A 113,029-nucleotide genomic window follows, 5' to 3' on the forward strand; every position below is an offset into this window, starting at 1 on the left:
CCCTGCTAGTTTGAAAACTTTTGGGAATTTTAGAAAACCTTTGACTGCCTCAGGCTAGTTTAGTTTTTTTATAAAAACTCAGGCTAGTTTTCTTTTAGACTTTGAATGAGTTTGAGCTGATCCAGTTTTCAATATTTTGTAATTTTCTAGTGTATTTTGTTCATTAACTTGATTTCAGATTTTTAATTGTAAATAACATCTAAATTTGTAAACCTTGTGGCTAGCTGTTCTACTTATTATTAGATTAAAGTCCTTTTTTTAAATTTAAAAAAACCTTATTCTGACTCAGGCTAGTTTATTCTAGTAATGTACCGGACTCACTATCCGGGTCCGGCCGGATATTGCCATTTTTGTCTGATATCCGGTTCCGGCCGGATTCTAGTTTGAAAAAAAAGTCCGGATCCGGGTCCGGCCGGACACGAAATTGTGGGTCCGGTACATCACTAATTCTAACCCGATCGTTTCTAACCCATTTTACTTATGTTACGTTTTTATTTTTTAATCTAAATTTCATTCAAAAACAAACTAGTCTTAATGAAGTTATTAAAATAATGATAAAAAAATTTAAATTTTGGTTACTTTAAAAATAACTATTTTATTGTGTTACGTAAAAATATTTTTAGTATAAATTTTACTTTTAGTATTAACTTAACATAATCTTAATATATTTTTATTCACTCATTATCCTACACATATTTTTAGTTTTTTTCTATTATTTTTTGTTTGTTTTTTCAATACACTTTAAGAGACATTTTTCGTTAATCATATACAATTTACTAAATTGTTTACCTTAAAGTATTTTGAATTCTTTTTTGTAGGATTTTAAAATAAGCAGTGATAATTATATCTTAGTTGGATCTTGTTGTTATTAACGTGACTAAAATAGTTTTAACATAAGCAAATTTTAAAAAGTCAACTCTTACAATTGTAATATTCAGATACAAAAACTTTTGTATTACGGTTTAAAAACTGCATTGAAAGTCTTACGTAAATGATTTGTTATTGCTTTCTAATGTATTAACCTTTTATAGTAGGGTAGTTTTAAGTTTCATCTTAATAACTTATACAAATTGTTATGCAATTTGCATAGGCCTCAAAAGATAATGGAATTCAAACTAACATTAGGAGAAGCTAAAAACTTTTATTATATTAAGTGAAAAGCATGGTTTTTAATAGAAACTAGCTATTAAAACAGTTATGTTATATAACTAAACCGCAAAAAATGTTATGTCGATTAACCGTCTGGATTTCACATCATTAATAAATTCCTACTTAGTTTTAAATCAAAAAAAAAAGTTTAACACTAACAGTTAAACAGAACAGTTTAATTGTATAACAAGTTCGAGGGTAATTAAATCTCGCCTATGTTTTAATTGCGACTTAAATTAGTACTTTTATTGACAAACACTTCTTTAAAATTACTTTATTATGAGCAGTTAAAATAACGTAAGTAAAAACAAAATAAGTATTAAAAATAAAACATTTTGAAATAGAATAATACATTAATTATAGTTGAATTAAGTATAATTCTTAGCAGAATTTTATAAAAACTCCATTAAGTTCTTTGTTTGTTTTAATCAAATATTTTTCCAGACGATTATTACACAAAACATATTTATTTTATATTCATTACAGTAAAGCCAGCTTGCAGTCTATTGACTTTATTCTCGGTGTTTTTTTGCACCTCTAAATTTCTATAATTATGATGAATTTTTCTTTATTAAAAATTTAAACCTATATAATAGGTTTCACAATACAAACTGGTTTTATTATTTTGTTATAAGTTTTTAAGTTATATAGTTTAATCTAGTAACTTATACTAATATTTCAAATATAATGATCGCTAAATAATCTTAAGTTTTTGTGTTTTTTAAAACATGTAAAACAATAATTTTCAAAAGATATCAAGAAAATTATTTTAGAAACATCTACTATTAATCGTGAGAATAATCGTGTTTTTGCAAGTTTAAATTTTGAAAACTTTTAAATTTTTATGAAAAATGTAAATTTATTTTGCCCTACATATATTTTATTTCAAAAGAAAAAATTAAAATGCGTAATAATAAGTTTTCGACACTAAACTTTCATAGTTAAGTTTATTATAATTAGATATAACTTGATTACACTTAACCTTTATATACAATTTACCAGTTGATTTAAGAATTAGAATTAAAGTTCGAGTAAATGACAAGTTCTGAAAATTTAAAAAACCTTCTACCTCTACTTTTGGCTTTGTATTAAACAGTATACACTTTCGTTTAAAGAACTTAGAATTTAATGATACTAGTTTTGAATGAAACCACCATTATAATTACAATTACTAAATTTTATTAACTGTAAAATTTAAAGTTTCATAAACGCTGATATTAATGTTTTTAAAAAGTTGTATTTCATATAAATTCTCCCTGAATTTGGAGGCAAATTGGTAATCTGGTTTCTACACTTAAAAAAATATATCAACCATATTGAATCATTTCAAAAGAAAGTTCAGAATAGACTTTAACCGCTGCGATACTCATTACATTTCTTACGACTATCAAAACTTAATATTAAATCTTTAGAATACAAAGACTTATACTTTTCCTACTGCTTTTTAAAACTAATTAACTACACTTAATTTTTAATCCATTTTTAGACCTTAATATCAAAACAATAAATGAACCAATTAATATCAACAATTAATTTTTAACAAAAGCTATCTAAACATTAGGTTTTATTTTAAACAAAATAAACTATACTTAAAAAAAACAATTTTGTTAAAAAAACAAATACTTATCTATAAAAAATAATAAATTAATATATTAATACAGATCGGCTAAATAAATTTCGGGTTAGATATAATCGGGTTAGAAACGATCGGGTTAGAAATGTTCGGGTTAGAAATGATCGGGTTAGAAATTATCGGGTTAGAAATGATCGGGTTTAATTGGGTAAATGATCTTGTTAGAAATGATCGGGTTAGAAGTGATCGGGTTAGAAATGATTGGGTTAGAAGTGATCGGGTTAGAATTGATTGGGTTAGAAATGATCGGGTTAGAAGTGATCGGGTTAGAAGTGATCGGGTTAGAAAGGATCGGGTTAGAAATGATCGGGTTAGAAGTGATCGGGTTAGAAATGATTGGGTTTAATTGGGTTAGAAGTGATTGGGTTAGAAATGATCTTGTTAGAAATGATCGGGTTAGAAGTGATCGGGTTAGAAATGATTGGGTTAGAAGTGATCGGGTTAGAATTGATTGGGTTAGAAATGATCGGGTTAGAAGTGATCGGGTTAGAAGTGATCGGGTTAGAAATGATCGGGTTAGAAATGATCGGGTTAGAAGTGATCGGGTTAGAAGTGATCGGGTTAGAAATGATCGGTTAGAAGTGATCGGGTTAGAAATGGTCAGGTTAGAAATGATCGGGTTAGAAATGATCAGGTTAGAAATGATAGCGAGTTAGAAATGATAGTAAACCGATTATTAGTGTATTTTATCTTATTTACTTTATTACTATTATTTCCTTCTTTCATAGAAAAACTTGTTTACTATTTTAAGTTATTGTTTTGGTGTAGTTAAACTTTTATATTTAGATAATTATTTCTAAATTCTTTGCATTCCTAACATAATACCACGCGACACCACTGATACTTATACTAACAAATAGCACAAACAAGTTTTGTTTGTTTTTTATAACTGCTGATTAAAACTATTCAGATATATTAAATGTTAACACTTGTATATGATGTTATTTATACCCTGTAATAGTTTAATTATATGTTTCATTACAAAATTTAAGTAATAATTCTATGCCAACATACGAATTTATTTTACTAAAAGTATTATAAGCAGATAAACTCCAATATATATGTTAAATTAAAATATAACATGTCAATAACCTCAAAAAAATTAAACTTAGCTGGATATATTCGTATTACAGTTTTATCTGGTTCTACAATTAAACGTTTAATCTTAAAAGTACTACGAGACATAATACTTTAGAAAAACTATGTATCTATAGTTAACATATAATTATTAGGTAAATTATCATTAGTTAAAATGTTTATCAAAATATCTGAACTGGATTAAAATCTTTAAGAGTTTATGTTAATTTTAGTAGCAAAAATTAAGCTTAAGATAATCGCTTTATTAGATTTCAATTAAATGATTTTTAACTACTTTTTTAATAAAGTTATTTTTATACTAATTTTAAGAGTTTCTATCAGTAAGCTTTTCTACGCACTAAATTAACCGTAAAAATAATCTTTGGTCGAAAATGAACATTTAAAAAACTCAGTGTTACAATACTTTGCAATTGTAATTAACGATTATGAAAAAGAAGTTGTGTTTTTAAACCGTATAACGTAAAGCTTTTTTTTTGATAAAATTATGGGTCGGTAAACTGCTGTCTGCGATATTCTTTTAAGCTAAATTGATATATTTGTGAAACAATATAAACTAAGATTTTGAAGCAACATCTTACAAAAAATTTCATTTTTTGATTATAAGTAATGGTTAATGCTGTACTTCTGTTAGTTTTACAAAATTTGTATTCTAAAAATGTTTTTTTGAATTAATTACTACAACTATTTTTAACAATTTGGGCTTTTTTTATAAATGTTTTTTCTATGAATATTTGCATGCGACTTATAAAACGCTGCCGACCACATATTAACCAAAATTTAATGAAAGAAGTAGTTTTAAGTTGTTATTTTTAACTAAACAATAACTTATAATTTTTGAGAACTTTACAAACCTGGTATTTAACATGTATATAAAAAATTTAAAAAATCTCTTCATTTAATAACTTTTTTATTTAAAATCTTCAACGTACAAATATGCATTGTCCACTTAAACTAAAAGAGAGTTGTTATGCCTGCTGTATTTTGCAGCTAGATTTAAAAAAAAAACTTTAGTAACTTTAGATTTAGAGATTTTAGTCTCGGACAAAAATATGTATTTTTACCAAAAAACGTTCTTAAACACAGTCATATTTATAAAAGAAAATTCACACTTAGTGATAAGTATTTCTAAAGCACTAAACTAAAAGCTTCATGTAATAAATAGTTTCTATAAAATTTTAAATTTCTTAAGTATGTAAAAAATAAAACTTTTGCGACTATCTAAAATAATGATATTTAATACACGTAAAAATATTCGACATACTAGGTTATTAACTTTCAGTTTTTACCTGATTGCCATATGTTTAATAGAAGCTTTATTTATTTAAACGGATATGGTTTAGCATATAAATATTCTACATCTAAAGAATAAAAATTATTCTCAAAATACTTAAAATTTCAGTTAACAATAGTTTAAGTATGACTTTTTTTTTGTATTTAGAGTAAGTACTTATTTTCTATATAAATTATGGATAAAAATAGATTTAAGGTTTACTTTTACAATTAGGTTTTTGTCAAATATATCAAAATTAAGCTTATTGAACACGTTTAAAACACATTCTATAAAAATTTAGTTTTCTACTTTACACTACATCGGGTCATGTTAGTAATTATTAAAAACTAAACAAAAAACAGTATGGCTGGCAGAAAATGCTTTATTTTTTGTTGTTCCATGGAGCTTAAATTGTTTTAAAACATACCTTGTACAATATATAAATGTAAAAAAATACTTCTAAAGTTATTGAAAACTTATTAAACAAGTATTAACTTTGTACTAAGTGTAGTCGTTTGTTGTTTATACTTTGTTGTTGGCTTGTTTAGATTGATAACTTTGTTTGAAGAAAAGCAAAACTATTAATATTCATAAGTCTGTAAAAATGAATTGAAAAAACTTATTATGCAATGAATTGTTAATCATTATTAGAGTTTTGAATAACTTCATTTATGTTTTACAACTCGCTTACCAGCTAAAATTGTTAAAATAAGAACTTGAGCCATTATAATTAAAAATCATATTTAATTGTTCTTCAGATGAATTAAGTAAAGTATAAAAATATTTGTCTTATTAAAATCAACGTTATAGTCAGTGCTTGTTTAGGTAAGGTTTTTTAAAACACTGTCGATAACAATTGAATTTAAGTTTAGCAGCCTATTAAGTATATTTTTAATGTTAAAATGTACCTTTAGGTGATGTGAGATTAATTTAAGTATATTTATTTAATTAAGTTTTAAGCATTTTAAATACTTGAAAAATAAAATGTTAACAATTTTTATAAATATATTTAATTTTTTCCTTATTACAGATAGTTTTATAATTAATGCTAAACTATGTGGCGCCTACTCATAGTCAAATATCTTTAAACACAAATGCAATAACGTTTGTTGCAAGTTAGAAAGATAAGTTAAGACTATTAGACAGTTTTTAAACCTTAAAAGTTTGAATACTTAAAAAAATTATTTGATAAGTAAAAGTTTACTCAACAATATCTAATACTTTTTTGAATGAGTCAGTTATAGTATTTTCGAAATTAATTAGAAAAAATTACTTATACAAAAAACATCAACTTTCTATGGCTATTCTTTATGCAGTTTTTAGTAAATTTTCATAAAATATCTCTGAAAAATAATCTACTACAAATAACAATAAAGGTTTTACGGTCAAAAATAGTGTGGTATATTGGTTAGTATATATTTCTTTGACTTCATCAAAATTTGAGAGTAAGATTTAAAAGTATTTGAGTTCTTATTGGTCAAAATATAGCTATAGCACAAATATATTAAAAAAGATCAAACTTTTTAAGTAACAAAGTTTAATACTTGATTTATTTGTTATTCATACATCATCACTTAGCCTTAAAAATATATTAAATTTCATGATAACAATATAAATATCATATTTATTGAGTAAAACTTAGTTTTTTTTTGTCAGTTTCATAAGGATACGTTATATATCAGTTGTTATGCTAAATTTTTTAAAATATACAGTCTCAAAATAATTTTTTTTAAACTTTTAAAAATTTGTCAAAGATCTTTTAATATACTGATACGTAAACAAACAATATTTATGTCAGTCGATTAAAATTAAATATGTTTTTTCTACTTTTAAGATATTTTCATTTGTGATCATTATAAATTGTTAAATCTTAAATTATAAGTTGTCATTATAAAGTGAGCAACGTAAGCTTAATTTTTTTTTTGTAAAAACCAAACAATATTTATCTTTTTATATAAAAATATTTTAAAATCAGCTATTAATTTGATTTAAGCACACAGGCAGCTGTGCTTATAAAATATCATTTCATTAAAACTTTACTTTTTAATAGTGTTTCTAGTTTTTAAAAAGCACTTTTTAAAAAACGTGGTCAGTCACAAATTCTATTTTTTAACAGTTCCGGCTCTTCAAATAATTTTTATTGTAAATCTCGCCCTCCGACTATAAAAATGGATAAGCAAATAGTTTAAATAATTTTGCTCATTTATTGTAACTGCTGATTAAAACTATATTTTTAGAAAGTTATCCAAAGTTGATTTAAGGTATTTTGTTTATAAAATGCTTTAAACTACAAAAAATTCTACAAGTTTATTAACAAAAATAATAGTATTTTTTATACGTGCTGTTAACAAAAGTTATAATATTTTGTGAGTATGTTAATTTTTTTGTTATCGAACCTAAGTCTTAACAAGTTTGTTTTGTAATATTTAGTTTGTAATAAAAGTTCTGAATTTATGCTATTTTTCTTCTTTTTTTTAAATTACTAATGTCTTTTTATTGTCAGTCAACATGTAAAACTTTATTTAGAACATGCGATCGACACAATAAACGTATTCTTACACAACTTTGTTGTCATGAATTTAATCCAGCTTTGTTAATTACAATATCAAATGACAAATATATCAACGACTTTTTATTAGTATCGTACAATAAAAAGAAAACAGAAAAGATAAGAATATATAAGTTTCATAGAAAAAATTTGAAAATTTTACCATCCAATAGAAGGCGAAAGTCGTTGGTGGCAAAATACCTTGCGGCAAAAATAGCACCAGCTGTTTTTTGATCTACATTTGTAATTGTTCGTTGACTTTGAACAAAATCGCCGGCAAATAGGCCGAAGTCTTCTCACTGGAAAATATCAAGTTTGTTTATTAACCATTAAAATAAAAATAATTGTAACTTTTTAAAAATAACTTTGAGTACTCAAATAGAAGTGGGAAATTTTATAAAGGCAAATCAAAACTTTTAGAAATTACTGTCTACTTTTTTATAAATTTGAAACTGCAATTAAAGCTATGTTTTATATATTTTTACTACATTTCAAACTAAAAAAATAACAAATGTGTAGAATCAAAATTAACATTTAGATTGGTTTTTTTAACATTTTATTAACTTGTAATTGTATAAAAAACTAACTTTTAGCCTCACATTTTGTAGACCATAGAGCCAAACTGAACAACGTTAAGACAATAACGACCAAGCCTTTTGTAAGTTTCATTTTCATAGATGTTTTGTGATTTTCCAGTTATTTTATAGATGCAACCTACTTTGCAAATATAAATATCAACTTTTTTCACATGTTATATACGATAAATAGTTATTTCTCAATTTTCTTTATGCGATTCAGCAGACAATCTTATACTATTAATCCTAAGCTTGATAACTTGCGACAAGTTTAACAGATGTTTTAAAAGATTTTAATTAGCACATTTATTTTGAAAAACTTTTTAATTAATAATGGTTTACGTAAAACTTTACATCTTAACTATTGGTAAATAAATTTTTTGTCTTGTAATACTTTTAATATGAAATAGTTAAGTGCTTTGGTCAATTTTATTTTCAACTCAAATGAGTAAAACTAATGTATTTTTATTGTATTGACGTACTATATTTTCATTACATATATTACAACTGTTTAAAATATATGTTTGTTTATGTTATTCTATAAATTGTTAGACAAGATTTATCTACTTTAGGTTGTTATAATAATAAAGTAAACTTTTGATAATAATATTTCTTTTTGTAAGAGTACGTTTAGCTCATCTATTAAAGATTATAAATAATAATTCTACAGATGTATTTGAAATCAAAATGATTTAAAATGATGTAACTTTTATAATATAAAAAACATATAAGAACTGTAAAAAAGTAATCTTTATAAGAACGGTTTTCTCTTCTTTATTTATTAAATTGTTGTATGTCAAGGTAATTTACATTCTATATACTGTTCCACATATATAATAACATTCAGACTTTTTCGTAGATTTTTTAAGCACCTTATCTGTTAGAGTAAATTTTATAATACTCAATCTTAAAGTAAACTAATACAAATTAAATTTAGTTTTACGACCTTCTATGAATTTCTGTTTTATTTATTTTTGGAATCAAAAATATGTGAAAGTTTAAAAAGCTTAGACTTTTTAACCACAACTTCAAAGCAATCCTACCTTGAAAAAGTATAAATAAAATACTAATATAATAAAACATCATTTTTAATTTTTTAAGTCTGGCGATTAATGAGTTTGAAAAAAAAATGGTTAGTTTTATCGTTGCTATTTTTTTTTGATTTTACAATAAATGTAAAAGTACAATTGTTTTGCTGTCAGTAAAAACTGCTGGTTAACTATATAATATTGATTGAAAAATAAAAACTAACAAGTATAAAATAAACTAAAACTAAAAAAATAACATGTGTTTAAATTCATTATTACTGTAAATATATTCTACAAGTTTACAATCTCTTTAATGAAACAAAAAGCAGTGTGTTTGAAATGAAAAAAAAAGCATCTAAAGAGATACTTATTTTTTTTTTCTATTTGTAAGTCTTCATTGCTTATCGTTTGTTTATCATAAATTAATTAACTCATCTACTCTTAAAATAGTTAATTGCGTAGTATTTATGTTTATTTTGGTCTATTCAAATTAAGCAAAGTTACACGGTCAATTGTTATAATTAACAAGCTTAGCAAATTAAAAAAAAAACATGATTACAGTTTATTTATTACATTTAAATATTTGTACACTTTTGCAATTAGCATCTAAAAATCAAGAATATACAAATTAAAAGCATTCATTAGTTATTTCAAAAGTTAGTAGTTATTGTTTTTTAAGCTAAGTAAACTTTTTAAAGCTATGATTAACTAACGAAAAAAAAAATTAATGAAATTTTTGTAGTTACAGCTGATTTTTTTTTTTTTTTCTACGACAATTTTTTTTTTCTGCTTATAAATTGCTAAAATAGGTTGTAATAAAAAATTTTAAAGCAATAATTGTAAATGTTCCGTATTTACTTCATCTTAAGTCCTTAAGTATAAATAAATATGATTTATAATTTTTAATAAGTTTTAACTGATAAGCGTGTTGTAAAAATACTAGAAAAGTTATTTAAAGAACTAAAAATGATTGAAAAACAAGTTATTTAAATTTAGGTTACTGTAGACTGAATCAGACTTATATTTTGTTTTTTCTTCAAACAAAGTTATCAATATGTGCAGGCCAACAACAGAATATGAAACTTTAATTTAAAAAACAATCGATTAAACTAGAAACAGTATTAAATTTTAATTTAATAAGTTGTAAACAGTTTTAGAAGTTGTAAAAATTAATTTCAGTATTTTGTAGTGAAATGTTTTAAAACATTGTAATCTTCTTAACAGAACAAAAAATATAGCATTTTATGCTAGGTTTGTACTAAATGTTTTTTAGTCTAGCTTTTGATAATTACTTACATGACCGATAGTATGTTTAATATAAAACTAACTATACTCTTATTGTGTTTTAACAACTTGGCCAAAACTGCAAAAGTTTAAATTAACCTTAAAAATAGTTATTATCTATAATTTGTGTAGAAAATAAGTATTTACTGTGAAAACAAAACAAAAATTTACAAAATTTTATACTAAACCTTATAGCTACTAAAATTTCAGATAATATGAGGTCAATTATTAGCCTTAGATGAAGAATATTTTTATGCAAAACCATATACTATTAAAGTTGAAAGCTTTTTTGAAACAAACATATGAAAATTAGTTAAAACTGTAAATAAGCACTACAGTGAAACTAACATTTTTTAACGTTTACTAATTATCATTATATTGGTAGTATTTCCAAAATTATATGTAACATATATTACAAAAATCAAAATAATTCATAGGAATTATTTTTCACAGAATACTTTTAGTTTTGGTATTTTGCAGGTAGTATATTATTATAAAGATTAAAATGTATTTTACAAATCTGACCGTGTTTAAAAAACATCTTCACACATCTTAATTTCTAAATTGTGTTGATGTTTGTTTTACAGAAACAAAAACTTTTGACCGAGACTAAATTCTGTCGATTTGAAGTTACTCGAATTCCTTGGAAAATAGCTGGCTGCCAAGTACAGCATTTATAATTTTTAAATCTTTAGTGAACCCACACATCTTACAATAACTTCATCTGTTATTTTAAACATTTTACTAAAACAGTTATTAACCGCAGAGATTTGATTAAATTTTTATAGACATTTTAAACATCTTTGTTTGTGAAACTCTAAACGTTATAACTTATCATATAACTAAAAAAATGTATAAAGTATAAACTACATATTTTAAGAAATTAGTAACCTAATTTGATACAAGCTTCGACAGCTTTTTATAACTTGCAGGTAAATTTTTACATAATAAGTTCCTCGTGACCCGCCTTATTTTTAATTTTTTTTGAAACAACTGTAGTAAAAAAACAATATTTTAACAACACATTTGATAGAATAAAAATAAATACACTACTAGTAATTAATTTTTTTTATGTTAAGAGCCTTATTGTAAGGTTTTTCCTCAAAATTTTAGCTTTTCTTGTTTAAAAAAGCATGTTTTTAGCTTAGAGGTACATTACGGGCTGCAGTTTGCCGACCCCTGATATAACAAAACATCAGCTATTTAATGTAATATGGTTTACAAATTTGACTTCGTATAATCATAAATCACAAGTTTTTATTTTTATTCAGTTTTATAACATATGACTTTTTAAAGAACATTTTAGACCGAGGCTTTAATTAAAGTTTATTTAGTTCATAAAAAAGCTTACTCTATTAGAAGTTGTTACAAAGAGTCTAAAAATAAAGTTTGTAGTAAAAACCTGTTAAAATGATATTAATTGGAAGTTAAAAGAATTAATATCAATTATAAATTAGAAGAAAACCATGGATTTGTTAATCCTAAGCTTGAGGTTTGCAACTAAATTTCACATAAACTCTTAAAGCTTAAGATTAGTACATATATTTTGATAAAATTTTCAGCTTATATTAATCTAACTTATAGTTTATATCTAAACTAAAATACATAATTATTCTAAAGTATTTTGTTTGGTAATATTTTAAAAATAAAGTGTAGCAACAGTTGAACTTAAATACAAACAAAATCAGAGAAATTTTGTCTGTTTGAGTTTAATGACGTCTTATACCTTATCATAACAAATATAGTGAAGTATATCTGGTTTAATATTTTTAATAAAATAAAAGCGTAAACTATACATAAAAGTATTCCTGCGTTTTTGTAAAGACTTAACTGTTACAAGATATAAATAATTTCGCATACTCGTAAAACCACTTGTATATTTCAAAAAAATTTAAAGGAACTTTATAGATATTTCAAAACAATGTATCAAGTATACAAATGAACTTGTGAAAAGGTACAACATTTGTTAGAAAAACTTATGATACAACGCGATTTGTGAGATTCGGTTTACATATTTAAGTTATCTATATTAGTGTCTAAAAATATAGAGCAGAAGTAAAAAAATAAAAAACAAAACATCATCACACATTTAAAAGTTTCTAATAATTACAATTTTTGTTTTAAAAACTAGTGAAACCCAATAAATACATGTTACAAAAATACTTGAAAGTATAAACAAAATATCATCATGCATTTTAAAGTTCTTACTATTCTTGTTTTTTTTTTTCAAAATTAGTTAAATCAGTTCCTATGTTTAATGATTCTGTATCATTTTATAAACATATGTTGCAGAAATATTAAAACTAGTAAACAAAATATGATAACATTTGAGTCCAGACTGGACGTTAAAAGATACCAAACCGATATCGATAACCAAAAGGTTTCTTTGTGCACCAGGTCCGAGTTTTGTTTTATCTAAATATGTAGTTGCAAAGTTAAATATTTAAAACTTTTTTAAATTTGTCAAACTATTTTTTTTATAATTCTACATTAGCGGTAATTAAGTTAGTGGATGAAAATAAAGTTTTTTACTTTTACAATCAAATATTTGTTTTCATAATTATTTTTTGAAACTAGTTTCATTTGACACTATTAAAAGAATTTATACGTTTTTACTTTATAGATGTAAGCATATAAGTGATACAGGTAGTAAATTTGAAATAGAAAGTCTTTGTATACTATAATTCCTAGCATTTATATACAAATATTACAAAAACTTTTCTTTGTTTCTTATACTTGCTGTTTAAAACTACCCGTTTTGATTTTTTTTAAAGTTTTTACAGTGTTTTTATTTGTAAAACGCTTTTCAAACAACTATTTTTACATTTTTTTCAGCAGAAAAATTAAAATATTTTCTTTATGCTTTGTATAAATAAAAAAGTAAACTTAAAGTTTTCACTGAAACATTTTAGTCCGACTTTAATCGTATTTCAGGTATACCTGGTATAGTTTGTAATAATGTACTGTATATCAGTGGCGTAGCGTGGTATTTTGGTCAGGGGGTGCGCAAATTTTTTTCTGAAAAAATCCTCTAAATTAAAACTTTTGTAATTAGCTATAAAAAAAACTTTTTATAAGTTATATAATTGAAATAAATTTATAAAGTAAAATAAGTTCGTTAACTGTTTTGAAAAATATTTATATATTACAAAAATAAACAACTTATAACTTATAGTAAACTTTATATCTTTAAAAATTAATATATTCAATAAAACGAAAGTGTCTGTTTTATTTACGAAAAAAATATCAATCTCTTTAATATACAATACAACAGTGATAACAACACCTCTTTGCACATAATTTTTATAAAGTTACACAGAAGTTAAAATAGACCAACTTTATAACTGTTATTACAGTTTATTACAACTTTGTAAAAAAAGTTAAAAGTATACTTTTAAAATTTAATTCATTTGATTGTATTTGTTTAAAATAAAAATCACAAACAAAGTTTATTTCTCAAAGGCCGACACGCTTATCTTGTATGTTTACAAAAATAAAGTTTAGAAAACTAGCAGTAGTCTTAACAATGTAGCATAAAAAAAAAATTGTAAAATTGTTTAATTTTTCTTTAAGCGTGACGTATTTTTGTAAACTTTTTGTAGAAAAATAATCTGTCATAAGGTTATACTACAGCGGTGCGCTATATTAATTGCGTACTCTTTGGGTCTAAATTCTTATGAAGATAATAAACTTATAAATTTTTTCCTTATGGAGTTTTTCATCAACATCGGTGCGCATTTGCAATTACGCACCGAATCAGTATATTGAGTAATAACATGTACTTTCCTAACTTGTCACTAATTGGTATTCAAAATTTCGTTTTACTTTTTGAATACTAGATAAACATAGTTGAAAAAAGGCAAAATAAGCAGAAAAAATAAACTATAAACTACATTTTTCTTTTTTTGGGTGGCACGCATACGCCAGTGTCCCTCCCCACGCTACGCCCCTGCTGTATATATGTTTTGTGCAAATCTTTAAAGCAAACTTAAAAGTTTTTATATACAGTAGTCTACTTGATAACATTACTTATATTAAGCAAATCAAAATAAGGATAGTTTCAACGCAACTTAAACATTTTTTAATAGCTGTTTTAACAACTTCCATTAATTTTATTTATTTTTTTTACTACAGGTTGTTTTATTATCAATGCTAAATTATCAGGCGCTTACTCATAGTCAAATATTTTTAAACACAAACACGATGACATATATTATAAAATCTAAATATTTATTATAATTAAATATAAAAGGAAAAGTCTCTTCGGATTACCACCACGGGTACCGGTTACTATGGTATATTTTTATAATAAAGATAAAAACAAACTATTTGATTTTTTCTCAACGTACGCATTTTTTTTATGTATATATTGATATATGTTTAACTAAAAATTGTAAAAATCATGTTTGTCGTGAGTTATACCTTTAAGGTTTATTAACTCTTAAAAGTTAAGATTGTCAAGAAAACCAGTCCAGGTTCAGTTCTGCTTGCCGCGCGTCAACGCGGCAGAAGGACCGTTTTGCGCGGAATAGTCTATATTTTTGTGTTTTATAGTTTAATAAAAAAAATTAATAGTTAAATGAAAAAAAATTAATGAGTTTACTGTAAACATCATTATCTTAAAATGAGTTTCCACACACTTTGATGTATCAGTTTCTGAAATACTTTACAACTATATAAAAAACCAATAAAAAACTACAGTGGTATTTCTAAGCAAATATTAACAAATACAGCTGTATTAATTGTTTATTACGATAATAATTTGTGAAACAAAAACTTTTGCTAAAGATTAATAAATTGCTAGTAAGTATAAAAAATCACAAGATAAAAGCGTAGTAAAAGTTATAAATAAAATTTTATTTTTTGTTAGTTAAATTATTCGGAACATGGGCTGATATGTTTTGAAACGCAAAAGTAGGCTACAAATTACAAGAAACTATTTAATGATTTATGTTTAACAGACGATAAGAAAGTATATGAAAGTCAGATTATATTTTTTATTGATTAGCTTATTTAAAACATTAAAACTCCATATTAAAACTGAACAAAAGATGATAATTTTGAAGAAGCTTATTAATAAAATTATGTTTAACACATTATAAAATCGAATCTCATAGAAGGATGCCTGTAAAACGTAACGACTTGAATCCTAAAATACCTGGCCCGAATTTTTTCCTCAAACCTGTTGATGACTGCCGTCGACCTGTCCACGTTTCCATCAAAGTTCTGAGAAAAAAAAGATTATATATATGTTAAAACTTAGCTTTATTTTAAAACGTGTACCAATAGTTTGTTAAACAGTTTCAAGTAACCAAAACTAACTATTTTGCGTAAATAAACGTTAATTAAAAAAATATCAGTTTTGTACTGAAACAAATATTACTTTAGGCTGGTTGTTTTTGTCGAGGACAGTTTGGAAGTGGTCTTCTCCGTCTTTTTTGAACTTGACCCGGTAACTTGTGACCCACTGGTCATCATTGTGCCTTCCCTGAGTAACTACCCCCTCAGCAACAACGTTCCCGCCAAAATCCGCCTGTACCCACAGGTCATCGTAGATCACGCCTTAAAAAGAGTTTATGTTCAATTCACAACTTTTTGAGCTTGTATATGAATTGTGAGTACGCGTTTTTGTTTAAAACTAGTCTTGTTTTGATAAAAATTTTATTTCTTTGTAAAAAAAAGTTTACTGTTGTAGTATAAAATAAAAAACAATTTTTTTCATTAGTTATTAAATATTTTAAAAATAAAGTTTTATCAAACATAATTTTACCTAAAAGAATTTTTTTAGTTTCACTGCATTGCACCAAAAAGAAAGAAGAAATTTTGTCGTTAAATGTTAGTTTTTTGTCTTAAAAAAAGATTATTTTCTTAACAAAAGTTTTATTTTTTTCAATTTCAATTCAGATAAACATAATAATCACCAGATGTTCTTCTAGCAGGGCCGCACCAAGCCTCGGCCCCGCTAGTACTAAACAACCTCCCGTGGACCACTGAATAATAATCATTGTTCGCATAATGACTGCCGGATGTCAATTGACTGTCAGCCACTTTTGATTTGTCCTGCACTCCTAATCCGCATGCTGAAAGTTAAGTTGAGATAACAAAGTTATAAATTGTATTCAAAATAATTTTACTGATCCTTTCTAGTAACTATATTGTTTATAAAAAGTGGCATTAACATTGCAATGCACATATTTATCTAAAGATTTAAACAACTGAGTTTTTAGATATTTTCTTGCACATTTTTATTTTTACGACTTACTTTTTGCAACTTCTTTGCCAAGCCCTTTGTAAATAAAATTTTTCAAATGTCTCACTTTTTCTTCCATTTTTGACACTAAATCGAACGCTTCTTCGCCAAAGTGAGCGACTTCTTCAAAAGCCGCCATTCTCTCCTCCAAACTTCTCACAAAATCCCCTGGTTCCCCCGGCGGCCCAGTTTTCCCCTTCTGCCCCTTCGGTCCCTGCTTGCCGCGTGCTAACGCAGCAGAGGGACCGTTTTGGACGGAAGAGGGGAATACCCTGTTGTCGTCATTGCCGCACACAATTCTGCAGTCGTCTGCGCAGTGCTGGCAAATCACCGAGTTCAAAAAAAGGAGCAACAAAATAGCAACGGTTTTCATTTTTGTTTTAAAATAATTTCTTGTTGAAATTAAGACTTTTCCTGCCTCGATTATTTTTTGTTAAATGATGTGAACGCACCAAAGCTTGTTTATATACAATTTAAAAAAAACATCGTATGATTTTTGTGTAAGTAGTAAGCATTTAGCAATGTTCGTTAAAGTCCTCGACAAATAAACTTTAGTAGTTATAACAAACAGTCCTTGAAATTTTTCTAATTATTTTACGTAGTTTAATGCAATTTATCTATGGGAAAAGCAAACATTCTATTAAACTTGCAAAAATGGACAAATAGAACTTTTATGTAATGAGCATTTTTCTCCCACAAATTATTTTTTTATGTTAACAAGCACATTAATCAAAAATTAAGATTGTTTACAGTATTTATTTAAAGACCCGCACTGTAAGCCTTAGTTGTATTTGTTTAAAATTATTTGTTTAATAAAAACTAAAAGTACATTTTTAATATTATTTTTATGATTGTAGTTCATGATATGTTCTAAATACAAATTTTGTTTAAATAAAAAACCCGATTTAAAATAACTTATTTTGCAAAGTTTGTTAATAGCCCGTTATTTTAATTTATTTCAATCCAAAAAAAAAACGTATAAACCATATTAAATGGATACTAAAATTTCAAAATAAAATGATGTCAAAACTCTTTTTTTAATGCATAAGAGTATAGATATTTCGCTATGAGAGTTACAAAAGATCAATTCTAAATTTTGAATTTATAAATACGATATACTTTGTAAAATTTTGAAATATCCTAAAAAATAACTTGTATCACATTAATTAAATTTAGCAAAAAAAATCATAATCAATAATTTTGACGTATTTAGTGTATTGATTTTAACTTTCTTTTAAATACTTTTATTTACATTTATAAAGTTAAAGTTTAAATTTATTCAATAATTTTAAGCGTTTTGCTGTGTGTTTGAATGTAAAATTTTTTAAATGTACTATAATTTTTTTTCTATTGAATTCTATTAAAATGTTACAATAGGTTTTTACATGAGCATATAACATAAAACTATTAAGCAAATTACCAATTAGCATTAAAGTAGTTTGTACTTCTAATATTGTTTGTTTACAAGATATTGTTCGATGATATGCTATAGGTACAACCTTTTAACATTTTAAAGATTTTGTTTGTTAGTGCTGTTTTAAAACTACTCAGATCTATTTTATTCAGATTGCTTTTATAAATTTGTTTTTTATACTTTAAAAGTGCCAGTTGACTTTTAATAAAAGAAATTATGTCTAAATATCTAAATATATGTATCTTTTTAAACCTTTATTAAACTTTTAAGCTTTGTTCTAATAAATTTTTAAGTTTTGTTTTAACTTGCTTTTTAAGTTGCTTTTATTTCAATCACTTGACTAAGATTTTATCATAATATTTGGTTGTTAGTTTCACCGTACTTAGAATAACTTAATTTTATATTCAATTTTACTTAAAAAATGTTGCATCGCGTCTTAATTAAAAAAATTCGTGTAGAAACCTTGCCGTAGATGAAGAATATTTCTATGCAACTTCACATCTTTCAAAAGTTTTAAAACTTTTTTTAAACAAATCTATGACAATAACTTTAAAACTGGAAATTAGTACGGCAGTAAAACTAATATTTTTCAACGTTTCCTAAATATCATTTTATTGGTAGCATATCCGAAATTATATTTATTACATATTACAGAAATCAAAATAGTTCATGTAAATAAATTTTTACATGAAGGGTTAGTTCAGTATTATTAAATTTAAAATTTTTTTTTTCAAATTTGCCGTGTTTAAAAAATCCATCTACACGTCTTAATTTCTAACCTATCATGCTAATGTTTGTTTTGTAGAAATATATATTTTTGATGAGACTAAATTCTGTCAATTTAAAATTACTCGAAATTAAATGTTAACACTTGTATAAAATATTATTTTTTCCCTGTAATAGTTTAACTACATGTATTGTACAAAATTAAAGTAATAATTTTATGCCAGCTTACGAATATATTTTACTAAAAGTATTAAATGCAGATAAACTTCAATATATATGTTTTATTAAACTATAAGATGCCAATAAGCTCAAAAAGATAAAACTTAGCTGGATATTCTCGTATTAAAGTTTTAGTTGACTGCAACAATTAAACATTTAATTTTAAAACTACTACGAGACGTGATAGTTTAGAAAAAATACCTATTTATAGTTTGCATATAATCACAAGTTAAATTATCATCAATTAAAAAGTTTATCAAAATATCTGCACTTTAAGAGTTTATGTTAATTTTAAGAGCTTAGGATTAAAAAATTTCGTGATTGTAGTTAAATTAAAAATTTATATTAGTTTTATTAGTTTTCAATTAACGGATTTTCAACTAGTTTTTTCGATAAAATTGTTTATATACTATTTAAAACTATTATTAATAGTTGGCTTTTTTATGTACTAAATTAGTCATAAAACAATTTAGTCAAAAGTGAACTTTGTGTTTGTGAACCGTATAACGCAAAATAGCTTTTTTTTAAATTAAGTAAAGAGTCGGTAAACTGCAATTGGCGATGTACCTTTCAGCTAAAACAATACCTTTGTAAAACAATAAAAACTAAAACTTGGAAGCAACATCTACAAAGAGATTCTTTATTTGATAACAAATAATGACTAATGCTGTATTTCCGCAAGATTTACTAAATTTGTGGTCTAAAAAAGTTTTCTTTATTGGTTACTACAACTATTTTTAACAATTGGAACCTTTTTATTAGTTTTTTTCTAGGAAAAATCGCCTGCAACATAAAAAAAGATGCCGACCATTGTATTAAATTAAATTTCATGTAAGAATTAGTTTAAAATAAGTATAAGTTGTTATTTCTAATTGAATGATAACTTAAACTTTTAAGAACTTTACAAATGAGGTACTTAAAATTTATATAAAAGTTATAACAAATCTCTGCGGTTAATAACTTTTTTAATAAATAATAAATTTTATTAACATAATATGTGTAGTTTCTGGAGTATGTATTGTTCACTTAAATTGAAAAAAAGTTGTTATGCCTGCTGTATTCGGCAGCTGGATTTTTCTAATTAATTTGAGTAACTTCAGATTGAAAGATTTTAGTCTCGGACAAAAATATGTATTTTTACTAAAAATACGTCAGCATATTAGGTTGGAAGTTAAAAAATGATAATATTTTAAAACGCAGTCAGATTTGTAAAAGGATTTTCATTAATGATTAGCGTTTTTATGATACTAAACTAAAAGCTTCATGTAACAAATAGTTTCTATGAAAATTTTTAATTTCTTAAATACAGTAACCTCTCGTATCTTTACGTACTCATGACGTTACTCACTCTCGTTTAGTTACGCATTTTAGAATTCTAAAAGTTTCAAAAATTAAAGTTTTATTTTTTTTAATATTGCACAAATTAGGTTTATTGTATATTTTTAATTTAAAATATATTTTCAATGCTAACTCACTTCTCTATATCTTTAGACTTTGTAAACTTATATTCCTTGAATAATTGATAAACTTTTAGTTATACTTCAGTATTAACATTTTTCTTATACTTGATATATTTTTGTTCAAAAGAAGAAATCCATTACAGCATCAAATGCATATTTTTGTAAAAAAACTATAGAAACAAATTTTAACATAGACACCACACCAATTTTTAGTTGTAAACAAATACTTAATTATAAATTTAATTTGCTAAGCAGTATAGAATATAAATGTTAAGAATCAAATCAGTCAATTATAAATAAAGATAAAGATAAAATCTAATTTTATTGAAATTAGCAAAATTTTTCTACGAGTATTGTTATTTTATATTAATTTAAGTCATTTTTTTAGTGTATGTATATCTTAATCTTTTGGTATTCATATTTACAAATAAAGTAAACAAATTGTTAAAAGTGGAAAAGTCCCCAGTCTGCTTTTAACTAGAAGCAATATCAAAAAACAGCCGTTATACTAAGTATATTTAGTACCTCTCGTATCCTTACGATCTCTCGTATCTTTACGCCTTTTTTCTGTGGACACAATGTGCGTAAATAAGCGAGAGGTTACTGTATGTAATAAATAAAATTTTTGCGAGTATGTAAAATAATGATATTTAATACACGTAAAAAAGTTCAACATACTGGGTTCCTAATTTACAGCTTTTACCTGATTTTCATATGTTAAATTTTCATACGTTTTATAATAAAATGAATGTGGTATAGAGTATAAATGTTCTTCACCTATAGAATAATAATTATTCTCAAAATATATGACAGTTCAGTTAAGAATATTTTGAGTATGTTTTTTGTTTTTTTTTTAAGAGTAAGTACTTGTTTTATTTTCTTTATAAGTTATAGATAAATATTAGATTTAAGGTTTACTTTCACAATTATGCTTTAATTAAATACATCAAAGTATAGCTTATTGAACACGTATAAAACAACCATTTACAAAATATTTAGTTTTCTATTTTACACTATACCGGGTTATGTTAGTAGTTATTAAAAACTATACTGAAAAAATAGTAAAGCTCGCAAAAAATGCTTTTGTTTTGTTATTCTATGTAGCCTAAATGTTTTTAAAATAAAAATTTTAAGTTTTAACAACTTTTAAAGGAATTGAAAACTTTTTAAACAAGTTTTAATTTTCTACCTAAGTTGTTCTTTTGTTGTTATAATTAAGATTTTATATTTATTTGTTGGCTTGTTTAGATTGATAACTTTGTTTGAGAAAAATAAAATATTAATGTTCTTAAGTCGGTAACAATTAGTTTAAAAAACTTGTTTGGCGATAAAATGTTTATTATTAGAATTTTAGTTAATTAAACTGATGTTTTACAACTCACTTACCAGCTAAAAGTTGTTAAAACAACAACTTGAGCCGTTAAAATAAGAATAATATTTTATTGTATTTAAAATTAATTAAGTGTAGTAGAAAAACATTTGTCTTAATGAATTTAACGCTATAGTTAGTGATTTTTGAGCTAAGGTTTTTAAAAAAATTTCGATGAGAATTAAAATAAGTTAAGCAGCCTACTAACTAATGTGAAGTATGTTTATGATGTTTAAATGTACCTATAACTGTTGTGAAGTTCATTTAAGTGCTATAAATAATTTTCAAAGTATAACTTTAATTAAGTTTTAAGCATTTTGAATACTTGTAATACAAAATGTAAGCTATTTCCGAAAATATTTTTCTATTTTTTTACTACATGATATTTTAAAATCAATTTAAAAATCCTTAGCTAAAAAAGCATTAACTATTACGTTAAAATTAATAAAACAAATATTTAGTTATATTTGTAACACGAAATGTTAGCAATTTCCATGAATCTTTTTTATTTTTTGTTTACTACAGGATGTTTTATAATCAAAGCTAAACTATTAGGCGCTTACTTATTGTCAAATGTTTATTAACACAGACATAATGACATTTGTTGCAAGTAATAAAAACAAGTTAAGACAATCAAAATGTATTGAAATATTATAAGTTTGGTTACCTATAAAAATTAATAAGTAAATGTTTACTCGAAATCATTTGATACTTTTTTGAATGACTCAGTCATAGTATTTTCGAAGTTAATCGAAAAAAAATCTATGTATAATTTTATCTATAACTACCAGTTATGTCGTTGTTAGTAAATTTTCATAAAATATTTCTAATAAAAATAATCTTCTACAAATAGTATTAAAGTTTTATACGGTCAAAAGCAATGTGAAAGCTTACAAAATAGCTGGTATATTGATTAGTATACATTTCTTGAACTTCATCAAGATTATAGAGTAAGGTTTAAAAATACTTGAGTTCTTATTGTTTAAAATATAGCTATTGCAAAAATATGTCTTTAAAGATCGAACATTTTTAGTTATGAATTTTAATATTTTGTTTATATTTTATTTGATATATTTGTTGTTCATACAACATCACTTTTATAAAAGCCTAAATACAAATATAAAAGTTTATATAAACAATTATGTTTGTTGAGTAATACTTGGTTTGTTTTCAGTTCTTAAAGATACGTACTATATCAGTTGATATGGTAAATTATGTCTAAGTATACAGTTGCAAAATGAATAATTTAACAATTTTATAAATTTGTCGGAAATTGTTTAATATACTGCTAAATAAACAAAACAATATTTGAGTAAATCGATAAAAATTAAATATGTTTTTTTGTCTACTGTTAAGATACTTTTAATCAAAATACATAAAAAATACTCAGACGCTATTGTTAAACGTACATATCATCAGAAACGTTGCTGCAGAATAACAAGGTTTTTAACATAGTTTTTCACTAAAAACAACAAAAGAATATCTTAATGCTTGTTAGTTAATAATGAGATTAACAAAAGTAGAAAAACAATCAACGCAAATGCAATTGTTAAGCTAACTATAATACAACAAAACAAAATGGTCAGTTAGTTAAACAAATAAAGACACTTTATGATAAACTATTTTTGTTTTCATAACTCCGGTTTGTTTAAGAATAATGATGTAGCCTCTAACCTCACTAGATCAATTACATTATTGCAATGCCTAACAACTCATAATCTCGATAGCATATAGTTATTTGCTTAATCTGCGTTATTAATTAAATGTTCCGTTATCGATAGTCTTTTGCAGCATTGGTAACTGTTTTTGTCTTTATGTTAACTTTTTATTTTATGTAAATTAATACAGATATCAAAAATGTTCTTTAACTCTTTTTTTAAGATGCCTGAACGTCTGATCAATATAACTTCTTTCGCAGAAGCAATTCAAACTATATACGACACAACTTTTTTCTAGTTTGGGTATTTGGTCCTTGAGCTCCAGTTTTTAAACTGGGTTTGAAACAAATATTACTTTGGGTTTTATCTGATTATAAGTTGATTGTGTGAGACCTTGTAGTTTCTTCTCAAATGACTGTGATATTTTACCATAATATGGTAATTTATGAACCGCAGAAAACTTATCTGGTCCAAAAACTTAGGTTTATTGCAGTTTTCTATGTAACTTAATAACTACTCTCTTAATCAATTCCACTGAATAACTATTTTTCACTAATCTTTAAATTTCTCTGTTTCAGAATAAAATAACTCAGGAGATCAAATCATAAGAGTTCGATGGTATAACGTTTAAATTGAGTTAACTTTTCGTTTTTTAGTACCAAATGACTAATAATGGAATTATTGCCCCGAGAATAATAGTTTTCCATAGACACTATAAAGAAATTTTTATGTTAAGTGTGTGATTTTTCTTGTAGTGTCTTTATTTGTTTATTTAACTGAACAATTTTTTATTGTATTATAATTATTTTATCGGTTATTTATCTACTTTAATAAATCTTTTTATTGACTAATTAACATTAAGGTATTTTTTTGTTGTTTTTAGGGAAAAATTATGTTTATTAAAACGTTTAACAGTAGCGTCTGTGTATTTTTTATTTATTTTGAAATTACAATAGGCTGATTTTTATGTTATTAAAGAAGTTATTTTTATTTTTAATCATTTCAATTTGTTAAAACTAGTTTGTTTTTATTTATGACTAGTTTTGTTTTAACTTTTATTGAGAGTATGTTTGTAGATGCTAGATGTAAACAAATTTTTTGGAAAACAATGTCATTTTGAAAACAAAAAAGTTTTAAGCCCTATCCTAAAATAAACATGCTATAACATCTATCTTTAAGACTAAAGGTGAGTAACGAACTAATTAATTTGAAAACGATTTGTGATAATAAATAAAAAAAGCTGTTTATCAAAATTTTTTTTGAGTTATGACATTAATTTGGTTTAACACATAGCTATGCTTATTAAATGATTATTTCATTGCAGTTTTACTTTTAAATGTTTTTATTTATTTTTATTTTTTTTTTAAGTGGTCCATTATGTTTTTTTTTTACCAATATCCGCCCTCCAAAGAATTTCTGGTAAATCTGGTCCGCCCACTAGAAAATTGGTCCACTCAAATTTAGATAAACAAGTATTACAAGCAACTTTTTTCATTTATAATGACGAGTAATAAAAACTACTTATTTAAAAATTTATCCGAAGTTGATTTACGGTTTTTTGTTTATAAAATGTTTTGTATTACATAAAGTTCTAAAATATTAACAAATTTAAAATTCTTATTATATGCGTTGTTGAAAGAAAATTAATACTTTCTACATGTCACTAAACTATTTCGTCAAAACGTTGTTTTTTGCAAACAAATATAAACTTTTACATGTTTGTTCGTTTCAAAACACGTTAAGAAAAATACTTATGAAATTAATGAAAAACGCCTTTAATTTTTCAAATATTTCGATGCTAGTTTTAAAAGTTTTTAAATATTAAAATTTTGATAATAGTACTGTTTTGATCCTTTTGTTATTATAATTTTTAAATATTAACACATTTAAAGTTCACCTCTAGAATACTATTTATAACCTGTAGTGGATAATCTAAACAAATTCTTACAAAAACATAGCTTTAATGTGATTAAACAATCCCATTTTTATATATAAAAAACACACAAAGTGGGATTAACAATTTTATTAGCACATATCGCACAATAAAATGAAAGCAGAACTTTTTATGGAAAAAGTAGGAAGCTTTTTACCATCCAACAGAAGGTGAAAGCTGGTGGCTGCAATATATCTTGCGGCAAAAATTGCACCGGTTTTTTGTGGGTTTACATTTTATTGAGAATTTTTTTGTTGACTTTGATATATAACAAAATCGCTGGCAACCACGCAGGAATTTACGCCCTGTGAAAGTTAAATTTGTTTATAAACGTTTATGACGTAATTTACGATTTCATTAAAATAGCTTTGACAACTCAACTATAAAAAGTTAACTTTGATAAATTAAATAAAAGGTACACCACAGTTTATAACAAAAAGCTGTAAACATTTAGTTTTAAGTAAAAAGTAGAATTAATTGTTCTGTTTATATTAGTTTGTTCAATAACTTAAAATATAAATAGAACTTTTGAAAGTCATTGTCTACTTTTATTTATTTTATAAATCTAAAAACTTTTATTTAAGCTATATTGTATCTATTTTTACTACATCTAAAAGTTAAAAAATATGCTGAATCAAAGGTCATATTTAGATTTAATATTTATGAAAAATTATCAATTTGTACTTATAAAAAAAACTAAAGTTTAGCCTCACATTTTGTTGCCAAAAGAGTCAAACTGAACATTATCAATACAATAACGACCAAGCCTTCTGTTAATTTCATTTTCATAGATCTTTTGTGATTTTTCAATGATTTTATAGATGCAATTGACGTTGCAAATATAGAATATCAATTATTATTGCAAATTATATATAACCGAAAACTTTTTCGTAACCTTCTATTTTTATGTAATTAAACAGTCAAACTCTACCGGACCCAGAATTTCGGGTCCGGCCGGACCCGGATCCGGATTTTTTTTTCAATTTAGAATCCGGCCGGAACCGGATCCGTACTTTTTTTTCAAATTAGAATCCGGCCGGATCCGGATATCAGACAAAAATAGCAATATCCGGCCGGACCCGGATAGTGAATCCGGTACATCACTAGTATAAACTAGCCTGAGTCAGAATCAGGTTTTTAAAAACTGAACAAAAAGAATACGTAAGCAATTTAATAATACGTAAGCAGCTAGTCACAAGGTTTACAAATTTAGGTGTTATTTAAAATAAAAATCTGAAATTAAGTTCTTGAACAAAATACACTACTAGAAAATTACAAAATATTGAAAACTGGATCAGCTCAAACTCATTCAAAATCTAAAAGAAAACTAGCCTGAGTTTTCATGAAAAACTAAACTAGCCTGAGCCAGTCCACGATTTTCTAAAATTACCAAAAATTTTCAAACTAGCAGGGTTGCCATTGTTTAAGTCAATAAAACTAGCTAGAGTGAGTATTAACAAGCCTGAGTCAGAATGAGGTTTTTTAAAACTGAAAAAACTACTTTAATCTAATAATCAGTAGAACAGCTAGCAAAGGTTGACAATTTAGAAATTAAGTTGTGGACTGATTGTGGTACACTTAACTTATTAGTACTACCCATCATAACTAAATCCTACCTTATTAAATTAATATCTAACAAATACTAAATTCTAACTGAAACTACTTTCTATAATCAGACACGACAGTTTTGAGTGATGAATCTTTTATATAAAACACAACAAGAAATACTACATATACAAAATTATTAATTACTTTGGTAACACTTTAAAAACTGGAAGCTATTTAAATCTATATCAAAAGACTTAAAACAATAAACTAAAAATTATATAAAACTTTTAGTAAACAAGAAACTGTAAAATTTTTAATAAACTATTAAACTATAAACCTGGCTTAAATATTTAAACAATTAAACACCAGTTGAAATATTCACTTTTAAAACAAAACACTACTTATAATAAGCATTCACAAAAAAGTTCAAGATATTTTGTTGCTTCAAGCTGCACACCAAACTAACTAACTGCTTACATATAAATTGCTTATCATGTTCTGATGTTTTGTTGCATCAGTATTTAGTTTGAAACATTTCGTCATATGATTCTTATTGGCTAGTACATTCAAACGTATTAACTCTAAACATTCCCTGAGCTCAACGTTAAAAATAGATAATGCAAGTATTCATTCCAAAGTTTTCAATTTTACAACATATGTAAAGAGTTGCATTTCTGAAATGTTTATTTCATAGTTTAAATGTAAACAAATGTAAATTAGTGACGTGTACAAAATGAGCAAATCACGGTAGGTGTTTAATTTTAACTGACGAAAATGACTTTCATTAATTTACACAGGGTTTGTTTTAAAAAAAAATACTTTTCATTATGCTCTTTTTTACTAACTAGGTCCGGGTCCGGCCAGATCTCTGTTAGGATCCGGCCGGACCCGGATCCGGACTTTTTTTTCAAATTAGAATCCGGCCGGAACCGGATCCGGACTTTTTTTTCAAATTAGAATCCGGCCGGACCCGGATATCAGACAAAAATGGCAATATCCGGCCGGACCCGGACCCGGATAGTGAGTCCGGTACATCACTAGTTTTAATGAGCAGTTATATACTAACGTAAGCTAACATTTTTTTTATTTAATTTTACATTACTAATGACTTTTTTATGTTTAATTAAGAATTTAGAAATTTTAATCACAAATATATAACTTTAAGTTTCTATCAATAGCATTTGTATATTGCTGCATACAAGGGTTTATTACAGAACTAATACAAGTGGAAAATATTAAGTAAATAAATATCTTTAAAACTAATAGATAATAAACTAATAATAAATCAAAACTAACTAATAGTTTATTAAAGTAATATAGGAATTTCAGAATTTGTTCTTATTATATTTATATCATAAAAAGTTTAGTATTAAAATTTCAAAGATTTTCTGAGAATTTACAATACAGTTTTGAAGGTACAATATGAGTTTATTACGGAGAAAACTGTCGTAAAAAATATGTGAATAAGTTTTTATTCAGCAGTTACATCTGTGTAATTGTGACATTTTATTAAGATATCAACAAAGTACTTAACAAAACTATTCAGATATATTAAATGTTAACTATTGTTTATAATGTTTTTGATATCCTGTAATAGTTTAACTAAATGAATTATTACAAAATTAGAGTAATAACTTTATTCCAGTTTAGTAATTTATTTTATTAAAAGTATTAAATACAGATAAACTTCAATATATATATTATATAAAATTAAAAGATGTCAATAAATTCAAAAAGATAAAACTTAGATGGATATGTTCGTATTAAAGTTTTAGGTTACTATAACAATTAAACGTTTAATCTTAAAACTACTACGAGACATAATACTTTAGTAAAACTATGTATTTATAGTTAAGATATAACCATTAGGTAGTTTATCATTAATTAGAAAAATTATCAAAATATCTGTACTAGATTAAAAAATTCTTCACTGCTTTAGTTTATGTTAATTTTAGAAGCAAAACTTAAGCTTATAGTTTAAGCTTATAGTTTAAGCTTATAGCTTAAGAAATTTAACTTATAGTTAATAATAGTATTATTAGCTTTCAACTAACGTTATTTTAGTTACTTTTTTCGATAAATTCATTTTTATAATGTTTTTAACAATTTATGAGAATAAGATTTTTCATGTTCTAAATTAACTATAAAAAAAACCTTTGGTCAAAAATAAAAATTTAGAAAACTCAATGTTTGTCCTTGACAAGACGTTAAAAGGTATCCGTGGTGTGCGACTCCATAACCAAAAGTTTTTTCGTGCACCAGGTCCTATAACCAAGTATTTTGAGCGTATTTTTTGTCGTTCAATAAACTGTATGTTACAATACTTTGTTAAAGCAAAGAATTGTAGTTAACGGTTATGATAAGGAATTTATGTTTGTAACCCGTACTGCGTAAAGCAGCTAAATTTTTATAAAGCCGGTAAACTGAGGCCCGAGATGTTATTTTCTGCTGAATTGGTACCTTTGCAAAACAATAAAAACGAAAATATGGAAGCAAAATATTACAAAGAGATTCTTTATTTGATAATAAGAAATGGCTAATGCTATGTTTCTGCTAGTTTCATTAAAATTGTGCACTAAAGAAGCTTTCTTTATTGATTAATACAACTATTTTGAATAATTGGGGGTTTTTCCTAACTTTTTTTTTAGGAAAATTTTCCTGCGACTTATAAAAAGCTGTTCACCCCTGTATTAAATAAGATATAATAAAAGCAATGATTAAAAATAAGTATAAATTGTTATTTTTAACTAAATAATAACATATAAATTTTTAGAATTTTACAAATTTGATATTTAACATTTATATAAAATTTATAAAAAATCTCTGCGCTAAATAACTGTTTTACTTATATTTTTAACACAATATATGTAGCACTTGGAATATGTACTGTCCACTTAAAGTTAAAATAATGTTGTTATGCCTGGTGTATTCGGCAGCTAAATTTTTTATAAGAAGTTCAAGTAACTTTAGATTGAGATATTTCAGTCTCGGACAAAAATATGTATTTTTACAAAAAAACGTCAGCATGACAGGTTGGAAATTAAAAGGTTTTTCTTTAATTCAGTCATATTTGTAAAAAAAAATTTACTTATAATGATAAGTTTTTTCTGTAATACTAAACTAAAAGCTTCATGTGATGAATAATTTCTATAGGAAATAAAAATTTTAAATATGTAATAGTTAAAATTTTTGCAAGTATGAGAAATAATGATATTAAATACACATAAAAAAATTCGAACATACTGAGTTACTAATTTTCATATGTTTGTTGAAATCTTTAGTAATTAAAATGGATGTGTTATAACCTGTAAGCATAAAATATCACCATATGACATTTATTGTAAGCAATAAAAACTATTTATAACTATTAAACAGTATGAAAACATTATAAGTGTTGAATATATTTTTTTACATAATAATGGTGTTCTTGAATTTGTAACGAAAATACTTCTATCGACTCATAAAAAAATTTAAATGTTTTTCGAATAAATTTTTACTAAATAACTTTTTTATGTAAAAAAATAAACAACTCTCTACGTCTACCAGTCATGCGTTATTTAGTAATTTTTTCAAATACACTCGTGAATAAAATACTTTTTGATAGATATTATAAAAACATGTTACACTCGAAAATAATAGACACCAACTTTAAAGAAATAGCCGGTTTACTGCTTAGTTTATAAGTTTATATTACTTCGATTGTATTTAAGTAAAAGAATAAGGTTTAAAATACTCAAATTTCTGTTTAACAAAAGCTATAGGTAAAAATAAGTTTTCGAAGATCACAATTTGTATAAAAGATTAGTTTAAGACTATACCTATATTTATATTTTTTATTCAACTTATTTACTATTGATACAAACATCACTTATACAAAAGCCAAAAAAAATCATATCAATAAGGAAGTTGTTATGTTTCAATAATGTTTAGTTTGTTGTCAGTTCTTAAAAATATATACTTTAAAAATTGGTGTGCATAATTTGCTAAGTGTAAGCAGTTGCAAAAAAAAAAATATATTAACTTTGCTGAAATTTTTAAAAGTACTGCTACATAAACAACATTTAAGTAACATAAAAATATTATATTTTTTTGTCTTATTTTAAGATATTTGGGATTTTCCTGCAATCATAATAGTTACTAGAAGTAGTTTCTTTATTTTTTATAAATAAATTTTTAGTTTTTTAGTTAAAACAATTGTTTTTAAGTATCATTTTTTATGTAAGCAATTTTTATTACCGGCAAAATCATTGGTCATTACATCGGATTTAATTTATTTTTATTTTTAATACAGCATACACTAACCATACTGCTACAATAGTTTCATAAAAACTGAGAATTGTTTTTTGAAATGATTATTTGTCAGTTTTAAACGATCTATAACGGTGTCTAATATGTTAGTTATTTATAGTTATTATAGGCTAAGCTAAGGTGTAATGTAGAAGTGCTTTAAAGTTGTGGTTTAAAATTCTAAACTTTTATATAAAGTTCAGCTGTTTTTGATTTAAAGAAACCAATAACAAAATACTCATAAAAGGTCCTAAAAATTAATTAAATGTTTGAATTTAAAAAACGTAAGTTATTTTAATATTCAGTATTTAAAAAAAAAAAAAGACTTTAAAAGTCTCATAAAAAAGTTATATGTTACTGTATATTTATAACAATATTTAGAACTTGTATTAGATTGACATACAACAATTAAAGAAGCAAGTAGAAATACTGTCTTATTAAGGTTACGATTTTAAGTTCTTTTATAGTGAGAAGTCAGGAAAAAAGACATTACAACTACCACTACTAACTGGAAAGTTAATGTTCAACTTGTGCGCGATTGAAGCAAAAAATTTAAAGTTTTAATAAAAAAAAAGGTACTCGTATTTTAAAAAATCTTTCCAACTTAGGGAAGCTTTTTTTATCTAAGGAAAGTTAATTCTACTTCAGCTAATCTGTACTAAAAAAATTGTAATGCTAATTTTCAAAGATTAGCTTGTATAAAGTTCTTCTAGGTCAGTTAAAGCAATTTTCTAGCTGAAGGGTCGGCTTCAAATATAAGGTTTTAGAATCTTTTTCATTGTTAACATTATGCAAATGAGGTAAAGTAATAATAATGCAAACATCTATCCAATCCAACTATAGATTCTATATCTATATATTCTATATATATAGACTTATCCCTAACCAATCACACCCCAAACTGTTAACCTGTTACCTAAAACCTAATTAACCTTACCCAAATTAAAAACAATCTTAGTTTTTTTTATGTTACTTAAAATAAAAATAAGTAAAATGTTAGTCAATCAGAAACGCCTTAGATTTTTAGCTGACGCAATCAAGAAAGCCCCTGTCACTAATATAACAATTGGACAACATAAATACAAAATACTTAAAAAAAATTATAAGACTGGGAAACTCCAGTTTAATTTGAAGAAATAAACCCATGAAACTCATGCTAAGTAAAAACCAATCAAAGATAATTAAAACAGAATACCTAATTAAAAAATTTAAAACTCTAAATTAACAAGGTTAATAAAAATATAATCTCATAACAAGAGTTGCAAATGGGAGAAATACAAACTACCTTGGAAGCTGTTTTATAACTCCTGAAATCAACATTGCAAGATTAAAGCAAAAATATGTGGCCTGATGGCATATGGGTCCTAATGACTGATTTCCAAACTTTGAGTTGAATGTTGCAAGATTGAAACCCACAGCCCATTCCTAAATAAACAAAAATAATAGATATTACACATTTACAAAGTATTTATTTGAATAATTTAATTATGTTTTATCTGCAAAACAAAAATTAAACCTTAAATATGAGAGATAGTTGTAGTTTGTTTTTAAATTTTTATTAAAACCATTTGACATCATCACCTGTCTATTTAACTGAAAATAAAATCGGTTAGTGAACTTATTATTCACTAACAATACAATCAAACACAGGATTTTTTCAAACTTTTTCATAATTGCTCTTTAGAATAAAACAAATAAATACATAAAAATGTCACAATTTTTGGTTATGGTTAAATTTAGGTGAGCACACTTTGGTTCAATATACAATTCAATGTTTTTTAATTTTATTTTGAAAACAAGTACAAAAGAAGCCCTGGTTATGTACTTATATTACTGAATGTAATTTTAGCTGGCACCTTAGGTGACTCTTCAACTGTATTGTATATAACAGTTTAATTTAGACAATGCAACTTTCAAACTTTTTTGTATTCTTTTAGTGTTACAGTTTCTGTGAACTTAGTATGTAAATTAACTCATTTTGTTATAAAAATATTTATTTAGTTTATCTAACAATGTAAAATATAATTTGAAAGGACACTAAGTTAAAATGACACTATTGTTAGAGTTAAATACAGCCTAACAAAAGGAGTTAATTTTTATACTAAATTCACATAAACATGTAACATACATAAACCATAACACTAAAAGTTTAAAGTTGCATTGTTGAAATGACACTGTTATATACAGTTGAAGAGTCACCTAAAGTGCCAGTAAAATTACACTCAGTAATGTAAATAAATAATATGAATAAACTATAAATAAAAATAAAATCATTGAAATAAACCTACTAAATTCCTGTATATTGAACCAAAGCGTGCTCACCTAAAGTTTACTATAACCTACCAAATACTTTTTTTTTACTTTTTATTACAAAACCAAAAAAGTTTTAGTTAGTTTTAGTTAGGTTTATTAGAAATTCTACAAATGTTTAAAACTTAAAATTCACTGTCTTTTTCTTATACTTTGTAGCACCTAACTTTATACAAATTGCCATAAAAAGGGTTGTATTGCCCTGTTTAAAAAAACTCTGGTCTAACGTCTATTTAAACTGTTTCATAAGTTGAAATAATATGTTAAAAAGAAGAAAATTTTAGACCTGGTTGCAAAGATAAATTTTAAAACAAAAATTTCAAATATACATATTTAGGGCAAGGATAGGTAAAAAAACAAAAACTAAATAAATTAAGGGATGAGGGCATAGGGGAGATATTAGATTAAAAGTTGATCTTATTTTATAGAGTTTTTTCTAAGCTTCACACTGCTTTTTATTGTTTAAAAAAATTCAAATTATTTTTTGAGATATGACCAGTCAAAGTTGGGCCGCATGTTAGGTTTTCTATGGAAAGGGAAAACTAAAATAGTGAAAAAAGGCTATTTTATTTAAAATCTATCTCCTACATTTTTTTAAGCAATCTTTTTCAAACTTTCAGTCTTATCTTTATACAAAAACCAAAAAATGTTACTCTTGACTTTTTTTTTGTAAAATTTTTGTAAAAATTTTTTTGTAAAATTTTGTAAAAATATTTTTATGATTAGAAAGACTATTTTTTTAATTTTTGTGACAAAATTTTCATTTTTCAAAATTATTAAAATTCATAAGTAACGTTTTTTTTTGTAAGGAACATTTCCTGAAAATTTGAAGAAGATTGCTTGAAAAATGAAGGAAAAGATAGATTTTTAGTGAATTTTAAAATTTCAGAGAAAATTGACCCCAAAAAGTGTGCAGTCTATACGTTTGTATTGAAAACTTTTTACAAAAAATGAAAAATATCTAAAAGTTAAATGATATTTTTTAATTCTTTAAAAATTAACTCTTTTAATTTGTGTATTGTATTAATTTTGAGAGTGGATTTGACAGCAAAAACTTAATGAATTTTTTTAAAGAAGTAATAGATAAATATCTAGTGAAACATACATACTTTTGATTTTTTGCCTTTAATATAGAACCTGTAGTAATCTACTTGTATCTTGAAAAAAGTACTTTTTCATTACATCTTTCATGTATTTTGTTTTGTTAAATATAAACAGTTATTTTGTTTACAAAACTTTTTTACCTAAAAGTAAGTCCTCAACCACAGGTCATTACAATATGTGTACAAATTAAGCTAGCTACAAATGGTGTTGTTTTTTGTCAAAATCAAATAAGTTTTTAGTTACATACATATAATGTGCCTGAAAATAACTTGTGCAGAGCAAATAAATCTCCAGCTTTTCAACATAAATCATACTAAAGTTTTCTACTTTTTTGATTTTCAATGTTAGTAATTCTTTTTAAATGTAAATATTATTACTATTTAGCTCATGTTTTTCAAATTCATGTAGCCTGCAAAAACTTTCTTATAAGAGTTTCTGCTGGTGAAAGAACTTTTTTTTTTTTTGACTATAGAATCTTTCCACTATAGAATTATTAAAACATATAAGTTAAAATAAGTTTTATTTAGAACAAAATTTTAATTAAAAAAAGTTTCTAGCTTAAAATGAGTTCATAGAAATCAGTTGTTTTTTTATCAGCATGGACTTGAAGATTTTTTTCAAAGATTTCAATGCAAGGTACTTTTTAATATTTTAAAATAAATGTTTTTTGACATGTACTCATTTGGATAAACATTTTATTTATACAAAATCAATATTTTAAGTTTATGAACTGTTTTAACTGAAATCTCAACCAATAGTTTTCAGTTTTCTGGTATCATTTTTTAAATTTGCTTATGTGAAATAATTATAACTAACTTCACCTGATACAACTAAATATAAAGTTTTGTTTAGCTATTAAAAACAATTTAAGTCTACTTTTATATAATCTAAATACATATAGTTACAGTAAATAAAATTTTGTTACAGCAAATTCACACTGTTCTCATGCCTGCTTCCCTTCTCAGTTTTGCTCTCCCTTCATGTCAATGGGGACATAAACGTCTCAATATGGACAGTTTTCACCCCATTGTGGGTGCTCAACGCGATTGTGATTTTTGGTGCAATCATTGGTTCTGTTTCCTGGTGCAGACATCCAAGGAACAGGTTTGTTTGTGCAGCTGGCATAAAAAATTAACTTGAATTGATTAAAAAAGGTTACAAAGGTTGTAGACTGTTTATGAGAAGTTAATTGTTTTATTTAATCATAAAAATACTTTAAAAATTTATATAAAAAAGTTTTAAGCTTATATACTGAGCTAAACTTGTTACCTTGCAAAAATTATAAGCAAATTGTTAGTTAAAACTCTTACTTATATATGGTTTTTGAAAAATAGTTATATCAACAATGCAAATAAAACATTGCTAATTTGTTAAACTTATTGTTTTTGGAAAAGAGTAAAAATAATTATTGTTATAGTGAAATTTTAACATTTCAATAAAAATATTTAAGTTATATTTAAATACTTATTAAAATTTTATATAGTGCTTATTCACTTATCCGCATATATTGGGCAAGACTTTTCTGTAAACATGTCCGGATAAGCATTTTTCCGAATAAGTTAAGTGCAAAAAGTTGTTTTTTTCATGAAATAATAAAACTGCAATGCATAATAAATAATAAAAGCGCAGCTCCTCTTTTTCTGCTTTAACTTTTCTGACTTTTCAAAATTTTGTACAAAGTCAACTTGCCTATACTAAACTGCTCCATTATAAAATACTTTGGCATATTGTTTTTTACCATTTTACGAACTTCTAATTTATTTTTAATAATCAGTGAAAATCGTTTTCTTTATCTTTTTTTTATCTTGTCAATTTCTAAAACCTGGTATGTTGAGTGTGTCAAATTTATTAGTGAAAATAATTGTCATGCGACTCATTGTAAAAAAATAGTGTTTGAATTAATAACTTTTATAACATATTTAGAATTATTAATAAACATAAAGATATTACAGTTGTACAGTCATTTCCTATAAAAAATAGAACTTAATTAAGGATCAAAAAAACTTAAAAAGTTAAAATAAAAAGCTATAAGTCATATTTCAAACAACATTGTTTAAAAAATTTTTAAACTGACTTATTTTATAGACAAAGGTTTTTGATTACTAAATTAGTTTTGAATAAATTTTGAATGTAAGCTTCAGCAATATTATTACGCCATAATTATAAACTAAAATGCAGAATTTATGAAATCACTTTAAATTTTCTTACAGTATGAAAGCTTAAATATTTGTATAACACAAATGTGTAAAAGTTAAATATTGAATACCTTTTAAAGTTTTTCTAGACTTAAACTGTCCGGATTAGTGAATAAGCACTGTACTTAGTAAAACACTTTAAGCTCATACTCTTCTGTAAAATCTAGAAACTGTTTTACCAAAATAAAAAACAAAAACCTGATATCTATTTTGAAATACTAAGGCCACAGGGGGGTCCAACACTTCTTTTATATAAAATAACTTTAGTATTTGTATGAAAGCTTTAAGTACAAACTACAAGCCAGTTTTTATAGACTTCAAAAATATCATTTAACTTTTGAGATGTTTTATTTTTTGTAAAACTAAAAAGTTTCTGATACAGGCGTATAGACTCTAATTTTTGGGGGTCAATTTTCTCTGAAATTTAAAAAATCACTAAAAATCTATCTCCTCCTTTATTTTTCAAGCAATCTTCTTCAAATTTTTTAGGAAGTGTTCCTTACATTATAAGAAAAAAGTTTTACTTATGAATTTTAATAATAAAAAGAAAAAAGAAATATGAAAAAAATTTAAAAAAGAAGTCTTTTTTTTTCTTTAAAGGTATTTTTAGTTTGAATTTTCTAAAGTCCAAAGTAATATTTTTTTATTTTTGTATAAAGATTAGGCTGTGAAAGTTTGAAGAAGATAACTTGAAAAATATAGGAGGAGGTAGATTTTAAATAAAATAGTCCTTCTTTGCTGTTTTAGTTTTCCCTTCCCATAGGGAACCTATTATGCGGCCCGACTTTGACTGGTCATATCTCAAAATTCTTTGCCTGTTTTAGTGGCTACAGTTAGGGAAAATGTGGGTTGAGTAAATAGTTTTTCATTTTCTTTGCTTTTTTGTTGTTTTATTTGTTTTTTTTTTTGTATTGTTATATTTGTGGTTGGCGGTTTTGAGTGCTGATTGGTACAAAAATAAATACAGTTAATAAATGCAACAACTCCATGAGTTTCATAGTCTGTAATGAAAACAAAATTATCTCTAGCCATTTAAAGTAAGTATAGTGCAGAAAATGAACCAGTTATTATATTAATTATACAAAAAATGGACTCTCTTTATAAACATAGTTGTTTTATAATAAGTAAAGTAAAACAAAAGCATTTTTAAGCAAAATAATTTATGGTAAGCATAATTAGCATATTTTAAATATTTTGGTTGTAGTTTTTGTCTTTGAACTACTTTTTAAACCTTTTGTTTAGAGTTTAAGTATCATAAATTCTTCTTTCTTTATATAAAAGTAGTTAATTCTGTAATGCAAAAAAAAAAAAAAATTAGAAGCGTTGAAGAAATTTAAAACTCAAAAAAATACAAATAGAAATTAAGTTATGATTGGTGGATTTTAGAGTACATATGATTTGGATGTGTTTTTGCTTCATTAAAAAGAATTTGAAAAAATTGCAAAAAAAAGTATGCCGCCAAAAAAACTTATTTCAACCCCAAAAATCACATATTTTAATTTTTTAACTTAAACAGTAATATAATCACTTGTACATGTCCTAGACTTATAATTTAGGTCTTAAATGAAAGCTTATAATTTATATCTTATTGACATAGATTTAAAGACATATTAACTGATTTTAATGTATCATGACGTCATAATCACCCTAAACTTGCAAATTTTGTCTGTAAAATGGTGCTTTTCGGAAAATTAAAAAGCATAGCTTGTTAGTGATTTTAATAAAAAAAATTCTTGTAAAAAAAAACTTTTTAGGTATAAATACTAACGTTTAAAAGTTAAAGTGATGTGGTGTGTATATTTGCAGGATATTTGATGTCATAGCTCATTTAGCTATAAGTGTTTAAAAAACCCTTAAATAATTATTAAATAAGCATTACAACAAATTAACGAAAATATTAAAAAGTTATGATTTATTATAGGCAAGATAATGTTGTATGGCATTGAACATTAAGTTAATGAATTCAAAATAAAGACTTTTAAAAAGAAATAAAGAAAATTGCAAAATTAAACTAATATTGTGCTGTATAACTTAGTATTAACACTTGACATTATTGCAAAATGACTGATACTTTAAAAAATTTTAGTATAAAAATCTGTCACATGACTAATAAAATCTAATGGACTATCTGTTTGAAATTATTAGGTAAACATAATACTCTTAAAGATAAAAAAAACCTATCATTCAACTTTCTGTAAAAGACATCTGTTCTACTAATAAATCTATTTGAGTATGGTTTCTCAGTGAAAAAGTAATAGAGCTTTTATTAGAACCATTCCATACACCTTTACTTTTACAATCAAGAATAGATTCTTTATGCAAGTTCAGCAAATCACGTTTAGGTGGGTGTTTCCACTTCAAGTTATTTCCATCTCGAACTCTCATGAGGTGGTCCATCTTGTAAGTCCCATCATCATTTTACCTTCAAAAGTAACAATGTACCATAAGTCTGATGACCCTTCACTAATTAATGTGGAATAATAATGCTCTACCAAAATATCATCATTTTTTTCTTTCTGTATGTTTGGGGAAGAAGCCCCTACAATTAATGCTGCATCAGTGTTTGTTGGTAATGAACACAGAGACTGAGAGCACTCACCATTTTCTGCAACAAGAGCACATAAATTTAGGAGTCTTTCCTTGTGTGTTTTACTTTGAAAAGTTTTGGATTGTATAACACTCCTGATTTGTGTATCTCTCTAAAGTAAATTAACTCAGTGCAAACAATAACTTCATTTTGATCAGGATAGGATTTTAAAAATAGTACCAAGTTATTCAACGCTCACCACAGGCCCACTCCAGCTTTTTCACAGTTTGAGACACTTGTACACGCATTGATCCCTTTTTTTCCCCTTTTCAATTTTTTCTTTTATCTGTTTAAGCTTTGAAACTTTTTGTTCTGCTACCCACCTTTGCTCCATCTAATTCAGCGATTTTACATTTTTATCAAAAAAATGATATGTTAAGTTTGAAAAGAATCAGATATAAGTTAGCACAGTCATTTCTTATCCCTTTTGCTGTGAAGCGTTTGCTCCTAAACTTTGCCACTGCTGCAAGCTTTCCATATCCAGAAAGGTACCCTTCAGATTCTAAATTATTGTTTTGGAGTCCTGCCAGTTATTCATCAGTTAACAAGTTGAGCTCAGTAGCACGTGGTGGACTTGACAAATGAAAGTTTCCAAATCCATATTCTCTACCTGTTTGGCGATCAAAAACTTGGGCGGCATTGAGACACACATTGTTAAGAATTTTATTACACAACTAGATGTTGGCTTTAAGACCTTGTTATGTGGATAATGTATCACATAGGTATCAAAAGGGTTCATTATTCCATTGCTGAGATCTTCATAAAGGTTAAGAAATACTTATAGAAGGTCTTTTTGAGAGCTAGTCTCAACAAAGTGTAAAAAAGGTAGTGTCATCTTAGAGAAAAGTAAAAAAGTGCCTCAGTTCAGTCACTAGAAATTCTGAGTCAAGCAGTAGTTTGATGACTTCCACATGCTGGTAATTAGATGTGTTACATTTATAAGCATGCAAATAAACGGAAGGTTTTGCAAAATAAATGCTGCAGAATACCCAAGTTTAATAAACCTGCGTTTGTGATAAATACCAAGGCGATTAACTTGGTTCTCTCTGTTTAGAATTTAGTCAAAGAGATCTGCTTGATTTGTACTGTGCGCTGATTTTTCATGGCTGACTAATCTTAATATGGATGAAATTGTACACTTGGTTACACTTTTTTTTCCTTGCAAAGATGGTTTAGCTGTAAGTAATTGCATCAATAATGTAAGTAGTTGTAGCACTTCATTACAATGCAATTAAAATGACATTATATCAGGAATATATTTCTGGCTAGCCTAACTCCGCACATTTTACATTCAAAAAAAAAAAAACTAAATGTAAAGCAACAGAAGAATTTACTTTTTATATTTGAAAAAAAAGTACAATTTTAGCGATAAAATTTATATATTTTGTCTAATAATGACGTCATAATGCATCAAAAGCAGTTGAAAAGTACTTAAATGTATGCCTTTAATTATAAGCTTTCATTTAAGTTAAAAATTCAAGTCTAGGACATGTATAAGTAATTTTATTACTGTTTAAGTCAAAAAATTAAAACATATGTAATTTTTGGGGTTGAAATAAGTTTTTTGGGTGGCATACTTTTTTTATAAGTTTTTTTTTTTATAGTCTTTATAATGAAGCAAAAACACATCCAAAAAAAATGTATTCATATGAATTTTACAATATGAGCAAAAAATGTGCTGTACTCCCTACCCCTATTTTTAGTTTAGTTTAATTGATTCTACACAAAAACTTAAAATAACAGCAGAACATATTTCCATTAAATTTTTTATTGGTAAGAATTTGTGCTTTTTAAACCTTAACATCACAGTTTTACAACCAAACAAAATATAAATTATGAACATTTAAATTCAATAATATTGACATATTATGACGTCAGAAGGGACAGGGAAAGCTACACTGAGTACAAAGCGCTTCTCCTCACCGCTTCATTGCACGTGGCGTTGCTGATGTTCGAGTCTCTGGTGTGCTACAAGCTCGACAACAACATCAACGCGCTCAAGTGGATCGTCGTGTTCGCTCCTTTGTACCTGACTGCCCCCATCGCGATCGCCGCTTGCGTGTGGGGGTTCAAGAACAATCGGAGCCTCGAGGTTGGTTTTTGTTGTAATAAAATAATAATGTTTTAATTGTTACTAAGTTGTCGTTTTGAAGTAAAGTTTTACATTTTTGATGTTTATCTCGTAACAGTATTAAGATGTTTTAGTTTCTTGAAACGTCCTTATGTATGTCAATTATGATTTTGTTGTTGCTATCTTAATACTGTACATAAAAACTTTTATACTTCAAAAAAATCAAATGTTTTATTTTATACTCATTATATTGTTTGAAGCACTTTCAGATTCTTCATTAACAAACAAGTTGGATATAAACTTAATGAACACAAATTTTAATGCTTGTAAAAAAATTTAAACAAAAAATTTGTTTAACATGTTAACTTCAAGAAAAAATAAACAAATCAAACCAAAATTGACCGATTACATCTAAGTGTTTTAAACAAAACTTAAGTATAAACATTACTGTTATTTAGTAGCTTTTGTATTCACAGGTAAAGCCTTTAGTTTTGATAGTAAAAATTAGTTTCTAAAGAATAAATTTTAAAAAGTTTATATTATAATACCTATTTAAACTCACATTATTTAAACTCCAGTTGGAAGGCGTGCTGTCTTCGAACATACTCTTGTTCATCTTCGTCCAGTTGAAGTTGGACGGGTACATTTGGTGGCAGTGGACGGCCGTGTTCATACCTCTGTGGATAGTGATGTGCCTCCCGTGCGTCGCGGTGCTGTACTACTTCGCGTGGGCTGTTATATTGTGCAGGTGTGTAAGTTTTTAATAGAAATGTTAAATAAAGATGTGCAAGTTGAATATTTTATTCACAACCGGGATTCGGTGACAAAAAATTGTGAACTCTTCAAGTTAAATAAAATACTAAACTGCTACTTTTAAGAAATAAGCTCTTTACATTTCAGTAAATTGAGCAATCTTTTTTAGTTAAGACAAATAACTATTTTAGAAATGTTAGAAATGAAACTTTCAAAAGATACATATGTTTACTGATTTGCCTTTAAAATTTTTATATAATATTTCATTATTAGAGATTAAAAAATTACTTTTTATTTTCTACTACTTTGCGTAGGCTGTCGTACTGTGAAGGTGATTGTTTTAGATTGTATTTCGCTCAAGGTTGCCAAAAAACCTGGAGTTTTAGAATTTCTAAAACAAAAACTGAGGCTTCGTACAAAATTCACTAAAAAACCTGGAATTTCAAACTATATATACATGCAATGTAATGAAATTACAATTAGCTTCGAAAAATCTGCTACAGTTTATTTTTTTGTATTATTGAAAAAAAATCATTAAAAAACACATATAAAGCTTTACAGTATCAATTGAATGTTGTTATACTATTTATAACAGTTTTGTTATCTTAAGTTTAATTTTATAGTAAAGATAAACCAAAGACTGTTTTTTACTCTGGAAGAAATTCAGAAAACCCGAAAGAAATTTACAAAAAGCATTTGGCAACCCTGTTAATTAAAATTGTGCTAAATACTCCAAAATTTTATTCTTGATATTTGTCTGCATGGTTCTACGATTTTACCTTTAAAATTTTCAAAAGATATCGTTATACTGTGCAGGTAAGTTTTTACTCGCAATAGTTTGGTTTAATGAATGCTTTCTAGAAATCATCCCTGTCTATATCTGAGAAATGTTTGCAAAAATATTTTTTTAGTCTTAAGATACTTTTAGAAATGTTTTCCTGTTTATAATGAATAAATTATATTTATAAATATGACATTTTGCAGTTCTTAACAGTTTTATAAAACGCAGGTCATCTTACCACCAGCAAAAGCAATCTCATCTTTTTGTGGCTTTCAATTGGATCTGCATCGTCGTTCCACTGCTGTTTTTCCAGGTTTGTTTATATAATGTGTATTGTTTTTTATCATTTGTTTTGTTCATTTTTTAAGAATAAACTTTTGGAAAGTTGTTGTTAATTTTTTGTGGGTATAATAACTACTGATTCTAACATATTTTACAAATTATTTTATTGTACCTGCATAGGTGTATATTTGAATCTCCATAAATCCGGCTAATAAACTGAAATTTCAGTCTTATTTGAATATTTGCTGAGTAGTAAGTTATGGATAAGGGTATAAATAAATAAAAAGTTTAAAAAAATTGATGACCCAGCAAATATACAAATCAGACTGATCTTTGAGTATACTTTCCCTATATTTGGGTAAATTCTTTTTAAGTATGTTATTATTACATTGATAAAGTTTTATTGTTTATTTAAATTAACTAAACTTAAAACACGGATTTCAATAATGTTTCATGTTTCATCTTAGTTTATTCTCTAATAATAACAACTTTAAATTTAAATAAAAAAATATCGACAAATACATTGCATTTTTATTGAAGTAAGAAATGTTCAAAACAAATGCAATGTAATTGCGGACTATTTTAATTCAAATTTTGTAACTCAAAAATTATTTAACTTCAAATTTGATACATAAAATGTATAAATTTTATCTAAAAATGTTTTAGATACAAGTTGAGAACTGAAAACTAAGAAATAATTTATATCTTAATCTTTTTCATAAGTTTCTTTTTTTCAACTTCAATAGTTAAAGTTTTAAATATATCGTCTATTAGGTCATTTGTTAAATTAAATTTTTTTAGTACTAAGTTTGTAAAATCTCTATCATTGATTTTTAAAGATTTAAAATCAACGTTTGAAGTTATTTAAACAATCAATAAATGTTTTTTCGAGAAGTCCGACTAATTATCAAGCAAACTCATTATTTTAAAGGTGCTACTTGCTTTCAATAAGTACATTTTTAATAAAACTTATGATAGTGTATTGAACTTTCAAATAGTTTAATTTACATAACTATTTTAAAGGTGCTCCTTGCGTACAAGTTGGACGAACTGCGGATAACTTCCTCATCTTATTCTTGGGATCAGGTTTTCTTCCCACTCCACGTATCAATATTCGCCTTCATCATTTCTTCGTTCGGTTCTAAGGGTGGCAATAAGTGTTAGATAATATTTTTTTTAAATATACTGTTTTTAGGTATATTCGAGTAAGATGTTTATAGTATAATGTATTTCACTTAACTTATAATGTAATTTTCTTTCAGTTCTAAAAGGGCAATAAGTGTTTCTATTAGAAAATATTGAAAGTTTAATTATGGTTTTCAGATTAATTTAAGTTGGTTAACGTTATAAATAGCCAAATATTTTAAAGACAATTGTAAGTTATAGTTTGTTTAAAAGCTATATAGTCTAAATCCAATTGAGTTTTACCTAGTTTTTCGACATAATAAATATACAAGTTAAGGTTTAGTTTTTGCATAAGTTTAAGTTTCTGTTTAGAAATTGAGAAATAGATTTCTTAAATCCTATCCATGGCATATCAGAATTCAATTTTTTAAATAGGTCTAACTTAAATAAGTTGAATTTGTCAAAATAATAATAAAGTTTATGTTTTCAAAATGTCTTGTAAAACTCAAATTTTTATTCCAAAATATTTAAAATTTCTTCTACATTAAATATGTTTTTGTCATCTAAAAGTAACAGGTATCAAACAAAAAAAATGTTGTTATGCCTTCAGTTGCAGGGTTGCCACAAAGTCAGGAAAAACAAAAAAAAAAGTTATAAAAGTCAGGAAAAAATTGTGGTTTTCGAAAAAATTCGGTAAATTTAATATAACCATGCTTTAAAGAAGAAAGTTTATCATTACTAAAAACTGAATTTTGCTAATGTTATTTTCTAAAAAATTAAAAGAAGTGCAAAAAAACAATTATTTTAACCTAAATAAAAATAAGATTGAAAACCCTAAATAATTTCAAGTCTTTGTTTATGTATTTTTGAATCGGTTTTAATTTTGAATTTATTTAACAATTCTTTTTCATCTCGACCTGAAACCCTACAATTAAGTATGTTACACTAATAAACTGTATTAGTAAAAGGGTGTTAAATTCTTTATAAAGCTGTAGTGTTGAAGTATAAGAGATAAAAATTACATATAAAATTTTAAGATTTATCAAAATTAGCAAAAGAATGAATTCAAATTTTACACATAACCTACTTCAAATTTAACAAGGTGTATTGAAAAGGTATCACATGTATTCATTCATACTTTGATTTTTCCACAGGGTGGTTCGGCATCGGATCCGAGTTCTGCCCCTTCCTCCTCAACTGCTTTCCCTTTCTCACCGTGTACGGCAACGTGTCGTACTCGTTCGACCAATCAAAACAGCACGAGCACGAAATGCACGAAGTGTCGGCCAATCAGGAGCAGTACGCGCACCTGTACGGAAGCAGCAAGAAGTACAAGCAGGTGAAGGTTGAAAAGGTGGTTTATTATTTAACTAGTCTTTTGTTTTCTTTTTTAAAGTTCAAAATTGTGTTGTTATTGAATGTACAATCAAGTAAAATAGTTTATTGACAAGACCAAATTTTGTTTTTAAAGTATTTGTTATAGGTGCTTCGAGCGCAATTTGTTTTTTTTATAAAAGCTTAAAAATGTTTTATTATTAATGTATGAATTTAATTAAGTAATCTAATTAAATAAAATTTATTTTTTAAACATTTGTTAAAGGTGGTTCAAGCGCAGGGTGGAAACGGAGGCAGGGAAAAGTTTAACCAGATCGACACTCCTGATTAATAAAAAAACAAATAAGAAGAGTTTTTTTGTGGTTGATTAGAAAAGTGTAAGATGAGTGTGTAACTGTACTTGATTTTGCGATTGAAGTTTTTTGTAACTTTTTGTGTATGTTTATCGACAGTCCTGATTAGTATGAGGAGTTTTTTTGTAGTTGATGACTTTAATTGACTATATACTGAGCTAAATTTGTTTTTTTTTGAATTTGAAATGTTTTGGTATCTATTTTTATTAAAAAATGTTGTCTGCCTGAAAACTAAATAATATTTTTTATTAAATGAGTTAGAAATTTTGACTACATCGACACTCCTGGTTATTAGGATATTTTTTGTGGTTAATGACTTTGGAATGTCAGTTGGATGAATGTATAAGTTGGCTTTATTTTGATTTTGCTGTTGATTTTTTGTTATGTCTATTTATATAATCGATAATGTTTACTTGAGTTAAGTCATGATTTTTGCATTTTTTACTAAGTTTTTTTATTTTCAAGCATGTATTTAGCTAATTAAAATCAATTTGAAGTCCATAACAAAATGGACTTGAGAAAGTTATAATTTGTGTGTTTATATAAATAACTAGATAATTAAGTTTCATTTACAACATTTTTCAATATTTATTTTAATCTAAACCCAATTTTTCTTTAATGTTAAATACAAAAATTTTGTTATGTAAACTAGCTTGCAGTTTAATATTTTTTTTTTTTGTTAAAACTTTCAGCCGAGTTGAAATTATGTATTAGTACTATAAAATGTACTAATACTAAATACATAAGTTTTGAATTCCCTAGAAAAGCATTATTAAATTCAGAGATTTTCAGATTTTTTAACATGTGTCTGATAAGTCAGCAAAATAGTTGACTTTTATGAAAAGTCTATTATTGAGTATTTAGTACTTTTTTGTTGCTGTATATTATTCGTAATCATCGAAATGAATAGAATTATCGTTATTAAATATTTTATGAAAAATTGTTTGAGTAATAAAAAAATCATAACTAACTTTTTTTTACATATTTAGATACAGCATTCACAATTTGATAAAAAAGTTTTTTGTAATTAAAAATTATTTCTATCAATTTTAAAACAAAAACATAAAAAGCTTAATTGTAGTTTATTGTTTAACCTAAGGTCTTGAAACCTTTTGTACTAGAACTAGTAATGATAATAAATTTCATCAGTTTAATTTAAAATACTTTTCTATTTGTTTTAACTCCGAGTTATCAAATTCCTACTAAAACCTAGTTATTTTAATCTTTTTTGAAGTATAAAAATCCTATATGATCATATTATGTAGCAGAATATAATTTTGGCTAATGTATTTGTATTTACCTTATACATACATTTTCACTGGTCAGCCAACTACATTTAGTTCATCTAAAAAGTGTTCTGTAAACAGATGCTAATTTTAATAATAGTGGATATGTAGTAATATCGCAATGTCAATCAGTTCGTTTCTGGACTATGCAATAGATATAAGTATGATAGAAAATAGCCAGTAGTTAGAATAACTTTCTGATAGTGTAAACTACATTCCGCAGCATCAGAAATGTTTAACTTAAATTAATGCATTTTAATTTCAACTAAATTTAAGAGAAATTTATTGTTTTTACAGTTAAATTCATAAAGATTTGTATTAAGAAAAAGTTTCGCATGGGTATCTAAAGGCTCGCAGTGGTAAATGTCTAGAAAGCTAACATGATTATATGACATTGATAAACTTAACGCATATGATACGTTTAAAGACATTCTATTATTGTTATTTGAAGACTTATACAGAATAAGTGAAGTTTTCTTTCTAAAATCTTTGCTAAACTACATTAATTAATATATCATTATCTAAGTGTTTGTTGAAAGAAAAAATATTAGGAACTGTTTAATTAAATGTATTATGACCATAACACTAAATTCACCTTAATTATTTGAAGGTAAAAATTGTGAATTTTATTTAAAATTTGATCAAAGTAGGCTCACACTTTTTAATTTTCCGAATATCAGATAAACAAAATATTTTATTCAAACTCGCTTGAAAACAGCCGTTTTTTTAAACTAATCGTGCTTTTATTGATTTTTTGAGAATGTAAAATTTTAGTAGCCAAAAGTTTACTAAACTGATTTTCGTACTTTTTCTAACTATTTTTTTTATAAAAGTTGAAACTATAAAATACTAAGAAATTTTAAGTCAGACAACTTAATTTTTTTACTTACCGATTTCCAATACTGCACTGCTTTTAAATATTTTTGGACTATCAAAAGTACGACTGCAAACTTGAAAGCATTAAGTTTTAGTATACTAGTTAATTTAAAACTTAATACTTTTTGCAAAAAATTTAAATTATTAATTTTCGCAATAGAAGCAACATAACTGTAATAAAGACAACTGGTACTATACTTAAAAAGTCAGTGATAGCTTTTAAACATTCTACAATTATAGTTATTAACTGTACAATATTTAGAAGAAAAAAGCTGTTTTTCTAATTTATAGGACGTGTTTTGTCTATGTTAAAAGAAAAGAAGTTTAATTTTCGATATAAATACTAAACTACTATTTTAAGGTTGTTTAAAAATCCAGAATAACATTCTTTGTTTGATTATATTCTAAAAATACATACATGAACGGTGTAAATAACTATTAACTATTTAATAAAATAAAGCTAATAGAATTTTATATAAATATTACAAAACTTATTATGATTGATAATTTAAAACTTAAAAGAAGTTTGATTCAAAGTTTGATTAAATAACAATGTTTTTCTTTACAACTTTCTAAAAATAATTGAATAATTTAACTAAATTCTTCTATTTAAATGTAAAATTCATTTTAGCTTTATCTTAATTAAACTATTTTCCATTAATTTGTTTATCGAACTGTAAAGTGTAACACTATATATTAGAATCGTCAATAAATTAACACACTTGTCTGGATTAGTTTTCATTTTAGCTCTGCTGTTTTTTTAATTTCAATACTTTTTTGTTGTATATATAGACCTTTTTGTATATACTCCAAGGAAGATAGGTTATAAAAAATCTGTATGTTTTATAAACTGTTTTGGACTAATGAACTATACGAAGTAAAGAGTTATACTTTTTTAAGATCTTTAAATAGAGATGTCACTTACTTATCTGTCTTTTAATCAAATGACTTACTGAAGATTTTTATAAAAGTTAAAAGAGTATTTGAATAAGCTTTTCACGCGATTAGTCCTATTAAGTTAGTGTTGTCTTATTTTTGGTTTTGAAAACGAACTAAAAGCTAGTTTACAAACTAAAATATACTTTATGTGGTGTACGACTCGATAACCGAAAGGTTCCTTTGTACACTAAGTCTTTAGACCAAACTTTTGGAGTGCTTTTTTTGTCGTTCAATAAACAGTATATATGTACTGAGTATAATATAAAAGACAAACTGATTTTGTTTTTCAACAAATTTGTAACACTAACTATTTTATTTTTTAATTTGTAGCTCATTATAATTTTGATTTTGTTGGGTACGCAACTCGATGACCGAGCGGTCTTTTTGCGTATCTAGGTCCTTGAACCAAAATATGTTGAGTAGTTTTTCGTTTTTTTTTATACCACTATTTACGTTTTTTAAGTTTAGTTGTTGAAAAAACATTAGAGATATCTTTTTTGTAAATGAAAAACAAACATACTTCTTTTTTTCAAAAATTTATTTAACAAACTTTACCCAGTAAAACCTTTTGAAAAAAAAGTAAAAATATAAAAACTGATAGACTTTGACAAAACATTTGGTTTTATCCTTATAGTTTTTCTACTTAACTAAGATTTGCTGTAAAATCTGTGAAAAATTTCAACTTTTTCAAAGTGAATATGTTTATAAAATAGAACTCAAAATTAAGGTAAAATTGAAAAGAAGTTAAATATTAAAACATTACCAAACCAGGATATTAGATCTGAGTTGTTTATAAACGATATATTGATATTAATTCAGACATTTATTAAAAGTTTTTAATGTAAAACAGAAAAACAGGTAATGTAAACAAAGTAATAAAAAAGTTTATATCACAACAAATTATGTTAGACATGACTAAGATGTTAAAAAGCAAATTTTTTAACGATGATTCATGACCTAAACTTTAGCAATCTTCTACTGACGATCACAATTTAAGATATTAATTTTAAAAGAGCTGTAAGAAAACCAGTTTCAAAAATATACGAAGAGCACCTTCTAATTCTGCAATCTTTTTTTTATAAAAGTCTGGAGCTAAAAATATAGATTTCACAATTTTAAATTTAAAAATTTCTGCATAATGCACTTTTGCTATTTACAGCATTTTTTAGTTGTTTATCTGGTCTTGTGTTTAATTTAATTAAATTTCACTTCATATTAGTGAACAATTTTATTTTGAATTTAGAAAGCTACAAAATGTTACAACTTAGACTATTTAATTCAATCGTTTTTCTTTTTTAATTCAAACATTCGTCTTTTTCTAACTTTCCCTCAAAAACTAAAAAAAATTATTTTTCCAATTTACTTTAATTACTAGAAAAATTTACTGATCATCTTGGTTAAAAAAATTTAAAGGAAAATTGAAACAGTTATAATTTTTATGCTTTAATTTAGTATTTTAGAGAATAAAAAAAGTTCTTACAGTTATAAAGTTCATATTTAGTTTAGATATTTAGTATCGTGCACTTTATTATATAAGTAAATCAAAAATTAGTAAAACAAGTTAACTCATAAGTATTTAAAGTATATAATGTTGTATATAATGTTTATTGAACGATAAAAAAAACGCTTCAAAAGTTTGGTCTAAGGACCTGGTGTACAAAGGAACCTTTCGGTTATCGAGTCGTACACCACGAGTAAGTAATCATTTATATGTTATTTTCTTAAACGTACTTTCTATGTGCTTGTATAAAGTATCCCATTTAGTTTTTCTTGTAAAAATTAAGAACTTATATTTTAGATGATTAATTACACAATTGTAATGTTGTTTAAAAGATATATTTTTTAAAAGTGTAAGCTATTTTATTTTAATATTCAAAAATACTTTTGCTTATATAATTACTTTTTATTTCTGTTAAAACGGCTCAGATTTTGTTGCCTGAATCCAGCAAGAGACAATAGACAAACAGTAAAAACTATCTTTTATTTTAAATTGCTAAAATACAGACATAAACAGCTTGGTTAAACTTATAGTAAAGTTTTTATTAAAAAAAAAATCTTGTCAAATTCAATTATTTTCTTTTGTTTTAAACTTTAAAACAGAAAACACAATATTTTAATAATTTAAACGGAAGGAAAATGTTTAAGATTACAAAACTAAAAACAAACTTATTCAAATGACTTGCTACAAAAAAATGATTAAACGTGATAACAACTAAAATAGAATAAATTTGTTAGGTTGGCACCAATAAGAAAATGAAATTTCCGGCGTTAAAATAAAAAAAAACTTTAAAAACAGAGTGAATATTTTCAATCAAGCCTTCTTTAAATTGATTTTAACTGCACACAAGCAGAGAAGCTCTTTGTAGAATAAATCGATTAAGTTTATTTGCCTACTTTGAAGTAAGCGCAGTTTTAAAAGCTGGTATAATGCAGTTTAAAACGCCGGGATATTTTCTCAAAAAAAAAAAAACTTTTTTGTTGTTTATAAAAGTTTTAAAAATAGTCTATCTTTTAATGTATGTATAAACAAAAATCTTGAATATTTTGGCAAAAAATAAATACTTTTAAAATTTGTAAAAATAAAATAGTTTTGTAACTCAGAGTTTTTAAAAAAAGTCTGTCTTTTCAAGTACATTAACAAAGCTTGGAGGATTTGCACACAAACAAAACAAAAAAAAAAGTAAAGTTACAAAAATCTCTTACTTATTATTCAAAATTTTTCAACTCATAGACTGTTTTTTTTTTCAACTTTTAATTCTCCTCGACACTCGGTTCATCTGGTTGTTGTTGTAGATGATGGTTTCTTTCAAGTGGTCCTTATCCACCATTTCTAGCGTGACTTGGTAGAAATCGCCTCTCGCAACCACTTTGTTGCCTTCCATGTTTGCGATGAGCTGCGGGAAGTGCTTTGATTAGTTTTCGTAGAAGGAAAAATGCACAGCAGACTTTAAAAAAGATGTACAAAACTAGAGTTAAACCATGGCAATTTTGAATACAAAGTTTAAGAACAAAATTTCGAATTAAAAAAGCTATGAGTTGCTTGTTCATGCGTCTATAAAGTACAAAAGTTTGAAAAAATAAGTCTATGGTTTCAAATCAAACAAGAGTTATACAAATTAGTAGTTATTTAGGTTGTTCAAACATAAGTTAACAATAAAAAAGTTAATATGTTTTTACTTTAAATGCAGTTTGACTAATAGAAATGCGAAAACAAAGACTTTTATTTTACTCTTGAAAGAAAACTTTTAGATTTGTTAGTGCTTAAAAGATTACACAAAACCATGTATAGGTTGTAGCCTTTCTATCAATCTTTAACAATTTTTACTACTGGGAATGTATAAAAACTTAAAGTTTTTTCTTTAACATTTCTTATCATTGTAGCTCAAAAGTTGTACACCCTACGTCTCAATGCAAAACCTGATGATATATAAATAAAATTTCGATAGTTGGGTAGAGTTTCATGCATTAAGTACCAAAAGACTAATTTAGTTTATTTAACACAAAAGAAATGAAGGACACTCTTAAACACAACCAAAAGACCTCTGGGTTATCGAGCTACACATCACTTACTTATTTAAACTGTATGTATTGACTTACAATTTTTTAATATAGAAGAAATGTTCAAAAAAACTATAAACGAGAGCGAATAAAGTAGCGTAATTCATACAAGTAAAATAAAAATTTTGCTTTAAATGTAAAGTTTTTAGAAAGCACAAAAAAATTTTTTTCAACAAAACGTAAAAAGTTGTTACTAACGATAAACATACTTGTTGTATATTAGGTATCATATAATTTACCTTCACCATTGTTTTAGCATAAAATTTTTATAATTCAAACACAATAATGTAATTTTTTAAGTGTTTGGTACAATTAAAACTTTTTTTTAATGTTAAATTTGATTCTAAACAGTTATTTTAAAATTTTTTGATATATTTGTTAAAAAAGTTAGACGTATATCTTTTTAACATAAGATCAAAAAGCCTTTTGTAAATTAGAAATACACTGACTTTTTTTTACTTACAAAATATTTTATTTAAATAAAATTGAAACCTTTAGAATAAAAATCAATTAAATAAAATTTACAACCTACCCTGACTTTTTCACCTTTGATAGTCTCAACAACACAAGGTTTTCCGAGAATCAACTTGTTAGAAACCGTCTTGCGATGCCCGAGTCTTCTGATAACGAAAGTATTTGAAGATTCCTTATTGATTTCCGTGATTAGTTTGGAATGTTTCCAAAGTTCTACCCATTCAGGTGCAACCCCTAGTTAGGATTGAGCTTTAAAATAAAATAAAAAGATGTGCGTTTAAATATTGAGATAAGTTCAAGCAGTAACGAACTTGTTAAAGTTTTTAAGACCTTATATCTAAAATTGATACTAAGGCTTAGCAAATGTTTCGTTTACATAAAAGGACTTAAATCTAAATAAAAATTTACGTGACATACTTTTTTATATTTTATAAAATATTGCGTAACAGAAATTGTTTATATTATAAATAAGAAAATGTATACCAACTAAAAAAGTCAATTATATAACTTCAAGTATTAAATATTAAACGAAATCCTCGATGTTAAGAATGCTCTAAACTCAAAGATTTGTGTTCAGAAATAAAAAACATTGTTTGAAATAAAAAGTTAAGTTTAACAATTCAAAAATTTCCCATACAAAAGGAAATAAATTTTAAAGCTATAAAAGCGATGACGCGTTTGTTAAAAAAATAAATATTTAATAAATTCAATTTAATTAGTTTACAAAATTTGCAAACCGATTCCTTTCATAAACTCATTGTGGTTTTCTTTAGAAACTATAATAAATCTTCCAATAAATGTGTCTTCCATTGAGTTATACTTTACAGTTGTAAACGTATATTTTTATTTATAACCTTAATATTTTTAATAAAAATACAATTTGTATACCGTTCTTATTTTTACTTTTATAATCAATACTTTAAGATACAATGGGTTAAAGTTTATCACACTGTTTTCGCTAATTGTTACAAAGCAATTGGATATAATGAAAAACTTTGTACTTGTTTCATAAAAGTTACTGGTATAAGAAAAAGGTTTTAGTTTTGTATTAAATATAAAGCTGCTATAAAAGATTATTAAACTTAAAGGATTATCTTATTAAAAGTAGAGAATTAGCTGATTAAAATGTTATAAACGTGCCAAAACTGTTTTATGTGTATAAGCATATGAAATTTAATGAAAGCTTTTAGATCTTAAACGATAAATCTTAAGCTCCGACTTTAAAACAAAAATCAGCTTGATAACAGTTAGGTAGCTATTTGTGAACTTTTTATCTAAAATTATGCTTAGTGTTTTAAACTATCTTCCTCTACGTTGTTTGAATGAACTTAAAAGATTTTACAGCTTATTTTTACTTGCATTATTACCAAAAAAACGATACAGTTATTTAAAATAAACTTAACCTCGCTAAAAAGAAAACAATAGAAACTACTAAAATAACTTCAGCTAGACGAATAAAGCTTTGTGTAAACAAAACATCTAGACTTAATGTAACATTTTTATTATGTAGTAAAACTAAAACAAAATTTAAAACTAATACATTTCAAGCATTAATTTTTTTTTGACTTTTTAACTGCAAAAACAAAAACTTTCAGAAAACATAAAATATACACTAATGGCTAATTTAATTTGATATTCTAAAAAAACATGTAGCTATACTTTACAGTTTTATTTACTTAGAGTAGCTAAACTCTTTTTAAAAGCAGAGTTGTATAAGATAAATATACTAAATTTACTTTTCTCTTAAGCTTAGTGTTTTATATTATATTCATCTGTTTGATAGATAGCTGTTCAACAAAATAAATAAAAATCAAACGTAGCTGTGTTACATTATCAATAACTGTTTCAAATTCAGTTTATGTTGCCAACTAAGGTAGATTTCAAGTAAATTTAATTAAATTTCCATCGGGTAAATACATAAAAAGGTTTTTTTGAACAGTTTTTAAAATGGATTTTCAAGCAAGTCAGAAGAGTACAAAGTCAAACAAAGTTTGCGCTTTTAAATTAATTTTTAATTAGATGTGGCTTAGACAAAGCTTTCCGCTTTATAATGTATCTTTGTTGCTAAAGCTATAATGCTATTATTTTTTAAATTTAGAAAAACTGCGTTTGAGCTTTAGACTTTATTATATTTCAAATATTTCAATTATATTTCAAATTATATTTCAATAAACTAATTAAAAGTCTTCTAAACTACAAAACTTAAAGCTTAATTTTTTTGAAAAGTTAAACTAAAATAACATACTCAAAGTTAATTATGCTGTAAATAAAAAGTATTTAATTATTAATTTGTGCATTAATTTAAAAAGCTATTTTTATAGATAGAATTTTTTTTAAACCTAGAGACAATAAATATATGTTTTTGTGTTCTATATTAAACAACAAAACAAAAATGAACTTAAACTGAAAAATTCAATTATCATTTGTTTAAGTATAAAAAATTTAAACTTATAAACATGTGAGTTAAAAAAAATTAAATACTTACTTTACTTTTTTTTTATGTAAATAAATAACTTTTTTTTAAACTAGATAAATCTTAAAGGAGTAAAGCTTATCTTAGTTAAAACAAAGGCAAAACGCTTTAAGTCAAATAAAACATTTTGTAACTTAAGTTTTATTTCAAACTATAAAGTTGTCTACTCTTGGTTGGTTATACATTAAACAACTCCTTAGTAAATTGATTTGAATAAACATGAAGCTAAATACTTTATACCTAAATTTTAAATGACAAAAAGCAATAACTGTAAGACTTTTCTAAACAATTAAAGTATTTCTTTATAGAAACTAAAAATCTACATGAAACTGAAAATAAGTCCAATACTGGAAAAAAAAATGCAAAAGGCAACTTGTACAGAACTGAAATTTGATTGAACTAATTAATCTAATGCAACTAAACAGAGTGAAAAAAAAAAGGAAAAAAGTAAGAAGTGTCATTGTAAATTATTGTTAGCTTCAATTGCTAAAAATAACTACATAAAGGCAAGTATTTTTTTGTTCAAATAACATTTTATTCAAAGTATTACAGCAAAAAGAGTAAAACCATTTCCTAAAACTTATAAAAACAAATAAAATAACTTTATAAAATTTCAGATGTTTTTTCTCGTAATGTATAATAAATAATTGCAGATTTTATTACAAAAACAAAGTTTTAGAAACAACACTAATTATAAACTTTTTTTAACTTTTACTGTGATTGTTACTAGAAAAACTTTAGCGATAAAAACAAACAGTTAAATGTTAGTCTCTTTGAAATTATTTATTTTTCGTAGTTTAAACGATTCATTAAAACTTTCAAATTTATTACTATCGTTTGAAATTCAGACCAGCTTAACTACTTTTGTTTTTGAATTTCAATTGTTTACAAGGTAAAGTTAGCACAAGAAAAATGAATTTCTGTTGTATAAAACAACATATTTTTACTTTTTTTTTTTACTTATAACTTTAATTGATTAACTTTTAGTACAATACTAAATAAAACATTATAATGCATAAATCTAAATCAAAAACTATTTTTGTATATCTATTAAATGTACTTTTAGATGTTACTATTTGTATTATATCTCTAATATATTATAAAAATTACTGGCTTCGAATTGTTTTAAAGGTATAAAGTATTAGAACAAATTTACACTTTTTATGACATAGAAATCAAATTATAAACATTAAGAACTTAACTGAAGTGTTAATCTGATTAACAAATTATCTCAGCACATATAAAAATAGATTGTTTGACATGTACTTGCTTCGACATTTGTCTTGGCTTTCCTTCAATTTAACACAAAGTTTAATTGATTATAGTTATGTATTTATTTTCTGTATTTTTATGAAAACTCAGATAAAATTTATTTAATATTTAGGAGCTTGTCAAGTTTATGCATCAAAATTTTTAAAGGCTAAAAACACTGGTATGTTTTTATTATATTAAAAATGTAGTATTAAATAGTTTAAAGTTTTTATTTCATAACTGGTATTAAAGTTTATAAAAATTCATCCAAATATTTATTATTTGTATTATACTTTATATTTATTTAACTGAAAAGTTAGTAACATTCGTTTAAGTATAGTTTTTTTTTCTCAAAAGAGGGTTTTCTAGTCAAAGTATCATTAAGTGTTGTTAAGCATTGGTTTTGGAACATTAAAACTTTTTTATTTTATTAATGTATAAGTATCAAATTATTTAAACTGTAGAGCCAAGATATAAACAAGTAATGGGCGATCAATAAAAAGTACTATTTAATAAATATATTACTGTAAATTAACTTTTTAATTGCGTTTAGGTGTCAAATTTGTACGAGTGGATAAAATTGCACGAAAATACGTTTGCACGAAGACACTTTTGCACGAGTGGACTTAATTACACAAAGACAAAATTTCCCGATGACACTTTTACACGAGCAGACAATTTTTCACGGAGACATTTTTGCACGGGTTGTTTTTCATCTATTTTAATTTTTTAACTTTAAAATATTATTTGATAAGCAAAGTTTAAAAGTTTGAAGATACACTACACAAATAATTTCACTATTAGCAAGCTTTTAAAGCTTAAAAAAGTTAAGAGGTCTAATACTTTGAATAAGTTGTTTACAGAAGTATTATTAGTAGTGTATTGCTATTTTTAAAATAAATATTAAATGGTAATATATAACAAGACATTACTTAACAACTTTTATTTAAGTTATATTAACATAGTTAAAAATAAGCAGTCATCTTTTTTTTGTTTGTTTGGCAAAAACTTAAAGCAATTGTTTCTTAAGTTTACCTAATTCTATAAATAAAAAAGTGAAAAAAATATGCTTGCTTCTTATAAAATAGTTGTTCTTTTAGATAGAACGACTTTGCCGGACAAAAATTTTTGAAGAAGTTCTACAGGATTCCGATCCCTGCTTTATACTTTAAAAGTAATCAATGAATACTAAATTTTTTTAGTACCAGTTTGAAAACAACAAGTAGCCATAGGTTTCAAATTTCAATATTTATCTGGAAAACTAAGATATGTTGTATAAAAGTTTTAATTTTTTTATACTAAAACCAACTTTGCCTGCCTGATTAGTACTAACAAGGACGAAACCGGTCGTTGTATTGGAGGATGTCTCAGATGTTGTTGTTGTTAGTTGTGTGTTTAAGTTCATCATTTATTATAAGTTATTCTGAACGAATTGTTTTAATAGTACTGCTTAATGATTAAAAAACTTTTCTATCGGCTATTTTGTCGGAGTATGTACAAAATGCATGAATAATAAAATGTTCTTTTATTAAACTTTTTTTTAATTAGGTTATAGAAACGTGTTATGTCGATCAAGTAAATATTTTATGTAGTAAATCTTTTCGATATTACTTAAAAAAATAATTGAAAAATATTCACCTGATGTGTTAAAACTTTTTATATCAACATAGGTTACCATATTCTTTAGATAAAATTAAATGACAACCAAGCATAATAAATATTAGTTTAACAGTAAATTTCGAAGCTTTTTTCAAGACACTTTCTTAACGCGGGTTCAACTTACATAACGAACAGACTGCTATATTTATTTTTACTTAATTTTCCTAAAAATATTTTTTTACAGGTAGTTCTTGGCCAAAGTAACTTTAAATAATTTTTTCCTATTATAAAATTGATTATTTTAAATTTTTTGTTCAGGTCTTCACCAGAAGAGTATCATAGAAAAATAATTTTATTTAAAAACTTACTAAGTCGATTTTATTTGAGTGGATAAACTGTCTAGCAGTAACTTCTTTCAAGTACTGATTGATGCAATTGTTTTATTTTAGTCCAATGAGATAGTGCTAACAACTAAATTGCATGTGTACTTTCTTTTGTACTTAAAGTTTATCAAATGACTACAAATACTTCGACAAATACTAAAAAATTATTTGTAAAATCTCCACTCTCTTAAAAATAAAAATTAAAAGTTGTTTGGTTTCTTTTTAACAATATTTAACTTCTCATTAACAATGTAGGTAACTATAGATTTCAACTAGTATTTAAAAAATAAAAAATATACACTTACTTTTCGATAGTTGTAATAATAAAACCTTGCTATAAATTAACTTTATTGATCGTCTGCAAATATAAAGTAAGATGACAATTTACAACTGAAATAATACTTATAATTTTAACAACTTTATGCATGTAAAACTAAAAATACTTCTTAATGTGACAAAAACAAAAATATTTTTCTTAAAGCAAAAGAGGGTATTTGAATTATTTTTTCCATGATCAACTTGCTTAAAAACTTTACAAAACTAGTCTTATGTTAAAGCACTTATACAAACATTTCTAAGCAACCAAATTAAAAGTTAATTTTTAAAATATAATTATTTTAATAAAACTTTATTTGTCTTGTTGAGTTTACACGCATAAATTAATATAAAAAGTATCTGATATAATCAATAATTTGGTCTATTTCACTTAAATACTAAACACTTTATGAAATTTATGCAAAATTTTGAATTTCTTCTTCAAGTATGCTTTTCAGGTTTTTGCTCTTTGTCAGTTTTATCATTTAACTAAAATTACAAAAAGATTGAAGCTGCTAAATAAATAACTAAATTATGGTATTTCATTAAACGTTAATATTTATTAAAACAAGTAGTAAGATAAAGTTTCGAAGCAATGTATTAGAAAATGTTTTTTTGAAAGGTACAAAGTATTTATTAACAATAGTTTTTGTAAAGATTTCAAGTTAGTAAATAAAAATTTTATAAGGTTTTATAAGCTGTGAAGTTAAAAGCATCACTAAATCGAAGATTCTAAGTATATAATGCTATTACTTCTTTACTTTTGCGTAAGTGCTGTATATACAGACTACATACAAATGTATTACAAATAAAGTTACAATTGAAAGTGCTCTTTTTAAAAGATATAAACTTACTCTATGATGTGCTGTAAACAAATGTTTAGTACTAAAACTAGCGGCCAACATAAAAAAACACAATCTTAGTTTGTTGAAAAAATATCAAACGTGTTAAGTTTAATAAAGGTAATAATGTTCGTGATAGGTAAACTAAACTACTTAAAAAAGCTGAACACAATAATAAATATTGTTAGCATCAGACAATCTGAAATTAAATTCGGTCAATTTGGGGCAAAACTAGTTTTATTATTTTGGGTAATCATCAAATCACATTCATTCAGAGTCTACTACTAAAGTAGACGCAAGTAAGAGTCACCCTAACTTATAATTACTAAGTAGTTCGTAGAAAATGTAAATAAAAAATACTAGAAACTAGAATTTAGCTTAATAAAGTACAAAATAAGTTATCTAAAACTTTACATTGATTTAAAATGATAAAATAAAATCGTAAGTTGTAAAAATTAAACAGGAAAATCTGATGACCAGCTGTAAAACGAATAAGATTATTTTTCCGCTATTCGTATCATACTATGTACAAGTTAACAAATCATCTTAAATTGTTGACATAATACCAAACTTGAAATACAAAGATGGTGAATATTGGGAAACTATATTCACTACAGTCTCTAGAGCCCTTGTCATGGTTGTCAAAAAATTGTATACCAAAGTAGACAGGGTTGTTAGATTAACCCGCTAGACAAAACTAATACTAAGCTTTTATGGGAACTTTTAAAGTAACATTTTAAATACAAATAACCCTGTTTTAAGTTTACGCTATGAATATGTTGTGTTGCGTATATTTAGAAAATAACCTATGTTTAAAATCTTTTATTAAAGAGTTTATAAATTACACAGGTTTATTTTGATTAAAAACTACTGAAAAAATCATTCTTGGATATCAAATTAAATAAAGAAAACTATAAGTATATAGACTTTAAAGAAAAGAAAATAACAACTGGTAGTTTAGAACTTTAATTTCAATATTTTAGCTAAACGGAAAAAGCCTAGTTGTTTTGGTATCTGGTTAGACCAGGGGTCGGCAAACTGCGGCCCGCGGGCCAATTGCGGCCCGCGAAGGGTAAATCTGCGGCCCGCGAGCATGTTATTTTTTTGAATGGAATGCGGCCCGCGAAAGGAAATTTTGTGGCCCGCGAGCATGGAAATGTGGCCCGCGGAGCAAAAATATATTTCAAGTTAATTTTTTTTCGATAGTTCGATTTAATTTGATTAGTTTGGTTTTAAGTCTCTGTATAACGTTTTAAAATAATTAGAAGAAATTATTGCTTTAATTTAAAAATGTGAAAAAGACAGATTAGCATTCAAACAGGACATTTTTCTCAGTTTCATAATAACTTCTTTTTTACAACAGCAAGTAATTATCGAAAAAAAGAGTGTAAAGAGTGCTTGGATTTAATAAGTTAGTTATATAATACCTATTTATTAAATAACTTAATGTAAATGTTTTCCATTTTGTACATAAGTAATGCACAGATATTAACTAAAGTGTCATTTATTTATAGCTTATATATTCATTTTCAATATTTTTTATACCTAAGTTTATTTTATAAATTTTTTATTTGTAAATGTTATATTTTAGTGTAAAAACATTTAAAATAACATAGTAATAAGAAATAAGGTTTATTTTGTTTTTTGTTAATTTTTTAGAAGTTTTCTTTGCACTTTAAATTAATTTCTATGCACACCAACTTTAAAAGATGCTCATATTTTAAACCACTTTTTATCTAATACTTTAGTTAGTTTAAGTTTTGTTTATGCATAATTTTCTAACATTGTTGTTTCTACATGTGATATCTAAATCTGTACAGACACATATAAAATAATATATATGACATAAATTAATATAGTTTTTGTTAGGTATATATTTTCAGTTTTCAAAAATTGATTTTGTCAAACTAAGTTAACTTTTATGCTTTGCATATCAATACACACAACTGCTATTTTTAGGAGCTACCTATTTAATATAAACTAGATTTTGGGATAGTATACTCATTAAGTTTGTACATTGTTAATCAAAATAGTTTAAATTCAAGCAAATAAACAACTAAAAATTGCCACACACTCAGACTATCACTATTTGAAGAGTTCAAATCTCAAGCAAATTAAGTCATTTTTAAAGTATTTGGCTAGAATTGCTTTTCGTTAAAAAAAATATCAGAAATATTTTTGTTAACTCAGGCTGGCTTTTTTGCTTGAAAGAGTGGCAGATTAAACTTATGATGTATGTTTTGCTCAATCCACAGTGTTAGTTTAAGTTATAATATATATAAAATTTTAAGTTTTGCAGCCGATATAATTCGAAATATTATTGTGTACATTTAAGTCTGAACAAACAGTGTTGCCAAAAAACTTGAATCTCGGAAAAGCTTTGAATTTAAAAATTTATGCTTAAAAACTCTGGAAAAAACCTTGAATTTGAGAATTTTTGAAAAAGCCTGAAATTTCAAACAATTTTTACAAGAAAAGTAATGAAATTTCGTTTTTACACAAAAATTTTACCAAATAAGTGTTTTTTTATTAAAAAAATATATTAAAGTAGCTTAACAGTGCTTTTGAATATTGATATATTTTTTGAAACTTTGTTTAAATTAAATTAAACTTTGTACTAAAAATAAAAGAATAAATTGTACGTCCAAAAACTTTGTATTGGTGCATTGCACCTTTTATTATAAAATTTCACCGATTGTTGTGCTTCGCGTTGGAACTAAACCGAGAAATTCTACTAAAATGTCAAATTTAGTAAAAACATTCCTAATAAAAATTCTCAGATGAGCAATAGTTTTTCTAACAGTGCTCTCATGTTAAAAGATTGATTTAATTCCTAGTTTCATTTATGCGACTTTATAACCTTATTGCATTTCCTAAACACTACTTCTTGTTGTCATTGAAGAAAAAAAAAAAGTTTTTCATTACCGCTAACTTAAATTCTTTAAAAAAGTTTTTCAATTATAAACGGTATCTCATTTTAAGTAATAAATTTTGCTACTTTTTAACTTGCCTTAACAATTTTTTCTGATCATTATGTAGTTACTAAAGATAATCATGTGCTTTGTTGAAACTGACTGTGGTGGTTTGTTTTTTTATCGTTTCTCGCAATAACTCCTAACTAACGTTGTTTATTCTTGTAGCTCATCTTATATTTTACAGTTACTATTTTAAATGCAATACTTTTATTGCAGATAAAGAATTGCTATAATGCTTAATAAAAAATAAGTTTTTCTACTTTGCTAATGACTCAATTAAGTTTTATACTTTTGTTAAATTTGTTAAAGAAACTTAATTGTCAATTCCAGCTGGCTTATATTTTTTTGGCATGTAATTTATTAACTGTTAATAACCTTTGTATTTCTTTATGTTGCGAATTTTATTTAACTGGGTAGCTACACAAAAAGGCTATTTTAAAAGCTTGAAATCTCAGGTGTGTGTAAAACTTTTATTTCAAACACTTTAAAGAAATCTTCCAATTCTCAGAATAGTTTTTATGACTGTAGTGTAGTTTACTAACTGTAATTTTTTCTTATTTTCTTACACTTTGTGTACTTTTTAATAAGGATGATATTTAAACTAGGTATTTAAGATTGATTAAAACCTATTTATTAGCTTTTTTAACTTTTAATAAACTTAGGCTGGTTTGATACAACTCAGACATTTTTGCTTTTTAAGTGGCAACCAAGTTAAAGACTAATTACTAACTAGATATTTTATCAAAGTATTCGAGAATTAATTATGTTAAAGATTTTGTTTTAACTTTCTGGAATACAAACAGGTATTAAATTTATTAAGTTAACTAATTACTAAATTTCTTAATGAGTGTAAATTAAATAACACGCAAAAACTTTTTTTGAAGTAAATATTCTTAAAAATATGAAAAAAGGGTTGATAATACAACAAATGTATAATGTAACCCATAAATTGTCTTTCAAGATAGGTTTTTATAGAGAGTTAGGTTGTGAGTACAATTACAAAAGTATTAAGTTTAACTTATTAAGTGCTTATGTAAGTACATAGTTTATCAACACTTAAGTATATTAGTCAATGTAAATTCTATTCTAATAAATATTAATTTAAATTGGCATTCTATGTATAGCTAAAAGTCATTTAAAATAATAAGGTGAATAAAAGTAAAACTTTTCTCTAGTGTGTCTAAAACTAAAACCAAAAGATTATTCAAATGTCACTAAAACTAAAACTGCGGCCCGCGAAGACTTTGGAAACTTGAAATTTGGCCCGCGACTACCAACTGCCTGCCGACCCCTGGGTTAGACTAAAGTTTATCTAACTTTTTTATAAGGCCCCTTTTAAACAAATTAAAAAAGCTATGGCACCGTCTAATAAAAACTTTTTATAAACTGCCTTAAGACTCTTTTTTTTGCACTTCATCATTAACTCCAGAATATCTTTTAAGTTCTAAATTTTGACCTTATGGTCCCTTTACTAGTCTACTATCTACTAATAATATCTACTATAAAAACATCTAATATCTCCTTTTCTAATCTTTTTTTTTTGAACAAAAAACAAATTTAAATAGTAGTTTGATTTTTAAAACTATAACGTTTTTCTTCTTTTTTACTATAAGTTATACAAGACACACACTTTCAAAAACTCTAAATATATTTCGATCAATTCTTTTCAGTAGAGTACAATGATAACAAATAATAAGATTTTACACACCAATGCAATAACCACGTAATCAAGTAATCATAAAGTAATCAAGAGATTAATAAAAGACAAAAGCAATTAGTAAAAGTTAAAACCAAATAAGTCCATTTTCGTTATAATTAATCTACAGTAAAACTAAACATAAAAAAAATGAAAACAATTCTTATTAAATGTTACGAAAATAAAGAATTTATTTTTGTAACATTTTATAAGAATTGTTTTCATTTCATTTATGTTTATTATGTTATTTATGTTTATTTAAGTTTACAAGCATACCGTCAAAAATTTCATCCTCATATCGCAGACAAACAGTCTGAGATAAAATATTAAACTACAAAACTAAATAAAAGTATGTTTGTAGATAGTTCAAACTACCATTTTGTTTGTATAGTGTATTGTAAGTAAGTTTACTGTTAATAAGTAGTAGTAAGATATAGGTACAGGCCTGTTTGGTTGTTTTATAAAAAACTTAGAATATTTTAAAGCTAGTTTTTTAGATATTAAAAAAGATTTAGTTGTTTTACTTTCAACACTTTGAATTAGTTTTATAAATTTGTTCAAAAACTTGTTGCAAGTTTTTGAAGGAAGTTTAAAACTTAAAGTTTACTGTAGTATCATAATAAAATATTTTTTAAACTAAGGATTGAATGCTTGGTTAGCTGATTGGAAAATTTGGCAACTATCATATTTAGATAGTGATTTTTAAGGATGTATATACTCATTGTTATGGTAATTTATTGATTTTTTGAATAGTGAATATTAAGATAACAAGATATAAAAACTTGATGTCATACATTACAGTCAGTTGTAGCTATTAGAGCTGAAAGCAACAACTATGAATTAGGTTTGCCGCAAATTCAGGATACTTCAGAAAACTTCTGTTTTTTATAATTCTCAGGATGACTTGGATATCTAAGGACAGTTTGCAATTGAAAAAAAAACAGGATGACTTATGAAATCTAAGGGTAGTTTGAAGTTGAAAAATAATCAGGATAACTCAGAACAATTTGAAACATTTTAAAATCTCAGGTCAAGTTAGATCAGTTTTGTATTTTTAAAGAAGACTCAGGGCAGTTTTAAGAATATTTAAAAGCCTCAGTCTATCTTTTCTTTAAATCTTGAAAGATATTTAGTAGATCTATATTCAATATTTTGTTATTTTATAACTTAATTGTTCAAAAACTAAATAAACTATAATACTGAATAAAAGGTATAGTTACAGAAGAAAATTATTTCATACTAAAAAAGTTAATGTCTTCTTTTTCTAAAGCATTAAGCTAAAAAAAATTACTTAAGTAGAAGTTCATTTAAAAAAAAAACTAATATGTAAAAATATTATTATAAAATGCTTTAATTTTTTGAACAAGGTATTAAAGAACATTGTAAATCAAAACTCATGTAATTTAATATTATAGTAATGTTATTACAACAAAAGTAATAAAAATTAATTTATTAATTTTAATAAAATGTAAAACAAAATAAGAACTTTATATAATTTTTACTTTAGGGTTCTAGTTACTATAGCGATAAAACAGCTGTAATTAGTAGTTTTCAAATTATACCATGCCTGGTCAAAAGCAACATAAATTCCCTTTCATACAATTTTTACTAATACTTCGACAATTTTGAATTTATAACATAACTGAAAGCTTTAATATAAGTTTCAATAGCATAAGAAGTAGTTTGAATTGCTTTGTTCCTTATGTCGTAATCACACATCATTCTTGATGTATTTTTCTAATTCATAACTTTTTTGAGCTAGCTACGTCCGTGGTTAATAATGATCTAGCGCTTTGCTAGTCTAAACTAAAAACTTTTTTATCTAAAAATATAATAAAAGATATAAAAAAAGTTACTACTTTCTTGTTTCATTCTCAGCTTTTCTTGTAATACACATTTATTAAAATTATATGTTGGTACTTGTAAAACGTTTTAAAATTTTTACTGTTTAATTGCTTGACTACTTTGCTTTTATAATAATTTAGAGTTATTCTTCTTTTCTACAGGTCGCTAAACAATTTATGACAGATATAATTACTATGTTAAAAGTACACAGTCTGAATATAGTCAGTATAGAAAAAATTAAACCAAACAAGGTTTCTAAATATGTAGACCGCATTGCGGAATTTAAAAAGCGTGCTATTCTGAAGTTTTGCAATGAAAACGGTACAAAAAGCTGTGAGTATGATGAAAAGTTCAATTCAAATTATCCTAATGAAAAAAGTATGTGTTAATGTTAGATTTATTTTTATTTGTTAAAGTTTAACTTTTTTACTATAGGTGAATCTCTGTTGGTTTATCAACCAATTAATTATCAACCAATTAAGAAGCGAATTAGGTTAGTACCATTTTAGTTAGCACATGAAAAAGATTTAAAATATAGTTTAAAAATGTTAATCTGAAAAAAATAATTGTTCAAGAAAATACATTTTTAACCATTTAGTTTTGATTTGCATGACTTTTATTTAATGAAGTGACAAGCTTGAAAGATTTATGTACTCCAACAATATATTTACGTTTTTCTGTTTGAAAAATAAACTGCTTTTTATTTAAACTTTGCTTTAAAGAATGAAGCTTTATTATAAGCATAAACATTATAATTATATTATAAACCAATGTATATCAATAATTAAATTACAGATAGTAATTGTTTTTATTTCTCAGCTTACAAAGCTTTATTCATTAAGTAACAAGAACTTATTTTGTTTAGGTAACAAGCACCAAAATAAGCAGGGCACATTTGCAGTAACTAGATTAAATAAACTTTCGTTCAAAGAAGATGCAAGTAGTAAAATTTTCACAACAATTCTTGAAAAACTACAAATAAAAAATACTGCATCTGTTTACCAGTTTGTTAATCTTTTCTGTTTACCAAGTCATCATAAAGCAACTCTGAGGTTTATAGAACTTTATTTTACAATTGTAAGTGATAATGAAAGCTTTTTGCAGCTATGTTACACTTCGATTTCAAAAATACTTGCAAGTTCTGAACTTTTTATCACTTCAGAAATTGAAGTATTCAAAGTAGCTGAAAGATGGTTAAACTACAACATTAAAGAACGTGGCAAGTATGCAAAGGATATTTTGCTAAAAGTTCGTTTACATATACTATCAAAAGATACTGTACGACTGCTTTTAGATGACTCAACATTTTTTATCAAAGATGATGATTGTGTAGAAATTTTGAACAAATACTGCGAAGATATCTATTTTCTAAATACGTCGAGTGCTTATCAGAAAAGTAGATGTTGTAATCATAACTCTTTTAAAATACTTGTTTGCGGAGGTGCTCAATTAGGCTCATTTATTTCTTGTAATAGTGTAAGTTGTGTTGACGTAAATAGTCTGGGAGATGTAGAAGCTAATGATATCACACCAATGATAACGGGACGTTATTTTGCAGAAATTGCTTATGTAAAAGGTAATCTTTATGCTTTTGGTGGTTTTAACAATAATCGGGATTGGATAGTGACTGTTGACAAATATTCATTTACTTCTAAAATATGGTGTCAGGTAGCTCAGATTTATGATGATCATAAGTTTTTTTGTACATGTGCATTCATGGAGAAGATATTTGTTATTGGAGGATGTGCTAGCAGAAACAAAACTAATTCGTGTTTACAATTTGATACAAGTGATTGCAGTTGGAAAGAAGTTGCTAGAATGAACGAAAAAAGGTCGTGTGCAGCTTGTGCAGTTTTTGAAGAAAGAATTATAGTTTGCGGTGGGATAGATGATAACTATAATGACCTAAACACTGTTGAATCGTTCGATGTACTACCAAACGAATGGTCACCAATGGCTAATATGAACTCTGGTAAAAGTGATCACAGTTTAGTTGTTGCTATGAACAAGCTGTTTGTAGTTTCTGACATTAACAACGCATGCGAAGTTTTCGACAGCGTGGGTAAAAAGTTTGTCACTTTAAAATCACCAGAACTAAATAGTGTATACCCTGGAATTGAATCTTGTACTATCGGAAAGAAAATATTAGTTTTTCAGCCTAAAGCGCCATGTTTAATTTATGACACTGAGAAAAATAAATGGTCAGAAGAACCCTGTGAAGCTACAAGAAATATTCTACGTTTTTTCTGCGTGAAAGTACCTTATTTGTGCGAACCATAAAGAAAATTAACATTTGCCTAGTGCCGTAAATTCTTTTGATAAATAACAATGTATACACTTCAAATAGATTCTTAACATGCTTTTACTTTTAATATTTTTGATTAAAGAAAATGTTTGAAAATCTCCGTCAACAAGTAAATAAAGCATTTTATATATAACTATTTTTCGTTTATCTCGTTAAACAATACAATTGATTATGTTGATTTCGATCGTACTTATTACTTTTTGCTTGTTTTACTTCAAAAAGTTTTATGCAGAGTTTTTAGTAAACAATTATTCATACAAATATAGTTTAAATTTTTGTTGCTATTGTAAGCATTTTTAAAACATTTGTTAATAAAAATCATTTTCATAGCTTGTTGTTTTTAAATGAATAAAATATTCTTACTTTCACTCATTGTAAAAATACTAATCAGGCTTAACCTCTTGTACTTTAATTTTACCGTTTACAATTTTTTAATATATTTCATAGTTAGATTTATAGTGAAAAATCAATCTAGCAATGAGGTTAATTTTGCAGTCATCGTTATATTTAATTGATTGAATTTTGTTTAAACTTAATAAAACTTGTTTGAATAACATGTTTAAAAATATTTATTTAAAAAAACTGTTATTACAATAAACTTAAGAAAAAACCAACTTAAATTGTTTAAACGCTAAATTTAAAAACAAGTTTTCGCAAAACAAAAACTAACCTTATGAAAATAAAGATATAATTAATATTTTGTTCATTTTCTAATAAACTAGAATGTCGTATCATGTATAAAAAGTTACGTGTTAACACATAAGAGTAAAATTATTTTTAGAGATTGTAAAACTTAAACAATCTAAACATTATAGTAAGAAATTGTTTTTCTGACCGTAGTATCATAAAATTGAAAGTATAATTTCAAAAATTGATCTCATGAAAATCATTGTAAAACTATTCTGTACCATACAAGTCTATTACAATTAAGCAAAGCCACACAAGTTTATCACACTATTCACTATTAGAAAGTTCAAAACTACAGAGTTTTTGATATTAAATATCATCTAAGACTGTTGTGTTGTTCTAGCTTATTAACATTTGTTTGAATAGATTTAGTAGATTATTTTTGTCGCACTTGAATTTTTAAAATCAAGTAAAAAAGCTAAGTTTTTATCAGAGTAAAGTGTAAAATTTTTGGTATTTTTAGTTATAAAGTTTTATCAACTATAATTATTTGTATTCCTTATCTCAGTCTACTTTTTTAATACTTTATTTTCTGCTAAATTATATACATCAACTATTTTTTTACATTTTCATACAAAAAAAAGTTATTATAAAATATAAAAAAAAAGTTTGTAAGCAGAAAAAAAAAAGTTTGTTTCTGAACTTAATTCAAAATAGTAATATAATTTTAAAAATAACTAAATAGAAAATACTAAAATCTAGACTAAACCAATGCTACTGTAACCAAACAAATTAACTTTCGAACAAAAAGAAAAAACGAGTACATAAACAAAAATTTGGATATTAAAGGACAAATACTATTAACTCCTTAAACTAAGTAAATAGGCGAGTAGGAATACAGATAGGATCAAACCTGGTAGCGCTGAAGGAGATCAGTGGGTACCAGAAATCCTGATTATTTAGTATTAGAATATTTAGTGGTAGATTAAGACTGTGGGCTTATGACCTTTAATTAGTCACTCCTCCTCCCCCTTACAGCTTATGGCCCTTAAGTTAGGGGAACCCTGGATTAGACTAAAAAAATTCTCGTAAAGCAACATTATCTTAAACAAGAAGTGTTGAAGCTAGAATTATCAAAAATTAAATAAATTTGGCAGACAACTTATAGAATAAAAGTTTTTTTTGTTAGGATAAATTGAATCTTAAAAATATTTAATACAAAATAAAAATAGAAAAATTGCTACCAGAGCATCTTGAAAACAATTTAAATAAGAAGTTTAACAATAAGTATGAAACATAAAACAAACTGAATTATAATATATACGAACAGTTTCAATGATTTAAAGAAAAAACCGTTTGTTATTTTCAATTTACTTCTACATTATTAGTTAGCAATGCAAAGTGACATCTTAATGTTAAAACAGCAGTTTTTAATCGTTACGTTTGCAAAGATACAAAAACAAAAGTTAATGGCTTTAAAATACCAAAACCATTTCGTACTAAATTAGTAACGAGTATAACTGAATATATCTTGATTAAAAATATAACTCCAAGTTTGAAGAAAAAATGAAAATTTTCTTTATTAAGTATGATTTATGAACGGTAATATGATGTGTAAGCAAGCTTGTATGCAAATTCCACACAAATTTATTTAAATAAAGTCTTTTATTTATTATACTAAGAGGTCAAACAGTTCAGTCTTTGATACTGTTATTTTTTCCAAGTTTAATTTATGTATGCAACTTTTACACTGATACAGCCTTCTTTACTGTACAGTATAGTGTTGATGTATGTTCACAAAGACTAAGAAAATTTGAAAAAAAAACTAATCGATAAATTTTAATTTACTCTCTGTTTGTACTTAAATTGATACACTTAAAATACTTAAGTTATAAATTATTTTAGTGTTAGTTTAAAGTTAAAAAAAAATCTTAATCTGGCATATACAGTAAAATAACAGGCTTAAATATGTTTCACAGCATTAAAACATCATAAGTTGTAAAAATTTTCAAACACTAAAACCTCAATGATACTAATTAAACTTGTATCTACTTGCATCTGAAATTAGAAATTAATAAGAAAAACAAATAAAAGAAGCCGTAACTACAATATCTTGTTTTGTTTTTTGTCATATCTTTAAATAGTAAATTGAAGTTGTTATACAGTCTAAACTTAAATATAAATTTAAAAAGTATTTTTTCAAATGTTTTCAAAGAACTAAAAATTATTATCTCACAAAAAAAGAGTTAAGAGAGAATTTCAATTATGTTTTTTTTTATGTGCTTAAAAAACATTTATTTTTTGTATATTTATAAATTTCTTATTTAATTAATCTTGTTTAATTAAAAACTAGCACATTTTTTTTATTACATATTTTTAGAAATTTATAAGTTGTCCTTGATAAATCATAGCTCAGTAAAAAGTTTTGGAAAAATATGTAGTATAATGGTATTTTAATAAGTTTTAAAGATTTCAAAAAGAACTTACTTTTAATAAAACTGAGATTTTTTTTTTTGTTGTGATTTAAAACTAAAAGTAAAATGTAACTCTAATTCAGTGAGAATTCAAAAATACGAAAGATGTTGTAATTTAAAAAAAAAAAATTAACAGAAATTTTATTTTTTTTTAAATGGTTCTAAAACTGGTAGAAAGCTAAAGTTTATATAACAAAAGTAGCAAAACATAACGCTATAAATAATAAGATACAACTATATGTGTTTATTTTTTAGCATGAAGTAAAACTGTAGTAGTAAAAGTAATTAGATGAATTTAATTTTAATATTTTCTTTACTCTGAAATTTTACTTTACAAAATTTTAATATGAAACTACATAAAACAGCTTTTGTGAGTTAAAATTTATAACAAGGTCATAAAAAAAGTAGATAAACGCATTAATTTAAAAAAGGTTAGTTTACAAAAATATAACTTAAGGTACTGCAATTCTATAGCATGCAAAAGAACATTTAAAAAAAACAGACAAATAATATTTAATGATACAACAAAAAACAATGCTGAAAAATATGCAAAAAAAGTCTGGAAACCTTGTTTGTAACAGTAATCATAAATTTATAAGCTTTTTAAAAAGCTTAATACTCAAACTCAAAAATGTTTATTGTTGCATATTATATATGTTTTTATATATTGTAAAAATAACTTAAGTTTTTAAAAATATTTAGTTATTCATACTAAAAATTCAACTAATAACATGCACTATTCAAGTTTGTGCTCAAAACAAAAATGAGAAAAAAACTGGTGTATAGATGATATTAGAATTTAATTAATGTTTAAAGTAAAAAAAATTAAAATGTCATAATCACTTTAAATTTTACATTAAAAAGTCACTGTACATAAAAGAAGATCAATTTCTTCAAAAACTACATAAATGATATGATAAAAAATAAACTTAATTAAAAGTTAAAGAAAAGTTATCAACATTAAAAGGAAAACCTTCTGTTTATAATCATTAACTCTATTTTTGTACTTTAAAGCTACTAAGAAAAGCCATTAATATGCTAAAATGTTTAAGAGATAAAAACCATACAATACTTATTTATTTTATTTTTGAAGCTAGTATAAAAAATAAAATTACATAGATAAAGTTTATATTTTGGTTTAAATTCAATCAGTTGAATATTTAGTATACTCAAAACTATAATACTACTTTTGAAACTAGTTAATCTTTAAAAAATGTAACAAGACTGACAACTTTAATTCTTAAGCTAATTTGAAAAATAAACAAATTCGATAAAAAACTTAAATTTTAAAGAAGGTTTACCTGTTTTGTTGGTTTTTTTTCAATTGTCTTAGCAAATAAAGTATCTATTTTAAACAATGTGTCTGAAGTAATAGTAAAATAATTTCTATTTTCAGCTTAAACTTAAACTATTATAATACTATTTAATTTGTAATGCCCTATAACTTTTAAGATAAATGTTACTGCTATATTAAATTCAAAAATTAATGTTTCTATATATTTCATAACATGAGAGATGAGTATATCATATTTGAAAGAATATTTGAAAAATTACTGTGTAACAAAACCTTTAAATAAAAAATATTTTCTTTTTAAAAACTTAAATCAATAGTTTTAAACTCAAAAAATTGACTTTGGTAACTATGTGTTGTGAAATGTGATAACTTCCAAAAAAAAATTGTAATTATGTAGATACAGAACTTATGCAATTCATAATTCATAAGTTAAAAGGCAAAAAAAACTTTCAAACTAATTTAAATCTTTAGCTTAAGTATTTATGATTTTAATTATTTATTATTTCTAAAATAACTTGCAAAACTATATAACATAACTTTGTTTTAAACAGACTTTGAATAATCTTTTTTTTTCATAAATTTTTCAATAATCTATAAAATGATTTATAAATTACTTACTTTGAATTTGCACTAGGCTAAAAAACCAATTTAAAACTCATTCATACTTTAAAAAGTTTATCATTTATAAAAAATACTCATACTTATTAAAACTTATGAATGACTAATTAAAATAGTAATTAAATACTATATTTTAAAATAATACTGAAAAATGTTAACATTTTAATTTAAAAGCCTATCAAAATTGAAAAATTAGTAGTTGGGTTTTTTTATTCTACAACAAAAAAACTTGTTTTTTCAGGAAAATATTATGAAATCATTTCAGTAAGATAACCCATGACTGACCCTCTTTTAGTTTTAAACTTTGTAGTTGTTATTCTTAAAATATATTTCTGTTCTCTGATAACTTTTTGTAATAGTTGGTTTTTCATAATGATGATAAATGAGTAAAAAATTGTATATTGAAACACAAGCTTGACTTAAATATATTAATAAAAAATAGAAAAATTAATTAATCATTAATGTTTTTTTTATATGTGGCAATTGTACATACTTGCACAAATGCTTAAAACAGCTAAAAATACTTGTTTAGTATTGAAATATTTGATTAAACTAAAAAATTGAAACTAAAAACTTTAAAACTGCATGTAGTCTTTTTATTATAAGTGAAAAATTATGTTGAAAATACAACTCATAGTTGAAGAAACAAAACAAACTGCATAACTAATATAATTATGATTGAGTTTAAACATCTTGTTTAAAAACATAATTGCTTGAACATTAATTTGAATTTTATAGTACTTGAAAAATATCTAGATTAAGTCAATTTCAAAAAAAGGATTTGAAAGAGGTAACATTTGTTGTGTACTTTATAAAATAGCTATGCAAAAGAGTAAGGCTATTTGAGTTCTTTTTATGGTTTTTTAGACAATAATTGATTAAATTTCACATTTTATTCACAGCTTAACCAGTTTAGTAAGTTTTACATGAAATAAAACATTTCAGTAGCAAAATTAAAAAACAATTCTAAAGCATAAGATGATATTCAAACAACATGAACATTACCTTTAAGTTTGCTTTTCAGTACTGAAAGTTTTGAAGCCTGTGAGATTGATCCTTTTATCAATTTAATATCCCCTTTCATGTAAGCAGAAGCAAAGTTAACTTTGTCTTGAATGATGTTTATAAATATTTCACTTGTCATTGATATGTGTACATCAGCACTGAGATTTAATTCATCAGAACCACACAAAGTAACTGAACCATCTCTGTTCTTAAGGTCTAGCAGAATATTTTTGGCAGGACTTTCATCACTCTCTAACACTGTGATCAGATAAACACAACCGACTTTTTTGACAACTTCCGCACACAAAACCAGCTTCAAATCACTCAACAAGTTGTCAAAATTTACAACAACCGGTCCTGTTGCAGGATCACTTTTCTTAGTTTGTTGAGAATCAGTAACTTGCTGAGCAAGCTGGGAAACCGCTGAGAATATGTGACCGTACTGACCACCAATCATTGGTCCACCCACAGTGGCTTGTTGGTTATGACCTTGCGGCTTGGTCAGCATTTTGATGTGGGAAAGCTCAATCGAGCTGACTTCTATGCCCCAGTCTGAAGAAACAATATTTATGTCAGTTTGTAATTCATCTTGCAAGTTTAGTTTCTTACTGCTGACCACGTGCAGCTCTTTTTTACCTAATAAACCAGATAGGCACGAGTGTGAAAGGTTTCTGAGGGCATTTATTTCATGTTTGACAGAAAGATGCATTTTAACCGCATCAAACACCCTATAATGGACCACTGCCCCAATGAGAATGACCGATTTGTCTTTGGTGCACAAGCTTGAAGGTGGGATGTTGAACGCTTTGGTCCTCAAATCCACTTTGATCATTTTGTCAATGAAAGGCATCAGCACCACTACGCCAGGCCCTTTGGAGCCAATTACTCTGCCCAGCCTCAAGACAACTACCCTTTCATACCTTTTTAAGTACTTGAGGCTAAAGATTAGACATATAGGAAAGCAACAGACAAATGTTAAAAATGATAGAAACTTCAGAAAATAACTCATTAAAGTCACTACAAATGACTGATTTCTAGTTGTTGTTGATTGCAATTTAAAATCATCCTGTAGAAAATCTTCATTTGTATTGTAGCTATCAACTGTAGCTTTGCCACTTATTAGTTTTTCTTTTTCTTTTCCATAAGTGTACTGTGAATTGTAAGATACTGTACTATCTGTTTTCACTTTTGAATATTTGAAAACAAAACCAGGCTTTGATTTAAAGAATGACATATTTTATGTTTATTGCTGTATTTGTTATGTTTTATTCAGCTAGTAATTTGAATTCTATTTGAAATCTATTTGAATAAGGTGTTAGTAATTGAATTTATGTTTGGTTTTCTTATGGCATGAATGAGCACAAATTTAATGTTGTTTCACATTCAAAACAAACAAAGAAATAAGAAGTATAAGATCTACTACAGAAAGAGCATGAAATAAAAAATACAACTGCAATTGTAAAACTATAAGTTTATTTAAAATGTTTGATAATGGTATTTTTAGTTTTCCTTAAACTGATAAGTTATTATATAAAGATCTTTAAAGCCGTCTGAGAAGTTTTGAATAAAAATTTTCGTAATGAAGTAAAATATAAATACTTAAAACTTTACGTATATTATACAGTCTAAATAGAATTAATTAGACTAGCTAAATAGTTAAATGACAAATCTTAAATGTATTAACACAAAAAAAAAGTTATTTTAGATAAAGTCTTAAAATGGTCTAAGTCTGACTTTATACAATGTACACTGTTATAATTTATACAGCTATAAAGTTCAACATTAGATTTTCAAACAGATATTTTTACTTTTCTATAGTTCTATTTACATATTAAATGCTTAAATAAGAATTATTTTATTTTATTTTTTCGTAATTTTTGTATAGTACTTTAGAACAAACTTTAAACATTATAGAAGCATTTTAAAAATGTCTTACATATTTCTTAACTCTAGTAGTGCTATTTAAAAACTTTAACGAGTACATACATTTTAGCTTTTCAATTAAAAGTATGAACTTGTTATAGGCTTTTTATTACTTATGCTAGCTCTACAGACACTTCTCATTCTTAAAAAACATTTGCTTTAATTTTTGTTTATTATTACTTTAAAACCAAGATAGTTACAAAAACGATTGTAACTAAAACAAAGTTTACAAAATATTTGTAAACCTTCGTGCACTAAGTCCTCGGACCAAATACTTTAAGCATTTTATTTTCGTTAAAAAAACATTTTTTTAAAGTTGTTCTAAATCATAACGTGTATTTTGTAATTGGCAATTAGAAATTTATAGATTTTTTATAAAAATTGTTTTCTTTTAAATATTTTAAGTTTACTGTAGACTTTTTGTTTCAAAGTCATTGCTGTAAGACTTGTCAAGCTTGAAAAAAACGATCTAATAGTTTCTCACTAAACCTTTTAGCAAAGAAGCTTTATTAAAGACGCAATTTATTTTAAAAAAAGCTTTGGTAGCACATGAATTAAAAAAATACAAATTTTTTAAATTTAGTCTTAGTAACTTTTCCATATATTTAAATTTTGTGAAAAGTCTTATTGCTAGTTGTAACTGATCTTATGTAAACCTTTACTTGTAATCTGACTCTAGTAACTATTAAAAACCAAATAAACAAGTACTGTTTCTTTAATATAAATAAAGGTAAGCCTAAAAAATTATATGAACTGCTATATAACTTACTTAATGACTACAAAACTAGCGTTAATCAAAATGTTGTTAAGTATTAAGATCATTACAAATAAGCATGAGCTCTTACTATATAAACATATTAAACATATATAAACAGATTTAAATATAAAACATAATGCTGAAAACTGTCACCGTTTCAAAAAAAAAACTAACAGCTTTGAACTTATTTACAAAACTTTACTAATTTTACAAAAAATTAGAAACTTGTTTATATAAGTAAATGATGAGAGATTAAGAAACGAAAGATAAAATAAAGATATCTAATTTATGATAAAAAAATATTTGTACTTTAAGATCCATACATAAACAAAAATTTATTTTTTAGTATTTAAAAACAGAAAGTTAATTAAGATTTTGTTTTGCAGGTGGTTAAAAATTTTTTACTAACATAAATAGTTTCATTTTCAAATTGAAACAAAAAGTTAATATATGCATTTATTTTTACTAAGTGTAAAAAGATTAAAAAGAACTACTGTAAATATTTGTTTTACAAGCATCACAGGGCTTTATACCAGCTTATTTCTTAAAAGAAGTTAGAAACTCATAACTATTGAAAACTAAAAATATTCATGTTTGTATATGTTAGTTTTTCTAATTGTACTGTAAGCCAAGATAAAGTTAACACAACAAAGCATTTTTATCTGTAAATACAAGCGTTAAGTCGTTTGTTGATTAATTACAAACTTGCAGTCTATGTAATTTGAAAAATCAGTTGGTTTGTAACTGAATCTACAAATTTTTGAAAAACTTTTACATAAGTAAATAATTTTTAATTTTTTTTATTAACTTATAATCAAAGATTCTAAAAAAGTTTTTTTTTTGAACCAAGTAGTTAAACGAGCCATACTAAAATAAAATAAACAAAGTACTTAGAAGTATCTAGATTTATTTTATAATAAATGTTCCTGTTGAAAACCAATACTTTAAAAAAAACAAACTATCAATAACAAAGCCAAACTTTTGATTGAATTAAGATTTGTGTGTAAAGTTAAAAACTTTATTTGTTTTTAATGAAGCATTCTGATCACGTTATTTAAGAAATTCGTGTAGTTTTAAAAGTAGAGACTAAAACTTGATTTTTGTAAAGTTAAAAAAAATTAACCATATAACTTTTTATTCCTGTATTGTAATGAAAAAAAATAGTAATTTTATAAAGCTTAAAACAAAGGTAACTAATTATTTATATACCTAAAAGACTGCTGAAATTACGTTTAGACTTATTCGTAAAATTTTATAAAACTATAGAATTAGATTGATGTACTTTTTTATTAATTTTTGTTACAGTTATAGTACTTTATGAAAAAGCGTATACAGAATTTTTATATTTTATTTAAGAACATCAGATTGTACACTTTACTTTATTATTAAATATAATTGCTCTACCAAAAACCAATTATTTTATGTAGTTTATAGATAAAGGCAATACCATTTTAAGAAAAACTCAAAACAATTAAAAAACGAATTATCGTACATAAGTAGATAGGTAATTGGATTTAAAGTAGCTACAACTCTCTTATAAACACAAATTGTAAAGTACTTATATTTTTGAAAAGAACTATATAGAAGTAGCCAATAAATAACATCAAAATACAAATTATACACTACAGTTTTTTTATTAGTAGTTTTGCATGCCCTAGGCATATGATCACAAGTAGTATGTACAGTTTATCTAAAGTACTCTAACGTAGCAACTGTAAACTTTTACAACAGTTCTATTAATATGGTACTTGTGTACTATCAAGCTATTTGTATAAAAACTATAAACACTCTCATAGTTTATTCACTTTATTTAAAAACTTATTCTAACACATAGTAATCTTTAAAACGCAAACACTACAAATTGAGTAAACTAAAGTATAATTACTTTTATAAAACGATTTTGTTACTATTTAACAAGTAAGTATTGTAACGTTTCAGACCAAAGAATCTCAAAATTGTTTTCATGGTCGCCCATTATAAAAAGTTGAAAAATATTTGTCCATCTTTAATAAACATGAGCAAAATACAACAGCGGATACTTATTATTTCACTACCTGTTTAATTCTTTGCTATGTTACCATTTATTTCCCCTGAAAACCGATTTCCCTCCCAAGGGATCGCTAACTGTTTAGTACCAAACCCTGTTTTGTTCTATTTAAAAATTATCGAACATTTGAATTCTAAAGCTAAATGAAAAAGGCTATTGTATAACTTGAAATTTTGCTCAGGTTAAACTTGTATCAAAAAAAGTTGTACTTGAGGATACAAAGTTAAATACTTGTTAGCGGTTTTAAAGTATCTTAAGGCTTATGAATTGAAATTTTGAACAGTTGTTGAAAACTTTTAGTTTACTTTAAAAATCATAAAACAAAAGAATGAAATATTTTATCACTAGTAATCCACACTTTTTCAAAAAACATGTGCTAAAACTTTTTCTTTTTGGAATTATTATTGATCAATACTAATTAGATAAAAAATCACAAGCTTTTTAATTTTAATTATTATAACAACAAAAAAAAATTAGAAAGCACCTTAAATTTTGGCAATATGAAGTTCATGATATGTACGCATTTAACTCATGTTACTTATGTCATGTTTCCGTTTTTTCATAATACTATTTGCACTGTGAGCAAACACACACTTGTACGATTCTTCACACGCTTGCTTCGTTTCTCAAAAACATATTCTCAACCTTTATTAAAATACAAATTTTAGGATGTATTTTTTAAAGGTTGAAAACGAAAAAAAAGAGTTAAAACGGTAATCATTTCAACTAATATTTTGTAAAAAACTTGTTTATTAATTTTTTTTTCACAAATTTTACTGTCTCACTTATAATACTTAACTAACTGAAGTACGTTAAAAAGTTTTTTTGTGAGAAAAAAAATACTTTATAGTTAAATTACTAAACATTTTCAAAGATTGTTCGAACATTAAATTTATCTTGAATTACTAACTGAACTTTAAAACAGATTTGAACCAGTTTTCATATTTAAAGTATGTTTTTAATATGTTTTAAATAGCAATGTTGTTGTTTTCAGCATTTTAACAAAATAATGAAGCTGCATTAACCATTTAAATATTAGTCATTGTAAAGCAGGCAATTTATAGCACTTACATAGCTGCTTACTAATAACGCATCATAAATTTTGTAAGTTTTGAAATTAAAATTACATTTTTTTTATTAGGAAGTTCAAAGTAAAAATGGCGGCAGAAATTAGGTACAAATTTTTAAGTACATTTTTAAATGTTCATTTGACTTTTAAATTTATTCTGTCTGCTAGCACAAAAATGTTTAGTTTAACCTTTGCTAATACATTAGTAGAGTAGATCTTAATTTTATTGTATAAGATACACTTTTAAATTTTAGTGTTAATTAAGTAGTAATTTTATTAACCTTAATTTATAAATTTTAGTGAAAACCTTCATTTAAATTTCAGAAAGCACCTTAGATTTTTGCATTATGAAGTTCATGGTACGTACGCACTTAACTCATGTTACTTATATCTAGACTTCGTTTGAAAGCTTGAAATTATGATTTTTTTTTTTGGTAAAATAAGATTTGTTTAATATGAATCTGTGACTAAAGTTATGATCAAATGAACATTTCTGTAAGTTATGTCAAAAAAGCACTAGATAAATAATAATTATTATTATTTACTATTTAGTACTGGACTTTGAAAATCTTAAGTTATAGTAATGTAGTTATACAGAGTATTTTTTTAAAACTTTCTTTTTGATAAAGTATCTATATTATATAAATTGAAGTTGTCTATAGAGTTAACGTTATAAGTTGAGCTTAAAAAAAGGTATTTTTCTATTTTTGAAAGTCAATGCATACATAGTAAAAAGAGCTAATCTATTTTGACGATTCACGTTATTTTACAAAAATATAATAGTCTGTTGTAAAATGAATATTTAAAGTAATAATTTAAATTTATGTTTTTACTTTATGCTAAAAATCTTTTTAAATTTCAACAGTAAAACTTTATATTAAAAAACTTTAAAAAAAAATTGTGTTTTGAATTTAGAAATTCTAATAAATATTTTATTCATTTGAATCAAGTTTTGAAATCTAGCAAGTTTTAAAATTTTTTAAATTAGTGTAAGAATTAAAACTTTCATTTTTTTATAAAAAGCTTTTGTTATAATTATAGTAAAAGTTAAAAACTATTTATATATCTTAAACAAAGATTAATTTAATAATTCTTAATCTACTAAAACAAATTTTAAGGTTAACACTTTTCAACTTACCTTACAATTTTACTTTGAAAACAATTTAAGAAACATATTATTATTATTTTTAGCTAATATACTTACAAAGTAAAAATCGCATTTTCAGATTATTTGTAGTATAAAAATTTTGTTTTAAAGTGACTATAAGATGGTGATGGTTAATTAAATATTTGCAGTCTAAAAGACTTATTTATAATACAGCAATAAAGTATTCAAAATACTTTATAGAGTTCCTGAGTTGTAACTTAGATAGCATCTTTTTTTTATTGAAAAAACCTTCTCTCAAAGTTGAAGCATGCAAAAAGTTTCATTATTTGCTAAACACTTGCTCACTAACAGCATACACATTAGAGTTGAAAATCATATCATGGCAGCATTGACCTTAAATTTAGAAACACAATTTGTTGACTATTAATTTAAGAAAAGTATATTTTTCTGCTAATAAAGTTTATTTATACAATTTATTATTTATAGTTTACATTGATCATAGCTTAAAAATCTATGTATTCTAATGCTTTTTAACACAGATTCTTAAAAATTATAGTTTCAAAGCAATGGTATAAAAGTTGTTATGCAATGAAAAAAAAACTTGCTCAAGTTGAGTAACATAACTATTTTTTTTCCCATCATTCAAAAAGCATTGTTTTTTTTGAGTTAATGAAAGTTCATCACAGTATTTCCAATTTTTAAATAACTTTGTTTTAATAGTTCTATCTTTTGACTAGCATAAGTAGTTATACTAGCTTTAAGCCAAATTTGTTTGTTTTGTTAGTAATATAAACAAAACCAGCAAAGTTTAGACTTCATGTAGTATTACTTAACTACTACAGCTTACAACAGTTAACTTTAATTTAGTACTATCATCTTACAGTTATCATCTAACTTTTTTTTGCACAACACAAACTAAGTATACTTTTGCAGAGGTATTTAAAACCTACTGAAACACTGAAAATTGACCACACTCAAGCTATCATGGACCCGAACGACAAGGGTCCGGTCTGCGTCTACCCCCCACCGACCCCAGGTTGCTACCCGGGTTACCAGGGCAATAAGGTCAATTCGAACGGGGAAAGCGAGGTGTCCAGCAGTCCGGAGGTGAGCCCCCAACCCCAGCACCCGTCACAACAGACCTTCAACTACGCGGCACACCACTACGTCGACCCAAGGACGATTGGTCAGAACTACCAGATGCCGCACGTGATGGGGTATTATCCGAACATGGTGCCTAGCAACGGGCAGCTGGTGCAGCAGAAGACAGCCAGGCAGGTCTTGCAGCAGCATGTGCAAGCCAGGTCGGCAAATCAGGTGTACCAGCAGGTTGGTTTTGTTGAATTTGAAAGCTAAAAAGCTTTATAACGTGTTTAGGTTTTACATTCCATTATAGAAATACTTTAGATGTTGAGCGTGATTGCTGTTGCTAAACATTTTTATAAAAACTTGCATAATACTTTTGAACTCATTAACCTTATAGGTATAAACTTTTTAGGTATTAGTTTCAAAAAACGTTTTTAAGAAAAAGTTCAAGTAATCTTTTTTTTATAATCGATATTTTTCTAACAACTTGATTATTATTACTTGTTCTACTCTTTTTCAAATATATATAACCGAAGATATTTGTTGAGAAAACAGTAATACTTTTGTAATCTAAGAGTACTTTTCATAACTATTAAGAAATAAAGTAAGTTTAACATTAATTTATAACTAAAATTTAGAAATTTTTGAGCTAAGAAAACTAGAACCAAACTAACTGCATAAAAATATTTAGTAAAGTCTTTTTTAAACTAAAGTTCTGACCAAACATCACTAATCTTTTAACTTTTTAAAAACCAGCAGCCGGAACCAGATATCAGTTTCTTCCAATCGCTTTTGAACGAGCCAATCAAGCAAGCTCTGAACAGGAATCCCGACTTCATAGACGACTTCAGGCATCTGTGCAGCTGTTTCCCACACCTATTCACCTACTATGACGTAGAAGGCATTCTGGGGAGGGGCGGTCAGGGCAGTGTGTTTAGTGGTTAGTATCAGACATGTTAAAAAGCTCTGCTTTGTTTACTCAAGCGTGAAAATATTAACTTAAAACAAACCAAAAATAAAACACTTCATTGCTGAATTACCATAGTAACTGTTAGCATTTTAACATCTCTGGTTAGTATGTTATAAGTTTAAAAAAACCTATACTATATAATTTTAAAACCAAGTTTTTGAAAACGTAATATATTGCATCTAGAATTAGAATTTTGAAAACTTATGATGTGTTTAAAATATAAACTTTTATTAATGGTTAAAAATTTTTAAGTTGAAGTTAATAAAATTTCATAAATCAAGTATCTTTTGTTTACTTTTGAAAATATTTACAATATAAAGCATAAGTAAATACATGATGATGGTAAATTAGCAAAACATTTATCAACACAATTGTTTTTACAAAGCCTTACTAAAAAGTGTTTATTTTAAGTAAATGATAAACGAATTAAACACAGTCAAACTATTTAAATTTATGAAATATAAGTTAAAAAAGGTAAGTTAAGACGAAAATTAATATTTAGTTTATAAATATTTTTAAAAAGCTTTCTCGTTTAATCAGTTTTTTTCAAGTATTTCCTTATTTTTACTTATCAATGCCAGTAAGTTTCAACACTAGTTTCATGTAGCGTGCTCTTACGAAGGCATAGCATTGATAAATGGCTCTAAGGGAAAGATAGTTTCCTGTTTTTATAAATATACAACTTCACTTAGAGTAGCGAGAAATGTTTACTGCAAACTAAACTTTTATACTTTGCAAATGTATAATTTGATTAATAAACGAGCTATGAAGGATTGTTATTGCAAAAATAACTCAAATCTTTTTCTTTGAAAACTTGCAGTATATTTGTTTTCTGAAAAGTTGTCATAGAAGCGACTTAATCAAAAATTTCTACGTAACGAATAAAATATATTTTATATTGAAGTGTTGAATAACACTTTCGAAACAATTTTTTAATATCAGATTTCAATACTTAAAACGTGACATAAGATTTTTAATTAAAAACAAGTTAAATAAATTCATTCCAAAAAAGTACAAACTTGCTTAAAAATCATCGAATTTGCAGCTTAAGTCTAAGTTTGTTTTTTTTAAACATAAGTTTTAAGATCCATAAGTTTGTGTAAGATTATGCTATACATAAAACACGTATACTTATCCAGGTGTCGAACTATCAAGCTTTATAGTAAATTAAAAAAGATTAAGCTATTAAAAATCTTAAGCTTTTACGAACTTTGAACATCTAATGAAGAAAAAGTATTCCAAATTTAAAATGATTTTACTTTCACCCGTTCTTTTATAACTTGTTATTTGCCAAACAAAAAGCACCAAAAAACTCTTATAAAACTATCAAAATTATATAAAACATTATATAATTATGTTATGCATAACGGAAATAGCGGTCAGTATTTCAAATTGAGGTTATTAATCACTGTTTTTTTAAAACTTGCATGACCTGAAAATATTCAACTATGTGGTTTTTGTTGTTGTTGTAGCACACAAGTAAACTTGCAAACAAAAATGTCAATGCATGTCGTATGACCTAACTTTTATGACGTATGCCATGACGCAACACCATACGTAGTTTCGCTACGCGCTCTCTAAACTTTGGGCACAAAAACACGCGAGTGTCACATGTTAATTGTGTTTGTTATGACGTCATATTTCCTGTGCGAATGATGTTTTTGCGTTTTAATTATGTTTTGCCGGCTTTTTAATTAACAATATTTCTTGCAAATGTAAACAACTTGTACGGCACGACTTTAATCGAAGCTTCCGGCTTATTTTCATGCATTAGAATAAATATATAGAAAAATAGTTTAGAACTGATTTTAAAATATAAAAAAAACAAATCAAACAAGTTAAGTTGAAATCCGTTTTAAAACTGTTTACGATCAAATACGTTTTGTAATTAGATAAGAAATTTAACTTTTTTTGTTGGGTTATAATCTTCAAACCATTGTATAAAACCTAATGTTTTTTTTATTATACTTAATGCAGGATTGCTTAGCTGTAATCTAAATTAAGTTTGTGTTTTTAAAAATTAGCACAATGTTATATATTTTTTGTTGTAAATATATAAAAGCTATGCTAAGTTATTATAAATTTCTTGCATACATTCTTTGTTTTATAAAAAAATATTTAAAGTAATTTTGTACACTTCTTCCTACTCACGTAAAGCAATTTGAAGCTTTTTCTCAAATTAATTATATCATCGTATTTATAGTTATAATGACTTAACTAAATGTTACATAAACTTTGTTATTGTTATTCACTATTTAACTACTATGATATACGTCATAACTTTTTAAACTCAAAAATGTTTAAGTGTCACCTAATGTTGATGAGCTGGTAAAAGTTTGTTTGTTTAACGTATTTTTAACTTAAATTAGATGCACACCAGGTTGAAATTTTTTCAATGAATTAGCAACACAAACTACTAAATCAATAGAAAAAATTTAATATTTCTATTACCTTCAATCTTATTTGTTTCTAAACTAGTCTTTAACTTCTACAACACTATAACCTTAAGTATTTATAATTTTATTTGAACTGCAACAAATTAATCTACTACTTTTTACTTTTAATTTTCATTCATATTTATTGTTTTCTAAAGGCTTTAGAAAAAAAGATAGGCAACCAGTGGCTATAAAACTTCGTAAAAAGAAAAATGCCGACGATTTTGTCAGAGCTCAACACGAAATAAAGCTGCATAAAATGGCAGCGAGAAGAAATAAAGGTATAAAAATTACTTTTGGTTATGTTTGTTTACTATATCTCACAAATCATTACATATGACTAAGCTCTTTTACTGCATTTAGCTGTTCATAGCAAATACATAATGTAGTAGTTTTTTTGTTACATTCTGATTATTTTAAAAAAGCTTTTTCTAAAGTTAAAACCAATAATAACTTATTATGTATAAATCATATGTTTTTGATAAATGTTAAGCTTTTTTATTTTGATATTTCTATAATCAAACTTGACAAGTGTTATAAAAATATTTTGAACGAAAACATGTTTAGGCTAGAGTTCCTCTGTAGCAAAAGCATAAATAACAACTTGAACACTTTCTAAAAACTAAAAGTTTTGGTTTCAATGTGATTACACCATTATCTAAATATTTATTTCCAACTTTCTAATAAAAGTAAATGCTTTCAGGAGTTGTCCAGCTGCTCGAAGATGGTTGTAGCGGAACACTGAGCTGTTTCATCATGGAAAGACCAAATGGAAAAGATTTGTTCGAAATCATCAACAAAGACTACAAGCAGCAGGGTCTACCGGAGAACGTAGCGCGAAAAATAACCTACCAAGTTTGTGTTAAGATAAAAGATAGCTTAAAAACATGTTTCCTAATAAATCTGTTTACTTGTTGCTTTGTTATGAAAATTATGATTTTTTATCTGGTAAGGTTTTATTAAGTTTAAATATTTAAGTACTATAAAATTCATTGTGGTTGAAAACTAAGCTAACTGCAAGTGTTTGATCTAGTAAATTTAAAAAGCTGTGTAAAACAAACTTATGGTACATACCATTTAACCAGGGTAAAAAAGTACTCTTTTGTTTAGCCTATAATTTCTTAGCTTTTAGTTTTGATAGTTTTTTACAGCTTTTAGCTTTTGCGGTTGTTTAAAACTTTGTAGAGTTATATAAGTATTTAAAAAATACATCCTTTATTCTTTTTATACTACAGTTTTTTAGTGAGTGTAGGTTTAGCAAAAATTTATATTTGTTTTTTCATTTAATATTCTTTAATACTTTTTTATACAGCTACTGGTTACTCTGATCAAGTGCCATGAAAATGGGGTGTGTCATCGCGACATCAAAGACGAAAACATCATCGTTTGCATGGAAACGCTGAGGGTCAGAATTATCGATTTTGGGTGCGCAGTTGCCACCAGCGGAGTTGGTTTTGTTTAGTTTTTTTTTTTTTTAGTTATGTTGTGTGCATAAGTTTGTTAAAGATTTTTTATTTAATATCGAAGTTTAAGTAAATTGAACTGAGGCTTAAAATTGTCTTAACAAAATGAAATGAAAATAATTTTAAGGTTTTTTAAAATATGTATGTTTTTTCTATGCAAAATTTGAATGATAAGCTAACAAATAACAAATAATAGTTAATCAACTTATAATGTTTAAGATAACAAATAATAATCGAATCATTATACTTTCTCTCTCAGTCTTTTAGCTAAAGTAAACTTTTAGTGAAATAAAAAGCATGAAATATTGCAAATTAATTACTTAAAGTACAATTTAAATCAGATTTAAAGTATAAGTCGTTTTATTTGCAAAAATAAGTATTTATTATAGTTTTACTTTGAAAAACTTAGTTGTTATAAAGTTTTCTAAAATTAAGTTATTCAAACATCAATTACCTGCTTAGTTATTTCAGTGTTTTTGTACTTTTTAATCGTTACTATCATAACTTTTAGGACAACTATCTGATTGATTTCGCGGGAACCGATGAATTTTACCCGCCAGAATATTTTGAGAAGGGTCGTTACAAGGGCAAGTCGGTTGACACGTGGTCGTTAGGTGTCGTTGTTTATCTCATGTTGGAGGGAGAACTGCCCTTTGCAAAGCCAAGACAGGCAGACTGGACTCTCAAGTTTAGGTAAAATTAAAATCTTTATGTCAAGCAGAACTAAAAAATTGTTAACATTTAACCTCTTGCAAAGTTAGTATTTAACGCAATAACAGCTTATAGGCTTCCTTGATTAATTACAGTTTTTCAAAATATTTCTGATAAAAACACCAAAAATTCTGTATTGGTTAAGTCTTAATATTTGAAATTCAAAAAAAAGCTTTTGATCTATAACAAATAGTAGTAAAAAAGTAAGACTTTTTGTAGGTTGATTAAAAAGTGAACTTTTAAATGTATTTAAAATTTTCTATCAGGTGTATAGTATTTTTTTTCAACAGAATATTATAACTTAGTATTAATTTAGAAATAATTAAATCTAACATTTTTAAACATTATAGATAATTGAAAACTTTTTGTTCCAATGAACAGTTTTTTATTTTGGTAAAAGTAGAAAAAGTGTTTCTAGTAATTCAAAGAAAAGTTGTAAATCAAAAAATAACTATATAATAACTCTACATGTAACACAAATTTCTATCTGAATTTTAATCTAATTTAAAAATTTAATTTTTAGCAGTCCAGTTCAGTCAAGTCTTACAAACATGTATTTTGATAATGGCTTTAGTAAACAAGTAATCCACACATTACAAATAAGTTTATACTTACTGCTCACAGGTCGAGTTCCAGGTATTCAGAAACGTGTCGGAACTTCATAATGAGGTTATTGGAACATGACGAAAACATTCGCCTATCAGCAGTCGAATGCTTGCAAGATCCCTGGTTGCTCGCTATATAGCATCACTACCTCGTAAAACGTTTTAATCATATTTTATCAGTGGCGGATTACTTAAAAAATGATAAAAGTTGACATTTTCTCTAAATCCGTTAAAATTTTTTATGATTCCTAAGATAAAATAACTTATAAAAATAACATTTAGTAATAAGAAAAAAGTTTATATACCATAAGATTTTTTTTTCAATATTGCAATACTTTATAATTAGAACTTCCGCCACTGAATTATTGTTTTTGATCAGTTTGTTTCTTATCAACATTTTTTCATACGTTTTTAACTTTAGTTTTTTTTCTAAATGATCATAAAAACTTTGTTTGTTCATAAACTTGCATGCTAATGCCTTAAAATCAAGACTTTTTTAAGTTTTTGTAGTTTTAGAATGCTTCATTTACACAAATATTGCTTGTTTAAACTGGAAATGTTTGTTTCAGATTTACTCATTTACTTGCTACATAAATACTCTAAAGTTTTTAAATATTTTGTTTACAAAAAAGTTCTTAAATCATTTGTTTTACTTCTTAGTTTAGTTGTAATAATTATTATTTAGATTAAGTATTGTTTTTTGGTTATAAACATAATTAAACATGTTTTATCAATCTAAATTTCATTTAACATAAGCACTGTATTATTGAGGGAGTCTTTTAAATAGTTGCATCTAAATTTTTTTATTTTAATAATAAAATACTTATAATACTAACGACTACACTTTTTTTTCTATATTTAAGGTATCTTTAAAACTGTAAAACTTTTTTTTTAAATACCTGTAATAACCAGAAGCTACAGAACTAACAACAAGTTAATGCATGTTTAGTTAAAACACTAATTATGAACCAAGGGAGCGAAAAAAAGCTATAAACTTAGAGATCAATGTTTAAACCTTAGGAACTACAAGAACAATGAACACTTCAATTTTTTTTCAAACTACTAGATTACCAGTATAGTTGTTCACAAATAGAAATATATAATTTAAGATTTAAAGTCAGTTGCATATTGTTATATGACTATAGTGCAAATGCTCTGACAAAATAAACAAAAGTACAAACTTTTAAACGATCGTCTTAGAGTCCGTTGATGCACAACCAATTTTGATATGGAACAAGGATTTTTGTTGAATAACAAAAATTAATTACATTTTTTTAGTAGTAATCAAAAATAATTTAAGATAAATTCTTCTTTTTAGTTTAGTAAGATGCTTAACAGAGTTGTCTAAGTACACTTTCATTGTAAAAAATAATGTTTACAAAGGTATAATTAAATAAACATGAGCAAGCTCAATTTATAAAATGATTTTAAGTTTTGTGAATAAAAAGTTATGAGACATAAAACACCTAAAATGCCTAAGTCTAAACTGAAACAGGGTAGAAAAATACGTGTGCAGAGTAACAAAAACTGTTTTTTTAGTAGAATCTCCTTTTTAAAAGTAATTTCAAATCTATATTACAACCGCAAAACGAACAGCTCCTTGCTAGATCTTTATTATTATTTTGAATTATTTAACTCTTACAAATTATAGCAATTTCTAGTCAACTAAATTTCAATTTTTTTTTTTTTTTTAAAACTAGTAAAGAATCTAGTAAAAACTCATTTTTACAACTAAATAAAAGTGTATCAACTAATACAGCTGTTGTGCAAACGTTAATACCAGGTATAATATCTGAAATAAACTTAGTTACAGCTTTGCATAGTACTCATAAACTTTATGGAAGTACTTGCTGTTCCACGCCATCATTTCTTTCGATGAGAGATCGGCTGTGTACAAATTAAGTTTGAAACAGTCGCTAGAAAAATGTTATAGTCTTATACTTTCATGTAAATACCAATTTTTTTAAATAAGTATTTCATTAGTAAGAATTTTTGTTTGAATTTTAATATTTTTAAAAGTTTGCACCACTAGCTACTTTTACTGCTTTTAAATTTCTAGAATAAAAAGTTAGTTCTGTTCTAACTTAATCAAGCTTAGCAAAACGGCAGTAGATTTCTTTAAATCTGAGTCAAATTGACTTTGTTAATTTTTTTTACAATTTACCAGTTTATAAATCTTATTGGTGCTTTTAAAACTAAACTATATAATAATTATTTACATTATAATCATTTAAATAGTCAGAAACTGCTTTGATATTAAAAACACACGTTTTAAAGTTGATTAAAAAGTATGAGTATAAATTTATATGATTTTACAGATTTTTTAATGAAAAATCTATCAAGTAATGAAGAATTAAATTGCTTCGGTTAATATGAAAACAAACAAACTCAAAATGTAGAAAGAAATTGTTAAAACTAACTAAAAATATGTACTTAATAAACCATTTTATAACAAGAAAATTTATAGCTGGCAAAATAATCTTATTTTTATAGCTAGTAACAAGTCTAAGAGAATTATAAACTAATAAAACATTGTTAATTAAAAGTACAGTCGTTTGTACTTTATAGTCGATTGTCATAAATTTAAATTTTATTGTTTTTAATATGCAAAAAAAATCTAGTTCTGTTGTATAGCGTTGAAAACTTAGTTTACATAAGCTTCATAATAATTTTAACAAGGTTAGAAATTTTTTTTTAAACCTCTATTATAGTAAAAAAAACTTCTAGGTCCAAATTAATTGCTATTAAAAATGAATTTATGTACCTTAAAACTTAATCTTACAATTGACTGTAATATAAGATTTTTATTATGTATTTTTTGAAAACAAACAAAAAAATCTCAACTTCTAGAGGAGAAACAATATATATTATTATTTCAAAACTTTGTTATGCAAACTAAGTTTCGGTAAAAGACCTCTTCAGTTCAAAAAATATATGAGGTTTATCAACAATTACATACTAAAAAACACTACTAAAATTTACATTGTTTGTAATTGAATATCAAAGTTTTCGAAAGTACAAAATAAATGTTGAATTATTTCCACTTTGAAGCAAATCAATTAAGTTTTCCTTGTTTTATTGTAAATAAAAGTAAACATCTAATCGCTTATTGTGGCTTTAAAAACAATGTTTCTTTAATAAAAATTATATGTCATGAATCACAATAAAAGGAAGAAATTAAAAGTTAATCTTTCAACCTGAATATCATTAAAAAAATTCAATATATCTGTACTACTTTCTAAAAACATGTCTGGTATTTAAAGAATCAAATTTAGCTAAAAAGTTAATTGGTTTTATTTTTTATATAGACTTGAACATAAATCAAGATTTATTTTAACTTGAGTAAAAATTTATTATCATGGGTTAGAATTTGTATTTAACTTTTACCGTCGTATGGAGTCCAATAAGTTTTACTAATTTTGTTCAGAACTAAATATTTATGTTAAATGCATAAATAATAAATTATTTACGCTTTGACGTGATACCCCTAAAGTTACTGATTTCTACGGTCAAAATTTTTAACTAATAATAGATTCTTAGTCTTATAAACACTAATAGCACAGTATATATTTTTAAAATTGTTTTAATATTAATATTATTCTATTTATTTTGATTAAGAAAAACAAAACTTGCCAACTATTACAAATAAACAAAAAAGAAATGAAAAAGTATAAAAATTATTGAGATAAACAGGATTTCTATTTTTCGAAAAAAAATTCCTTAAAGTAGTGGTAACTTAAAGTTAATGCTAAACGAGATTAGATAATGTCAAATTATTTTAAAAATAAGTAAATTGCACATTTTTATAACAAATAGTTACAATTTGTTACAAGAGACAATTTTAATGATAACAACCACTTTTCCGCATAAAACTATGACTTTATTAAGTGACATGGATCTTTTGTATAATTTCATTGACAAATGTAACTTTATTGTATGAGCATACGAGCCTTCATAAAAAGTATTTTTTACCAACTAGAGGTTTAAAACTTATGTATTTTCACTTAACTGGCCAAAACTGGACCCGTGACGTTTCAAGAGTGAGAAACTACGTTATTAAAAACGGCTAGATTTTAAAAAGCTTAAAATATATCAACTATGCCGCTTGAAATTTTGTTGAAGTGTATCATTTCATTGTTACTTTATTCATTACATCTAAATGAGCTAGCAATTTTAAAACAGCATTATTAATTTTAAGGTTTAAACTTAGATAGTCATATTTTAAGTTCTTCTGTCAATTAATTTGAATAATTTATATGCGATTTGAGTTATTTATTTGTTAACAATTATACTAAAAGTTTAGATAGTAAACACAAACTTACTTTGCTAAATAAGAATGAGTTGAAAGGTTAGAAAATGTTCTATCCCCTAATCGTTTTTAAATTAGTTTTTAGATTATGTTCTTTTTTAATTCTTAAAACTAAAGAAATATTTTTTATTATTGAGAGTAAAAACGTTCAAAATAACAAAACTAGTTTGGATTAAATTTTAATAAAAACTAAATAATGCAACATAATAAAATAAACGAGAAGCTAAATGAGTGTAATAAACTAAAATTTGGCATTTTGAAATCCTGAAACTATGAAACTTGTTTTAAGAGTATAGTTTTAAGAAAACTTACCAAACTTAAACATATTTTTAACGAAAATACGCATACAATAGCTCATATATTTAGACTTGCAACAAACAACAGCATTTAAAAGTCATATATTAATAAAACAAGTGTCAAAAAGCTACATCTAGTAAAATTATGTCATAAAAATAACACATTATGTTAAGTTTAAAACAAAAAAAACTCACATAATGCTATAAGAGTGTAAAAATTGCTACAATGTCCGAAAAAAAACTACCAATTGACCATCACCTCATAAATTTTAAACCTTTCTACCTAGCACCAAGCCTTGCGAATACTCCGGTTGTTTTCTTCGAGGCCGCAAAACTGTTACCGCTTTTTAATACTCCGTGGTACTGCAACTCAGATCCTTCGCTGCTTAGCCTCTTTCTTAGGTCTTTTTTCTTGTCAGTATTTATCAGCGCGGTGGCGCCTCCGAGACGCGAGAACGCCGACCCTTCGACGCGGTCCATGTTCAGCGAGCCGCCGACTTTTTTGTTTGCTGAAACTTTGGGCTGTGACGCAACAGTCGCAGTATTTTTGCCGAGGCGGGAGAAAACGCCAACGCTTTTGGTTTCTTTTCTGGTTGATGCTAACTGTCTTTTCTGTTGTTGAGTCGTGAGGCCGATTCGTTTCTTCACCTAAAATCAGTGTTGCTAAGAAAAAATACTTAAAAGAGAATTTTAGCAAGCTAGATACAAAAAAGGTTGACTGTATTGGAATGAAATGCAAAAAAAAATTCGTTATATTTAAAAACGGGGTTGCAACGTAAAATTTTGTAAATCTAGCCTGACTTTACAAGATTTTGACCGATTTAGCCGGACTTTTACCTTCCTCTTAGATACGCACTTTCAGTTAAATACGCATTCTGAGCACGCATATTTGGACAAGTACGTATTTTAGAACGAACTTCTTATTCAGAACACATTTTTGAACTAAAATAAAAACTTTCTGTCAGGTTTCTGTTTTAATTAGACTAGTAATTCTTAGCTTTAAATTTTCTATTGAGTGGCTGCTGTGTTCAGAATGTGTACTTCAGCGAAAGATAACTGTAATAATAAATTATTGGAATGCAAAAATAAACAATATACACTTAATTATAAAAATTTTGAACTGAACTATGTATACTTTTTTCTCTAAGTGTCACAAATGTTAAGTAATCTACTAGCAAAGAATTTTTAATCAGAATACCCAAACTAAATCATAATTAACTCTGCAAAACGAAAAATGGTATTTGTAATTAACTTCTTTAAAACTTTTTTTAAATTTATATCATGATGTATACTAAAAGAATTAGCCATGATTTTAAATAAAATGTTTAAATAAACCTTACAAAATCAATCGAAAATAAAGAAAACAACACATGTCATGAAATAGTAACTACAATTAATAAACAAAACAGATTACATACAACAACTACTTGTTCAAATAGGGTAATAGTTCAACATGTTTCTAGGAAGATTTTGCAACTTAAGTCTGACTTTTAAGGATTTTTCGTTAATTTCTTACCATTTTAAGGCTTTGAAAATTAAGGAATTTTTTTAACTAGAACTGACAAACTCTGACTTTTTGTCATTTTGACCCCAAAAAAATGACTTAGCCTGACCCATGGCAACCCTGTATAAAGCTCATATCTTGTATCATTTATTTTTAATAATGAAGGAATATTTTGATAAATATCTTTTTCAATTCAACTACTTGTTTTATTCACCTGATTGTTACCTATGTTGTCTGAATGAAGCGACGTGTAAACTTCCTCTGTGGCCTTTGAAATCTTGTTTTTGGGTATTCCCCTAATTCGCAATCTGCCCGCTGTTGCAGCTGCAGGCTTCTTTTGAGCGCTTTTGAAAGTGACGTTGATTTCAACTGGCGGCTTTTTTATTTTTTTACGTTTGGCTTGCTCAACTCTGCATTCGTCAAACAAGTTAAGTTTAAATTGTAACAAATACTTAATTTTTTAATTTAATGTTTACTATTTCTAGCATAAGATAATAAAACTTAATTTCTAGCATAAGTCATAGTCTAAAGTAAAAAATAAATTATTTTAAAACCAAATATTGTAACAAATAAAAAACCAATTGTTTAGGACATATGTAACAAAATATTACTATCAGAATTTTACCTCACGTCAACAACATTATCTTCATCTGAGGTATCCAGCTGGGGGGCAGCCAAGCGTGAAAAAACATCCGACGACTTTTTCGCCTTTTTCCTCTTCTGGCTCTGCTGGAGAGTGGGAGGGCCTTCTGGCTCATTGTCGCTGATGATTATGACGTCATTATTAGCATCGTCGCCCAAACGGTTGAAGACGTCACCTGATGATCTTTTCTTACCTTTTTGTTGCTGATCTGATTTGTTTTTAAAGTATATAAGTTATAAGAAGTGCCAACAGTAAGAATGTAGTGTAAACCAGTGGCGTCGCGTGGTATTTTTTTTAGGTGGTGCAGAATTAAAAAAAGTATCAATTATCTTAATAAAAATATGTTTTTATTGTTAAGTTTGAAAACAACAGAATTTTTGCTACACCTGAAGATAAGCTTTGCTTTTAAGGGCATAGGGGGGATTAAACAATTTGATCTTATTTTATGTAGTTTTTACTAAGCTACAAGATGCTTTTTACAGATTTTAAAAATTCAGTATATGTTTTAAGATATAGCCGGTCAAAGTCAAAGGCAACAAAAGGTTCATAATGGGAGGCACAAACTAAAACAGTGTTTAAAAAAATGTGCCTATACACCCTCCCCCCTTACTCCTCACTAATTTGCACATTTTTTTTTACAAACATTAACATTTATATTAACTTTTTTTCTAATTTTAATGTTTTTTGTTGGAGGTTTAAAATTCAATAGTTTTTTAAGGGTATCTTTTCTTTATTTAATATTTATTTGTTTTTCATTTTGATGACAGTATTTTTCTCAGGAGCTCAACTTTTTTAAGTTTAGTTGTGAGGCTGTTGAACTTATCAAGAATTTTAAAGATAATTTATAAATATGTAACCATTATAGAAGTAAAAGTTTGGTTAGTTAGTTTTCATGTGGCCATAGGGGTAAAACACTTATTTTTTAATTTTAAATAACCTTGTTATTTTCAGAGTAAAAATTAAAACTGCTTTAGTCAGCCTGATTATTTTTCTAATTTGGTCTGTTTTAATTTATCTTGGGTCATTTTGAGTTTTTAACATTTCTAAGTTATCCAGATTATGAGGCAAGGCAACCATGTTTCAACAATTTTATCTAAAATTTTTGCTTTGTTTATGAAAAAATTAAACCAAAAGTTATATAAAGTAGAGGTAGACTAAATTTTCCTAAAATGTTAAACTACTCTAAGTAATCAAAGTTTCTAAATTAAGGCTATTTACTTTATTTAAATATGTGATTGTTTCAATAATACTATTTTTTATTTAATATAAATCTAAAATATTTTTCTGTAAGAGTGAACTAGAAGTTTATAATAAACTTCTTGATTCTTTTTCTCAGAACTTGAATTTTATTATTTATTTTATTAACTTTATGATAACAATAATTTAGTTATAGTTAAGTTTATGTATGCAAATTAAAATAAAAAATCAAATTTTTAAGACTTTGGTGATTTAGAGTTTTTATCTTTTTTTTCAAAATATGCAATTTATGACAAATCTTTTAATAAAAGTGATCTGTTAAATTTAAAAAATCATGTGGGTACATAAACTCAAGTTTAATCCTTTGCAGTAGCTTGCTTTGTTTTAATTTTATGTTTACAATAGCTTGTAGATGATACTTAAGCAAGTCCTGTTTTAGGGAATTTTCAACTTAGCTTACTTACCGCAAGATATTGATTTTGCGGTAATTCTTGAAGAAATTTTGCTTTTTTGAGTTCATTTGCGGCAGTCAGCTAAGAGTTTGCGGCAGTGAAGTGGGCAAAATGGTCGTTTTCAAAATTGAAGTTTTAAAAGAGATTTCGTTCAAAAAAATAACGAAAACGTTATAGATACTTATTTTTTTCTTAGAAAATTTCAAGGTGGTGCAGTTGCGGCAGTGCAACACCCCACGCGACGCCCCTGGTGTAAACTATTTATTATTCTGATTTTAATCAAATTATGCTCTAGAGTTCAAGAACCTAAAGGTTTTTAAACTAAAATCGAATTACCTTACTACTTGGGTATTACTTGATTATATTTAAAGTCTCACTACTTTTTATATCAATTTGAACGTTTACTCACTTTTAGGCTGCTTCACGGTAATTCTTTTTGCAGGTTTTTGTATTTTAACTTCTTCCTCCTCCTCTTCTTCTTCAGTTTCAGATACTAAAATATTATGAAAACATTTTATACAATCTTTTTGGTACAAAATTTACTATGTTAAGAAAAGAAGACAATAAAAATTCTATTTTGTCTATAGCCTAATTTATCATGTATAACAGGGTTGCCACTCTTTAGGTCAAAAAATCTTCCCTGAGTGACCAGAAACTTCCCTGAGTAACCTTAAACTTCCATGAGTTTTTTTCAAATCCTTAAAATTTTTATTACTTATTAAAAAATTATAATGTTAATTCTATTTGAAGAACTAGCCGCAAGGCTAAAAAAATTCTAAACAAGCACTTAAAAATAAATAAAATTAACTTTTTCGAACAAAGTATTGAAACTTGTTTAACTACAGGGTTGCCACTAGTTTTTTCCAAATTTTTTCCACGTTTTCAAAATTTCTTCCAGGTTCTTAAAAGTACAGATTTTTGGGTCTATTTTTAGTTTTAAGTTAATTTTTATATAAGAAACTGTGTTAAATAGTATAAAAATATCGAAAAGATACTGTAAAGTCACTTTAAATGAGTTTTTTAATAAAAAAAATGTTTGATGATGACAAAAAATCTTAATTATATGATAGATTTTTTGTGTCAAATCGGAATTTTACTACTGAAAATGTTAAAATTAATAAAAATTCAGGTTTTTCCAGGTTTTTTGATCAAAATTCCAGGTTTTTCCAGGTATTTTTCAAAATTTCTTAAATTCCAGGTTTTTCAAGGTTTTTCCCGGTTTCCAGGTAAAGTGGCAACCCTGTAACTAAATCTCATTCTAGATCAAGAAAAAATTTTATCTGAGATTTTCTAAAAAATCTTAAAATTTCCCTGAATTTTTTCAGAAAACCAAAACTGCCCTGAGTTTCCCTGAGTTAAAAAAAGAATCAAAATTTCCTGAGACTCCATGAGTTTCCCTGAGATTTTTTATAACTTGAAAATTCCCTGAGTTTTCCTGAGTGTGTGGCAACCCTGGTATAAGCTTTTAAAAGTTTTAAATTTAGTTAGTATATAAAATAAAAATTATGGTGAATTTATATTATATGATTGGCTAAATATTATTACTTATGAATATTATTGACCAACTATTAGTAACAAAAAACTTATATACCAAATTATCACTAGATATCTAAATATATTCTACTGTAATATTTTACTTAGTGTTCAGTTTTTAAAGAAAAATTAGATATCTTAACAAACTTCAGTCTACAATTTTATTTCTCTTAAAATATTGAAACAATTTGGTCAAAACAATTATTTCAATGAGTAAAATTTTTGCCAAGTAAGAAATAAATTAGTTCTTGAGAGACGAAACAATTCCCAGTTGGGAAGATATAAGTAAAGTATTATAAGTTACTCACAACTTAAGTTTTGTTGCTATGTATTTAATTGCGTGTAAAAAAAGTTGAATAGGAAATTCAATCATAGTTTTAATATGTTTTAAACTTTCAATCACACTTCATTATACTAATTATTAGAACTTATTATAACACCTTGAATTTACTTATGTAAACTTGGTAAATTTTTATTCCTTTTATCTTTGTTTGATTTTAAGATATATTATCCATTACCACCTTATTCTAGCAGCTTTTTTACACATAATTAGAGGCATAGCAGCAAAACTTAGTCATGAATGAGTAATTATAAGCTTTACTTATAATGATTAAAATCAACAATAAACTTCAAACTATCCAAAAGTATATTACTGTATTTTGAATAAACTAACGATATTCGACATTTGTAAGCGTTGCCTTAGGTTTTGGTTCAACTTTTTCTTGGTCTCCAGCTATATTTTCCAACCTTAATACTGGCTTGCTTTCCTACAAAAAATTTAACATAAGATTACTTTGGATTTTTTATAAGTTTTTTCAAACAAATTTACATGGATAATATTGATGTAGTATTTTTATTTTGTTTATCAAGTTACAAGCAAACAGGCATTTTTAACATTCTTTTAATATCATTGGACTTTTAAATCAAACAAAGGCCTAAATCACTAAAACCAGCCTATGGGGTAGAATTAAAATATAAATAAGTAGGTTTAAAATAGAGAACAAAACTATTTTTTCAATGAAGCTTTATGATTTTTTTGAAAAAATTATTATATAGTAAATTGAAAAACATGAGACAATTTTTATTTTTTTATTAAACTAGGGTTATTGAAGTAATAAATTTACTTAACTTGTATAATCTAAATCTAAAGCTAACCAAAGTTAGCTTTATTGATAAAATTAGTTAATAAAAAACTATTACTGCAATAAAATATAAAAATAAATTATTGTTTTTCAACTCGAAACTTAGATTTACTTTCTAAAATTTAAACTATAAACAGTTTTGCTAAAATATAATAAAAATTATAAAACCTTTAACAAAATGTTTACTTGCATTTTTTTAAGTTGATCTAACTTATATTACAGTTAAGCGTTATTACAGTTAATTATATTAAAATAAATTTAATTAATTAAACTAAATACCTTTTATACAATAATTTAAAAGTAAACTAATAAAAATCAAGCTTAATTCAGGACTAAAAGTATAAAATTCTAATATTATAATAATACAGACTTATGTAAAAAAAACAATTTAAAATAACAAAGTTTTGATTTTTAAATTAATACTGATTCAAAACTATCACAAAAATATAAATAAAAAATAAAAAAGATATTACAAATTATCAAGTTAAGAACAATTTAATCAAACTGAATGATAAAACTAACATGGCTGCTAACAAATTTCGCGTGCTTGGTTATCATGAGTATGTCTCCAAGCTTGTTGACTCCCAACTTTTGTAAGATAAGTTCACTCAAATCTGGCACCAGTGAAGAGTCCATTCTGTTGAATTTACAATAAGTTTTGAAATATGTTTCAGATTTATGCTTTTATTTCATATTAGCTTGCTTTAAGGAACAAAACATAAATGAGTTATACTGCTTACATTTATATAGTAAATTAACTTTTTGCATAATTTGTAATACAAATTAAACATAGTATTAAAAATTACAAATAGTATAACAGTAAATTCATTACGACCAAACTTTAATCTATGATCTAATAAATTACTACTAAGAAGTACAGTAAAAATGTAGTATAAATAAAAAAATGTTTAAAACAAAGACTAATAATCGTTTGGTTATAGTAAAACAATACTTTTATAATGCCAATGATTTCCATTATTGAAAGCTATGTACAGTAAGATGTACACTCTGTACTGTACATACTAGACTATTTGGATTACACCTTTTATAAACTGTCTTTATTGCATATTGAAAATATTTCTTTAGTACTTTAAAATGCAGTGTAAAAAAACACACTAAAACTGTTTCTATGCATGCACACTTATGAGCACATTTTTTTTATGATTTAAATATTAATAGTAACCTAATGTAATATATAGTATAGACAAACATCATTAAAAAAAAATTATATAGCATTTTAATGTAACGACTCTAAAATTTTATTCAATTCTATTTATCATAAAATAGTTATATTTATTTTTAATTGTTATACAATAAACTATGTTGATAAAAATTATGATTATCTTAATAAATAGAGAGCATTAAAAAAAATATAAAGCAAATTACTTCGTTTAAAATGTTTGTTATTATAATTAATACCAAGAGAGATTACCATTTAGAAAAAAAATTAAATAAATATAAAATAAATGAAATACAATACTTTAAACTAATTGTTATTCTAAATATAAAAAAACATGTTTAAGTGAACTTCCATCAAACATAAACATTATTGTTTTAATACTAACATTAAAAAGCCTTAAAACTGCTAGTATTTAAAAACTGTTTATTATTGATCAGTCACAAAGATAAAGCAAACCTATCTCACAACAGATTATGTTAAAACAAATAAAAAAAAAACTATTTACTATTCTATTATTAAAGTACAACAAGTATAATTAATTTTATACTTCACTTACAATAAACTTTAAATTTTTGAACTTTAACCTAAAAGTTTTTAAGTAATAAAATTATAATAGTAATTCAAAAGTTAAAATAACTTGTAAATCTTTATGTTCACAAGTAATTATTCAAGCTTTAACAAATAAATAATTTCAAAAAAATGGTTTTCTTATTTTACAAACTAAACATACCTGTTATCAACGAATGTCTTAGCATACTCCGTACTGACTTTTTTTGGAATCCCTGCGTTTATGAAGAAGTTCAGCCAAAATTTATCTGAAATTTTTAATATATCAATTTAGAACTATTTCTAGAAGAAGTCTCAGTACTGAATTTTTTTTTTTAATTTTTATTATAGATATATAACTGTTTTTTTATTTTATTAATTTCATGAAGTCTTTCTTTTATTTAATGACTTTAAACAAGTATTTATTTTAGAACTTTCCATGACCCATTTGGATAATAAGATCCTAAAAGTGTTTGTACAGCATTATAAATAGAAAGAATAACATTTTTTCATTAAGAATAATGAAAATGTATTGGAAATATTGTTTTTTTAAGGATTTTTTTAGCTTTGGTGGACTAGATTTAACAGATAACTTGGAAACTTTTAACCATAAAAAAACAATAAAATTCTTTACCAATTTACTAAATAATTACTGCTATAAAGAAAATTATTTCTTTAGATGGTTATTATGTATACAAAGGCATATAAATATTTTTTAATAATTTATCTGTATATATCTCAAAATAGATATCTTTATTAAAAAGTACATTTGTTGAACTATTTTTATTTTTTGTTAGATCAAACTAAAAAATATTTTATAAGGTTGTTAGAAATTGCTTGATCTAAGCTGAATAAAACTTATTTAAAACTTGAAACAAAAAGTAAATTGATACTTAACAGTAGTTTATTAGATAAGAGTTTTAGTAGCTCTTTTTTAAACATACACTTCTAAATGAACTTTGTACTAAGGTTTAACTTTGAATAAAAACTATTATAAAAACAATAATAGTTTTTCTTATGAAACTTTATAAAGATAAAAAATTACTTTTAATCATTTTTTATCAATGTTTTGAAGTATTTACTGATGAAAGTTAAAACTTTAACCTAAATTAATTTAAAATATGCATGCTAGCATAAAAAAAGAGTTGTTAATCTATCTATAAAGTTTTCATGTTTTAAGAAGTAGTTAACTTCTATTTAAAATTGTTATTCCAAAAAAAAAAGGTTTAAGATAATTTAAAATGCACTCATTTATTGTTCATTTATTTATGAAGTCTTCACTTATGTTTTCAGCAAATAAACACTTGAATGATCTAAATGTGTAGTAATGACTGACAACATTTTTAAAACAATTAACCAAGAGAATTTTTAATTCTTATTTGTAAAGTTATTTCTATTTTTATTATAAGTTATTGATAAAGGCTGGCTAAAAAACAAATTAAAAGCTTGATCTTTTAAAAATTCTAATGAAAAATAAATTGACACTCAATTAAAGTTAAAACTTCATTTAGAGTTGAAGTGGCATCTTCTTATCTTACTACTTATATGACCCTCATTCATAAATGAACATTTTATCCCTGCAAATGTAAATATGATGAAAAAATGATGAAAAAAATGACTCAAAAATAACAGTTACTAATTAAAAGACTGCAATAGAAATTGAAATGACATTTTCATAGATATCTAATCAAAAACCAAGACAAGAATTAAACACAGTGGGACACAAGTCCTACTTTAATGAAGATTGTGCAACTGTGATCATTTGTTTTGTTAAATTTAACTGTAATTTACATTACTACCATAATACTTAGAAAAAAAATCATAGAAAAAATTGAAGTTAGTTTAAAAAGTTTTCAAAATCACAAAATATTAACTTTGCTAATATATTGTTGAATTATTTTAAATGGTAAAATAACATCAGTCTCAAACTTGACAATAATAAACATTTTCTGAGCAAAAGCAAAAGTGTACAGCATGTGTAATTTTACCTGCCCCGTTAATACATAACTTTTAATAAACCAAAACACCTATCTTAGAACTAAATAACAAACCCTTTGGTGGCTCGCCATTTGGAGAACACTCACCAATAAATCCACTAAGTGTGGGAAAATCATGAAGCTCAAATTAACTAAAGAAAAATTCCAAACTTGATATGATAATTTTAAAGATTAAAAAAGTAGTTTCTAGAACTAAACCAACCTTCTTTTGCCATTTTCTGGATATTTTGTTTATTTCTAAAATATTATAATTTAATGTCCTGTGATTGTGATAAATGTTATTATTTATAAATGCTACTTAAGATAGAGTTAAACTATTAGTCGCTTGAGTGGTTACAACAAAACTAATATTTATAAGAAACTGATATTCAGCATTAAAAAAATACAAAAATATTTTATATCATTAAAAGCCAGAAACAAACAAATTTAGTTATTACACTTGCTTTAAATAAAAAACGTTAAAGCACAAATTTTAAACATACCATACTAATTATTGTTACAAATTTGTTTTAGAGATTTTTTTGTGAAACTGCACTACTTAGTTCACTACTATAAAACGATAGTTAGTAATATTGAAATCTTGCGTACTTTATACCTTAAAGGTGGCAATTAAAGTTCTCAACTTAAATAAAATAAAAGGGGGTTGATCAATAATAAATTTCAAATTTTATTAAACAAAACAATGTTTCACTCGTTTGAAGACAAGATCTTCAGTTGTTTAAAATCTGTAAAAATTTATATAATAATAATGATGTACCGGACCCGGATCCGGACTATTTTTCAAATTAGAATCCGGCCGGACCCAGATCCAGACTTTTTTTTCATATCAAGATCCGGCCGGATCCGGATATCAAACAAAAATGGCAATATCCAGTCGGACCCGGACCCGGATAGTGAGTCCGGTACATCACTAATAATAGCATGTAGGAAGACATTATGCTAGACTTGAAACAAAAGAAAAACAAATAAATAAAAGTTAGTATAGATATTTTTATTTATTTTATTTTTTTATCTAATTGTTTAAGTTTTAAGAATATATAATTACTAAGTAAGTTACATTTATCTAAATCTAACCAAACAACATAATATTCATATACTAGTAACTTTAAGCTATATGTTTTAATTAGATTTTATTCAGTTTTTTGTTATAAATTTATTTTTATTTTTTTTTATAATTTTGTTTCAAGTCTAGCATAATGTCTTCCTACATGTTATTATATAAATTTTTACAGATTTTAAACAACTGAAGATCTCGTCTTCAAACGAGTGAAACATTGTTTTGTTTAATAAAATTTAAAGTTTATAATTGAATATTGAAATCCTATATTTAAACAGCTAACAAAAATAAGTAGTTTGAAATTCTTTGTTTTACATACAATAATTACTAATGTACCATTGATATGAAATTTATAACTCTTTTGTTTTAATATTACTCCGTAAATAATATAATCAGGGTAAATACTAATGGTGAAAAATATGCTTATTAATGTTTATAAAAAATAAAGCACAGTCTGAAATTTAGACTCAAAAGTTATTATAAAATTATAATTTTAAAAACTCAATATAACTCATGACAGACTGTAAAACTGTATAACCGGATAAAAATTTTTAGTGCTCAACACAAACGGTAGGCGAATATATCAACACAGGGGTCGGCAGGCAGTTGGTGCTCGCGGGTCAAATTTCAAGTTTTCAAAAACTTCGCGGGCCACAGTTTTAGTTTTAGTTATATTTGAATAATTTTTTGGCTTCAGCTTTGGTCACACCAGAAATAGTTTTACTTATATTCACTTTAATACTTTAAATGACTTTTAGCTACACATAGAATGCATATTTGTTATACAAATACCTACTGGAATAGAATTTACATTGTTTAACATACTCAAGTCTTAATAAAATATGTTCTCTCTTAAACACTTAATGAGATAAACTTAATAAGTTCTTTTTATTATTTTACTTACAACTTAACTCTCTATAAAAACCGAGCTTGATAAACATTTATGGGTCACTTTTATACATTTTTTATGTTATGAAACACCTTTTCATATTTAAAAAAAATTATTTTTTTTAAATAGTTTTTGCGTCTTAAATAGTTTGCACTCTTTTGAAAATTCAATAATTAGTAAATAAAATTAATACCTAAGTAGGTAAGCTAAATCAATTTTTTTAACATAATTAATGTTCGAATACTTTTATGAAGTACTTTGTTAGTACACGGTTGCCACTTTGAAATCAAAAATATCTAAATTATAATAAAATTTTATTAAAAGTTAAAACAGCTAAAATCTTTCTGTTAATCAAGCTTAAATACATAACTAAAGTATCATTATTTTAAAAAAGCACAATACGTATATAGACATAAAAAATAACAATTAGTAAACAGGTCATAAAAACTATTTTGAGAATTCGAAGATTTATTCAAAGTGTTTGAAATAAAAGTTTCAAATACAGTTGAGTTTTATAGAAATTTCTTGAACAGCCTTAACCTAGTCTGAGTTTTTAAAATTTTTAAACTAGCCTGTTTTTCAACCCTGTTTAAAGTAAAGTTCACAAAATAAAGAAATATCGAAGTTTGTTAACAGTGAATTATTTAGTTAATATATAACTAAAAAAATTAACATAATTCAGCTTGAACGTATAATTAAGTTTTTAAACACTTTTAACAATTGTATAAAAAGTTAATAAGCTATTAATGAAGTACAAAAACCAATTTTTTATTCATCATTTTAGCAATTTTTTATCTGCAATAAAAACATTGCATTTAAAAAGAGTAAATGTGAGTTATAAGACGAGCTATAAAAACTACAATACGTTAGTTTGGAGTTATTGCGAGAAACGAAAAAAAAAAATCACTTAAGTCAGTTTTAACAACGCACATGATTATTTTCATACAAACTTATCAGAAAAAACTGTTCAGGCAAGTTATAAAGTAGCAAAAGTTTATACTAAAAAAATATTCCGTTTAGAGTTGAAAACAAATTTAGATAATTTGTGTTGGAGTTAATATAATAGTTTTGTTAATTTTTCAATATCAACATGAAGTTAAGAAGATATCTGAATATTATTAAGCCCCATAAACCAAATTAGGACTTAAATCAATTTGTTAAGATAAGAGGACTGATACAACATTGCTCATTTTAGAAATTTTATTACAGGTGGTTTTACTAATTTTGACATTTTAGAAGTGTTTCTAGGTTTTGTTCCAATACAAAGCACAACAATTGTAAAGACATTTTAAAAGCAAAGGTGCAATGCACCAGTATAAATATTTTAAAAGTAAAACTTTTTGCTTCTATTTTTAGTATAAATTAAGTTAAAGGTAAATAAAAGGCTATCTTAAATTATAAAAAAACTGTTTAGCTACTTTAAATGTGTTTTTTAATAAAAAATATTTATATGGTAGATTTTTTGTGTCAAATCGAAATTTCGTTACTTTACATGTAAAAATTGTTTAAAATTCCAGGTTTTTTCGATAAATCTCAAGTTCAAACCTTTTTCAGATTTTTTAAGTGTAAATTGTCAAATTCCAAGCTTTTCCAGAATTTTTTGGCAACACTAATTGTTCACACTTATATGTATACAATTAATATAAATAATAATTCAAATTATATTAACTGCATAATTTAAAATTTAAAAAATATTTTAATTTAAATCAACAATGTGCATTGAATAAAATATACATCATATATTTGATTCACCACACTTAAAAGCAAAAAAGCCAGTTCGAGTGATCAAAACTAGCCTGATATTTTAGCATTCAAAAAGCAATTCAAGCCAAAAACTGAAAAATGACTAAATTGGCTTGAGATTTGAAGTCTCCAAATAGTCATAATCTGAGTGTGTGGCAATTTTTATTTGTTTATTTGATCGAGTTTGAACTATTATGATTAAAATATATAAACTTAATAAATTACCAACTCTCAATCTAGTTTGTATTAAATAGGTAGTTCTAAAAAACAGCAACTGTTTATGTTGTAAGTATGCAACGCATAAAAAATAACTTATTTTTCCAGAAAACATTGTTTTAAAGATCGAAAAGTATACCTAACAAAAACTTTTTTAATTTGTGTCATATGTATTGTTTCAAATGTGCCTGTACACACTTAGATATTACATGTAGAAACAATAAATTTAGAAAACTATGCATAAACTAAATTTCATTTCGTTAAGTATTAAATAAAAAGTGTTTTAAAATATGAGCATCTTTGTTCATTGGTATGAATAGGAATTAATTTAAAATGCAAAGAAAACTTCTAAAAAACCAAAGATGACAAAACCAAAATAAAATTAACCTTATTTCTTCTTATTATGTTGTTTTAAATGTTTTTGTGCAGACTAAAATATAGCATTTAGTAATAAAACATTTGTAATAAAAACTTAGGTATATAAAGCATGTAAAAAAAAATTGTAAATAAACGCTATTTTAGTTAATTACTGTGCATTACTTTTGTATAAAACGGAAAACATTTGCATTTAGTTTATTTACTAAATAGACATTAAATAACTATCTTACTAATTCAAAGCACTTTTTACATTTTTTTTTTCAGAAAAAAATTTTCTGTTGTAAGAAGAGAGTAATTATGAAACTGAGAAAAAAAAAACCTGGTGGAATGCTAACCTGTTTTTTTTTCACATTTCTAAGCTATATCAGTAAAGTCTTTTAATTCTTTTATAATGTTAAACATGGACTTAAAGCTCAATTAATCAAACAAATATGACTTAAAGTATATTTTTGCTCAGCGGGCCACATTTACATGCTCGCGGGCCGCAAAATTTTTCTTCGCGGGCCACATTCCATTCAAAAAAATAACGTGCTCGCGGGCCGCAGTTTGCCGACCCCTGGACATAATGGAAGGCGCAAGCTAAAAACGCGGAAATATCCATTTAACTAAAAATCTATTTCCTCCTCGGTTTTTTAAGCTAGGTACCTCAAATTTTCAATAAAATATTCTTTTCATAGTTTAAAAGCTTTTGAGTGTTGGAATTTCAAATAATTGAAATTTACAAATTTAAGGCTAAAATTAAAAAAAACACCTTTTTTTGAAAAAAGGGGACTTTTTCTCAAAATATAAAAGTTTTCTACACTCAAATGATTTAAAATTTAGTAATGAGTAAACTGTAAAAATTTAAGTAAGATTGCTTAAAAACTGTAGGAGGAAAAGGATTTTTAATAAAATGTTTTTTTTTCGCCTTTTTAGTTTGCACCTTCTATATCTATAAGGAAGCTATTGAGCTGGCCGGCTTTGACCCCTTGTATGTCGAAAACTACTTTGATTTTTTTTAAGCTGTAAAAAGTATCTGGTAGCTAAGATTAAAATCTATCAAATAAGATCAACTTGTTAAAATCAAGGTGAACCCCCCTATAGCCTTACCAATCTAAAATCAATTAAAATCAAGCTCTTGAACAAAATTAACTAGAAAATCACAAAATATTGAAAACTAGATAATCTCAGACTCATTCAAAATCTAAAAGAAAACTAGCCTGAGTTTTTTCAAAAAATCTTAAAACTAGCCTGAGTTTTTATAAAAAACTAAACTAGCCTGAAGCAGCCTTAGATTTTCAAAAATTCCCAAAAGTTTTCAAACTAGCAGGGTTGCCACTGTTTAAGTCAAAAAAAAAACTAGCTAGAGTGAGTATAAACTAGCCTGAGTCTAAAATTACTTTAATCTAATAATCAGTAGAACAGCTAGCCATAAGGTTGACAATTTGGTAGTAAAGTTTTTAATTTTACAACATAGGTAAAGAGTTGCATTTCTGAAATGTTTGTTTCATAGTTTAAATGTAAACAAATGTAAATTAATCACGTGTACAAAATGAGCCAATCACGGTAGGTGTTTAATTTTCGGACGTATTTTCTGACGAAAATGACTCTTTTTAATTTACACAGGGTTTGTTTTTTAAAAAATACTTTTCTGTATGCTCTTTTTGACTAACTAGATCCGAATCGGCCGGACCCGGATCCGGACTTTTTTTTTCAAATTAGAATCCGGCCGGACCCAGATCCAGACTTTTTTTTCATATCAAGATCCGGCCGGATCCGGATATCAAACAAAAATGGCAATATCCAGTCGGACCCGGACCCGGATAGTGAGTCCGGTACATCACTAATAATAGCATGTAGGAAGACATTATGCTAGACTTGAAACAAAAGAAAAACAAATAAATAAAAGTTAGTATAGATATTTTTATTTATTTTATTTTTTTATCTAATTGTTTAAGTTTTAAGAATATATAATTACTAAGTAAGTTACATTTATCTAAATCTAACCAAACAACATAATATTCGTATACTAGTAACTTTAAGCTATATGTTTTAATTAGATTTTATTCAGTTTTTTGTTATAAATTTATTTTTATTTTTTTTTATAATTTTGTTTCAAGTCTAGCATAATGTCTTCCTACATGTTATTATATAAATTTTTACAGATTTTAAACAACTGAAGATCTCGTCTTCAAACGAGTGAAACATTGTTTTGTTTAATAAAATTTAAAGTTTATAATTGAATATTGAAATCCTATATTTAAACAGCTAACAAAAATAAGTAGTTTGAAATTCTTTGTTTAACATACAATAATTACTAATGTACCATTGATATGAAATTTATAACTCTTTTGTTTTAATATTACTCCGTAAATAATATAATCAGGGTAAATACTAAAGGTGAAAAATATGCTTATTAATGTTTATAAAAAATAAAGCACAGTCTGAAATTTAGACTCAAAAGTTATTATAAAATTATAATTTTAAAAACTCAATATAACTCATGACAGACTGTAAAACTGTATAACCGGATAAAAATTTTTAGTGCTCAACACAAACGGTAGGCGAATATATTAACACAGGGGTCGGCAGGCAGTTGGTGCTCGCGGGTCAAATTTCAAGTTTACAAAGTCTTCGCGGTCCGCAGTTTTAGTTTTAATGACATTTGAATAATCTTTTGGTTTTAGTTTTAGTCACACTAGAGAAAAGTTTTACTTTTATCACCTTATCATTTTAAATAACTATTAGCTATACATAGAATGACTATTTAAATTAAATTAAATAAAATTAGAATAAAATTTACATTGAATAATATACTAAAGTGTTAATAAACTATGTACTTTCATAAGCACCCACTAAGTTAAATTTAATCTTTTGTAATTTTACATACAATTTAACTCTCTATAAAAACCAAACTTGAAAGACAACTTATTAGTTACTTTTATATATTTGTTATATTATCAACCCCTTTTTTCATGTTTCTAAGAATATCAACTTCAAAAAAAAATTTTTTGCGTGTTAAATAGTTTACATTCATTAAAAAATTTGGTAATTAGTTAATTTAATAAAATTAATACCTGTTTGTATTATAAAAAGCTAGAAAAAATTCTTTAACATAATTAATTCTCGAATACTTAAATAAAATATCTTATTAGTAACTAGTCTTTTACATGGTTGTCACTTAAAAAGCAAAAATGTCTGAGTTGTATCAAACCAGCCTAAGTTCATTAATAGTTTAAAAAGCTAGTAAATCGTTGTAAATCAAGCTTAAGTACCTAGTAAAAAAATCATTATCATTAAAAAGTACACAAAGTGTAAAAAAACAAGAAAAAACTACAATTAGTAAACTACACTACAGTCATAAAAACTATTCTGGGAACTCTAAGATTTATTTAAAGTGTTTGAAATAAAAGTTTCACACACATCTGAGTTTTCAAGTTTTTAAAATAGCCTGTTTGTGTAGCAACCCATTTAAAACAAAGTTCACAACATAAAGAAATAACGAAACTTATTAACAGTAAACAAATTACATGCCAAAAAAATATAAGTCGGCTGGAATGGACAATTAACTTTCTTAAACATTTTTAATAAAAGTATAAAACTTAATGGAGTCATTAGCGAAGAGAAAAACCTCTTTTTTATTAAGCATTACAGCCATTCTTTATTTGCAATAAGAATTTAAAAATATTAGTTGTAAAATAAAAGACGAGCAACAAAAAAAAAACGTTAGTTAGGACTTAGGAGCTATTGCGAGAAACGATAAAAAAACAAATCACCAAAGTCAGTTCCAACAAAGCACATGATTATCTTCAGTAACTACAGAATTATCAGAAAAAAAGTTGTAAAGGAAAATTATAAAGTAGCAAAATTTATTATTAATAATGAGATACCGTTTATAATTGAAAATTTTTTTTTTAATTTTTGTCGGCAGTAATGAAAAACTTTTGTTTATTTCTTCAATGACAACAAAAAGTCCTATTTAGGAAATGCATTAAGGTTATAAATTCGCATAAATCAAATTATGACTTTAATCAATATGTTAAGATGAGAGCACTGATAGAAAAACTATTGCTCATCTGAGAATTTTTATTAGAGATGTTTTTTTAACTTTGACACTTTAGTATAATTTTTTGGTTTAGTTAAAACACGAAGCACAACAATCGGTGAAATTTTACAAGTAAAGGTGCAATGCACAAAAAGTTTTTAGAACTACAATTCCTTCTTTTATTTTTAGTATAAAGTTTAATTAAAGTTTAAAAAGTATCTTATAAAGTATATCAATATTAAAAAACACTGTTAAGCTACTTTATTATATTTTTTGATAAAGAAATGTTTATTTGCTAAATTTTTTGTGTCAAATCAAAATTTCACTACTTTACATGTAAAAATTGTTTGAAACTCCAGGCTTTTTCAAAAATTCTCAAATTCAAGTTTTTTCCAAAATTTTTAAGCATAAATTTTTAAGTTCAAAGCTTGAACTTGATATAATATAACATATATTATAACTGAAACTAACACTTTGGGTTGAGCAAAACTTACATCATAAGTTTAATTTGCCACTCTTTTAAGCAAAAAAGCCAGCCTGAATTAACAAAAACATTCCTGATATTTTTG

General features: G+C 25.4%; 6 protein-coding genes across 6 annotated transcripts; 3 read left to right on the forward strand and 3 right to left on the reverse strand.

Annotated features, from left to right (window-relative positions):
- Window positions 1–35,389: 35,389 nt before the first annotated feature.
- Window positions 35,390–47,016, forward strand: LOC145835511 (transmembrane protein 185B-like). Its single transcript, XM_082943153.1, has 8 exons — window positions 35,390–35,499; window positions 35,791–35,967; window positions 41,524–41,737; window positions 42,295–42,464; window positions 43,479–43,563; window positions 44,556–44,691; window positions 45,812–46,011; window positions 46,258–47,016. Exons 1-8 carry the CDS (start codon window positions 35,462–35,464, stop codon window positions 46,321–46,323), a joined length of 1,086 nt encoding a protein of 361 aa, XP_082799279.1. The 5' UTR covers window positions 35,390–35,461; the 3' UTR covers window positions 46,324–47,016.
- A 5,174-nt stretch (window positions 47,017–52,190) lies between these two features.
- On the reverse strand, window positions 52,191–54,288 carry LOC145836708 (gastrotropin-like). The gene is made up of 3 exons (XM_082944489.1): window positions 54,216–54,288; window positions 53,537–53,712; window positions 52,191–52,340 (listed from the first exon to the last, which is right to left on the reverse strand). Exons 1-3 carry the CDS (start codon window positions 54,286–54,288, stop codon window positions 52,191–52,193), a joined length of 399 nt encoding a protein of 132 aa, XP_082800615.1.
- Window positions 54,289–68,573: 14,285 nt separating this feature from the next.
- Window positions 68,574–70,744, forward strand: LOC145836709 (kelch repeat-containing protein kel-10-like). Its single transcript, XM_082944490.1, has 2 exons — window positions 68,574–68,926; window positions 70,675–70,744. The coding sequence occupies exons 1-2, from the start codon at window positions 68,574–68,576 to the stop codon at window positions 70,742–70,744; spliced, it is 423 nt and encodes a 140-aa protein (XP_082800616.1).
- A 4,021-nt stretch (window positions 70,745–74,765) lies between these two features.
- On the reverse strand, window positions 74,766–76,424 carry LOC145836090 (stomatin-like protein 1). Its single transcript, XM_082943891.1, has one exon. The coding sequence runs from the start codon at window positions 76,412–76,414 to the stop codon at window positions 75,161–75,163; it is 1,254 nt and encodes a 417-aa protein (XP_082800017.1). The 5' UTR covers window positions 76,415–76,424; the 3' UTR covers window positions 74,766–75,160.
- A 6,644-nt stretch (window positions 76,425–83,068) lies between these two features.
- LOC145836710 (serine/threonine-protein kinase pim-1-like) lies at window positions 83,069–89,551 on the forward strand. Its single transcript, XM_082944491.1, has 7 exons — window positions 83,069–83,413; window positions 83,930–84,110; window positions 86,734–86,856; window positions 87,279–87,430; window positions 87,888–88,022; window positions 88,550–88,731; window positions 89,374–89,551. Exons 1-7 carry the CDS (start codon window positions 83,069–83,071, stop codon window positions 89,492–89,494), a joined length of 1,239 nt encoding a protein of 412 aa, XP_082800617.1. The 3' UTR covers window positions 89,495–89,551.
- A 4,335-nt stretch (window positions 89,552–93,886) lies between these two features.
- LOC145835970 (uncharacterized) lies at window positions 93,887–104,474 on the reverse strand. Its single transcript, XM_082943743.1, has 8 exons — window positions 104,356–104,474; window positions 102,341–102,425; window positions 100,953–101,067; window positions 99,962–100,055; window positions 98,165–98,248; window positions 96,089–96,314; window positions 95,678–95,873; window positions 93,887–94,607 (listed from the first exon to the last, which is right to left on the reverse strand). Exons 1-8 carry the CDS (start codon window positions 104,366–104,368, stop codon window positions 94,239–94,241), a joined length of 1,182 nt encoding a protein of 393 aa, XP_082799869.1. The 5' UTR covers window positions 104,369–104,474; the 3' UTR covers window positions 93,887–94,238.
- Window positions 104,475–113,029: the final 8,555 nt, after the last annotated feature.

This window comes from Thalia democratica, chromosome 5, assembly GCF_965202585.1.
Source record: "Thalia democratica chromosome 5, ktThaDemo2.hap1.1, whole genome shotgun sequence".
NCBI lineage: Eukaryota > Metazoa > Chordata > Thaliacea > Salpida > Salpidae > Thalia > Thalia democratica.

Coding starts and splice junctions, on each gene's coding strand:
- LOC145835511 (XM_082943153.1), top strand. CDS start 35,462: ATGGACTTGAAGATTTTTTTCAAAGATTTCAATGCAAG. Junction 35,968..41,523: donor TGCAGACATCCAAGGAACAG/GTTTGTTTGTGC, acceptor TTATGACGTCAG/AAGGGACAGGGAAAGCTACA. Junction 43,564..44,555: donor TTCCACTGCTGTTTTTCCAG/GTTTGTTTATAT, acceptor ACTATTTTAAAG/GTGCTCCTTGCGTACAAGTT.
- LOC145836708 (XM_082944489.1), bottom strand. CDS start 54,288: ATGGAAGACACATTTATTGGAAGATTTATTATAGTTTCTAAAGAAAAC. Junction 53,713..54,215: donor TGAGTTTATGAAAGGAATCG/GTTTGCAAATTT, acceptor AATCCTAACTAG/GGGTTGCACCTGAATGGGTA. Junction 52,341..53,536: donor TCAAAGGTGAAAAAGTCAGG/GTAGGTTGTAAA, acceptor CACTTCCCGCAG/CTCATCGCAAACATGGAAGG.
- LOC145836709 (XM_082944490.1), top strand. CDS start 68,574: ATGGAGAAGATATTTGTTATTGGAGGATGTGCTAGCAGAAACAAAACT. Junction 68,927..70,674: donor TTCGACAGCGTGGGTAAAAA/GTTTGTCACTTT, acceptor CTAAGTAAATAG/GCGAGTAGGAATACAGATAG.
- LOC145836090 (XM_082943891.1), bottom strand. CDS start 76,414: ATGTCATTCTTTAAATCAAAGCCTGGTTTTGTTTTCAAATATTCAAAA.
- LOC145836710 (XM_082944491.1), top strand. CDS start 83,069: ATGGACCCGAACGACAAGGGTCCGGTCTGCGTCTACCCCCCACCGACC. Junction 83,414..83,929: donor CAAATCAGGTGTACCAGCAG/GTTGGTTTTGTT, acceptor AAAAACCAGCAG/CCGGAACCAGATATCAGTTT. Junction 87,431..87,887: donor CGCGAAAAATAACCTACCAA/GTTTGTGTTAAG, acceptor TTTTTTATACAG/CTACTGGTTACTCTGATCAA.
- LOC145835970 (XM_082943743.1), bottom strand. Junction 98,249..99,961: donor GCTTACAAATGTCGAATATC/GTTAGTTTATTC, acceptor ATAATATTTTAG/TATCTGAAACTGAAGAAGAA. Junction 94,608..95,677: donor ACAACATAGGTAACAATCAG/GTGAATAAAACA, acceptor CACTGATTTTAG/GTGAAGAAACGAATCGGCCT.